Raw genomic sequence first — 101,030 nt, 5'->3', positions numbered from 1 at the left:
CACCAAGACTTACAGACGGCTTTCACTCCCTGGCGGCTCCCGCCCAGCCTGGCGCTAGGCTTGGGGCGAGCCCCCGTCTAACGCTGGCGCAGGTGCTGACCGTAGGGCAGGGGAAGCCGCGGCGAGGAAACCACCCGTAGGGGCCGTTGGGCCTCGGGCCTTTGTCTCGCTGCTGCCCTACGGGTTCCGCCAACCACGGCCGGGCCGGGCCGTGCGGGCAGCGGCGCTGCCTGGCGGAGGCGGGACTGGGACCGCGCCGCCTCCGCCGCGCGGGTCAATGAGTTGTGAGAGGCGGTCGGCGATGCCGCGCTCCGCCGCCCGCCCGGCTTTGGGCTGCGCGGCGGACGGTGAGCCAGCGAGGGAGCACGGGGCTGCCCGGGGCGGGGCGAGCAGGTGCCGCTCGGGGGCTCCGGCTGCCCGGGAAGCACGTCGCGTGTTTGCAGGTAGCCGCGGCAAGTAACGGCGGCGGGAGGAAGCAGCCCGGCCCCCCCGGGAGGGAGGCTCGGGCCGCGTGGCCTTCCGTGTGTGGGAGGCGCGGCAGTGCTGGACGGTGGCGGCGAGACCGTGGGGCGGGTGGCGGCGCGCGGTGTTCCTGCCTGTCCGCAGCGCGCGCGCGGCGGTGCCGCCGCTGGGTCCCCGGCGGCGCCGACTTCCGCGTTTCTGCCCACGGATCTGCTGCGCCTCCGTGGGGCGGCGGCCATCTGCGTACCCACGCGTGTCGCTGATTTCCCGAGGGGGAGTCACTGCCGCCTCGAGAGCCCGGCTGTGTCCCTGAACTCCGCGAGCGGTCGCTTTAGCGCCCGTCCCCGCCGCTGCTTTACAGCCCGTCTGTGGAAATAAACCGCGTCTGCCCCAAGGAAAGCAGCAGCAGGAGGAAAGGACGCGTCCCGTCCCCGCGAGGAGGAGCGTGAGCGTCTGCCCGCGCGTGGATTGATGGCAGCGAAGTTCTCTGGCGCCAGCCGAACCGAAGGCACGGTACGTGGGTCACTCGGGGGTTGGTGGCTTCTGGTCGTGGCTTTTCTGTTGTTTGGCTGCTTAGTTTGTGTTTTGGAAGAACAGTTGAGGGTCTGGGTAAATTAAGTAAAATATATTTGGATACATGCAAATAAAAATGCCTGGCTCTGGGAGGACAGCATTACCTATACAGAGATGAATTACTACACTTTTATTTTTTTTGGTAGAATAGCTGAGGTTTAATTTTAACTCTATCATCAAGAAAAAAATCAAAACCCAGTACCAACACTAAAACAGGTTAAAGTGACGTAGCTGAAGACTCTCTCAGCCAGAATTACCTTCGGGACTTTCGGGGAGGGGAACGGGATGATGAGAAGCACAGGTTTCTTTCTGTTACAGAGGTTATGACAAACCGTAGCCATTTCTGAGATTCAGCCTTGGAGTTTCATACACTTTTGCCTTCCCCCCCCCCCCCTTTTAATAGCCAGGGATCATAAGGCTCTTTGCAGATATAAGGGATTATGAAACTGCTCAGTAATAATGCCCATATATGTCAGAGCAGTTTAACTTTCAATGTCAACAAATTTTTGAACTTAATTGTAACCTGGTGTTGCGCTTGTCTTTGGACATGGCCTGCTGAAAGCATGTGCAGGAGGTATGCTGAGCACTGTTTCAACTCTGAAATGGCTAGATTGTTCTGTACAGTCAAAGTCATGCAACCAGTGAAAGCAGAGGATATTTATCTATTACAAATGACTGAGTTTGTCAAGGATATTTACAGCTCATTCAATGCCCATTGAAATAAACAGAAAAACTCTCACTGATGATGACTCATGTCTGTGGGCTTCAGAGCAGGCTGCCAGTGCACAGTGTTGGAAACTGTCTGGTGCTGATCCCGAGCAGAGCAGTCCTGTAGGTAAACCTCCTATGGTGCCCATGGTTTGTAAAGGGAGGAAGATAAGGTGGAGAGCAGCGGTAGACAACAACTAGCAGGATTATGGCTTGCTTTATGTAAGTGTATTTGCCAATTATAAATAGTCTGTGATGTATGTTCTTTAGGGTTTTAAATGTCATCAACCTTTAATTAATTGCTAATGGCTTAATCTGTTGCTGTCTGTTAGGCTGATGCAGCAGCCAACTTCAACTTGTCTTTCCATGCTAATGACTATTGTGAAAGTATCTCGGGGTGTACAATGTCTGGTTTGAAACTTCCAGATGATGGAGCATTTGTGTGCAGTAGTTACAGGCTTACTTGGATAATAGACTCATCTGGGAACATATGGATTAGCTGGTTGCCCGGTCTGGAAGCCAGAAGGGACCTTGTCTATTATCTGTTCTGATCTCTTGCTTATTATAGGCCACAGCATTTCATAAGTAAATTCTGTATGAAGCCCGTAACTTCTATGTGGTCTTCACAGGCCATTAAAGACAGGCTCCATCCAGAGCAGGAGTTGAAGCATGTTTCAAACTGCCTAGTGGCTCACGGGCTGGAGGTCTAAATGGGTGAGTAATATCTACTACTTCAATTGTCTCTAATTAGGATGAGAGCTATTTTGGTCTATCAAAATACAATTTTGCATATAATGCTTATTAAAATGCATCAGGATAATTACAGTTCCTTGTGGCATACATACTGGCAAAGCATTCTTTTCTTTGCATGAGGATGAAACACTGTCGGGGGCTCCTCAAAGTGTCTTTGGACTTGCATTGGGAAAGTTCTTTATCCTCTCTGAGCTGTGATGCAATAACAATACCCTGGTTTCTTCTACTTTCCTGAATTTCCCTGTCATGCAACAGTCAGATTCTGGTGGGGCTTTCTGCCTTACCCTGCCATGGCTTTCTGCAGAAAGATGAGAAAATGCTTTGGGTCCCATCTGAACTCCTCAGCCCTGTGTAGGGTTGGGAAGGTGGGCTTCCTCTGCTATCCCATGGCGTGCTGATGGCCGTTGTGGCTTTCCTGTGGTATGTAGCTTGTAAGATGGTTCCCACTGTTTTTCCCCCTTGGATGAACCTTGCTGTAGAGCATGCATCAAAGCAGCCAGGGTGAAGTAACACCACCTCTGTGTGAGGAGATAGTTAAGACTTTAGGAGCATGTTGAAATGGCATAGGGCAATGGGTATTACAGTACCCAAGAGAGGTCCTCCAAAGATAGCACAGCTAATTAATGCAGGTATGATAGCACATTCTGTGTTGTAGCTGCAAATTTTCATCTAAAATTCCTCCTTCCACCACTGGTTAGCTGTAGATGCTAACCTTCAGGACCCTGCCCAAGACTAGTCTGTGTGTCTGCAATGGCTGTACAGTAGAGATGAACGCTGTTTATTTTGCATCTTCCTTTGACACTACTGGAGTTGGATTAGCTTCAAATGTTTCATATGCGGTTGAAGATTAAAGAGATAACAAGAGCTATATAACATGGGTCTCTGGCAGAGTCTTGCCAAAAAAGTATCACTGCCTAGCATGACGCTGTTGTGGGGGGCAGCCCTGGCTGTGTGAGAGAGAGGAGGAGAAAACAGAAAATAAGGAGGAAATCAGGGAGACAATTTTCTAGCTTGCTCAGTTGCTCTTCCCCACATCTGGGGGCCAGTGTGACATGTGGATGAAGTAGTGCCTTATGGACAGAAAAAAGGCAGTCCTGTTTCGCCAGACCTCTCGCTGCGGCACTAGATAGAGAAGGGCAAGCTCAGGTACTGGCTGTGCTTTTACCATGGTCTTCACACGTGCTAATTTATCTTCTGTATTAACGTGCCTACACAGTTTCTGGTGCCTCAGCTGACTCCCATAACACTAGTTGTAATGTGTATGTTCACAACCTGCAGGGCTGTATTGGAGAACATGAGAAGGAAAAGTAGGAGAGAAGGAAAAAACAATGAAGACGGCAATGAAGAGAGGAAATCTGGCATGTTGCTGCTGAAACATGCAGCTTATCTAAAAGGAAAATCAACATATGTTTTCTCTCTCTCTTCCAACACCTTCTGAATTTGTATAGAGTTACTTGTTCCTTCTCTGCAGTAGATACTACACATCTCTGAAAGAGTTTGTATTAGAAACTTTATCTACATTTGAAAACACAGCTAGCATCTGCATAGCTTGTTCTTTGCAATTAGTTTTTTTTCTTTGGGTCCCTTGATACAAATTTTGGAGGGGTTGTTTTTGCCAACCATCTGAATAGATTCATCCTCAGACCATCATGGATCAAATAAAAAATTACCCTAAAGATGACTACAGCTAGCTAGAGCAAGCCCAGAAGAGCCATTGTGAGCATCCTTTGTTTAAAATAACATACATTATAGACCAAGGAAAAATATGTGAGAGGATTACAAAGGTAGGCATAGCAGATTTCTACTGCTGAGGGGGGTGTCTTCCTTTCCTTCTGGAAGCTGGAAGGAGGAAATACTGCTGCTGCTTAAAGCCACAGTCTTAACGGGAGGAAAAATATTAATGACACTGTGCAGGAAGGCATGTCACAAAATCAAAGTACTGAAAATTACCAAAGTGATAATACAAAGTAGAATTCTTATCAAGGAATTCTCGCATTACATATAGTCATCTTTGCTGTGTCAGTCCACTTGGTGCTGTGCTGTAGTTATTCCTCAGTTCCCTTACACTCCTTTCCACAGCACAGTGTTTAATATCTCTCTTCTGATTACTGAACCTGTTTTCACATGAATATAAAATAACAGGAAGGGAAAAAGAGCTAGTATCTCTCACTTTGCTCTCAGTTAAGCTTCATGCAAAGCACCACAGACCAGAATTAATTATTAATTCCAATTATATTTTGTGTCTTGGAGATATTGATGATATTTTCCATTCTAGATTGATGCCTCTCCAATTTCCTTTTTTTTTCACTGCAGCAACAAAGCCAGCAAAGCTCTTAAACACATGCCTATTTTGAGCCTTTGACTTAATTCAGCTGAACGGCCCAGGCTGGCCGAGAGCAATTGTTTAATGTAAAATTCTCACTGGCCTGATGGCAATCTCAGTTGTTGTGATTTTGTTGGGGTTTTGAGGGAGGGAGGAGATGTTTCTCCCTGAAGACCAGCATGACTCTGCCACAGCTCTCCTGGGTAAACTCTCAAAATGGGATTCTTATGTTAAAAATTCTGGTATCTTGGTACTTGCTTCCATCTTGAAATTAGAGTCTTTAGCGGAAAATTAAAAAAAAATTCCCCTTGGAACTATCAGAACATTTTGGTTTGGTGTTCCTAAGGTGAAATGTTTGGTTTCCAAACTTTGTGTTTGAGGTTAGCACTAATCCCATCATGAATCTGTCTCAGCCCAACAGGGTGCTTCTTGGTCTCTTGCGTACCCTTGATGTCTCCTCCCAAGCAGGGCTGCCTCTCCCAGAGGACACTGGGATCTCAGAGGTACTCACAGATTGATGGCTTCCAGAAACTAAATGCTTAGATTCAGATTAAGACCCAAGATGAAATGTCTCAGTAAGTTTTTCCCAATATAAGGATGTGATATCTTGTGGGTGGACTTCATGTTGAAAAACCTCTGTTTTTAACATGCGACTCATTCATTCAAAATAGTTTTACTAGGCCTTGTTCATTCCCATTGAAAAATCTGAGGAACAGCATTTTAAGATGGAATTTAAAATGGGAACATCCACACACCACTTAATTGTAACAAAACCACGTCTCCGGCATGTCTGTTTCTGACCTGGAGTATGTCTGCATCCCCAGTCTTGGCACTTTAGTATTCTTCCACACTTCCTTGTCTTCACCTTTTTTCTGCCTTAAGCTCTTGCACTTTCCTGTTTTTCCATTTCACCAGTATTTACCTTGAATTTTTTCTTTCCTTGCTAGCCTTCCCCTTCTAAAACGTAAGTGGTAGAACCAGTGTATTTGCCAACATCATCATTCTGCTTTTGTGTTTTCCTTTTCTCTGTTCAGTGTCAGCCTGTGTACTCTAAACAATTCAGGACGAGGATTTCAATCACCCTTCTGTGTTTGTACAGTTCTGATGCAGTAGGTCCCTATGCTTGGACATCAGCATGCACTACTGTAGTTATCATTATGTCACGGGTATCAGTAAAGAAGATAAACTTCCATGTTCCATGTGTGTTTTCTGTATTTCCCCTCATTTACATGAAGAACAAACAAACAAAAACTTTTATTATGTGTAGAAATGGCAAACACTGCATGTTGCACTTGGGGCTGTTGGTTCATACAGAGACCTTTTCAGTACCCAAGAAATTTCTACTTGTAAGATATGAAACAGAAATGAAACAGTTTGGCTCAGCATCATGAACTGACTACCTCGCAACAAAGGCGGGCTTCCGGGTGGGGGAAAGGGCTTCCTGAGGTGCCTGCGTGGGGAAGGCCTCCCCCTATTGTAGGGAAACATACACAGGATATAAGCTGATGGAGAAACTGGTGGAAGATAGTTATACCATGAGGGTGAACTAGAGCTGTTCATTAATCTGTTCCCCACAAACTCCTCTGCCTTGCTGTGATGGAGCCTGTCCTGAAGCTTTGTGGGAATTTGAATGGAGGGGTATGCCCAACTTCAGCTCTGTGCTCTGAGTTTGTCTCCTTCCCTGTGAGCGAAGGGAGCTTTCAAACACCCTCCTGCTCCAGGACACCTCCAACACAGCTGCCTAGAAGGAGACCCTCCTTCCTTTCTGCCAGGTGCTCAGTGGTGCTGAAACAAACCTGCTGTGCCTGAGGCTTTGCAGAGGCCAGAGGGCTTGCAGCATTACTTGCAAGAAGCAAGGTGGCCCCTTATAAGTGGGAAGGAGGCTTGTCAGAGGAACTGATCTGGAGAAATGGGCCACGGCTGGTGCTCAGCTGGCTCAGTGGTGAGCTGGCTGCTTGTTTTTTTTCGAGCAGAACTAATTTGGGAATAATTGAGCACTCAGAACTGGATTGCTGTAAGTTGCCAATGGAAGTGAGGGAACAAGAATCAATAGCAGGGTTAAAGGGGGAAGGGGAAGGAATGTAGCTCTAACATTGCTGTAATTTGGCTTAAATGGGGGAACTGTAGTCTATGTGGTTTGCTGAATGTCACCTAGAAAATTTCTGTCTCTTGGGACCATAGTGCTTTAATCACTAACTGTACCTTCCTGTTCTTTTTTTGTTCTCAGCAGTGATGTTATTTAGAGTTAAGTTGGTGCATGTTGACAAAGTCTGTTTGCAAATTTGTGTTGTCCAGTGCAAAGCAATGGCTAATAACATCATCCATATGGTATTCATGGATAAGGCAACTAACAACCTGGCTGCTGAAGCTTAATGAGCCTTGCCATTTCCAGTTAGCTACAGAAAGCAAGACGGAGAGGTGACAGCCTCATAGCTTCTATGTAGAGGTCGCTCAGCTCTACAGACAGCAGTTATTTAATGAAGTTGAACAAGCTTAAGCCCTGAGTTGGGGTTAGACTGGAAGGAACTTTGGTGTGTACATGAGCTCCTGAATTACTCCTCAGGCCAGTTAGATTTTTATCCACATAGGAGTGGAAATAGTGTTTATTTGCTGGTGAAAACCACAACTTGCTTAAGGTCTTCTGCAAGTAGACAGTGTGCCTATAAGACCGGTGGGTATGGGTACATCCTCGGGTACAGGCAGGCATCTATCTGCTCACTCTCCCTGTCCTCAGAGCTGCACAGAGAAGCCAGCTCTGTTTCAGAAGCTGTGCTAACGTGCAACTCAGCCCCATCTAATGGGTCCTCAGGTTATATTTAAGGAGCTTTTTGCAGGTGGGGCAAAATTGTTCTGCCTCTACACCAGGCTGCATTAGAGTTATTACCTCATATTCATCCATGTGCCAAAAACCAGTCATACAGTTCCGGCATGGCTGGGAGCACTAGGTAGGTCGAGGTTCCTCTTTGCCTCCAAAAGCTTGTGTAAATGTACCTTCCTTTGGCGTCATCCCTGCTGCGGTGTCCTATGCTGACCCTGGACTGGACCTTTTCCAGCCTCCAGCAGCACCAATTTTATAAGCAGGCATGCATATGCCTGTGAAGACCAGCCTACAGTTTCAAGGTGTAGGGCATTTACCCTTTGGAGAGCACGAAACCCCACTAAGCCTGCTAATACGTGTTGTCACATCTGGCTGATCTAATAAAATGTACAGTAAAGGTATGGAGCAAAAGACAGTCCTGGTCACTGGGAGGAGAAGTGACCACTTTAACTGTAACCAAAATGTAACCTTCGCATCCTGGATCTATAAAACAAGATCCACAGCATGTCCAGCAACTTGTGCATATGGACACAACACTGAAATATGTAGACAGAGTTTTACAGTTGTCACGGTGCCATCAAAGTGTTTGGAGAGGGTTCCCCTGCACGGGCACACAAGTCAGTATGTCTCTGCACCTGGGACAGCAAGACTGGACAAAACCATAACTGGTCTGAAGCATTTTTCTGGGCTCTGCCCCAGTGCATATAAGTTGTTCTGTTGTTGCCCTTTTCCTTGGGTTATTTCATTCTGTTACTGTTGGTTTGCTGCTGCCAGCCAGTTTCTTATAAGCTGATTTTTAAAAACAAGCCACAATTATGTAAATGTTATTTGATATATGGGTGTTGTAACAAATTCTCATCTAACAGCAATGCATTTGTTATGTTTTGTTCTAAGAAGTGCTGATTACTAGCATGCTTGTTTCCTGAACAAGCAGCTTTTTCTTCTAGTTGTAACTCAGTTTGATTTCCTTATACCATAATCATTAACAATATCACACTTATTCCTGCTGGTGAAACACAGTGCTTGACATCATGATATCTCAAAATAAACAAAAAGGATGAGGGGTCTATTTATAAAATAGATTATAGCCAAAAAGCTTGTAACCAGTATAGACCAACAAAGAAAAGGCATACTTGAAAGAAACGATGGCAAAAGTGTATGCAGTTTACCAGTCTTTAAATTCAGTATTTCTATAAACGGAGGTTATGAACAAATCTGTCCCTGATAGCTACAATGTGGTAACATACATGAATACCTGTAAGTCTTTTGGCTCATTTGTAATGTTGTTGGGTTTTTTTTGTTTGTTTGGGTTTTTTTGGTAAAATCATATTCCGGCCTGAACATTGAAGCTATCAGCATAAGGTATCTGTATTAATTTTAAGAATATCTCCATTCATTTTAAGAAACTAAAACTATTTTTTGCAAATGGAAGTTATTCTTCTGGGAACGTTCTTCTAGGCATGTAAATTTAGTTTTTTACCCTTTTGTTCCACAATATCTAGCAGACTGAAACCATTTTTTATGACAGAGAATAGCAAATGCGTTTTTCCAGATCTTGGCAAGTGGAGTATTTTCACTTCTCAGGTTCTTGAGTGTGCTGCCAAAAATGATTGTGTTTCTTACTGTGTCTGTCAGAGCAGTTCAGGGAACGTCCTCTTCTCCATTAAAGTCATAACTCTAGGAAGACTGAACATGGGAGGAAGAGTTAGAGCAGATTGTGTCAACTACACATATTTTGTGTTCTGTGTAAGGAAAATTTATTGCTTACCATGATTTATTTTATATCCAGCTATCACATCAGAGCCAGTTTAATCAAAGGGTATTAGAACTTGGTTTGTATAGGTTTCTGATCAGAATTACCAGTCATTACATATATTATGTAAACAGTTTTAAAACACTATTTCCTAATAAGTTTCATTAGAAAAGACAGATAGTGGAGCACTGGTAAGGAAAATGTTTTTCTGAAGATGACTCCAGCCTCTTCGTACATGTCTGCATTTCCATATTTGGTAAGATGGCCCTATAAAGTTTGACAGGAAGGTGTTTTTACTTTACAGCTTGTGTGTGTGTGAAACAGCAGAGGCTTATAGAAAATGTGTAGCAGAAGCAGTTGCAAATAGAAGGAATCTGTTATGGTTACGCACACGTGGCTGAAGTAACACGAGTGAGTCCACTTTGCTGGAGGTACAGCTCAGCATGTATGTGCATGGTGTGCTTTAAAAGCTCTTCTGTGACCTGCAAAGGCAGCTGCTTTATGGCAGAAGTGGCCCTAGAGTTTCTGAAATACATTTAAACAGGTTTTGAAGGTTTGGGAGAGTGGAGTTTTGGGAACACATCTGTGTGTTGGCAACAGTGCAATGGGAGGTACAGTATTGTTGACTTATAGTGAAGTAATCCTTTTGTATCTTGCTTAGAGTCTGCGGATCAAAGCTAGCAAAACCCCCACATTTTTAGCAGACTTCGGCAGATAAGTAATCAATATAACTTCAGCAAGTCTTCAGAAAGGTAATTTGCATTCACCCAGGTATTTAAAAGAAGGGGAGGGAGATTTCTAAACTAAAGTTCTTCCAATATCTCAGATAAAAAGTATTAGCATTTAATGCAGTCTTAATCCCAGTGATTAATTACATTTTCATTTTGCTTTCCAGGATTGTAACTGTTCCTTTTCTTTGTTTTCCTGCTCCTTTGGATTGAATTTTGCTGCCTGTACTAACAGTGACTGTGCAAGGAAGTTTGCTTTCATGCAGCCATGGCTAATGTAAACCCAAGGAGCAATTTTAAGACAGTTTTGAACATTATGTCCATAATACTTTTTATCAAAAACACATGAAAATTGCAATTCTGCTATCTCTGAGGATAATATTAGCAGAGTTCTCATCATCTTTACACTGTGCTTACTTGAGTCTTAGCTTTGTGTTAAGAGGTCTTGTGGAGACATTCCATAAAATTGAAGGGAGATTAAAACTAATTGGTTTCTCTGTAAGCCACTGTAAAATTTTGAATAATAAGTTGAAGAAATTGTCTTTTTGTAAGTTTTTTTTCCTGGTGTTGAAAAACTTTGTCACAAAAGAGTTATTTTCCTCTCCCATTCTATAAGACGTTTCAAAATGGCAAAGATAATTCATTATGTTTTTTAAAAAACTGTAAACAATGGAAATCAGAGGTGATATGATTACTGAGCATCATTTATATTCCCAAAGTTTCAATGATACAAAAGCAAATTACAAGAGCACTTCCAGTATCTCAGATGAAGATTTTGCTGATATTAGTCATAGGGGGTTTCTGACCAAGAAGTAGAGAAGATGTAAAATGCAGTTTTCAAATTTCAGATCTGAGCTTTAAGTTTTGAAAATACCATGTAAAACTTGAACAAGGAGGTTACTCAGTTTTGTAACATGAGACGGGAAACATCACAGCTCTTAGAAGCCAAACCAGTGCATCTTGCCACCCTTGCTATTGTCCGCTGTACGTATCTGAAAGACTGCATGGGCTGAATTTCTCAGTTTAGGAAGAACTTTAGGAAGAACCATTTTTTGGGTCATTCCCTGGTGTCTCCAGACAGCTCAGTTCCATAGTGAGAAAAAGTAAGAGTTGTGTATGTTTGTCTGCTGCTGACCAATTCTCTACAGCAGACTTTTCATCGGGCCCTCTCTGATTTTAAGTCTTCTTGTCTCTGCCTCTGTTTTCTTGTGAAATAGCTGAGCTTTAGTATTCCTGTCTGAGAATACATTTAAAAGGGAATAGTTAATGCATGGAAGTCAAGACATTATTGAAATTCATAGCCTTATCTGAAATAATTCTGTGTCCCTGTTAGCAATAGTTTTTAATGTAATCCATTCATTATGAAAAGTATGGAATATGATATCAAGGGAAAAATACTTACATCTAATTGAGTAAAACTTAGGTAGGTACTTTTACTTAAATTCCCAGATTGCCTGACATACTGTTCTACTTAGGTGGTCATAACTGTTGGTCTTCTGTTTTCCACCCCAAATACATGGCTCGTGTTTAAGTCGAACATGATGACTATAAGTAATTTGTCACTGTTTCGTTTGCTCACTGTTTAGTCAGAGAATCCCATGCCTAGTGAGTTGTTTTTTTAAGATGTATAAATCTCTTAAATGGAAATCCTTGCTTAAAATTTTTTTTTTATATTTAATGTCCATAATGGATTACAAATTGACGTATGAGCCGGAAAAGGGAGAGGCAAGAGACACATACTAACACAGATCCATGTGAATCCTCAACCTTCTAGAGGAGAATCCTCAAGCTTCTATAGGAAGGGGAAAAAAACCAACCCAATTTATCTTTGAAAATTGTAATTCTTAAAAAAAAAAAAAAAAAGGCAAGCAAGCTTGATATTAACTTAAGAAGAATTTTGAAGCAGAACAGAAAGCTTTTCTGCATCCTGTCTACTTACATTTGTAAGGAGTACATTTGCTGGTGTCAGACTGTGACCTGGCTTTGGTTACTGATAGGAACCATCCCCTCATGCTAGATTAAGCAGTTGAATACATGCCTAAAAGCCTGGGTTATTTGGATGAGTACATAGTCATGCAGTGATGATGGAATTTGAATCTGTTATGAGAGCAAGTGTTCATTCACTCACTGAAAGTCCTCAGCAGAAATAACCTAAGCTTATACATACAGGGTACACCATGCAGATGGCTGCTGCAGTAACATGCAGAAACTTCTAGGCTCACATTTCCACGTACAGTTCTCTGGATTAAAAACTTTTAACTTCAGGCAATAGGGTTCAAATCAGTCTCTCATGACCTTTTGAAAGGAGCATTCAGGGGACATTTTTCTTGTCGAGGAGCTTTCAATGGCATGTGATCCTTTAGTTGAGTTTCAGATCCATAATCTTTGTCAGGTCTATAGGCGTGACCTGGAATTCCCTCCCTCCCCGAGCAACAGATTTGTTTTAGGACTGTTAGAGGGAGTTTGAAGTCCAACAGAAACCACCGTTGTGCAAGATGCTGGTACAGGTCATTGAGCGGCAGTGGGATTTTGCTGTGTGTCTGTAGTAATCAGGCTTCTTTTAGAGAAAATAGGAAGCAGGTGAATGGTGCTCTCCTCTTGAAACTTGTGTATGGACTGCCACTTGCATTGCATTGCTCCCTGTGTGGCGCAGAACTGTGGTGTGTGATACAGCAGTGCTCTCTGGACAAAATTATCCTAACTGGGATTGGGCTACTGATGCATGTCTGTGGCTGGCCAGTCAGCTGTGGTGGGGCTGTACGCTACCTTGTACTGCTTTTCATGTTTGTACTGGGTCTGGCTGGGATGGAGATAGGCTGCTGTGAAGAAAGTTATGAGGTGCTGTGTTTTAGGTTTAGGGCTAGAACAGTGTTGACAAGGCTTTTTCTTCATTCCCCCGCCCCTGCAGAGAGTAGGCTGTAGGTTTTGGGGGGATGGCTGACCTGAGCTGGTCAAAGGGATTTTCCATTGCATATAGTGTCATGCCCACCAATAAAACCTGGAGTAGAAGAGGATGGAGTGGGGGTGTTGACTTCCAACGTGGCCATTGCTGGGCATCTGTCTGCCTGCGCAAAGTAATGACTAACTGCCTTTGCATCACTTCTTTCATTTTTTTCTCCTTCCATCACGTATTAAACTGTCTTTATGTTTACCCACGAGTTTTCTTGCTTTTGCTCTTTGTGTCCTCTCTCCCATCCCACTGTAGGCAGGTGGGGTGGGGAGTGAGCAAAGCTGTTGGGGCACTCAGCTGCTGGGCAGGGTCAGCCCACCACAGCACTGTACAAAGGAATTGAGAACAGGAGTATTGGGCAGGTAATAGGATTAGTCTCCCAGGAGGATGCTACTCTCTTTGCTTTTTTTCTTAACAGGACAGAAAGTGGTATGGATAATTGTTTAATTTGGGTAAGATAGAAGGCTCATAGATCCTCCTTGAATGCAGACATGAAAGTCATTAGCTGGGGGATAGGAAGCATATGGGGATTTTTTGAGTCCTGTCCTGTGGTCCAATGCTGTCTAGGATCTTGCTGGCCTTGACAGTACCTGGGAGTCACCCTAGGAACATGGAGGGAAAACAAAGCTTTGATTTTCTTTGCTGTCAGTGCCACCAGTAAAGACAAGCTAAAACCAGTTTCTGTTCTGTGAAGTAATGGATGACAAGTAGTTAAATAGGTGATTTAATTTGAATGCTGTCCTACATGGTGTAAATATGCATTTCCTAATGAAGAATAACTAAATTCTTCCTTTCGTGTATACTGCAGTCACACTTACCATTTCATAGAATCATAGAATGGTTTGGGTTGGAAGGGTCCTCAAAGATCATCTAGTTCCAAGCCCCCTGCTGCACGCAGGGACACCCTCCACTAGACCGGGTTGCCCAAAGCCCCATCCAACCTGGCCTTGAACACTTCCAGGGATGGGGAATCCACAGCCTCTCTGGCCAACCTGTTCCAGTGCCTCACCACTCTAACAGTAAAGAATGTCTTTCTAACATCTCATCTAAATCGACCCTCCTTCAGCTTAAACCCATTACCCCTTCTCCTGTCACTACACTCCCTGATAAACAGTCCCTCACCAGCTTTCCTGTAGGCCCCCTTCAGGTACTGGTAAGCTGCAATTACATCTCCCCAGAGCCTCCTTTTCTCCAGGCTGAACAACCTCAACTCTCTCACCCTGTCTTCATAGGAGAGGTGCTCCAGCCCTCTGATCAGCTTCGTGGCCCTCATCTGGACTCTCTCCAACAGCTCCATGTCTCTCCTGTACTGGGGCCCCCAGAGCTGGATGCAGTACTCCAGGTGGGGTCTCACAAGAGCAGAGTAGAGGGGCAGGATCACCTCCCTCGACCTGCTGGTCACACCTCTTTTGATGCAGCCCAGGACATGGTTGGCTTTCTGGGCTGCAAGCGCACACTGCCGGCGGGAGGGATACTGCAGTGAGTTTCCAGAGATGCCCCAGGATGACTGGCCAGGGTGGTTGGACAATGGGTAGTACCTGTTTCACTATCAGGATGTGCTGGTGTGTGCACAGAGACTAAAACTGCAGAGCACACGGAAGATCGGTTCTGCCTTGCTCTGCAGACACAGTCTGTTTTGAGTCCTTTGTGGTCCCATCCCTTGCCTTTCACCATCTTATTTTAGTTGTCACTAATGGATAACAAATAAACCTGTCTCTCCTTTCTTAGCATTTATGCATCTGTTATTTCCTCATTAGCCCATCCCCCTGAGGCTTTCTAAATGAGGGTCTCCAAGAAGTTGAGCACAAAAAATTAGACTGATTATCTTTTCCCTTGTATGTGAATTGGGCTATTGTTTTTTCTTCTCCTTGCTCTCAGTCTAGCTTGTCAGACTCATAACCAAGGCCTGTAATCTCTGGCCCAATTGTACTCTAATCTCCTGCTCAATTGTACTGCATACCAAGAACAGTGGTTTTAATTATTCTATGTTATCTGTGGCTGTTAATTTTCTTTCTGACCCTGTCCTGCACACAATTAACTGTAGATTGCTCTAACCTTCATCTTCCCAATGGCCACAGCAGTCCTTGCTGCCACAATGCCTACAAGTAAACTTGCTGACTGATAATGACACATGAAGGGTAATTGCATGTAGTTTATATATTCCTGCTGGAGCAGGGAAGATGGACAAAATGACCTTCAGAGCTCCCTTCCAACCTCAACTCTTCCATGATTCTATTTGAAAGAGCTATCCTTGACCACTTGTCCAACATTTCCTGTACATAATAAGAGCTGACAGTCTAGTTTTGACAGTCTAGTTTAGTTAAGCAACAGCCTTATCTTGTAAATAATCACTGTAGCACTAAAAAAGGTGAATTATCTAGATGTGAGCACCTTTTACCTAAATAACTTTTTTTTACTCTCCTCTAATTTACACTCTGTTTCTTTTTTTGTATTTGGGTTATTGACCTGGTTTAGCCCCAGCCAGTAGCTGGGTGCCACGCACCACTCACTCACCCCTCCCCCGGCGGATTGGGGAGGAGAACGGAAAAACAATGGCAAAGCCTCGAGGGTTGGGATAAGGGCAGTTTACTGGGACAGCAAGGGAGAGGGAAACAATCAACAACAGTACTGATAATAGATATTCACAATGGGTGATAACAAAGAACAATTTACCGATCCAACGACCGACCAGACCACTCAGCCTGTCCTGGAGCCACAGCCCACCCCTCCCCCCCCCCCCCCACCCGACTAGCCCCCTTTTATGGTGAGCATGATGTCACAGGGTATGGAATAGCCCCCGGCCAGCTTGGCTCACCTGTCCTGGCTCTTTGTGAAATTAACTCTATCCTTGCCAGAACCAGGACATTATCCACCCCTTATTCCATACCATCTACGTCATGCCCAGATTATTTCACAGATCTCATTCCCTTAACTCGTCGGGCTATCGCTCTAAAATGCCTGTCAAGTTCATTTAGTCCATGGCTTTTGGGTTTCATCTGCCATTACAGTCTCTCAGAGCAGGAGCAATGGTGGCGTGGATTGTTGCACGCTACATCTGGAGTTTTCACAGCCGGTGTATCTGGTGTGGTCCATGATCACAGTCTGGATGCCAAAGATGTGATTTTTAATGAAGTTCCTGGGCACCAGTTGAAGTCAGTTCTAGTTCCATCATCGTGGCACTTTGTTCAGTTTCAAAGTCCATCCTTCATTAGTTTTGGGTGATTCTTATGGTCATACCATTGATACAGTATATAGCTATTAATATCATACAATTTGATTTATGGGCTATTTTCACCTAAAATCAAATCCCCTTGGGGTACACACCGGACTTCCCCATCTTTTCTCATCACCCACCAAGTGCACCCTGGTCCCTGAGCAAAAGCAATCCCGCAGATGGGCTTGCCTTTGCCTGAAGCGGAGATAACCCAAACTGTTTTACCCAACATATTTTTCATGCGCACTACAGGAACTTTATCCCCTTCTACTGGGCGTGGAAATTTTGATTGGGCAGGGCCAGCTCGATTGGCAGATCCCTGAGTGTTAACTAACCAGGTGGCCTTTGCTAAATGTGTGTCCCAGTGTTTGAGGGTCCCACCACCCATTGCTCTCAGGGTAGTTTTTAGCAGTGCATTGTACCTTTCAATTTTCCCAGAGGCTGGTGCATGGTAGGGGATGTGATACACCCACTCAATACCATGCTCTTTGGCCCAGGTGTCTATGAGGTTGTTCCGAAAATGAGTCCCGTTGTCTGACTCAATTCTCTCTGGGGTGCCGTGTCGCCACAGGACTTGCTTTTCAAGACCCAGGATGGTGTTCCGGGCAGTGGCATGGGGCACAGGATATGTTTCCAGCCATCCAGTGGTTGCTTCCACCATTGTAAGAACATAACGCTTGCCTTGGCGGCTTTGTGGGAGTGTGATGTAGTCAATTTGCCATGCTTCCCCATATTTATATTTCAACCATCGGCCTCCATACCACAGAGGCTTTACCCGCTTGGCTTGCTTGATTACAGCGCACGTTTCACATTGATGGATGACCTGTGAGATGGCGTCCATGGCCAAGTCCACCCCTCGATCATGGGCCCATCTATATGTCTCATCTCTTCCTTGATGGCCTGAGGTGTCATGGGCCCACCGAGCTATAAATAATTCACCTTTACGCTGCCAGTCCAAATCCACCTGAGCCACTTCAATCTTGGCAGCCTGATCCACCTGCTGGTTGTTCTGATGTTCCTCTGTGGCCCGACTCTTGGCTACGTGGGCATCTACATGACGTACCTTTACAACTAGCTTCTCTAGCCAGGCAGCAATATCTTGCCACAATGGGGCAGCCTAGATGGGTTTGCCTCTGCGTTGCCAGTTGCTCCGCTTCCACTGCTGTAACCACCCCCACAGGGCACTGGCCACCATCCATGAGTCGGTATAGAGGGACAGTGTTGGCCACTTTTCTCTTTCAGCAATATCTAAAGCCAGCTGGATGGCTTTCACCTCTGCAAACTGGTTCGATTCACCTTCTCCTTCAGCAGCTTCTGCAACTCGCCGTGTAGGACTCCATACAGCGGCCTTCCACCTTCGATGCTTTCCCACGATGCGGCAGGACCCATCAGTGAAGAGGGCATATGGTTTCTCATCTTCTGTTAGTTTATTATATGGTGGGGCTTCTTCAGCACGTGTCACCTCCTCCTCTGGCGACATTCCGAAATCTTTCCCTTCTGGCCAGTCTGTGATCACTTCCAGAATTCCTGGACGACTGGGGCTTCCTATTCGAGCCCGCTGTGTAATCAGTGCAACCCACTTACTCCACATAGCATTGGTTGCATGATGTGTAGAAGGAGCCCTCTCTTTGAACATCCAGCCCAGCACTGGCAGTCGGGGTGCCAAGAGGAGCTGTGCTTCAGTGCCAATCACCTCTGAAGCAGCTCAAACCCCTTCATAGGCTGCCAATATCTCCTTTTCCGTTGGAGTGTAGCGGGCCTTGGATCCTCTGTATCCCCGACTCCAAAACCCCAGGGGTCGACCTCGAGTCTCCCCTGGTGCTTTCTGCCAAAGACTCCAGGTAGGGCCATTCTCCCCGGCTGTGGTGTACAACACATTTTTTACATCTGGTCCTGCCCGGACTGGCCCAAGAGCTACGGCATGAACTATTTCCTGTTTAATTTGTTCAAAAGCTTGTTGTTGCTCAGGGCCCCATTTGAAATCATTCTTCTTCTGGGTTACGTGGTAGAGAGAGCTTACTATTAGACTGTAATTCGGAATGTGCATTCTCCAGAAACCCACAACGCCTAAGAAAGCCTGTGTCTCCTTTTTGTTGGCTGGTGGAGACATGGCTGCTATTTTGTTGGTAATATCCATTGGGATCTGACGCCACCTATCATGCCACCTTATTTCTAAAAGCTGGATTACCTGCGCAGGCCCCTTCACCTTACTTCGCTTTATGGCAAAGCCAGCCTGCAGCAGGATTTGGATTATTTTCTTCCCTTTCTCAGAAACTTCCTCTGCTGAGTTGCCCCATACAATGATGTCATCAATGTATTGCAGGTGCTCTGGAGCTTCACCCTTTTCCAGTGCAGTCTGGATCAGCCCATGGCAAATGGTGGGGCTGTGTTTCCACCCCTGGGGCAGTCGATTCCAGGTGTAGTGGACGCCCCTCCAAGTGAAGGCAAACTGTGGCCTGCACTCTGCTGCCAAAGGGATCGAGAAAAATGCATTAGCTATATCAATCGTGGCGTACCATTTGGCTGCCTTTGACTCCAGTTCATATTGAAGCTCCAGCATGTCTGGCATGGCAGCACCCATCGGCGGTGTGACTTCATTCAGGCCATGATAGTCTACCGTCAGCCTCCACTCTCCACTGGACTTCAGCACTGGCCATATGGGACTGTTAAAGGGTGAGTGGGTTCTGCTCATCACTCCCTGACCCTCCAGTTGACGAATTAGCTCGTGGATGGGAACCAGGGAGTCTCTGTTGGTGCGGTATTGCCTCCGGTGCACAGTTGTGGTAGCAATCGGCACCTGTTGCTCTTCAACCCTCAGCAACCCTACAACAGAAGGTTCCTCCAAGAGACCGGGCAAACTAGACAATGGTTCCATTTCCTCTGCTTCCAAAGCAGCTATTCCAAATGCCCACCAGTAGCCTTTTGGGTCTTTGAAATACCCTTTCCGGAGGTAGTCTATGCCCAGGATGCACGGAGCCTCTGGGCCAGTCACAATGGGGTGCTTTTGCCACTCATTCCCAGTTAGACTTACTTCAGCCTCCAACAGAGTCAACTGTTGGGATCCCCCCATCACACCAGAAATAGATATCGGTTCCACCCCTTCATAGCTCGATGGCATTATAGTACAATGTGCACCGGTGTCCACTAGGGCCTTGTACTCTTGTGGGTCCGATGTGCCAGGCCATCGGATCCACACAGTCCAATACACTCTATTGTCCCTTTCCTCCACCTGGCTGGAGGCAGGGCCCCTCTAATCCTGCTCATCATAGTCACTATTCACCTCTTGCAAAAAGGACTTAGAAGTCCCTTCAAGAGGATCATAAGTACGATCGGGCCTTTCACTTGGTTTGGGGGGCTGCCGGGTGGAAACTGGAGCGGCATTCTTTCTGGAAGAGTCCCTTTGTCCAGCTGTCTTGCCTTGTAGCTCATGTATGCGTGCCTGCAGGGTTGAGGTAGGCTTCCCATCCCATTTCCTCATGTCTTCTCCGTGGTCACGCAGATAAAACCACAGGATATCTCGTGGTGTGTATGCTCTATATCCCCTCTCTGGAGCAGAAAAACGCTTACTCCTAACAGCTGCAATACAGGTCTGTACAGGTGAAGAGTAAGATATATCCTCTTTGAGTTGCCGGACGTCCTGGGACAGTTTCTCCACAGCCGAGACGAGGGAGGAAGAAAGGCTCTCTTCATATTGCCGGAGTCGGCCAGCCACTTCGTCCACTGTGGGTGCCTCTTCACTTTTCCAGTCGATGACTGCCAATGAGTTGGTGTACGATGATGGTGCACTTCGTACAAATTTTTGCCACGTGGGTCGGGTACATTGGACTTCATCGGGGTCTGTGGGCAACTGTGCGTTGTCTGGATCATAATAAACCATCTCCCGCACAGCTAATTCCCTCAGATATTGGATACCTCTCTCCATGGTGGTCCACTTGCCTGGCCGACATACGACATCTTCACTGAAAGGATACCTTTCCCTCACACTTGACAGGAGTCGCCTCCAGAGGCTGAGGGCCTGTGCCTTCTTCCCAATGGCCTTGTCAATGCCCCCTTCCCTAGACAGGGATCCTAGCTGCTTGGCCTCCCTGCCCTCCAGTTCCAGGCTACTGGCCCCATTATCCCAGCAGCAGAGCAGCCAGGTAATAATGTGCTCCCCTGGAAGGCGGCTGAAATCTTTCCGCATATCTTGCAGCTCACTCAGGGACAGGGATCGGGTGATCACTTCTGGTTCTGGCTCTTCTTGTTCTCGTGATGGTCCCGATTCATCATCATCTCTCACTAAGCGAACCGATTTCCTTCTGTATTTCTTTTTGTGTATAGGGGCAACTGATACTGGTATGGGTTGATCTTTTGGCTCGGCTACAGTGCCTGTTGCAGGGGTTTGGGTAGCTGCGGTGCCTGTGGGTCTGCTCTCTCCCTCTGGGTGGTGCTGTCTACTGTCAAGCAGTGCTTGACAGATTGTGGCCAGGGCCCAGCACAGCACAGTAAGTTGTGTCTCCTTAGAATCCCCACAGCATTTTCCTTTCAAATATTCTACCATCTTATCAGGGTCTTGCAGTTGTTTGGGAGTGAAACTCCAAATCATTGGGGGTGACTACGTCTCTAGATACCCGCCCATAGTCTCCCCCATGCCATGCCAGCCCTGACCATTCAGCCTTGGGGAAGATCCTTGGGTGGTATCCTTGAAACAATTTTTGCTAACCCTGAACAGGAGTTGGAAGGCATGCAGGAGACATAGCAATAGGAATATACTGGCCTGAACATTCCAAGGGTATTCAAAATTCTCAAAAATTGTTGTAACCAACCAAAAGGGAAAAGGGGAGGTGAGAGAGAAGGTATCCCCCCCTGTCTTCCCCATAGATTGGGTGCAATTATTAATCAGTTCTGAAAGATACTGACCGAGGTACGGGCCTGACAGAAATGCTACATACAAGTACCAGCTCAGACTCATGACTGTTGATGATATCTTATCATAAGTCATTATCACACAATACAACAACATGAGAACAGGAACCCCTCTCCCAGAGGTGATAAAGAGCGCTGCAGGGATTACATAGAGTAAACACGGGTTTACAAACCAGAGCCATGTGACCAAACAGAACATCATTATGAGCAGTGACTGTTTCAATAACATTATAAATGCTTGTAACAACTTTGTTTTTTCAAACTTGTCGTTATCACAACCCTTCGTGCCCCATGTTGGGCGCCAAAAAGGACTGACGTGGTTTAGCCCCAGCCGGCAGCTGGGTGCCACGCACCACTCACTCACCCCTCCCCCAGCGGGATGGGGAGGAGAACGGAAAAACAAGGGCAAAGCCTCGAGGGTTGGGATAAGGGCAGTTTACTGGGACAGCAAGGGAGCGGGAAACAATCAACAACAGTACTGATAATAGATATTCACAATGGGTGATAACAAAGAACAATTTACCGATCCCATGACCGACCAGACCACTCAGCCTGTCCCGGAGCCACACCCCCGCCCCTGCCCGACTGGCCCCCTTTTATGGTGAGCATGATGTCACATGGTATGGAATAGCCCCCGGCCAGCTTGGCTCACCTGTCCTGGCTCTTTGTGAAATTAACTCTATCCTTGCCAGAACCAGGACAGTTATAAATGCTTCAGGCCAAGGAGTTTACCTATTTATACTGTTTGGAAAGTGCTTCATATATTAGCACAACCATTAACAAACAAGCAGCAAATCATCTTTGACTGTAATGCCACTAATAATACAGAGTAAGTACTGTGGCATTCAAGAGGAGTTTTGCTGTAATTTTGCATGCGGTGCCCTTGTTATCACATGCTACCAGATTGTGGAAAGCCAAAACGAGACTGCAGCTTCAGATCTAATCAAGGCCGAAGGTTTGCACATGCACTGTTACCCATCATGCTGTCAGATAACGAACTGCTTCAAACTGATTGGGTATTTTGAGACTCTGACTTTGTGTGTTACCAAGAATGCCGAAGCTAACAAAGACTGATATGCACTTCTGCAAGTGGTAGTTTCCTCTTACTATCTAGAAATTTGAAAAGTTGCTTAGGAAAAGGAGGACGTGGTTTGAGAAGAGTGACTTCATATTAAAGTATGTGTCCTGCCCTGGTGCCTAATGGTTTGGGTAGTAAAAAAGGCCGGGTCTCATTTAAGCTGAAAAAAGGATGATTGAATTCATTCTGAACTACTGATTAGTTCCTTTAATATTCAAGATGGTTAAGCAGCAACATACAACAACAAAAACATAACATTGCTTAGAAATACAACTTTCAAGGCTGTTCTGTTGACTTCCCAGCAGCCTGTGTTCAGTAACTGTACTGCAAGAGGCTGAGAATAGTTAGTTTGTTCACTGAGGGAGTTTGTAGCCTGATGGTGTCTATAGGTGATCATTTGTAATATGAATGTTCTCTATTCTGTGTGTATTTTGTAGAATATATGTAGTGATCTGTAAACGTGTGAATACAGATTTTCTTTTCTTTTTTTGCTCACTTACTATAATAAAAAGGTAAAATCACTATCTATTTTCCTTTCTTTCTGTACTTACCAGTAATACTAAAACCAATGTTGACTTGATGCTGTTAGTGACTAGATTGATTTTTGAAGGGGAATCCTTATGAATAAAATGTTAGTACTAGTCATAGAATTTAATATGTTTCTCAGTCGCAGCCTGAGATCCCAAACAACTTCAACAGCTTCACATTTATCAGAGCGTAATCAAAGCGTTGTCAAGCGGAGATCAAGAGTTTTCTGGGCATTTGTAAATAATGCAGAAGAGAGTGCTCTTTTACCTTATTGTATTGGGTTTGCATGGCAAGGTTTTGGTAGGTGGGGGGGAGGGGGCTACAGGGGTGGCTTCTGTGAGAAGCTGCTAGAAGCTCCTCCTGTGTCTGACAGAGCCAATGCCAGCCGGCTCTAAGACGGACCCGCCCCTGGCCAAGGCCAAGCCAATCGGTGCCTCTGTGATAACATATTTAAGAAGGAAAACAAAAACAGTTTGAGGAGCTTTTGCAACTGCAGAGAGTGAGAAGATGTAAGAAAACTCTGCAGGCACCAAGGTCAGTGAAGAAGGAGGGGGAGGAGGTGCTCCAGGTGCCGGAGCAGAGATCCCCCTGCAGCCCGTGGTGAAGACCATGGTGAAGCAGGCTGTTCCCTTGCAGCCCATGGAGGAAGGATGAGGGGGTGTAGAGATTCCACCTGCAGCCCGTGGAGGACCCCATGCTGGAGCAGGTGGAGGCACCTGAAGGAGGCTGTGGCCTGTGGGAAGCCCATGCTGGAGCAAGCTCCTGGCAGGACCTGTGGACCTGTGGAGGGAGGAGCCCACACCAGAGCAGGTTTGCTGGCAGGGCTTGTGACCCCGTGGGGGATCCCATGCTGGAGCAGTTTGCTCCTGAAGGTCTGCACCCCGTGGGAGAGACCCATGTTGGAGCAGTTCGTGAAGGACTGTCTCCTGTGAGGGGGACCCCACACTGGAGCAGGGGAGTCCTCCCCCTGAGGATGAAGCAGCAGCAGAAAACAACATGTGATGAACTGACCGTAACCCCCATTCCCCGTCCCCCTGTGCCGCTGAGGGGGGAGGAGGTTGAAGCCGGGAGTGAAGTTAAGCCTGGGAAGATGGGAGGGGTGGGGGGAGGTTTTTTTAGATTTGATTTTATTTTCTCATTGCTCTACTCTGTTTTGCTTAGTAATAAATCAGATGAATTCCCTAAGTTCAGTCTGTTTTGCTCGTGACGATAATTAGTGAGTGATCTCTCCCTGTCCTTATCTTCACCCACGAGCCTTTCTTAGCTAGACAGGGGAGAAAAAGTGTAAAGGAAGGGGAGTGATGGAGCGGCTCTGGTGGGCACCTGGCCTCCAGCCAGGGCCAACCCACCACACTTATCTAGGCAGTTTGCAGTGGGGCCATATGTAAAAAATCTGTAGGAATTTCAGCAACAAACCTTTTCTGCAGCATCCTTGCACCTGTCTAAAGACCAGTTTGTAGCCAGAGTTACAGATATGTTGAATTTACTGTCACAGCAGCTGCAAGTTACAATACAAATAGACCAGTATGTCCCACCTGGTTAAATGAGCAGTTTTGTGTGTTATGTGATCCAGATGGTCTATTAAGCAAAACCTGAAACTCCTCCCCTTTCATGTCTCTTCATTTTTGTTCATTGTGTTGGAGCAGCCACCAGAGATTCTAGCACCAGAGATAATGCACACTTTTAAAGTAAGATAGAAAATCTTGATCAGAAAAAATCTTTCAGAAAACTGTTAATTAGTATGGGAAGAGATCCTGTGAACAAAACTGGCCTATTCTTTAAGGAAAAGTTAAATTCTGACTCTCCCACAAGTTGTCATGGCTTTATAGACATATGGGAAACAGCAGAGGGTAGGCATTTCTCCCCTAACCTGTGGTATATACATATTCTCAGCCCTCTCTCTCTCCCTTCCTCTCTCCATGAAAAATGAAATTGTCAGGACTGAATCTAAGCCTTTGCAAATTTATTTTGAATACACAAACTGTAGTAGTGGATATTTTTCCTTCTCTGTCCTCTTTCAGTTCTGAAACTGAAGCTTCCTTGTGGAAAAAGGCTTCAAATCAGACATGTGGTTTCATCCCAAAAGTAATCTGAGGAAGCATGTGCAGAGAGACTGGCATGGAAGCTGGAGTTCAAGCTTAGGAGCAGTGAACATGAACTGTGCTCAGTAAAATTCCGGGTGGAAAGCAAGGCTCTATCTAGAGATGCTTTGGATTTGACTGTGTCACATTTCACAATTGATCTTAATGGGATCCTATGCTAACATTTGGTTATGGTGTTGGGAGCACAGTGCAGGACATGTGTGGTATGTGGTGCTCTGAGGTGCAGCCGATGAAAGTGATGCCAAATCGTCCTTGTACATTGACAGAGCCCTGCTACTGTATAAACTAACTTATTTTTACACTTCAGTTGTACTGAATATTGCTGCTGTGGCGGCATAGCCTCTGGAGAGAGCAAATTCAGCCTAGCAGTTGATAAGGGAAAACTTGGTAGCCAGGGATTCCTATTCCTGCCACTGCCATTCATTCTGTGTGGGAGTGGGAGAAAGCCAGGCAGTACTTCTTTCCACCTTGGTTTTATTATTTGTAAAATGAAAATGACTGCCTTAAAATGATGATCTGAGTAATATTTTAGTACTGATAACCTTTGCTAGAAAGGCATGGTAGGTTTGCATGCTATATATAACTTCAATAAACTGACAATAGCAGTGGTGTTTGTGATGGTTGAAAGACCTTCAGGATATCATCTAAAGTCATTGCAGGTATACTGATTTACTTCAAGTAGCCTGCATGACACATCAGGTGGTAGATTATTACACCTTTCAATGGTGATCACCGATCACTGGATTTTCCTTAATGACAGCCAAGGGGAATAGTGATTTTTCTTTTTTCTAGCTTTGCATTTTACTTTCCTATGCTGAAGCACTTGCACAGTTCATTCCACTTCAAGGTTGCTTCTTCTATGTAAAATGATTGTGATCAAAGCTTCATTTCAGAAAGGAATTTGGAAAGGTCGTTAACAAGGACAGAATGGTGTTTCTTGATTTTTAAACTTTGCCAGCCTTCAGTTTATTTTCATCGTCTTACAGATATATTCTCCCTTCCAGAAAAAGCTTTGTTTTTTGTTTTTTTTCCTGACTTCTGGTTTGGCTTTGTAATTGATGAGTTACTGCTGGGTGATTACTGTTTCATTGTCTTCCTTTTCTCTCTGTATCTGCCTTGCTTTGTTACCTACTTACCCTTATCTTCCTCTTCTCTCCTATGCTTGGTGGTCTCCCCATCCACATCCCTGAGAGCTTCTTAGCGTCAGCGGCTACCAGCATATCTCATTTCTAACTCCAGTAATTCGTGTTGGCTAGGCAAGCACTAGAAAGAAAGGCTGTCTGCCGAGCCTTTGCACTGTATTTTTCATGCTGACAAAGAGGTTCTTCAGAGGAGCATGGCACACACCTGTGAAGTCAACTGCATATACGATAAATAAGAAGAGATAGCACTGTGGACTTAATGTCTTGGACTCTCATAAGCAGAGCTCTGTAGCAGTATACAAAAGCTGTTCAATTACACCCAGAAAAATAAATAAACGCAAGTTGAAAGGGTTTAGCATTTATGTCTGTAATTTAGCTGAAATGAGACAAAAAGTCATTGAAGATTGAGGAAAATCTGACCATGAATGTCCAAGGTAGCTGATGCTGATGGTCTGCCTCTTTAAGAACTCAAGATGGTCACAAAAGTTATTGATGTGTTTTTTGAATTCAACATGTACGCTCTGTGAGAACAGACTGGAAAGATGGAAATCTACTCTGGAACATTTCAAGGCTGATGAGTAAACCTTTTTTGTAGTATATGCTAGTACCTAATCCTATCAGAAACAGTGCAGTAAGCAGAATTTATTTCATTATTCATTGCAGGGGAAAAAATGGTCCTCTGTAGCTGTCTGCTGCTGAAAAAAATCCAGTTATGGATCTGTGGACCTTTCCAGAGTGAGGAGTAGAAATATAAACACAGTATCTGCTTTGTTTAATGTGGTCATGGGTTCAGGCTACCCTCCCTAGAGAATTCACTATTATGTATGTAAAACTCCAGCCATCTGCAGTAAGTCCGTTCATAGTGACAACAGATAAGACTGTGTCATCACAGAGTAGGGATTTGGTCAGCTAGAGAGGAAGCCTGTAGAAAAAGGAAAGCTCTCCTGGCAGACCAGCTTTTTGTCAAGAGGGACATGTACCTGGACAGCTGCTTGATATGCTACCTCTGCCCCACACTGCTGGTGGGCTCCAGAACTATGGTTAGATATTTGTGCCTTTTTACTCAAAGGGGGGAATGTTGCAGGTAAGGGAGCAATTATATTCTCTAAGGCTGTCATGAGCATACACTGAATCCTTATATGGGCAGGTTAGGCTTTTGGTTTGTAGGTTTAACTGTTTCCTCTCCGCACATGTGCAAGGTGAACTCCAGATGGACATGCTATTAAATTCATTATCCCATTGCTGCAAGCAAATTGTAAGATTGGTGCAGTATTGAGCGTGTTTTCAAGGCCAATTATTTTCTTACTGCATTTTGCATATAAATTCATAAAAGATGACTTTTTAAGTAGTGAACCAATTCCTGAATCTCAACCTTGTATGCCTCTCCTTTTGTGCCACCATCATGATGCATAGTCCACTACAGAGGGCATGAGAACAGGATCTCCTGCTCTAGCAGGTGTGACCAAAAGTATTTTGGGTACTACTCTGCTCTGACGCAGCTTTGCTAGTGGTCATTCAGCACAAATTGTTGAAGTATATGACTGATTACCAAAAGGGAGATAAGACTACTGTTTGGAAGAGGTCTTGAGTTGTTTCAACTTATTTACAGGAACAAGAATAACACTTATAAATCCTAGGCTTTAGAACTGTAAATAAACAATAGCATGCATGCGATGGTGTGTGGTTACATCTGATTATGGATCTCTGACTAGAAGTTTATAGTAGATCTATAAAGAGCTAAAGGTGGAGTAATTAGCCTTGCACTATATGCAGAGGTAAAAATAATTGTATGCTTGTATTGACTGTTCTGGCTCAGTAGCAGAAATAGAGCCATTTCATTACACTGTAGGTGTTGGATGAGGAACCAATGCTCCTCTTTTATGCTGAGTAAAGAGTTTTTCTAGAACTGTTAGTGTTTTCATGGGAATTTAAGTACATGGCTTCTCTGTACTCCACATGACGTGAATAAAATATCACTGGCAGAAATTATAAATCAATTCTGAACAATCGTTAGTAAATGGAAAAATCTAAGGAGAGTTACATTAGCTTGGTGTGTTAAGCCTGCACTCTCCTAGGCACATTTGTCACTCTGGGGAACATATTTAACAAGGAACATAAGACAGCACTAATGAATATGGGGGAAAGTGATAATGGCAGTAGCTGTCAGCTGTTAATTTTTGTTATTTAAGAAAGACAAGTTTATACTATGTTAAAGATTTTTAAAGTGTTATGTAATAATATAGGGGTGTTTAAAAGCGTACATGAGGATGCTGTGCTGTTGCCAACAGCATTTTCTTGGCAAAAGAATTTTTTTCTTCCCCCATGTGTTACATTTTATGGTTTGGTTCACTACCAGCACTACTGGCAGCTCTCCAAACCCTGAGCTCCATCCAGCAGCAGCAGCCAAAGTGAAGCTGTGCCAAACCACAACTAATGAAGTGTTGGTTTGTTCAGTTTTCTTACAGGTACAATTTACAGTATTTAGCAAGCAGTCATTCACTGATATTCACAGCAGTGGCTGAGTTTCTCAGAGTATATGCTGAAACAAAAATATTAAAAAAAATCAGGAAAGGCCCCAAGCAAAGTTTTGAACCTTAGTACTGCCCATGTCTTAGATATGATCTGAACCTGAATCTACTCCATGATTTTACCTTTCCTCTGCTTTTGTAAGGGAAGGGAGATTTTGGATTTTTTTTTTTTTTAAATCAGAGACCTTTCAAACCCTCTTTTTTATTGTGTTTGGTAAGATGGTGTCATTTGTAACCTTGGGGTAAAACAGTATTGCTCCCTGAAGGATTATCTTGTGTTCCCCCCTCCATGTCTCCATTGCCTTGCTGCTGCCAGAAAATCAGTAGGATAAGAATGTGGATCAAAGACAGCATATAGTAAATTATTTTTGTTATTTTAATAATAAAAATATTTTTTGAAGAAACACACTGACAGTTTTTGTCAGAATTTGAGAAACTAATCACAATATTTGTACATTCACATTTAAGCATTTAGCATCTCTGAATTACTGTTTTTTATTTACACAAAGCTGTCTGATCTAACTTAAGGAAGGGAGGAAACATGCTAAAAACAGATACTTGGAATTGAAAAAATTACCTCTAAATAAAAGTATGACACAATTCACAAACCGCCTGCATCTTTGTAATCACTCTGACAAGTGCTGAATGGCAGTGTATTATACCTACTTTTCACATAAGGGATGATGCAGACAAGTATCAGTGGTGGCTCTAGTCCAGCATTTGTTCATAAAGAAAGTAGCAATACATATATGAATAATTAAAAACTCCACCTTCAAGCAATGTGAATTAATTTTCTTTTTAAGCACTACTCAATATTAAAATTGTAAATTGATGCTGATTTTCTCTGTTTTTTTTTTTCTTCCCCTTTTTTTATTTTTAAGTGTATAACCTTAGGTAAAGAATGAAATAACTAATCAAAGCTAACAGTGTTCAATGTTGCATCTTTTTATGCTGTTTGTAAAATAGTTTATCTTAAATCTGGAAGTAATGTGATATTCCTGCATCCCGGGACAGGACTATAGGTGGAGTGAAACCAAGCCTGGAGGACTAGTTTTGTCAGAAAGAGTAGGTGATTTTTAGGTGCATCTTTTGGAAGGGTTGTCTTTGTTTTCACTAGATTGAAGGAAGAGTCAGTAGCCTGATTTCTTCCCAGTTTTGTAGGATCCCACTAGAAGCTGTGATGTATACATGCACGCATGCACACACACACACATATTTATCTGTAAACCATACATGAAAATACTTTAAGCTGATTTACAGGATGTCTCAGTGTATTGAAAAAACAGAGCTGTGCTACAAAAATGGGAATATTCTTGATTTCCTATGAAGTCCTGGTCATTCAGCTTGCGCTTTTTTTTTTAATTAATATTTTTATTAAGCATCTGGGTGTAGATATGGTATTTCTTTCCAGTCTCCTCTTATATTTTTTATTCTCACTGAGGATTCATTGAAATATTCATAAATTGAAGTAAGAGTTTGGTCAGCCCCTGCTTGCAAGAACAGGGAAGAGTGTCTTTTATACAGCTTTCTGTGCCCTTTATGTTTTAATAGAAGCTATTTAGATTTAAGAAGTCCAAACCCAATGTTTGAAATCCTTTGGCTCTTATTTGTTGGGATTTCATCTTTAAAATGTTACAGTCAGAGTAGGTTTTTTTTTTAGCTTGCCGAGGTTTCCTGATTCAGAAACAGAGAAGTCAAATGTCTAATATTTCGAAAAGCAGAGATAAATACTTTCACGGTGATAAACCTGAGTCTTTCTATGTGAGAAGAGTGACTGAGTGCATCAACACATTTTGTTGTCATTTGTGCATCTTTTTAATGGGCTGAAATCCATACTGGCAGCCTTGTGTGCCAGCCCTAAGCCTGGGTAATTGCAGTCTTGCCGTAACTGTGTGTTTTCCCTTGAGGCATTAACATTTGTCATTAGTGTAACAAGGGGCAGAATCTTTCAGTTGTGTTAAAAGTCTTTTGACTTTCACATGTAGCTTTTGAAAGAGAAGAGAGGGGGATCGATTTTCAATGTAGAAAGTTTTGTCAGAATGCTTGATGTGTTTGCAGAGACTGCTTTTCTTGTGTGATGAGGTCAGGAAGTTACACCTTTCTAAGCTCAGCTCATTCCTTCCCAACATCTCTGTAGGATATTAACTAAGCAACAATGAAGATTTACAGGACTTGCATCTTAGAAACATGATGGCAGCAGCAAGCCTGACAGGAGACCAGTCATTTCCCTGACTGTCTCTCCAGCTAATTGTGTCCTCTAACACGACCAGTGCGGAGCTACCATTAAGCTGAAATAAGATCAGCAGAAGATGTAGAAGCTGCAAGTTACTGGTTGTTTTTAATCATTCACAGGGAGAATGATTAAAACTAGCCCGGGAAAAGGCAGCATGGTGAAGACCTGTCCCTTTCCTGTGGTGACCAGAAGATATCATGATGGAAGAGGGTGGGGGGAGAAAGAAAGAAATGGTCTGTGTTGCAATAGTCACAATGTCAGAAGTTTAATTTTTCTTAGGAAATTTTCCTTCCTAGCTGGAGGCTTATAGGAAAGATATTTCTACAGCAAAAAAATCCATGGGTACAGTGTGAACTGAAACTCTAGTATCTTGCTCTTTTCCTGAAATTAAATGGTGGGAAAGAGACTTAGCTTTACAAACGTTTGCAGACATCTGTTCCCTCATTAGTTGAGTTGATTGAGCTCCCTCATTCTTAGATGCCACCATTTGTAGCTCTTCTGTGCAACATGTATGGGAAGTGGGAGGAGGGATTAGCTGGCTGAAGATAAGGGGAAGATAAGATACACTGCAAAAGCGAATTACAAGTAAATTATAAGTAAAGCCAGGCGAAGGAATGAGAAATGCCAAGGTGATCAGGTAAATTATGTATCTGTTTCTGATTTAAAGAAAGAAGTGATTTACACTATGTTGTTCAACAAGTTACAAAGAAGCCTTTAAACTTGGAATTCTTTTAAGGATTTTACACCATTAAATGAAGAGCAGGGAAGATGTTGATAGGAATGGCAGCAGAAACAATTCTAGCTGTTTCATGAGCTTACTTTCCAGGTGCATGGAAAGTCTTGGGGTCATGAGTCCCCAAGTCTCTCACTAGTCCTAGTCTTCCTGTTAACTAGTCCAGGTGCCCACAAGTCCTGAGTATTGTATTGTTGATACTACTTTGGGTTGTTTTTAAGTACCTTCCCCTTTCTGTGTGCTGCAGGGGAAATTTCAGGTGTGGTAGTGCTTAGTGCTCCTCTCCACAAGAGATGACACTTTGTCACTTCATTTTTGCTCGTCTGCTGGATAGGGATGCTGCTCAGAGCAACTGTGTTTCACTGTCCCTTTGAATTAGGTGCTGACATTTACCAGGTAGTGGCCTATCAAAATTGGGAGAGAATGCTGTGCATGCTTAGTATACTTTAAAAGAAGAAAATTTTTTACCTTGTATCTGGGACTTTCCTCTCCTCCTTTCAAAGTGAAAGGCCAAGAATGACACTGATGAGGATTACAGCTTGTTTTACAGCATAGTCTTCTCATAAGTATGCATAGCAACTTTTCATCTGAACTTTTTTTTTTTTTTAATAAATAGCCACCTCAGAATAAACCATTGCTATTTGCTGTGCAGTAGCTTTTGCACTGCGTAACATTGCAAGGTAGGAAATGGTTAAGAGTGCTATACCTGCTGTAGTCCTCAAGGTAGCTTATGGCAAGTGAAAATTGCTGTCTAAATTACAAATTAAAAATAACATGGAGGTTAACAACCTATTCTTATGAAAAAGCCTTTGGCCATCAGTAGTAACAACTCACTGCCTTGTGAGTTTGTTGTTAAGTGACCTGGCAAAGTAAGTTCTTCTGGCTAATTTCCCATCATTCCCACCACCATACAGTACCTCCTGTGTGTTCAAATATATGAAAACACTTAAAATCAGACTTAACATTAAAAATTTAACATTTTACATCAAGCTGAAGCCTTGTGTATTTCCAGTGCTTTTGGAATGTGGTCACAGTGCATGAGACTCGGCACAGATTCATCCAGCTGCTGGAAAATGCACTTCTCAGCTTGGCCTCTAAGTCATGCTCTACTTAAGTTTCTGCCGTGTGTGCTGGCTCAGCGGCTAGGTTATAAGGAAGGCAGAAGGTGAGACAGTAAATTAAGTCCTAACGCATTCAGTAATTTTCTGCTACTGAAAGTTATGCTCAGAAGCATGTACAGTAGGTGAATTCCATACAGCAGGGGAGTCTCTCCATTTGCTGAAATGCATCTTCTATGGCCTCAGTTAAAAGAATAAAGGTTTTTCAGTCTTTTTCAGAAAAAGGTGTTAAACAACTTTAAATTTCTTTTAATTTTGTAACTTGGAGCTGCCATGCAGTCATCTGTGTGATATGCACAGTCCTTAGTACAACAGATCACCTCAATTGCTATTGGATGCACAGTAGGCTGTAACAATAGGCTCCAAAATGTGCAAGGCTTTGGGGTTGATTTATGGACAGGGAGGAGATGTTGTGAAGAGGCTGAGAGAAAGCAGGGAGTACTGGTTTCAATTTGCTGTTCAGGCTGGCTAATACGGCTTGTTCAGTCAGGCTGGTATGATATGAACAGCCCTGGTGTAATACTTTGGGTATGGTATGACCGTGCAAAGTATCTAGTGGTGAAGGGGAAAATATTTTTTCATTTTTCTTTTTCTTGTTCGGAAGGAAAATAACCAAGCTCTGTAGACAGTGCTGTAAGAGATGCACTTACTCTCTGGGGCAGAGAATGCTACGCTTGTCTTCTGCCTCTTTATAGTACTTTTTCTGGCCACACAGTTTTCTTAATGGAGTCACACATCTAATCCTTTCAGCTGAAAGAAAAATTGCAACACTAGTGACTAACAAGGAGATAGGGCTTTGCATGCACAAGTAAGGGCCTTAAGAATATCGTGGAAGGCAGCTGTAAATGCTCAGATGATTGCGGCTCTCCTAAAAAGATGGGAAAGGATAACAACATTTTAAAGTGTTTAATGAAATAGAACAAGATTGCAGCTAACTTCTGCTCCCTTTGCCATATATGTGGGTGCAGCACAGAGATTTGGTTTATATTTATTTATTTATTTATTTTCATACTGACACAAGGTAAGGGTCAAAAGAGCATAAAAGTGCTTCCCAGCTGAAGAGTGTACTCCTTTGTTTCATCAATTCTGTCCTTTCTGGGTCACCTTATAACCAAACCCATTGAGCTGATAGTTAAGACATCTGTGAGCTACAAGTGGTAGAAAAAGTTATATAGTAGTAAGCTGTTTCAAAATTCTGAGTTGTTTGGAAGAGTGAGGCAATTCATGATGAATTAATTTTTTTTTTCCATTTGAATACCTCTATAGGAATAAGTTTGCATGCTGTACATTTTACATACACAATTAGTCATTGCAGAGCATTCACAAGTACATTTTCCTAAGTTTTTAAGGTACTTAGCTTATAAAGCAGTGTCGAGAAAGTTAAAAAAAAAGTTACTAGGGAAGCATATGTTTGTTTTTGAACAGTTACCATGCAAATATACCCAGGGAGCTATTGCACAGGAATTGTTATTTTGGGTTTAGAGGAAGGGAAGGAAAATAAATCCAGGGCGATGCCTGCTTCTTGATGTTGCTTTGCCTACATTTCTTTTCAGATATTGAAACATAGAATCATAGAATGGTTAGGGTTGGAAGGGACCTCAAAGATCATCTAGTTCCAACCCCCCTGCTGTACGCAGGGACACCCTCCACTAGACCACATTGCCCAAAGCCTCATCCAACCTGGAAACGTGGCTATGGTTTGGAGAGTGAGGTGTTTGTCCACAGTACTTGTATTTGTTCTTTTAAACCTTCACTATATGAAAGAAAATGGCTTATACGCAGTCTAGCAAGATATCTGGGTGAGAACAGGAAGCTGTTTCTGGGAGTGGAAAGTGTTCTTTTTTTAGGCATGCTAAGCTTTGAAATCTGCTTGCAAAGTTTTCATGCTAATTGTGTCCAGATTCTGTGAAAGTAAATGTAGTAGCTTTAAAAGACAGAAATCACAATTATTGATAGCAGCAGCATTGGAAAGTTCAAAGCTGAAGACTAGACAGAGAAATAATAGTGACGTATAAGCCTATGTAAATTTGACTACCTATGTATCATCTAATTATTGTCTGTGTTTTGTTAGAGTAAAGGCTTCATTACATTGTGTCTGCTCATGCAATATGCGTAACTGCAAAAGTACATTTCTAAAATGCTCAAAATTTGGGAGGGTGGGTAGGGAAACAAACTTGGCATGCTGATTTTTTTAGTTCAGAGTCTCCGTGGAGTTGTACATGCTCTCCTCCTGATTTTATTTAATATGGACAGGAAACAGCTGTTAATGAAAAACTTAAACTAGACTTCTCAAGATGCTTTTTCAGTTTTGAGGTGTCCTTTGTCATCTGGTATTTGGTAACCAACTCATCTGCTCAGAATTATAAAGAGCTCCCACTTGGGTATGTTCCTGAAGCTCATGTGGAAGGACTGGAGAAGACACATGCCCAAAGTATCAGACAGATGAAAGCATTAGATCTTCTCCCTGTAGAAAATGATACAGTAGAGAATGTCTTTGAATTTTGTGCAGTGAGCAGTTACCTATGTATTCACAAGATAAATAGGAACTCTTTATTTGGCCCTGTAATAGTCTTGAAAAAGCAATACTTTTTGGGGGTGCAAATACTATACAAAACTAAGAGAAGGAGGGGTTTGTGCAATGTTAGTATGGATGTATGCCTGTGTACTCATATGCAGATACAAACTCAGTGCTTCTGAGTTTGTTTGGGATTGTCAGAAAAGTCTTCTGGATACTTGGTTTTGTTAAATAAATACATGCTATAATACTGAACCACTTAAAGCTTTGTGTGAGTGCTTGGAATTCAGTTAGTGGAAGAAGAAGCCCCCAGAAGGCAGCCCTTGTCCGTGGAGATTTCTCAAGTAACTTGACTATGTTTGGCCAACAAGATCTCCCCACAGTTTTGTGGGAAGTGCTAAACAAATAATATTTTGATTTTACTACCATGAGTTCAGAGAAGCCATTTATCAAGGATGGGAATAAGCAAATGGGTTACGAGTACTCAGTGCTCACACAACCAAATGTACTTCTGCTTCTGCAGAATTGACTTGGGATGTTCTAGTAAAGCAATGCATTCAGAAAGAGAGATACTGATAACTTAGTCATCTCTGTCCTTTTAAACAAGCTATGGTCATAGTTTCCAGTGCTATTCTGGAACTACATTATAATTTCTAAACAAAACTAGATAACATGAAAGTGTATGTCAGCTTTTCTTGTATTAAAACTTTAATAGAAAAAGGGTAGCCAGCTGATCAGAAAATCTGTCTCCACAGCTTCATGTTTAAATAGTTACTTTGAGCATGCTAGGGTAATGCAGCACTCGGAAGTCTGTTCTTCCATCTGCTGGTCTAATGATAAGTTATAACAAAACATTCATTCCCAAGGCCTTGAAATTTTGTGCCCTGTATCGCTGACATCATGATCCCTTTCCTTCATGCATTCAGTGAGAGCTCTCTCATAAATCTGTAACTTTGTAAAATGGCTGCAAGACTGTTATGTTTCAGGGGTTTTTCCTTGTGGGTTTTTTCCAGGCTTTTCTTCCATTTATTTCCTACCTTTCCTTTTCCTTCCTTCCAGTATTACAGAGTAAAGGGTGCAGAACTGGTCCTCTGGAGATTTGTTTTCATTTAAGTACCTACAGAAGTTCATGCCATAAAGCCTTAGTGGACGAAACTCTTTTTCCCCAACTATCTAAGTAAATGTCAAGACATTACACTAAAACAGATTTCTCTTTTGGATCCGAGAGATAACAATCCTCAAAGTGATGGAGGCATATAAAACCATTCGATAATAATCCACTGGTAGCCCTTCCTCTTTAAAATGCCTATCAGTTTGAATTTGAGTATTTTCTTTCTTTAGCTAGGAGTTGATAACGTCTTGCTATGTCCTTGTCTGAACTGCTGAAGAGCACCTAACTCTAGGAGCTACAGGTATCTCTCTGTAAACATTCTTTTTCCTTCCACATCTTGGCATTTTCTGCAGTAAGCTTTCTTTCCTCCCTGCAAAGACTTAACCTACCCCAAGCAAGACCACGGTCAGAAAAAAATCTCACTGCAGGGAAGTTCTTCACCCACTACTCCAATAACGCAACCCATCTTTTCCTCAGCAATTTGTTTCTTGACAACATCGAACCAAACCCACTTCGAGGTTCCTCAAAGAGTAACCAGACATTTGCCATCTCTCTTCATGGGGCATCATGCCTCTGTGCAGCCTGCTCTGCCTCCAGCAGGAGCTTTTTCTGCCTCTTCTGTCCCAAGCAGAGACAGTGACTGCTGAGAGGATGAAGATGACTGGCACGCCAAGCAGATGCTCTCATTTTAAGCTCACAGAGATGCAAAGTGCTTTTGTTTTTTAAGACCTTTTAGAAAGCAGTTGCACTGTCCTCTCTGAGGGTGGAGTACTACCAGAAATGCTGAGTAACAGCACTTGCTTCACTCGCTTTGATCTCTGTCTATGGTTGTAAGTGCCTAACCTTGAAATGGGTGTCCTGGATACTTGTTAATTACACAGCTAGGACCATGTCACAGACATCCTTTCTATGTAATAAGGTTCAGCTTTATCAGTCTTAGAAACATTTATGATTAATAACTGCCAGCTTTTCGGGAACACATGCAGTTCTATATTTATGTGGATGTACAGTTGAAGGAATCATAAGTTCCTTTTCATTATCAAATGAGATAATAGGAGGGAGACAAGGGAAGACACTTTCCCCCACTTCTTCACCTTCCCCTTCTCCTCCAGGCAAGTTATAATAGCTCTCGAGAATTTTGAATATCCTTGGGATGTTCAAACCAGCATGTTCTTCTTACTATGCCTCCTGAATGTGTTTCACATCTTGTTTAGGGTTAAACAACTGTTCAAGAATACCACCCAGAAATCTGGCTGGAGGCCGCATGGTCCTGGGTGTCATGGCATGTGGGAGAATATGGGCAGGTATCTAGAGAACTTCTCACCTCCAGTGGTTTGGAACTTCACTCTTGAACAATTACAGGACCCTAATGAAGTGATAGAATATTTGAAAAAAAAAAAAATGCTGTGGCTATTCCAAGGAGATGCAGCTTACTGCACTGTGCTGGGCCCTGGCCAGCATCTACCAAACACTGCTCAATATTGTGCAGCACCTTCAGGGAGAAGAAAGGGAAAACAAACCAACAAACACTGTGGCTATTCTGACTCTTGTGACGGGCACTGCAGTTACTCCAACCCCTGCAACAGGCACTGTGGCTACTCAAATCTCCGCAACAGGCACTGTGGCCGCTCCAGCTCTGGTGACAGGCACTGCAGCTGAATGCAAGAACCAACCTGTGCCGGTATCAGTCATCCCTATACAGAAGAAATGGACAAGAAAGTCAGCTTGTTTAGTAAAGGATGACGAAGCAAGGCCATCACAAGAACAGGAAGAAGAACGGGCCAACTCTGGCAATACAAAGAAAATCTCTCTCCCTACAGGCCTGGTTCTTAACTTTGGCTTACTTTCAACTAATTTTTGTCACTCTTTTGAATCAATGTTCTTCATTAGTGTTAAAAATAAATTGTATGCCTGGAGGATATTACATAGGCAAGTATGTCAAGAGCATTAAGATATATTTTATAGAATGATGTGATATCAGGAATTCTTTCTGCATCCTCAGCTGTGGTAAGAAGATAAACTAGGAGGTAATAAAAAGGAAGGAGAGTTGCTGGAGGATATAAGCTTCCTAACAAAAACACTGGGGATGCTTTTGATGGAAAATTGAACAAATCTAAGGGCAAGTGTTACTAACTGAGAACAATGCCCAGATGGTATGGGAGATGTAATTAACCTTTGGCAACGCAGCAGTCTCAAAACGATGAGACAAAAATTCACTAAGATTCACTATTCTACTAAGATGTTCATATATAAAGTGATAAGTTTTTCTACTTCAGTGTCAATGTTGTTATAAAATACGTATGGAAAATATATCAAGACCCAGAAGCAACCACTTAAAAATGCAGTAGCCAAAGACAAGAAAGGTAAAAGTGATGGAGATAACCTAATGTAAAACAGAAAATGATTGACTCTTAGTTATCCAACTTCTAGGGTGAAAAATGATACTTCTAGCAATAGGGAAAAACTAGGAGACACCATACTTAATGAGGAAATTTGTTTCAGTGCTTCCCTCTAACAAGGTGTGCTTGCTTTCTGACCTGACAGGCTGATAAACCTTGGGATGCCATTAAACTGATAATGAAGCACCATGCTAAAAATAGTCTGTCTGCTTTTTTTCTGGTTGCCAGAGCCAGCAGAATCATCTGTGTAATCAATTTACTACTGAATTTGAGACATCTCTGTGTGAAAGCCTCCTGGGACAAGAAGGCTTTTCTCTGTCACTCAGAGCAGAGTTCAGTGCTCATCATGTACTAAATAAGCAAATAGAATTGGAAACTAGTCATTTGATCCTGTTTGTTTGCTCGCCATGTTTAGATTATCATTAAATGTGCTTTAAAAGCTTAAGTCTGAGCATTAATTGAACCAAGGAAAGCACTCCACAGAAAATGTGGTATGCTTGTTTGTTCTTTTAATATTGTCCAGTTTTATGCAACCCCTTTGAAGTCAGATCCTCAAACTTCACGTTTCATGGGCTATGTGACTATAAATGGGTCTCGATTAAGAAAGAGAACTAGAGTACCTAGCTAAGGGCGATTGTTTAGGACTTTTAAGGTTTCAATTTTTAGGTTTCATTTGTAATTGTCTAACTATACTCTCCCCAACTACTGTGTGTAGTCACTGGACCATAGGTGTCACAACAGAAGTTAGTCACTGAATAGACTCTATAAATTTCCAGTTTTAATGTGGGGTAGGGCTGGATGAAAATAAGTTATTTAGAGTAGTGGAGGGGATAGAGAACCACAAAATCCTGCATTGTGGAAGATGGCAGTTAATCAACAGGTTATGGAAATCCTACATCCTAAACCTCCATCAGAGGTTTCCTCACCTACCTCACCAGCAAGCAATGACAGGAGGGCAAGCCTTGTCCTGCTATGGAGGTACAGAGCAGAATCTTTAATTACTTGTTTTCTAAGAATGGATAATGTTTTGGAGGCTGAAGTAGGTTGGCATGAGGCATTGCTGAAGGCTTGATAAGGATTTTGTCTTAGCTTTTACTTCTGGCTGTTCACAGCTTCTCCAGAAACCCCAGAATTTTGCATCCCCTGAGGCAAAACTTTGAGCTCTTTAGTTATTTCGTCTTTTGGCAACAATTAATTTCATGTAGGATCACCTGCAACAGAGCCAACACACTCAACCAAGTTCTAGCATTTCCACACTCCTGGATGCTTTCTGTGCCATCAGGGATGCTTTGTGGTATGCAAAATGGTATGTGTGCCTACATTTCGATGAGTCATAAGTGAATCTATAATAAGATACTGCTTTAAAAGGGTGGCTGGAGGAATATCATAATAATTGCATTCTCAGACCTAATGGGACGTGGCCGCCTTCTGGAATTTGGCCAGAGTCGCTTCATCATATGCATGCACATAGGATGAACAGGTTGCCCAGAGAAAATGGGGATGCCCCCTCCCTGGAAATGTTCAAGGCCAGGTTGGATGGGGCTTTGAGCAACCTGGTCTAGTGGAGGGTGTCCCTGTCCATGGCAGGGGGGTTGGAACCGGATGATCTTTAAGATCCCTTACAAGCCAAACCATTCTATGATATCTCTGATTTTTTAAACTCATTCTGACCAGAGTAACATAAGTAAATTGTTTCATGATTGTAAACTGGAATGTATTCCTGTGAAGTATGAGCATGAAGCCTGATCTAAGAGGCATTGAAAGAGTTATTTCAAGGCCATCCAAAGTGGACAACTATGTATTTCTTATTTTGTTCTTTGGAATTGTCCATGATGTAAGTAAGTGAAGTATTTTTCTCAAGGATCTGGTACTTGCTACGGCTGGATGCAATTTCCTAGACTAGTAAAACTGTACTCAAAATTCCTGCAGCTGTAGAAGACATTAGATGAAGTTCACAACTGATGTTATCTTAGTGATAGGGGGCCAGAATCTCCCTACGATGGCTGGCTAGGAATTTCACCAGTTGAGAGACCTATGTAGTGGTATAAATCAGGTAAACTATACTGTACATGTAGCCCCTGAAGAAATAGACGGTGATGGTATAACTTAGAAAACAGTTATTAGACTGCTGCAAAGCTCTAACAGTGCTGGCGCAAGCTGAGGTTTCATCATCAAGCTGTCCTGTACCAAACTTACCATGAGCATGCAAGGAAATCTGCATCTAAGGGTTGATTTCATAGAATCATAGAATGGTTTGAATTGGAAGAGACCTTAAAGATCATCTAGTTCCAACCCCCCTGCTGTGGGCAGGGACACCCTCCACTAGACCACGTTGCCCAAAGCCTCATCCAACCTGGCCTTGAACACTTCCAGGGATGGGGCATCCGCAGCCTCTCTGGGCAACCAGTTCCAGTGCCTCACCACTCTAACAGTAAAGAATGTCTTTCTAACATCTCATCTAAATCGACCCTCCTTCAGCTTAAACCCATTACCCCTTCTCCTGTCACTACACTCCCTGATAAACAGTCCCTCACCAGCTTTCCTGTAGGCCCCCTTCAGATACTGGAAGGCCGCAATTAGATCTCCCCGGCGCCTTCTTTTCTCCAGGCTGAACAACCCCAACTCTCTCAGCCTGTCCTCATAGGAGAGGTGCTCCATCCCTCTGATCAGCTTCGTGGCCCTCCTCTGGACTCTCTCCCACAGCTCCATGTCTCTCTTGTACTGGGGCCCCCAGAGCTGGACGCAGCACTCCAGGTGGGGTCTCACAGGAGCAGAGTAGAGGGGCAGGATCACCTCCCTCAACCTGCTGGTCATACTGGTTTTTGATGCAGCCCAAAACATGGTTGGCTTTCTGGGCTGCAAGCGCACACTGCTGGCTCATGTTGAGCTTCTCATCAATCAATACCCCCAAGTCCTTCTCCTCAGGGCTGCTTTCAATCCATTCCTTGCCCAGCCTATAGTCGTGCTTGGGAAGTCACAATAAGACAGAGCTTAAAATCCCAGCAGAGATCAGCACTCCAAACTTCCATTGCCTTTATTTTCAGAGAATTAAGGCTAACACCTAGTTCACTTCTAACTCTTGTTCTTATTATTTTTCTTGTTGGTATTTCTCTTGGATTTGGATAAGGAGGATAATGTTGTCCAGTCAGATTTTACCTATGCTGTTTTGATTCACTTAGTGCAGCATTTCAGTAATTTGCTTGAAAATTTGTTTATAGCAATTATTTTTCATTCCCAGGTCTGCATGTCAGGTCTGATTTGTTTGACCAGTGCCAAGTTCATTTGACAATGACTGAAAGCGTTCTTGGTGCGCTTGTTGCTGGAAAATGAATGGGACTGCCTGGTACCTGTAGCATATAGTTTTAGAACACATACACACATGCATGTAAAACTAGTTAGTGTAGGGAACTATCACTGATTTTCATTAACGTGCAGTATTCCCATGTGCTTGTCACATCTGGAGTGATCTCTGGAGCACAAGTCTTGGAATTTGATGAAAGACTCTTTCCCCCCAGAATTCAAGTTCAGAGGGAAATCTTTATGTAAACATTGTAGAAAACCACGGGGTCTACATTTTGCTCCTGCTGAGAAAAATAAACTCTTTTTGTTCTTGTATTAGTGTATCTTCCTGTGTGGAGGAAAATGCAATGAGAGTATTTTTAGCTGCTTTTGTCTGAAGGGTAAAAAGAGAAGAGGGAAAAGGAAAAGAGCTGAATTTTTGAGTGATTTTTCTTTAAAGAATGTTTTCTTTTTTTTAAGCAATATTTTTGGAAGACTAATTCCCTTGTCAGTAAGGCTCAACTACTGTCAATTAAAACACTACAAGATAATACAAAGTAAATTCTCTAGTGAAGGAGAAGGCCTTGTAGATGGCACCTTCAGGAACACATGGGGTGATCATGCAGTCTTAGAATAAGAGAAGGCATATATTTTACATACAAATATGTTTGTTTGGGGCATGCTTTGCAAAGCATCTCATACAGGCTAAGTTTCATGTATTTACAAAGTGTCATCAGCTGATTCATTGCTGAATAAAACATCAGAAGACTTGAATCTACCCCAAGGAGTTTGTAATGTCATTGTAATACCACGGTATCTAGGGGACAAGAGGTGGAAGCCTTCCGTTCCTTCAGCTTAAGTTTCCATTGTACTTAATGCATATAAGTTTAAATACAGAGTACCAGACAATGCTTTTACTAATGCAGATATCTTGCACAGAGCACTACTGAAAGGCTTCACAGGGTAAGATGTTTGGGATGCATCACACAGGAAGGAGGGGTGTTCCATACAGGAAGTAAATGTTAATATTAAATTATTTATGCAGATGAAGAATAAGAAAAAAGAAATTCATATAAAGATATCTGAATGATTTCAGGTTAAATTACAATGCATCAAAACAGAGGTTTTTAGGGTAGGTTAATCTTTGTTTCTCTGTTTTGAAACTGAAATCTTAAAGAGAAGTCATATTCATTGAGCTAATGAAGTTTTTGTTAGCAAGTGTAAAACTGACATAGCCAATTTTGCTAAACTTTAAAATATAAAGCTATTAAAAAGAATTAATTTTAATTTTCTACTTATTTTAATTTGAAAGTGGTTTTAGGTTTGGTTTTTTTTTACTTTCATACATGCAACTGTCTTTCCATCAATGCTGAGGACTATAAATGTGATACTTTTAACGAGATCATATTTGAGTGCAGTCTCAACTGCAAGAGCTGAAAGAATCAAATATACTAAAAGTGGGCAAATAATTGACTTAGCAACAATGAATGAAAGAATTAGCATTTTAGTTAAGCTATCTGTAGAACTACTGTGACCATATTTTTCCAAGTATTCCTCTTTAATAATTAAAAACATTTTGCTTTTTGCTTTTCACTTTTCATCCCTGGTTCAGTTTGTCCTGCAGTTTTTAGACTCTTGCCTCCATTGCCAGCCAGCACTGCCTGTGTTCTCTGTCGTGCAAGCTCTAGAGAAGTTGCTTGGTCATAGTCCTGGTTAAGATTTATGCGGACTATACCACTGTGAGCCGTGTAAAACCACAGGTTTACAAACTGCTCCCGTTTGTTGAAGAATTCTTTTACACAAGCTTTACATGAACAGGAATTCATTACTAAACCCCAGGCATAAAGTTAAGCAATATTTACACCATCTGCAGTTTAAGCAAGTAATTTTTAGCTTGACCTTACCTGGTCAGGAATAATCAGTTCAATTCAAACAGCTGATGTTTACCTGTGTGAGTAGAAAGTGAAGCAGAGTTAGGGATTTATTATGTGGGACAGGGCTACACTTCATGTGATGTTAGCAGTCCTCCTTTTAGCCTTGCAGTGGAAATGGTGAGAGCTATTTTTGAATGTTCCCTGGGACAAACAGCACTTTGGGAGTACATAAAAATTTAACTTTGAGCATATTCCCCTGTTCATCCTACAGCTGCTGAACAGTAACTTTGAGTCCAGTGTGAAGCTGGGGGAGGTCAACAGTAACATTTCCATCAAATGCAGCACATTTGGATCGGACCTGACTTGACTTGTTCTCTTAAGACTTTGTATTTAACAAAGACTTTAAGGTTTTGTATTTGACAGAAACATTGGTCCTCACACTGTCTTGGTCCTCACTATCTGCTGAAAAAATAGTTAGCTGTTAAACATCCAGGTGTAATTTCTGTTACATTTCTTTGGTGCACTTAGCTGCCCCAAGGTAGATGTAGTGTGAGTCCCAGAGGGCACAATGAGATGTTCTGTATGGAAGGAGCATCCCACGCTCTTGGATTATGCTTTCTGTGATAAAACAAGCACCAGAAATGGAGGCTCTAAATAGAGGAGAGGCCAAATAGAGTCCAGAGGCGCTGACTGCTCTGGTTTAAACTGCTGTTGTTACAAATTGCAAAAGACAGGTTTTCTTATGAAATCCTAGGTAGTTGAAGAGAAGGGGATTTCTGAAAGTTTTACAGTTCCTGTGCTAAAGGAAGTGCAGTATCAGTAATATGTATTGTGCAAAAAAAGATGGCCGCTCTTCAGAACAAAGTACGTAGTGATTTTTAGAGATGAATCCTGGCTTTAAAGGGCTGACATGGGATTCCTTGTCCTTTGGCCCTTGTTGAAGAGAAATTAAATTCTCATGGTGCAAGGTCTTAGGCCAAGAAGTAAACACGCATGCCTGGCATTTGATTAGAAAATCTGCTTGTCTCATCTATATAAAGTCACCTAAGTTAGGAAAATAAAAGAGAATCTAGAATGTATGTTCCAGGCCTCTTAACTTGTAAGCTTTCAGCATATTAGTAGATGCTAATTCTGTCACTGCATTTTGGTACTTAAGTGTGAAAATGTCACCGAAATTCGGGAATAAAAGAAAACTCCTTAACACCAATTTAGCATTAAGAAGCAGGCATTTCCTTTATTGCAGCGCTGGGTGTCAGGAGGATAGTTCCTCAAATCAGGCACCCCTAATGCTGGTTCTCTTGTCATATTTATACACAAATGTTACAAAGATTACAAAGTGGTACACTCCCCGTTACAATAATTGGTTCATATTTCTTTGCCTAGTATGCAAACTAGAATGCATGCTCAGTTCCTTTCTCCGCCTCTATCTTTTGAGTAGGTGGGATAATTTGGGTAGGGGGCTTATGAGTCGGTGGTGGTGGGGACCCTGATCCAAATTACCTTTCCTCTAGTTTCTCAATATTTTGGTGTTGGTAATTGTTTGCTATATGCCTTAGGAAGATAAGGATGCTGCTGGAGGCAATTAATGTCCTCCCTTTCTGAAAAGTATGTACATAAGGACCTTGAAGTGTCTTGTAGCTCCTCCTTTTTCTCATGCTGTGTAGCAGGTGCTCATTCTAAGAATCATTAGCCTTCTACCTAAAGTAATAATGAATAGTTTCTTAACACATGTAAGTAGGCCTTCGTTACAGGCCTATCTTTTTTGCTACAAAAACACCTGCAGTTTAAGCCATGTCCTGGGATGACACAAGGTGTAAATACACCATTTGGAAACAGTGATTCAGGGCAATTCACACACTCTTCTGGGGGAAGTCACCTTTTAGATCAATTCTAGGTCAGGACTCGGGAGCTGTATTTATTCATTAAGCCACATTATTTCTGTGGGAAGCCAGACTTCCCCATTCATACCCACTAATCAAAAGAAAGGGAGCAAAGCACTGTCCCAGCACTTAGCATAATTATGACAGTAATCATCAATTTACAGTCTTAGACTCTTTTAATAAAGCTGGCTTTGGGTTTCTGTCAGAGGTGTAACCCATGCACTTGTGGCTGCATCCTGCAGAGGTCTGGTGCAGCGTCAGCCCTGCTCCTCAGATACAGCCACTGCCAGGCTGGCAGAAGGAAAAGGAGTTGCCTAGGAGAAGCTTTGTCTCATTGTCCTCCAAAATTTATCATTAAGCAGGGCCAGAATAAGCAGAAAGTTTGTGGGCAGGAGTAGGGAAAGAAGGGGGGGGGAGTGTGAAGAGGATGTGGCAATGAAAAGAAATGAATTTAGAAACATGTTAGGGTGAGTGTCTTCCTCCATTTCCAGGGATTCAGCCTGAGTGTAGTCACCCAGAAATAGGTGCAGGCAAGCCTTAGCTTCCAGTTCCAAGTATCTTTAGCTTTCTCAGTTAAGGAAGCCTAATAAAAATATTTTTATAGTGGCATGCAGCACAGAGGAGGTTGGGGAAAGCAGCTGGAAAATACTTAATCATTTTGACTCCTTCAGTCAAGATTGTCAGCAAAACTACTACATCCTTCCTCACTGAGGGTGATTATCTTGGAGCAGTGTGTCTTTAGTACCCCCTTCCAGAGTAACCTTTACCACTCACACTCCTGTCCCCCTTCCCTAATAATAAGAGGCGTAATGCACAGGCACAGGATGTCACCCAGTGTTCGGAATCATAGAAACATTTAGGTTGGAAAAGACATTTAGGATCATCGAGTCTAGCAATAAACCTAGGACTGCCAAGTCCACCACTAAACCCTATCCCTAAATGCCACGTCTCACATTTTTTAAATACCTCCAGGGATGGTGACTCAACCACTTCCCTGAGCAGCCTGTTCCAATGCTTGACAACACTTTCAGTTTTCCTCATATCCAATCTAAACCTCCCCTGGCACAACTTGAGACCATTTCCCCTCATCCTATTGCTTGTTACTTGGGAGAAGAGACCAACACCCACCTCACTACAGCCTCCTTTCAGGTAGTTGTAGAGAGTGAGAAGGTCTTCTGTCAGCCTCCTCTTCTCCAGACCAAACAACCCCAGTTCCCTCAGCCATTCCTCATAAGACTTGTTCTCCAGACCCTTCACCAGCTTTGTTGCCTTTCTTTGGACATGCTCCAGCACCTCAATGTCCTTCTTGTAGTCAGGGGCCCAAAACTGAACACAGTATTCAGGGTGCGGCCTCACCAGTGCCGAGTACAGGGGGACGATCACTTCCCCACTCCTGCTGGCCACACTATTTCTGATACAAGCCAGGATGCTATTGGCCTTCTTTGCCACCTGGGCACACTGCTGGCTCATGTTCAGCTGGCTGTTGACCAACGCCTCCAGGTCCTTTTCTGCCTGGCAGCTTTCCAGCCACTCTTCCCCAAGCCTGTAGCGTTGCACAGGGTTGTTGTGACCCAGGTGCAGGACCTGGCACCGAGCCTCGTTGAACCTCATACAGTTGGCCTTGGCCCATTGATCCAGCCTGTCCGGACCCCTCTGTAGAGCCTTCCTACCCCCAAGCTGATCAACACTTCCACACAATTTGGTGTCATCTGCAAACTGACTGAGTGTGCACTCAGTCCCCTTGTCCAGATCATTGATAAAGATATTAAAGAGAACTGGCCCCAGTACTGAGCCTTGGGGAATGCCACTTGTGACGGGCTGCTAACTGGATTTAACTTCATTTACTGCAACTCTTTGGGCCCAGCCATCCAGACAGTTTTTTACCCAGCAAAGCATATGCCCATCCAAGGCATGAGGAGCCAGTTTCTCCAGGAGAATGCTGTGGGAAACAGTGTCAAAAGCTTTACTGAAGTCCAAGTAGACAACATCCACAGCCTTTCCCTCATCCACTGTGTGGGTCATGTCATAGAAGGAGATCAGGTTAGTCGAGCAGGACCTGCCTTTCATAAACCCATGCTGACTGGGCCTGATCACCTAGTTGTCCTGTACGTGCTATGTGATGGCACTCAAGATGATCTGCTCCATAACCTTCCTTGGCACTGAGGTCAGACTGACAGACCTGTAGTTCCCTGGATCCTCCTTCTGTCCCTTCTTGTAGGTGTGTGTCACATTGGCTAACCTCCAGTCAACTGGGACCTCCCCATTTAGCCAGGACTGCTGATAAATCATGGAAAGTGGCTTGATGAGCACTTCCGCCAGCTCCCTCAGTACCCTTGAGTGGATCCCATCAGGCCCAATAGACTTTTGTGTGTCTGAGTGGTGTAGCAGGTCACTAACCATTTCCCCTTGGATTATGGGGTCTTCATTCTGCTCCCCTTCCCTGTCTTCCAGCTCAGGGGGCTGGGTACCTGGAGGACAATTGGTCTAACTATTGGAGATTGAGGCAAAGAAGGCATTAAGTACCTCAGCCTTTAAGATCTAGTTGGGCTTTGGCCCTTCTAATTTTCTCCCTGCATAACCTTCTGACATCCTTGTAGGCCCCCTGACTTGCCTGCCCCTTCTTCCAAAGGTCATAAACTCTCCTTTTTTTCCTGAGTTCCAGCCAAAGCTCTCTGTTCAGCCAGGCCAGTCTTACTGGCCAGAAGCCAGTGTACGTCCTGCTCCAGGGAGCTGAACACCCAGGGGACCCTTAGACCAGAAGAACCCGTGTTAGCAAATGGTGTCTGGACTTGAAGCCACAACAGGTGGTTGTGTAGGCTGGGGTAACTGGAATGGAGTTACAAGGAGTGCCGAGTAGGCAGATGGAAAGACAGACTTCAGCAGAGTTTGTACATACATCCGGTGCGTGCAACAGGTGAGTGTAGATTAAGTGGCTATTCTGGGAGTCTGGCTCGCAGTACCCACCCGCTGCCAGGAATTTACAAATGCAAAATTGGCAGCATGTACAGAAACAGTTGTTTATTTCCCAGATTATGCTTAGTAAGCGTGCAGTTAAGCACATTAGGCTGTTTTATTCATGCCTATGTTCTACCAGCTTCTGCAGACACAGGGATCTCAATCACGGAAAGGGCAGTTGTGGAAATAGTTGTTTTCTGCAACCTGCATTGCTCCAGAGAACCTGGAAGCAGCTTATTCAGCTCAGGACCACAAATCTGTTGGCAGCACCATTTGGTATGCTGAGTCATACCTTCCTCCTGTTTGTCTAGTAATTCAAAATGTCTTCTAGGAAAAATGATACAGATAGGTCTTGCATTCTAAGTCCTATGAGGAAAGACTTTTCCACTAGAAAAGACTAATACTAGAAAAGAAAATTTATGTCTGTCTTTATACTTTGAAAGAAACTATCATTATTATTTCCAGACCAGTTGTAAACTGTATTTGTATGTTCTGATTTTTATTATTAATGCAAGACTAAAATGTCACCAACATAAGTTCTTATGGTATGTATTATCATGTGACACCTTCCAGTTTGACAACCAACAAAAGAAGAAAAATCTAAGCAAAAGACTTAAGTTAGTGGCTGTGCAGACATGTATAGCAATTTATTAAAGTCCACAGTGCTAAAAAGGTAGTCCATTGCTCTCAGGAAAAGTGGTTTGGGGTTCAGTACATAACAAAAAACCATTTATTTATGGGTGGGCAGTGATTTTGTAAATGCATGGGAAGACTTTTAAGGACTATTCATGCTGAACTGCTTTGTGCTACTGCCTCAGACTAGCACTGAGTTCTTTGATGTACTTGTTTATAAAATTACACTTTACATGCAACATACTGCATGGTAGTTTTTAAGAGGCCCTAGAGCTCTCTGCAGTCAGACCAGCTGAGCAGAAAATGCTATCTACAGCATGAAAAATTAGTAAACTGTGGGCTGAAACAGCAAAACTAAAATTGCCCAATATCAGTAGATTACACTACTTTCTATATGTTGACATGCTTTAAAGTGAAATCTTGCAAGGAGTGTAAAGTTTACTACCCTCCTCAACTGGTAAACAAGCATTCAATTGTCTGTCATAGCTCCTGGGGAGGGTTTGATGGTTGTAGTGTTACAACCTGAATGCTGTTGACCAGGTTATATGAATTCTTAACATGAATGTTCAACATCCTTCTATCATCGTGTCCCAGAACTGCTGTACCCCAGTGCTGGTTCCCCTCTGCCTTTCTGACTGATGGCTTGATGCCAGTGAGTGCTTTGCACCTCCATAGTGAACAGGTTAGTGTTGTGGTTCAGCCCCAGCCAGCATCTAAGCTCCAGGCAGCCACTCACTCACTCCTCCCTGCTCTGGTGGGATGGGGAGAAGAATTGGAAGAAAAGAGTAAAAGTCCTGGGTTGGGATAAGGACAGTTTACTAGGACAGCAAGGGAAGAGGAAAATAGCAACAGCAGTACTTGTAATATACAAAGCAGGTGATGCACAATGCAATTTGCTCACCACCTGGAACCTGATGCCCAGCTCGTCCCTGAGCAGCAACTCCTCCCCAGCCAACTCCCCCCTTTATATACTGAGCATGACGTCATATGGTATAGAACACCCCTTTGGCTAGTTTCGGTCAGCTGTCCTGGCTGTGTCTCCTGCCAGCTTTTTGTGAAAATTAACTCTATTTCAGCAGAAAAACAAGACCGTTAGGCAGTATCTTATATGACCTCCTGTATACTAAGCCACATATAACTATAAGATATAGGAGTCATTTAATCTTCTCAAGTTGCAGAAGTTAATTTTTTTACTCTGGAAGACTTAAGGGTCTTATGTGCACCTCGTGGAGTTAAGATGTTTTTGCTGAAAGTTTCTGTAGCTTTTTATTTTCTTTATTTTTTAACAAACAGCGCAAGCATACCGATTTACTGATCCTTACGTCTACTAAGGCTGTAGGAGAGCTGGCGTTTCCCATTATGAGTTCTAAGCTTAGCTGTTGTAAAGTCTTACTTCAAAGAGCAACCTTGGTGCACACACAGGATCACGCAACAGGACTGGAACTGAGTCCAGAGAAAAACGTAAGAGTAGCTGATGAGCTTGGGGAGGCAAACACAGAAGGGCAGACATGGCCAGATGCATGCCACAGGGGACGGGAGCGGCAGGTTGGGAGCCTGGGCCGTGCCTGCCCTTGTGGCATCTTCCATGGTGCAAGGTTCCTAAGCTGTAATTATCAGCTGACAGTTGCCAGCAGATTTCTAAGAAACATACTGAAAGAAGTACAGATCTATCCTCTGTGTTGGCAGACAACATCTAGGGCAATAACTGGAACAGCCAGTTACTCCATTAGTTTCTTTACTCAGTAGCCTCGGTGGGATTGAAACCAGGAGGGGATCCATGCAGCTCTCTGTGGTGGAGTGTGGAGGGAAGAGTCAGGAAACATTTAAAACAATTCCAGCTATGAACGCCTTGGAAACGATGCACAGAAAACTCCTTCATGAGTGTCAGAGTTACTAAAATAAGAGTTTCAGGTGCTCCAGGGTGTCCTGCTCTTTCAGAAAGGTCCTGGCCATGCTATCTTCACAGTACCTGGTATCATTTCTTAATAGGCAAAAAAAATTAGGAAGTTTCACAGTACTCTGGAGTTGAGAGTCTTGGCTCTTTTGCATTTTTCAGTGGGAAGGTGAATCTGAGAGACAAAGCGGCAAGCCATCCAGTCACTGCGATGCCTATTTTAGTCTCTGGAGCATCTTAACGTAGCTGCGGTGGGATGGGCCTTAGTCATAGCTAGCTTAACCACGTAACTATTTAGTTTGTCAGCGAAGTTTGCCAACCAGTCCTGACTTCTGTCCTGCTATAACTAAACCCCTATTAGTAGTTTAATTAAAACAGAGATCTTTTGTGCATAGTAGTTTATCTCTGTAAGAAGCATGCAAAGTCAGGATAGCTGGAAGATGGACATGTTCTATATTGAGAAACCACTAAAAAGAATGACAGTCTTAAGAGGTAGGATGGCTTAAAAATACTGTCTGAAGGTGAGTTCCAGTTCTCCATTTCAAAAAATAAAGCATAGTCTACACTGTAATAGTTGTGTGATAAGTTTGAAGCCATTGAAGAACACCTTTTTCACACAGCCTCTGATAACTGTATTACAGACATTTTTGAAAGCAGTAATTTGTTCATTATTTAGAATGCAACAGTTTGCACTCTGAGTAGTGAACTAGGATTGATAGGAGAAATAAAGGTGGAAGGCATTTCTCCATGATGTGCACTGTTCTTCCAGATTACGGTATGATGCAGAATTGTACCTGTGCTCCAAATCTGCTGACCTGAAGTAAAAATCTGTCCACAAACACAAGTCACTGGGGGCCACACTGCTAGAGTAATTTGTGCAAAAGAGATTGGTTTGTACCTGCAGAATCTGTTGGGCAGACTGAGGCAGTCGTGGGCCCATGTAGGAGACACGGTCCTATCAAGCACCATATGTGTCTAGGTTTCACTCCTGGCTTTCAGGACATCTAGTTTGCCATTTCTACTTGATACTGGATTGTAATTTTAATCTTGAGCACTGGGCTGTGGATAGCATGGAAGGAAAAATGTTCTGGCATGTGAAAGCACATAAATAGGAAACAAAAATATGTCTCTGAAAGCTGTTTTTTTTAAGTAATGGATGTGTTTTTTTAATAATGCAGTATTTCTTGGGAAAATATCTCCTGATGGGAAGGTAGTGGTTTTTCATGCATGTTTTTAAGTCTTGAAGCTGATTGATGCATGCTTGAGTTGCATTTCTTGAAACTAATAGGGTGACTCATGGGAACATGTAATAAGAAAGGTGAATGGATTTCCAAGTTTGAAACTGCATGACAATGAGAGATGCAATATGTGCTGTTCTTAGTAAAGATGCTGAAGAAAAGGAAAAGCGAGCAATTCACACACAATCTCTACATGAATATTTGTTTAATTTTTGCAACCCACTGCTTGAAGTGTTAAGATCTCTTTGTCTTATGCAAATCTAAGCCATTTAGCTTCAGCAGAAAAGTGCTTTAAAAAGTTGACTGTGATAATTTAACTCATCAGCATGATAATGCATTATGGATTTAAGAAATCAGTTCATGCACAGTAGGAGTGTGCAACAAGAATTACAGTTGTAGGTGCTTATTGTAAATGCAAGTGTATTCTTTAAATTTCTTTTCACAACAGTAATGCTAATTTTAACATCTCATATTTAAGTGTAATTCAATGAGAGTAGCAATGCCTTGCTCACTGGCATTTGTTGAGTCTCATGTTTTTTCTTGATACAGAAGTCATAAATCTCTTAAAAAGAAATATAAGCATGGGAAAGAAGATATGCTATAAATACCTTGCAGCATATAAAAAAATGTTTGTTGAGCTCAGTGGGGATGTATTGTTAGCAATAATCAGCAGTTGACTAAGCCCAGAAGTAGTTTGTCTCTGAAACAAAGATTGCAAGTGTTTGGTGGTATTTGTTTGTGGTGCTAACACACTTTTCTAAAATATTTGCATTCATTCATATAATGTCAAGAAGAAAAATACTTCCAGACACCTCTTAATAACCACTGAAGCCCTAGAAAGCAGTCTAGACTTTGGAATGATTTAAAATACTAAGCAGTGGGGAGAGGGCAGAGAGGCAAGATAATCAGATGATGTTAACTTACATTTTAACACTGGGGGTTGCAGCCAGCAGATCAGGAGAGAAAAAAAAGAGCGTAAGTTATCCCTAACATTTGCTAGAATAGCATCCTATAAATTATTATGGGGCAAAGGATGTAGATTGCACTTGAATCTCTACCCAGCTCCAACATGACCTCAGATAATTTGCTTGAGTATGCTGCATCTCATTCCCCTCTGTCATTTCTTGCTTCACAGTGACAGCTAGGTTTGATTTACTAACTGTATGCATATTGCCTGCACTTTTTTTGAGGAAGTAGCATAAATAACCACAAACGACTGTGATCATCTGCTTCTGTAATTGTGTAAATTGAACAAGCGAGTAGACTTGATATTATGAGACTTGTGCTTTTCATGTCTGTAAACCAGGGCACTGAATACAAAAGTGACAGGAACATATGTGAGACTTGCAGTGCTCACTGAGAGAGATTTTCTCCATAAACCAGTGAATGAAGCACAAGGAATAAATCACAACTAGGACACTCTAATCAGTCACTAATAGAATGCTGTTCCACTGTGTCCTCCCACCAGGAAAACCTGTACTTACCTCTTTCCACCAGGAATTTGAAATCTCTGATGACACAGAACAGCTCTGAGAATTCCCTCCATTCCCCCCCACCCCCCACCCCCCATTATGGTATGAAGAAAAATACATGCAATATCTTTACTTTTACTCTGATACCCATAAACCCATATAAATGAACATATATATAATGCTAAAAAATTCCTTCTTACCTCAGGATTTTTCAATTTGTGATTATTAAACAACCCTGAAAATGGGATTTTTATATAGCTGGTTGAAGTAATTGCGCAAGAAAGAGAAGAGAAGAAATATACCAAGATCTATACACTTAACAGCGACTGTTGGAAGATAGTGCTGAAATTGGGGAGTCACTCTAAAAGACAGTTAGGCTTTGCCAACTCCCATGATAAGATCTCATGTCATGGAGGTGAGAAGAGGGAGTCAGAGACTGGTACCAAAGGCAAAGCAGAAGGACTAGAACAGTGAAAAGATCTGGTTTAAATATTACAGTAGTAAGGTAGTCTTGAAGTAGATTTTGAATAGACATGAAATGTTGAAGAGGAGTGGGTGTAGTAACATAGTAAAGAAAAAAGGGCTAATTACTAGATTTCTTTAAACATATATCTATCATGCCACATTCAGCCACTTTTCTCTAAATTTTCTGGCATCTGAAATAAATGCTGATATTCTGGCTTCTCCCATTTAATAGTGCATCTCCCCCTAAATACCATCTAAACACATGTTCCTTCTTTTGTTCTTCATTTTTCCTCTTCTATTAAAATATTTATGACAGATTTCCACCTCTTTCAGGTGAAAGACATTCTGACAGAACATAATACATACATATGGGTAAATACTGACTTTGGGGTTTTGTGAATATTAAGAATTACAATTCCTTGATGTCGGCTCTGACTTCAGATTTGCTTAGGATCTCTGTGCTTCTCAGGACAATTAATCTTCATTATTTACTGCAGGGTTCAGTATGAAAGCACATATTTAATTCTATAATTGTCTTACTTTCATGCACATACGCTGATTTTGTGTGAAAATTATTCCTGTGAAATCAGGATAATATGTTGTAACTTCCAACTTTCTTTAAAAAAAGAGGTAGAAAGGGGTTACATGTATTTGCTATGCCAAAGTGAGTTATCAGTGCAGTACGGTACGCAGAAATTTGAATTAACGTCATTGCTGGGGTATAGCTACATTATTTCTGGTGTGCTTTAAAGCTTTGCATTTAGTTGTATCATCTGATGCTTCAGCAAATGCTCTGAACTCATCAAGTGGCTGAAGGATGTATTTGGAAAGGCTTGGATGGTCACTTTAAATGCAATGATAAACCTGCCGTTGTACTTAATGAGGTCTGTAAAGCAACCAGAGAAGAAATACATAATTCTGTAGCATGGGTCTGTAAGCATGGTACTGTCTAGGCTTTTTAAGTTTAATGAAGCAGCTACTCAGCTACTGAATATTCTTCTTAAAAGGTCTCAGCATGGATTTTAAACCGAAAATGTTGCTGATGCCATGGTCTCCTTGGGAGTCCATGGCCCTTATTCTCTTAAAAAGTCTGTATCTTTTATGTGTTAATCGTTTTGAAATCAGCCATTTGCTTCATTTTCATTGTAAATGAGGGCCAGAGTCTGATTTCCTTCCCCATTGTCTGAACACTATATCCTCTGCAAGCTGCCTCATCAGCCTCCACTTCACTCTCTGGGGTATGGTTTGAAAATAGCTGAAATAATCCTGTAAAACAAACACTTTGCAAAGCATTTTCCAATTTAGGTGCCGTTCTAAGAATATAACAATATAAGTTCCTATGTGAAAACTTGCATGGTACAAGTGGTCTAGCACTTCCATCACATCCTCACATGCTACAAGGTCTTACTGCCAAAGACATTCATTCGAGAGACTTCAGAAAGTTAGCACTGCCATTTGCTCAAATCCAATGAGATAAAATTACGAGATTTCTTTTAAAACACAGAGAAATATCTCTATTTAAAAGAGTGGATTACTATTTAATTTTTGAAGACACTGTTTCCTGCTGCAGTACTGGTACTACACAAGTAACTGGTGTCCAATGCAAAATGCTTTTTTTTGAGGGTTAAATGCAGTGCAGACAAATGTGTCTGATTTCAGCGTTTGAATATCATAATAGTAACCCGTAGCATTTACATGTGACTGTAGTCAAGTGTCTCAAGGCATGCTATGAAGTCTTGCCACCCTTTTGCAGAGGGATTAATCCACGCTGTATGTATGCTGTTGGTGATCAATCTGGAGAGCAAGCCTGCAGGCACATAGCCTGGTGTTCTGCCTGTTGAACCACACAGTCTCTTCTCACCGACAGGCACACCCAGCAAAGAGCATCGTGCGAAGGTATCAGAAATTTAAGTTCCCAGGCTCTTTGTTACCAGCATAACCCTTGCTTTCCAATTACAATGGTTGAAAGCATCATACAAAATACACTCTAAGTGACAGGAGAAAGAGCAAAACAGAGAAGAAAGACACAGGCAAGCTGTGATTTCTACCTCACCTTGTGGTGTAAATTATTATTGCACACAGGCTGTTATTGAGCAGGTCTGTGTGACAGAAGCCCTGTAGAAGATTATTTGCTGGGTTTGTGCTCTGCCGTGGGTTGGTGATGGAAGGCACCTAGCAGCAGTGGAGTGTTTTCACAGGGGATTTGGAGCTGATTGGCTGCTTTCTCCTCTGATACATAACTTTCCCTGTTGGTGGGCAGGGGAAGCCTTTAAGTTTAACAGCATACGAGGTGAAAACTGTATATTCCTTTGCAGCATTTGGGGTGGGGGGACACAACACGGGACAAAAATGTTCATTTCTTTCCATTTATCACTCATGACTTTAGGAGTCTGCAGAGAAAAAAAGCAGCACAGAGCCCCAGCTTGCTGTTTCTGAGACATACAGGCTGTTTTTCTGCGACACATAACGTTGTAAGCTTCCTATCCCTGCTGAGCGGGTCTTGGAGGGCTCGGGCAGGGAGAGGGGGACGTTTTTTCTCACGCCTGGTATTGATCAGTATGGCAGAGTTGCAGACAGGGATGGATGTGCTCCTTCCCACCACCCTGTCCTCCCTCCTCCCTAGATGGGGACCTGCTGCCCACCGCCATGAGGATGAGCCGCTGCAGTCATTTGCCGGGAGTCCCGCCGGAGTGCCCATGCCTGCCAGCACCTGACGGCAAGACCCTGCCCGGTGGCAGCGGTGGTGGCCCAGCTGGCAGCTGCCCGCAGTATGTTATGCAGGTGTTGGCCAAAGATGGGCAGCTGCTCTCCTCCGTTGTGCGGACACTTACCATGCAGAGGTATGTGGAGGGTGGTGGGGAGGGATGGACCCCTTCCCTGTGTGGGCTTGAATGCACCCTGCCCACCTGCCACCCACAAGTCCCGTGGGCGCTTGAAGGGAACGTGTGGTGATGTGCTTCATGAGGGCTTAACCTCAGTGCACTTGCAATTAAGCCCTCATCCTCACTTTATAGTGATTATGCTACATATGTAATTAAGCCCTCACTGTGACACTCAGTGAGGAAGGGGAAAGCAAACTGTCTAGGGGTGCTGCTGCTTGAGTGCGCCAGCTGCAATACTTTGCCCTGATACGTAGCGGGAGGCTTCGGCAGGTGCTGGCTGGCACAGGATGTCATGTTTAGCCTGCATGCTGCCACCAGCACTTCTGCAGCACGTTTCCTTCAAGTTTCCCAAGCCAGCATGCTGAGTGGACAGACAAGCTATTTCTAGCAATGGTGTACACACAAGCGCTGCCACTTCAGCTGTTGTCCAAGTGATTGAGAGCTGCTCTTTCTGCTGTTGGTTTAGAATGGCAGATTAGTGGTGAAATATACATTTAACCTATACCCTTCAAAACACTAGCCTGCATCGGCTTGGCTTTGTTTTCATTAAAAGCAAGAAAGAGGATGCTTAAGGGTTTGGCCATATCCAGACTTGATAATTGGGTCAAAATTAAGTTCCACGTCACTGATGTGAAGCTGGAAAGACTGTGTGGGTCTTGAAGTAGCCTTGGATTTTCACAAAACAGCAAATGTAATCCAATCCACTGCACTCATGTGAAGACTGAAATTATGAACTGCTGCTGCATGTGTGATGTGACAGCCTGAAAGGCCCTTTTCCCCTTGTAGCAACTTTTTTAAACCCTGTGCATTTTGCAGAGCTCAGATGTGTGTGCAGAACATCAAGGACAACTTCATACTGTTTTACCAGGCAGAATGAAAGGAGCAGGCTTACTTCTTTACACTTCCTTGCAGTTACACTTGAGTGAGGTCTACCTGGGGCAGCCTGCAAAGAGCCAGACAAGGGACAGAGGGAACAGCTGTGTACCACCCTATGCTATCTGCTAACGAGGTTTTGTCAGCCACAGCGGCAAAACCTGCTTTTCTGAGATCACCTGAGGTGGCATATGTGGTAGGGAGAGTTTTTGCTTCCAAGACCTCAGTCAAGTGATAGACCATCTCAGCCTTGGCAGTCCGGGGGGCCAAGTTGAATCTGCACTGAAGTGGATCCATGGTTCAGCAGCACTGCTTGCAGCCTGCCTCTGCTTTCCTCCCACTGCGCTAAGCCAAAGCACCCTGGGAAGCCACACGACTGCCATCCTCTTTCCCAAAAGATTCCTCTGTAAAATAGAGAATCTCAAGAGTTAAAATCAGAGTCTTTAGGTTTTCACTGGCAGGATGAGCACACTTGCCACCAGGAAAGTGGGTGCTTTGGGGGAGGCAATGCAGGAGAAGTAGCCACAGACAGCAACATGGGAGGGATGTGTTTGGCACGGTCCTTCTTTTTGGTGCCATTAATATCACTCCTTGAGCTGCTTGTGGGGTGTTGTCCCAAAGAGAGGGAAACCCTCCTTAGGGACAGGAGCTTCCTGCCTATACATGCTTGCCTGAAGTTGCAGCCCGGCCTTCACACTGCTGCAGGGCGAGGTGCTGTTGTTTCAGGTCTGGTAGTATCTCGCTGTTGATCACTGAAAACAGCTTACCCTGTAGGTCAGGAAATCATCACTGGCATAAGAGATGGCACCCTGTAGGTCAGGAGTGATGGCACAGATCATCACTAGTGTAAGAAGTGTCCAGCTGAGGCAGGTTTAAAATTTCCCTGATGCATTTAGAGATTTCTTGAAGTGGCTGCTCCGATGCACTGTGAAGAGGTGAGAAATACAAAGGTACAGAAACACTTGGTCTTCTGTCACTCATCTGCCACTGTAATGTGTATTTCACTCTCCACTTATTTCCCCCCACAGAAGAGATATTTTAAACAAATACCGAAGTGCTTGCATCCGTTAGCCCAGCAGCTTGGTATACTAACTGCAGAGCAAAGTACACAAGCTGGAAATGTTTCCCATATTGTTAATTCATGACATACAGCGAGAAAGAGAGGCTAGATCACAGGCCTGTATAATGACCAGCAATTTTCTCTCCTCAACCAGCAGACCCTTTAATGACCATCCAATGTGCAGGATCTGCCATGAAGGCAGCAGTCAGGAAGACCTGCTTTCCCCCTGCGAATGTACAGGGACCCTGGGGACTATTCACCGCAGCTGCCTGGAGCACTGGCTGTCGTCTTCAAACACCAGCTACTGTGAACTCTGCCAGTTCAGGTTTGCAGTGGAGCGCAAACCGAAGCCATTGGTGGAGGTCAGTGTACATGGGGCACATCCCCAAAAGCTTCGCTTTAATGAGCAAATCATGCTTGTTTTTATATAGACATCACAAAGCCTTTGCAGCTGTACTGAAGCCAAAGCAAGCTGTGAGTTTTGGGCTTGGCAAGATGAGGGCGGGAGCTCACGGAAAGGGCAGGAATAACAAAATGCTTATTTTGAACCAAATCAAAACAAGGGAGAGGGATGGTATCGATGGGTTTGCTTCACTATAAATGTGAGTGCAGATTTGGGGAACAGTGTGCAGCAGCTTCCCAGTATACCAGCCAGCTTGGTAGTCGATAGAAGAGAGGTAAGTAACAGTTTCTGTGGAATGCGAGTCAAGTGTCAGTATTCAGCATATTAATTATAGGTCAGGAAATCTTTTTTCTTGCTTTTTAGAGAGAGGTAACAAACTGGGGAGCCTTAGAAACCTAGTTTCCATGTCCAGCCCACAAGAAGGAATTGTTCTTGCTCACTGTCTGGCATGTTTAGCTGTTTGTGAATGACCTTTTGGCCTCCTCTTGCCTGTGTACCAGACTCAACAGTGAATTGGGCAATTGTTTTTCCCATATCAATTAAAATTCAGTTTTTGCCAACTATAGATGCTTTAGTGGCTGCATGAAGTTTGCCAGGTGTTTTTTTTATCCTCAGGAAAGGAAAAAAATAAAAAGAGCCAAGATCACTATCTTTTTACACTGTTAATGATCTTTCTCCTCCCCTGTTATAATCTGGGGGGGGGGGAGAAGCAAAAATTATGGTTTGTGTTGGAATTAAAAATGAATTACAAATAATAGCATTTTACAAAAATATTAAGAAGTGTCTTATTGTATCAGGTACTTACATGCTAAGTTTGAGTTCAGGACATGTCCTTCCTGTGCATCTTCGTTGTTCCTGTAAACTGTAGCAGAACTGATTGAAGGAGATACAGCATTACAAATAAGGGGGCAGGGGCGCATCTTCTTTTGCTTTTATTCACAGATGAGAGGATACAGGATAAAACTGACGGCTGGGAAGTGGGTCAGTGGCCCATGCAGAGAGGGGGTGAACAGTTCTCATTGAAGACTACCAAAACTACTTTACTTAACTGGATTAAGTTAAGCATGTGCATTTTGTGTCTAAGCCTAAGGATATCTTCATTATTCCTTAAGATCAGCAAAAAAGAGATACATGGCACAGTATTTAGCACAAGACCTGTAGTCTTGTCAAGCCTTAACCAGAGCAAGCCTAAGCCAGCTGTGTTTGATTGCCTCTGGCTTGTTGTTTGGTGCTTCTAGCAGGACTCCAGCCTCTCTCAGGAAGCTGGTCCCAGTTTGAGACATGCTGCTGCTGAGTGTTCTCAGGCTGTCAGCGACTGAGCAGCAAAATCTTTATAAGTGAGCATTCTCCAATGAAGATGATAACATCTTCTTTCGACTAGCTGCTCTCAGCTTTCACCAAGCAGTTTTTGGTTATGATTTTGGCGGGAGTACGATGCCACTCTGAATTTGCCATCTGAAAAGAAAGGTAAGTGATACTGAGGCAGTGCAAAGTAAACAGTTTGATTTTACAGTCTGGTTTCTTCAAGCTATTGCCTTGCAACAGCTGCTCGTGAGGCTTGCGTTGCACAAATGGGACATGACATTGTTCAGAGCTAATGATGACTGAAGAAGTTGAAAGCAAAACTAACCCTGCCCAGGCTGAGGGAGTTTGGTTGCTTAATCATTCCCCAATGAAGTGAGGCTTCTTTTTGGCAAAAGCAGTAATAAATGATAGCAACAACAACAATAATAATAAATAACAATAATAATGATAAAGCTGTGTCCTGGTTCTGGCAAGGATAGAGTTAATTTCACAAGGAGCCAGGACAGGTGAGCCAAGCTGGCCGGGGGCGATTCCATACCATGTGATGTCATGCTCACCATAAAAGGGGGCTAGTCGGGCAGGGGAGGGCATGGCACGGTTTCGGTGCGGTTCTGGGACAGGCTGAGCATCTGGTCAGTTGGTCATTGGATCGGTAAATTGTTCTCTGTTATCAGTACTGTTGTTGATTGTTTCCCTCTCCCTTGCTGTCCCGGTAAACTGCCCTTATCCCAACCCTCAGGCTTTGCTGTTGTTTTTGCGTTCTCTTCCCCATCCTGCTGGGGGAGGGGTGAGCGAGCTGGTGTGTGGGGGTGAGCCAGCGGCCACGGCCACGAGGCGCTCAGCTGCCAGCTGGGCCTAAACCACGTCAGTCCTTTTGGCGCCCAACATGGGGCTCGAGGGGTTGCGATAACAAGTCTGACCTAAGTGTGTTAAAGCAAAATCGTTACAAGCATTTATGATGTTATTGAAACAGTCGCTGGTCATAATGATGTTCTGTTTGGTCACATGGCTCTGGTTTGTAAACCCGTGTTTACTCTATGTAATCCCTGCGGCGCTCTTTATCACCTCTGGGAGAGGGGTTCCTATTCTCATGTTGTTGTATTGTGTGATAATGACTTATGATATCATCAACAGTCATGAGTCTGAGCTGGTACTTGTATGTAGCATTTCTGTCAGGCCCGTACCTCAGTCAGTATCTTTCAGAATTGATTAATAATTGCACCCAATCTATGGGGAAGAAGGGGGGGGTACCTTCTCTCACTCTTTCACCTCCCCTTTTCCCTTTTGGTTGGTTACAACAATTTTTGAGAATTTTGAATACCCTTGGAATGTTCAGGCCAGTATATTCCTATTGCTATGTCTCCTGCATGTTTTCCAACTCCTGTTCAGGGTTAGCAAAAATTGTTTCAAGGATACCACCCAGGGATCTTCCCCAAGGCTGAATGGTCAGGGCTGGCATGGCATGGGGGAGACTATGGGTGGGTATCTAGAGACGTAGTCACCCCCAATGATTTGGAGTTTCACTCCCGAACAAATGCAAGACCCTGATAAAATGGTAGAATATTTGAAAGGAAAATGCTGTGGGGATTCTAAGGAGACACAACTTACTGCGCTGGGCCCTGGCCACAATCTGTCAAACACTGCTTGATAGTAGACAGCACCATCCAGAGGGAGAGAGCGGACCCACAGGCCCTGCAGCTACCCAAACCCCTGCAACAGGCACTGTAGCCGAGCCAAAATATCAACCCATACCAGTATCAGTTGCCCCTATACACAAAAAGAAATGCACAAGGAAATCGGTTCGCTTAGTGAGAGATGATGATGAACCGGGACCATCACGAGAACAAGAAGAAGAGCCAGAACCAGAAGTGATCACTCGATCCCTGTCCCTGAGTGAGCTGTGAGATATGCGGAAAGACTTCAGCCGCCTTCCAGGGGAGCACATTATTACCTGGCTGCTCTGCTGCTGGGATAATGGGGCCAGTAGCCTGGAACTGGAGGGCAGGGAGGCCAAGCAGCTAGGATCCCTGTCTAGGGAAGGGGGCATTGACAAGGCCTTTGGGAAGAAGGCACAGGCCCTCAGCCTCTGGAGGCGACTCCTGTCAAGTGTGAGGGAAAGGTATCCTTTCAGTGAAGATGTTGTATGCCGGCCAGGCAAGTGGACCACCATGGAACGAGGTATCCAATATCTGAGGGAATTAGCTGTGCAGGAAATGGTTTATTATGATCCAGACAACACACAGTTCCCCACAGACCCCGATGAAGTCCAATGTACCCGACCCACGTGGCAAAAATTTGTACGAAGTGCACCATCATTGTACGCCAACTCACTGGCAGTAGTCGACTGGAAAAGTGAAGAGGCACCCACAGTGGACGAAGTGGCTGGCCGACTCCGGCAATATGAAGAGAGCCTTTCTTCCTCCCTCGTCTCGGCTGTGGAGAAACTGTCCCAGGACGTCCGGCAACTCAAAGAGGATATATCTTACTCTTCACCTGTACAGACCCGTGTTGCAGCTGTTAGGAGTAAGTGTTTTTCTGCTCCAGAGAGGGGATATAGAGCATACACACCACGAGATATCCTGTGGTTTTATCTGCGTGACCACGGAGAAGACATGAGGAAATGGGATGGGAAGCCTACCTCAACCCTGCAGGCACGCGTACATGAGCTACAAGGCAAGACAGCTGGACAAAGGGACTCTTCCAGAAAGAATGCCGCTCCAGTTTCCACCCGGCAGCCCCCCAAACCAAGTGAAAGGCCCGATCGTACTTATGATCCTCTTGAAGGGACTTCTAAGTCCTTTTTGCAAGAGGTGAATAGTGACTATGATGAGCAGGATTAGAGGGGCCCTGCCTCCAGCCAGGTGGAGGAAAGGGACAATAGAGTGTATTGGACTGTGTGGATCCGATGGCCTGGCACATCGGACCCACAAGAGTACAAGGCCCTAGTGGACACCGGTGCACATTGTACTATAATGCCATCGAGCTATGAAGGGGTGGAACCGATATCTATTTCTGGTGTGATGGGGGGATCCCAACAGTTGACTCTGTTGGAGGCTGAAGTAAGTCTAACTGGGAATGAGTGGCAAAAGCACCTCATTGTGACTGGGCCAGAGGCTCCGTGCATCCCGGGCATAGACTACCTCCGGAAAGGGTATTTCAAAGACCCAAAAGGCTATCGGTGGGCTTTTGGAATAGTCACCTTGGAAGCAGAGGAAATTGAACCGTTGTCTAGTTTGCCCGGTCTCTCGGAGGAACCTTCTGTTGTAGGGTTGCTGAGGGTTGAAGAGCAACAGGTGCCGATTGCTACCACAACTGTGCACCGGTGGCAATACCGCACCAACAGAGACCCCCTGGTTCCCATCCACGAGCTAATTCGTCAACTGGAGGGTCAGGGAGTGATGAGCAGAACCCACTCACCCTTTAACAGTCCCATATGGCCAGTGCCGAAGTCCAGTGGAGAGTGGAGGCTGACGGTAGACTATCGTGGCCTGAATGAAGTCACACCGCCGATGGGTGCTGCCGTGCCAGACATGCGGGAACTTCAATATGAACTGGAGTCAAAGGCAGCCAAATGGTACGCCACAATTGATATAGCTAATGCATTTTTCTCGATCCCTTTGGCAGCAGAGTGCAGGCCACAGTTTGCCTTCACTTGGAGGGGCGTCCACTACACCTGGAATCGACTGGCCCAGGGGTGGAAACACAGCCCCACCATTTGCCATGGACTGATCCAGACTGCACTGGAAAAGGGTGAAGCCCCAGAGCACCTGCAATACATTGACGACATCATTGTATGGGGCAACACAGCAGAGGAAGTTTCTGAGAAAGGGAAGAAAATAGTCCAAATCCTGCTGCAGGCTGGCTTTGCCATAAAGCGAAGTAAAGGTGAAGGGGCCTGTGCAGGAAATCCGATTTTTAGGAGTAAGGTGGCATGATGGGCGGCGTCAGATCCCAGTGGATATTACCAACAAAATAGCAGCCATGTCTCCACCAACCAACAAAAAGGAGACACAGGCTTTCTTAGGCGTTGTGGGTTTCTGGAGAATGCACATTCCGAATTACAGTCTGATAGTAAGCCCTCTCTACCACGTAACCCGGAAGAAGAATGATTTCAAATGGGGCCCTGAGCAACAACAAGCTTTTGAACAAATTAAACAAGAAAGAGTTCATGCCGTAGCTCTTGGGCCAGTCCGGGCAGGACCAGATGTAAAAAAATGTGCTGTACACTGCAGCCCGGGAGAATGGCCCTACCTGGAGTCTCTGGCAGAAAGCACCAGGGGAGACTCGAGGTCGACCCCTGGGGTTTTGGAGTCGGGGATACAGAGGATCTAAGGCCCGCTACACTCCAACGGAAAAGGAGATATTGGCAGCCTATGAAGGGGTTTGAGCTGCTTCAGAGGTGATTGGCACTGAAGCACAGCTCCTCTTGGCACCCCGACTGCCAGTGCTGGGCTGGATGTTCAAAGAGAGGGCTCCTTCTACACATCATGCAACCGATGCTATGTGGAGTAAGTGGGTTGCACTGATTACACAGTGGGCTCGGATAGGAAGCCCCAGTCGTCCAGGAATTCTGGAAGTGATCACAGACTGGCCAGAAGGGAAAGACTGGAATGTCGCCAGAGGAGGAGGTGACACGTGCTGAAGAAGCCCCACCATATAATAAACTAACAGAAGATGAGAAACCATATGCCCTCTTCACTGATGGGTCCTGCCGCATCGTGGGAAAGCATCGAAGGTGGAAGGCCGCTGTATGGAGTCCTACACGGCGAGTTGCAGAAGCTGCTGAAGGAGAAGGTGAATCGAACCAGTTTGCAGAGGTGAAAGCCATCCAGCTGGCTTTAGATATTGCTGAAAGAGAAAAGTGGCCAACGCTGTCCCTCTATACCGACTCATGGATGGTGGCCAATGCCCTGTGGGGGTGGTTACAGCAGTGGAAGTGGAGCAACTGGCAATGCAGAGGCAAACCCATCTGGGCCGCCCCATTGTGGCAAGATATTGCTGCCTGGCTAGAGAAGCTAGTTGTAAAGGTACGTCATGTAGATGCCCACGTAGCCAAGAGTCGGGCCACTGACGAACATTGGAACAACCAGCAGGTGGATCAGGCTGCCAAGATTGAAGTAGCTCAGGTGGATTTGGATTGGCAGCGTAAAGGTGAATTATTTATAGCTCGGTGGGCCCATGACACCTCAGGCCATCAAGGAAGAGATGTGACATATAGATGGGCCTGTGATCGAGGGGTGGATTTGAGCATGGACACCATCTCACATGTCATCATCCATCAATGTGAAACATGCGCTGTAATCAAGCAAGCCAAGCGGGTAAAGCCTCTGTGGTATGGAGGCCGATGGTTGAAATATAAATATGGGGAAGCATGGCAAATCGACTACATCACACTCCCACAAAGCCGCCAAGGCAAGCGTTATGTTCTTACAATGGTGGAAGTAACCACTGGATGGCTGGAAACATATCCTGTGCCCCATGCCACTGCCCGGAACACCATCCTGGGTCTTGAAAAGCAAGTCCTGTGGCGACACGGCACCCCAGAGAGAATTGAGTCAGACAACGGGACTCATTTTCGGAACAACCTCATAGACACCTGGGCCAAAGAGCATGGTATTGAGTGGGTGTATCACATCCCCTACCATGCACCAGCCTCTGGGAAAATTGAAAGGTACAATGCACTGCTAAAAACTACCCTGAGAGCAATGGGTGGTGGGACCCTCAAACACTGGGACACACATTTAGCAAAGGCCACCTGGTTAGTTAACACTCAGGGATCTGCCAATCGAGCTGGCCCTGCCCAATCAAAATTTCCACGCCCAGTAGAAGGGGATAAAGTTCCTGTAGTGCGCATGAAAAATATGTTGGGTAAAACAGTTTGGGTTATCTCCGCTTCAGGCAAAGGCAAGCCCATCTTGTGGGATCGCTTTTGCTCAGGGACCAGGGTGCACTTGGCGGGTGATGAGAAAGGATGGGGAAGTCCGGTGTGTACCCCAAGGGGATTTGATTTTGGGTGAAAATAGCCCATAAATTAAATTGTATGATGTTAATAGCTATATACTGTGTCAATGGTATGACCATAAGAATCACCCAAAACTAATGAAGGATGGACTTTGGAACTAGAACTGACTTCAACTGGTGCCCAGGAACTTCATTGAAAAATCACATCTTTGATGTCCAGACTGCGAGCATGGACCATACCAGATACACCAGCCGTGAAAAACTCTGGATGCAGCGTGCAACAGTCCAGCAGCACGCACCATTGTTCCTGCTCTGAGAGACTGTAATGGCAGATGGAACCCAAAGCCATGGACTAAATGACCTCGATGGACATTTTAAAGCGATGGCCCATGGAGTAAGAGAATGGTGTCTGTGAAATAATCTGGGCATGACGTAGATGGTATAGAATAAGGGGGTGGATAATGTCCTGGTTCTGGCAAGGACAGAGTTAATTTCACAAGGAGCCAGGACAGGTGACCCAAGCTGGCCAGGGGCTATTGCATACCATGTGACATCATGCTCACCATAAAAGGGGGGCTAGTCAGGCAGGGGAGGGCGTGGCGCAGTTTCCAGGTTCCAGGATGGGCTGAAGTCTGGTCGGTGGTTGGATCGGTAAATTGTTCTCTGTTATCACCCATTGTGAATATCTGTTATCAGTACTGTTGATTGTTTTCCCTCTCCCTTGCTGTCCCAGTAAACTGCCCTTATCCCAACCCTCGAGGCTTTGCCGTTGTTTTTCTGTTCTCCTCCCCATCCCGCTGGGGGAGGGGTGAGCGAGCAGCTGCGTGGCACTCAGCTGCCGGCTGAGGCTAAACCTCGTCAAGCTGTCTTTTGTTTTTCAGCTGAGGACAAATGATAACCAGGTGGAAGAACATTTCTGAAAGGTAACACACATTGTTAATGGGTGTCTTTCTCTTTACTACCTAATCTTTTCTTCCTTCTCAGCTACCATACCCATAGTACTTTAGTGCGGTAATCAACAACTATGTGCAGTTGCAGAAAAGGTCATAAAAAAACCCAAATTATTTTTTTGAAGTCCTTTGTGATCTTACACAAGGAGTGTGTTTTCAGTTTAGAAGGGAATTGAAGCTGTACTTTTGAAGTTGAGAGCAGCAGAGACAAAGAGTAACTGAGTTGTGTGCAAGGGGACAAATTAAATAGCTATCAGTCAAATTTCTTGATTTCTGTTAGTATAATTTAAGTTTGTCCTTAACATTTGTACTTATTTATTACATACTGACTTGCAATCCAAAGACCTCCCTGTGCAAATAATTACAGCAAATCTGAATGTTTTCAAAACACGTCTAAAGCAGATGCAAGTTGCCAGATTCTCCCATCTTCTGTGTCCTAAAAGCACTGCCCTGTCTGACTCCCTGTATTACCCTTTGGTACAAAAACCTTCTGTAACCTTTGGAGGAGTGACAAGCCAGAGTGGCCACCAGCTTGTAACTCCTTTTTCATGTTGTTTTGTTTGTGTGTCTTTGTGTTTGTGTGTGTGTGTGTTTGGGGTGGGGAGTCAAAGTTCTCATCGTTTAGTAAGATAATTTGTTCTCCAAAGATTCCTCTGAAGTAGATAATGGAAATGGTATATGGTCCTTTCAGTGGAGGTGAATGATGACTTTACCAATGCATTTTAGGAGGTCAAGAGGGACTATTGTACTCATAAAGTCATTTGTAGACCATAGTCTATAGAAGCTTATCCAGTAATTCCTCAGCAGGCCCTATCTTATGCAAAGAATATATCCCATCCATTGGTCAGTGACAGGTATTATAGAAATGCATGAAGCAATTAATCATCATATTCATCTTTTCTCCTAGAGATTTTCCATCAGGAAAAAAATCGTATTTCTGATTATTCAAGACATTTTCTTAAAGGGGCCAAAAAAAGAAGAGAACATGGTATTATGTTTTCTCCTCATCTCTTCACTGAATTGATCACTGCCTCTTAGCGGCTTAGCCATAGATGTGACGAAAATATCAACAGAAACAAACTGAGATACTTCACATGCTTTATCTAGAAATGTCATATCTGACTTCATTCATTCCTGCTATTAGCACCCAGGAGAGGCTGCAGCACTAGTGGGCTTGAAATGAAGTGAGCAGTAAGTGGCACAACTACTTGTTCAGCCTTCCTCCCCTACGTATATTATTATGGAAGCAGCAGAGGATTTCTTGCTGTGCTTAGTGATTTGATCAGAACAGGCTAGTGAATCCATAGTTTTTCTCTGCGCTGCCTCCCCCTCTCACCCCATCATGTTGCTAGTTTGCCATTAGCTCATTATGAAATGAAAGCAAGTGCTCCATAAAAATTTGTTGCAAGATGGCTTTTTGCCTTCTTTTAAGCTGTTGCCCATGTTCACACTAAGGATGTGGGCCCATGCACTCAAACAGGAGATCTTTAGCTCAGATACAAGTATATCTACAACTGTATCCTGCCTCCTGCGTATATCATGCGTAGGATGCAAAAATGGAGGGATCTCACCTTTGCTTTCTTTCCCCAACTTCTGTTATGCACAGCATCCTGTTTTTTCCTGGATTTCATTTGCAAGGAAAAGCAAAGGAAAAATAGCATTCATTTTGACTTCCATTTCCTCTTGTATCCTTCATATCTTTTCTCCATCATGAGCTTCTCTCTGCAGAGTCAACTGAGTTTCAAACTATGTACTTCTCAAGGGAGACATTCCTTTATCTATGCCACAGGACATATTTTTGTTGTCTGGGGGAGAAACATCTCCCAAGAAACGAACAATCTGCTAACTGTTTGATGCCCAAAACCCAGCCAGAGGGGCAGAAAATGGTAGTACAGTGTGTCAGGCAGATTCATCCTCTCAACATTGCATTTATGAGGCTTCAGACATTCTTAGTCCACTTCTTTTTTTAGCTCAGATTACTTTTTCCAGAAGAATTGTGTTTCTGAACCATGAATTGGGCATTGTGGTGGGGATTAACCCCTCCTTCAGCGTTCAGGGAAAGTGATTTGTTCATTACCATCCACCATTTATGTCTTTTGCCTCCTGCTACATTGGGTGGAGGAGCTCTGTGGTTTGTCCTTCATCAAGTCAGAGGAGCACACACCAGGGAATGCACACATTTCACCTTTTCCACAGGTGTTTGTCAAAGGTCAGTCAGCCAAAAGGAGTGGTCTCCTTTACAGTTCCTTGTCTCCACACTGTAGGCCTACATGTGTCAAATGTGCCCTGTGTGATTTTGCAGTTGTCAGTAAGAATTGCTTTCTGTTGAGCCTTCTCAGATTTTGTTAAATTGGTGGCTAATTGCTGCAGGTAAGTGCGGAGCCCCCTCATGCCCTACCTGACTTTTAGTACTTTCACTGCCTTGCTTATGGACTGAGCTAACTGGGAACTGTTGCACTCCCTCCAGATGACCCTGCTTCTGGTGGGACTTCTGCTCAGAGGCTGGGCTGATGCTCCTCAGCTCTCCATTGGGACCTAGGACTTCTGTATTTCTCAGTCACTCGTGAACTTGTTCACAACAGCTGCACCGGAGATAATGTGATGTATTCTAAAGGAGTAAGATATGGATTGTGGTAGAAAAAGAGGTTTTTTCATACTGAAGATCACTGAGTCCTTCTGTTCATCTCGCTTCTGGAGGACACCTGGCAAACTCTGGCACAGAAAATTGAAACCACCAGCCTCGATCAGACATGATCTACTGGAGCATAAGCTTTCTGTATCATCTTTGGAGCTGCCATTTGGAGACACATTTTTGCAACAAGAGCCACATATTGCTATTGAGGCACTTGGCAGGCATCAGCAGAGCAAGTCTAACTGTTTTACTTGATTTCAGAGCTCCTCCTTCAGACGGGATTATTTGGAAACATCCACAGCCTTACAGTCAGTTAAAAGGAGCTATTTGCCAGTAATTCAAGAGACATTGTCCATTTACACATTACCAGTTCATGCACATTTCCCTCAGTTCCAGGGTTTATGGTGCTGCAAAATGCAATTCAAGAAGTACAGGCAAAGTCTGAATCAACTTCTTCTACCATGTGCTAGATGCGCAGTACCCCTGTACAGTCAGCTGGAAGTGAGAGGTGTGTGGGACGTGTGCTTGGGCACATGGATATCTCATTATGAATGTGCCTAGGGGTGATGCATCTCAAAGGAAAAAGCAGCTGCTGCTGAGTATCCCTATTTCTCTTTCCCATGTCTTGATCACCCCTCTGCCAGTGAGAACCTGGCTACATTTGACACAGAGGACCCAGGCTGAAGCAGCAGAAACTCTAAACGCTGCAGGAAAGAAAAGTCTATAATATGGTGGTTGTTATGCGTAGATCTGATGTTCCCTTTGACAAACCTGGAAGAATCTCAACACAAACACAGTGAAATCAAACTGCAGTAGTTTCAGTTAGTGACTTTTATAGACCTTTCACTTTTATATAAGCTGCTTTTTTAATGCAGCCAATCCACAGAAGGAAATGCACTCTAGAAAGGTGTGACATTGTTCACGTAGATGCTTTTGCTATGTTTCAGCATAAAGATTAGGCAGGCTTTATATGAGTGTTATGTATAGTCTTCATTTCAATTTCTGTATTGCATCTATGCTTCCACTTGGCTTAGTACAGAAGCAGACTCAAACCATGGCAGTACAAATGTGTTTGTTAGAAAACAACCAGCTAAAACTTAAATATGGTATAAGAACATTATGTGACCATATAAGTCAGGCTTGTACTGCTTATAAGTTATTTACATCTTTTAAACCAACCAGGATTTGGTATCTATTGGTTCATTTTTTGCAAACAAAACAAAACAAAAAACCACTAGAAAGCACTTAATTAACAATATAAAACTCATAAGCAAAACAGCATGACTAGGAGAAAAAAGTCAGAATAATCATCACAATATTGAGCAGAAATTAGCTTCAATTTTTCCCGATACATTACTGGCTGTAGAGCTCATGCTAGAAAAGGAAAATAAATTTTAAAAAACCATAAAACGTACATCTATGCATGAAGTAGTTAAGATGAGCTTACATTATAATTTAAAAAATCTAGAAGTCTTACACTGAAATATGAATTTACTTCTTGTGCAAGACTTTGAGTCATGCTGGTTTTATCTTTTGGGATTCTTTTTACTTATTATTCCTCTCCACTGCTCAGTGAAGCATGTCATTAGCATTAAATTACTGTAATGTAGAGACACCAGATTTGCTGCACGTAGTTTGTAGAAGGATCACTCTTAAAGCCAGAAGGAAAATGGTGACTCAGTGTAGTCACCAAAAAGGAAAACTTTCATGAATATAAGTTTGGAGGAACTGCAGCTGTCAATACAGCACATTAAGGCTGGGAGCAGATAACTTAAATATCCTTCTTCCCTTCTTGACCCAAAAAGGTCAAAATAAGAAGGGCAAGGTGATGGAGATGCTTTTGTGCCTAGTCATCTTCAGCTGTGAAAATGCCACCCCCACTCCCGAGACCCAAGTCATACAGGGAGAATTGGAAGCATCCATATAGATTTCCAGTAGAAGTATGTCTGAGTTAAAGTATTAAAAAAATAAGTAATAAACTCCCCAACACATACAGTTCTAAAGCATAACCTCTTCAAGATGCACTTTTTACACCTAGAATACCATACTGTATTCATTCCTAATGGGGAAAAATCCAGAGACCAAAACAAGCTGTTGTCTCTCCTTTAAAAACAAATGAAATAGTTTATGTTCTTTACAGAAAAGGTTTGCTACAGTCCTCGACTGTTCCCAAGCACAAATCTTTCTCATAGTACTGACAGCAAGAATGCAAACAAGAGTAATCCATGCTCCTCGCCTTAAAAAAAAAAAAAAGCAAAAATTACTTGTCAGTGAACAGCCTGTGCCTTCAAACCATCACTGCTCTTTCCTAAATTTAAAGGCCTAGTGATCAAGGGCAAAAAATGTTGAGGAACGTTCCCAGGAGAAAGTAACTGCACACTCAGAGAGGAAACAGGTGCTTTGGAAAAGGCCAAATACTATTCTTTAAGGACTAGCAAGATGAGGGAAGATGCTGTGGTTTTTCAAAGGTACAGCTTTGTTTGTTTTAGTTAATCGTATTGGTGACTTTTCTTTGGACATCATGAATCTGTAATACAATTCTAAACTGCCTGGTTATCATCTCTGTCCTGCTGGTAGCATTTCCTACCACCAATAAGAGCCAGTCAAAGTTTACTTTTTCAAGGAGGGGAAAAAAAAAGCTAAGATGAAAAGTGTTATTGCATCTGTCTTTTTGGAGAGCTACCAAGCATTTATTACCTATCATGTCTTCAGTTTCCATATATTTGAGCCTGTAGATCAGGAAATTTGCAATGAGTTGAAATATGTGTTGCCAATAGCAAATATGCTTTGCTTTTGATTTAAAATGCAAAACATTATTTTTGTTGATTGATTTTCTTTAATGCATACATTTATCTGCTTAATTGGGAAAACATTCATCCAAAATAGAACAGGAGAATTGAAAAACATACAGATAAAAGGAAATATTGCTTCTCCCAGAGTTCCGCAAAATCTTTTTTCTTCACACATCTTGAAAACTTTTACCTGATACAAGCATCACCTGAAATATAAACTAAAAGTTGATAGTAGGAAAACAGAATAACAGTTAAGACAGACTAATGTTAAAGAATGCAATATTGTTTAATTGGACCTGCAAGAAATTTCATAGATTTTTATAGCACAATTTAGCAAGCTGTGTTATGTTTTCACTATCAGAGAATTACTAATCCTGTTTTCAGACATTAAAGTTGTATAATCCAGAAACTGAATACTACATCTACCAGCCTCTGTATTATTACTAGTTGGTGGAGCATTGTATATCAAACTCCTGTTTTTTAGCTGGCAAACCACCCAAGGTCTAGATTGCAATTTCATTTATGGTGTGATAGCAACAGCCTGCAGTACTCTCCTTGCAGTTAGCTAACACCTAGGGTTGGTTCCTGCCTGCACTGTGGTTTATTCTTTTTACAAAACAAAACAAAAATGAAGACATATCATACACCAGCCTTAAAATGTATTCCCTCCACTTACAAAAATATGCAAATTAAATTAATTTGGTATTTCAAAAAGTAGCTTTGGGTCATTCAAACATCCACAATTAAAATATTCCCTGGAACTTGAGTTAAAATAAGGGTTAAACTTAAATAAGAGCAGACTCAGTTACAAAGAGGCCATAACATCAGCATAATAAAGTTACAGAGATCAAATCGTTTCGTTTCTAGCTGTCACATAGACAGGTCTCCGTATCTGGGACCAAAGGAACATCTCTGTAGAGCTGTCACCATGGCCTTTCTAAAAGCACCCACTGAAGACAATAACACTTTGCCAGTAACTGAATGTTTGATCTAAGCAGGAAACCCAAAAACAGAAATATAAATATTTTTTCAACTGAAAAGTAACTGTGAAATGTTTGTTTTCTTTGGAAAAACATTAACCTAAAAAAATTTTGAGTCACCCAAAATGTTTCATTGCACTGAAGACAAACATACATACCATTCTGGTCTGGGAGATTTTATTTTGAGTTACCTGTAGTTAAACTTAGTTTCAAAACATTTCACTGAAAAAGGTTAAAACATTTTTTTCAAATAAAAAAGTATTTGAACAAAACTTTTCAGATGTAATTTTTTTTTTTTGCCAATAAATGGTCCTTCTAGTTTTTTAAAATGTCCTTCATTCAAGAGAAACACTCTAAAAAAAGGGGCAATATCATTCTTTGTTTGCTTAAAGCCCAAGGCAAAATGCTCCCATTGGTCACTGCTGGCATGAAAACAGAAATGAAAACAATTGCTAGTAGTTTTACTTGTGTACGGGCTGTTTTCATCAAGATTCATTGCAGAGCTATCAACGTGAAAAGAACAACATGAACTTATATGTTTGATGTGTAATAAGCTGGTTTTAGTTCAAAGGGAAAAACATTTAGGGAAGACAATTCCTTCCTGTCTTCTCCCCCCAGCATCATCTGTAAAGACTTAACACAAAAGCAGTGTGATGGATTTTCTTCATACTCTGTGGAATCTTCTTTGCTGCTGGTATAAGTCCAACAACATTTATGTAAAATCAGTTTTCCAAGGAAAATATAGTGAACTTAAAAGGGCTTCCCAGTAGAAACAGGTTGTAGCCTTAGGATCTGATCTGGAAAACACTATACACATACTTTACTTTGCATTTGTGAGTCATCTAATTCAAGTTAGACCTATGGAAATGAGTGCTTCCAGGATTTGGTCTTTGGCAGTGGTGAAGCAGCTCAGACTTGTGCACGTGTTTTACAGCAGTTTTCTGCTCACAGCTCATTTTTATTAGGTTAGATAAATTTCCAGTCTGAGCCTCTCTAGGGTGTTCTGGTCCTCAGTTGCTGCTTGTTGTGATGACTTTCTTCTCCGAATGTAAGGCTTCATCACGTGGATGCCTCAGCCTGTCTCCCCTTACGGATGAGCAGTTCTCTAGTCTTCAATAACGTTTTCTTAGGTAGGATGAAGTAAACTGGTTAGGGAACAGCCAATTCACTTATCCTGGGAGCCTGAAGTTTCAGATTATTTGACAACATCAGATAAACATCTCTGTACATTAATACTGAAAGGGGATTTTGGATGGTTTCATAGATCTGGTTACACATGCAGTTTTAAATACCAGATAAAATTTTGGAAGCCAGTAGTGGGTTCATAGACCAAAAGTCTCCCAGGGACTGTTGTTAAATTCCTGACCACTAGAGTTTGCATTCATTTGAAGGAAGCGTGGAGACCCTCTGATGAAGGTCAACAGCTCAGTTTAATCTTTCTAGGGCAGATAATTTAAATTGAGCTCTGCTTTGTGAAGTAACTGCAACAAATCCTTGTATATGTATTACATGTGTCAGAGTGTGAGGTGAAGGAGCCTCGGGGGTGGTAACAGTGTTTTGTCATGTCAAATGCAGTACATCAAAAATCTCTTTCAAAACATAAGCAAGTTCCTTCATAAAACTTTGTCAGCTTTGGGGGTTTTAGCCTACACCGCTCTTCTGGGAAAGCTGTTCCAGACCTGGATCCTCTCAAGGGTGGGATTTTTTTTCTGATTCTTACCCTAAATTTATTTGTGGCCAACTATTATGCATTTATTCTTAAGCCAGCATTGTCCGTTAGCTTAAGTAGCACTTCTCCTTCACTGATGTCCCCTTCAATTCTTCCTTCTTTTGGCCATCCCCAAGATGCATTGAGAGCATGACTTTGCTGGCATAATTGAGTCAAACTTTTAAAGTCCCCTCTTGTGGTGTGGGCTTTCCATTTTCTTGATGCCCTTTCTGTTTTCCAGTTGAAGCAATGCTGTCTGAGCAAAAGGGAGATCACCAGTGTGTCTCAGCAGAACTTTTGCCACTGCCTGCAGGCTTAGGCACACGTTTGCTGGGCAAAGAGACGTGTAGTGTATGATGTTGCCCTGCCCAGACCGATTGCTGCAGCTGCTCTTTGGGGAGTGCCTGTTCCCCCGGGGACAGATGGTCTGGGTCATTTCAGCAACACCTGCCCCATTTAGCTGGGCTTGGCTGAGCGGAGAGCCCTGCGTGCTGGAGGAGTGCGTGTGGTCCACATGACAGCGGCAGCAGCACCCACTGCCGAAGGGGTGGTATGGACAGCTGGGGGAGCGGAGAGATATCATGCAGCTACAGCCATTAGCTCAGGTTTTGGGGAGTGTTTTGCTTCTGAGCAGACGCCATTTGGAATGTCACTGTGAGGGATGAGGTGGGACCCTGTGTTTCATTGAGGGGCTGGATTCTCAACAGGTGTATATTAGTCTCCAGGCACAGGGTTTCTTTGCTTGTGTCAGTCACGAGCCGATATTGGATTGTGCATCAGGTGCTGTGCTTACCTGTTCTTGAATTCGTGCTTGCTGCCATTGCTAAAGTTGATTCCTGTCTTCATGTCTTGTTACTCTGACTCTCCACCTGTGTATCAGAAACACTGTTCACTTTAAGATAGCACTTGATAAAATAGTGCTTTGCCAGGCAGACCAGCATTTTGCTTCAGACATGACCCTTTTTATGACCTCTTTCTTTTTTTCAAAATAAAAATTATTACTGTGACAGTCTCAATTTATTGCAGAAATAATTGAGCACATTGACACATTTTAATAGGACAGCTTTCAGAGTATCATAGTACAGATCTGACAGTTACATCTGGCCTTACATCTTGTTCTTTGTTAGTAGGGTAGTCCCTACTGTACTACCACACTAATTAACCAACTCAGCACTTTGTTGGGATCGTTCTGTGGGTTTCAGTTTCACAAAAGGATTTGCTGACTTGGCTTTTTAACTATGAAGTAACTTGACAGTGCACATTTCCAGAACAAAAGACTGAAACCTCTAAACTAAACATAATCAGATTTAGAAACAAATGCACTACTTCAGAAGAAAAATACGTGCTGTGACCGAAATCCATACAGCCATTGAAATTACTTATCCATTGTTTTTGACCTCCACTTCAGAACTAGCTAATGAAATTTCTCCAGCTTTTAAGGTTAAACTGTAGAATGGTGGAGGTTTTATTTAAAACTACATATTAGCCTCATCTAACATCTGAATTGCTTATGCTCATATGGATCGGACAAGACATAAGGAGTGTGGGGAGCCATCAGCCTGTGAAGGAGTCTCACACCATTTTTGTCTGCTCAAACTTTCAATCAAATTAGATGGCGCACAGTAAAATGCTTAATTCAAGCGCATTATACTATGTCTTGTGAAAGTCGTAGGGCAGAGATGACAGTACATGCCTTAATGTGTGTGCTTCCTTGCGTTTATGCATTCTTGCTGTTCTTCCTTCTCTCTCAGATAAATAAACAGTATTTCTTGCACTAGCTGAGCTGCATGAAGGCCAAAGAGATCACAACAGACTGCAATTTGAGGATGCAGCCTCCACTAAATGGACTCTGAAATGTGCTTTCTTTACTGCCTAGTTACAGGAGGGACAGTCACCACGTCGCCCTGAGATAAGGAGATACTGGCATTTTAAGAACTGCCCTGGGAAAGTGGTGAACACCTGCAATTCCCACTGAGATCAAGAAGTGCAGGTGCTCTGCAATTCTCTTGCAGATCATGTTTTAAACATAGTTTTCACAAAACCTTTTCACAGTCACCTTTAAAAGCAAAATCTCCACTACTAGGTGCTTTCAGTTCCTCTCATTTTCCTGATGATTTTGCATTACAGGGGTTTGTGGAAATTGAACAAGGTGAAGGTTGCAATCAGTCCTGTCTAAAAGCAACTAAATATAACCTGAAACCGTTATGCACGCACCCTTAGGGATGTTTTTAAGTAAATGGAATGAAAGCTCTAAGGAAAGTGGTGTGAACCTTTCACACATGACTTTATAATGTTCTCTATAAAGTTATAATAAAATACAAAGCTGTTCAAATGTCAATGTATGTCTCCTTATTTTGTACAAACTCTATTAAAGCAAACTCTGCTTGCAGCCTTTTACTGTTCTCTCCCCAATACCGATGGGGTGAGGGGGTGAGCGAGCGGCTGTGTGGGTGCTTAGCTGCTGGTTGGGGTGAACCCACCACACCCAGTGTTCTGGTATGTTAAATAATCTTGAATTTAAGACACTGCTTGAAAAGGAAAAGAAAAAAAAAATTGAATCTCCCTCTTTAACTAGCGTCTGCCCTTAAAGTTTCTTGCTTATAGTAGTATATAGCAGTTGTGAAGCACTTCCCACTTCCTTAGGATTTTAAAAGTATTCAAGCAAATTAAAAGCTTACATCCTGAAAAAAAATGTTTATGAACATATTTTTGTGTTCTCCTAAATTTCTGAGTCATACATGAAAATGGATCTTAGGCTGCTGAGTTACTGTGTTGCAGTTAAAGCTCACAAAATCCTGTGAAGTAGATAATTTATTATTTCCATCTGAGAGATGGCGAGACTGAGGCAAACTTGTCTACTGATTTGTGTCTATTAGTGCCAGATTAGTGACTTTCTGTTCCTGGTTGCACTCAGTTTCTTGACTGTTGTTTTACCCCATACGAAGATGGAGAGATAAATGCTGTATTTGATTTCATGATGTGGGCAAAGTGGATAAAGATGGAGCAGGGTCTGAAAATAATAGAGGGATAAAATACCTAGATGAGAAATATTCATTAGCTTGCACAACACTCTTAGCCTTGTCCTCTCTTGTCAAAATTCTCGAGTCCTGCTGTTACTCTGGGTCATTGCTGTAGCACTGTTATAGGGAAGAAGAAAAGAACCCAAGGTGGCTGGGAATAAAGGGCATTAACTAGTGAAGGGATGAAGTTACCTCCCCAGCCTTAGTTTCTGGAGCTCCTACTGCCATGTATAATATGCTGGGAGGAACGAGCAGGCCAAACAGTTTAAGGATGCATGCGCCTTGTCCACGTCCACTGGCACAGGCTGTGGCTTTGGTTTCTTGTTGCATCGACGACAGATAAAGCAATAGGTCCCTGGAGGAGCGTGACTTTCCTTGCCTTTAGCATGGTCTCCGCAGGAGACCTGGGAGGGACACGCCAGGCTGGGAATCAATAGCCTGCCCTGCACCCAGCTCCGGCCACGCAGGCAGCTGGGGTTATGACAGCTCACTCCACCTCTACTGCCCGTTCCTGGCTTTGACTCTTCTGCTTAGATCGTGGATTCTCTGGGGCAGACACAGTCCTGTGCGGTACGTGATGTGTTTGCCCTCAGTGGCTAGGGTAATATGTACAGCTTCCAGGCTGGTTGGGGTTCCCAGGTGCCACAGTAAGAAATATTTGCTGTCCTTGGTAGTTCTGTGCATACAGTTATATGCTCAAAGAGCAACAAAAATAAAAGGATGCTACAGAGCAGTTTTGACCAAATCCTATGGCTTAACATTGGCAAAAATTGCAGGGCTCGGTAGTCTTCCTGTCAAATATTGACTTGAGTGATAAGGCATTTTTTATTAAAAGGTCTCAGTGTACAGTTGTAGGCTGAACTTCTTTCACCTCTGCTGTCTAAAATACTGTTTATAGAAACATGGGTGTGTGGGCTTGATAGCTGTTCAATCGACCTTCGCTTCAGCAGTTGACTTTCAGGCATGCTTTTTTTGCAAGATTAATATCCTCTCAATAAAAGTAACCTTGTGTGCATTCAACTCTGCTTGCATGCAGATATCTGAAAGCAAGTTGAAAATGGCTTTGCCAATATTACAAACAATGTAAAATAAAAAAAAAAATCTTGAAATAGCATACAAATTATTAACAAGCATTTTCTTCATTCTCAAGTTGTCACAAGACTGTGGGTTCCATTCACATTAAGAAGGGAGTTTCTCAGACAGTTCAGGAGCCAAATGCCAGGGGCTGCAATATGCAAAACACTTCCCCTTCTCAAGGCAGCTTTTGCTATAGCTGAATAAACGATGCGGTAGGTACACATGACTAGAGGTGTGCGTCAGCAGCAGCAAGGTGGAGAAGCTCTGGTGGGAGCTCTCAAGGGACAGCCAAAGCCAACTCCATGTTCCCTCCTCAAAGGGGCAGGTCAGCATTTTGCAAGGCAGCAGCTCATCTTGGGTAAAACGTCCTCCCTGTGCTGACACTTGCTTTGTCTGCATTTTGCCTGCAGTGGCTGAAGAACCCTGGCCCCCAGCATGAGAAACGGACTCTTTTTGGAGACATGGTGTGCTTCTTGTTTATCACTCCACTGGCGACCATCTCTGGCTGGTTGTGTCTACGAGGAGCCGTGGACCATCTGCACTTTAGTAGTAGGCTAGAAGCTGTTGGCCTCATTGCACTCACTGTCGCACTCTTCACTATTTACCTCTTTTGGACCCTAGTAAGTACTGGTTTTCTATTCAACTCATGGGAATAAGGGAGAGAACAAATCAAAAAATAAATTGCACAGAGTGCTGTAGAGTGGGTAGACCATTTTACAAAGCATTGCTTATATTTACCTTCTGTACTGATAAATTTAAGTTACAGCTGCAAGAAAAAGAAACCTCTTGGTTCCACACCATTCAAGTTCGCTGGAAAAACAGAAAAACAGTTTGTCTTTGGGGTCAGTAATTCCCAGATTCCAAATACCAGAGGGGATAGCAAGAGGGAGACAAGGAAGTAACATAGAGGAGTTCAAGACAGATGCAACAGGAGGGAGTTTCATCACAGATAATGTGCAAAAGATGGAGGCACTGTGCACAAAAAAACTTTAGGTGAACAACCTGGCTGCCACAAAGGATTCAGATTTTATTCTAATCCAACATCAGGCCAGTGTTACAATTCAAAAGCCTTGGATGTGAGTGCATCCCATGCTTTCCCCATTCCTTGCGCTCATGGCACTGTGAGAAGTCCACCACAGAACACACCTTACATCCAGGTCTGTAGAAATGTAGCTGCCTTTGCAGTGCAGATTAAATCGCTGCCTTATTCCCATGCTGTACCCAGGTGTGCTGTCACTTGTATGCCAATCCATCCTAAAAGCCACTTGTTTTGTGCCAGGTTATTAAACTGAGATCAGGTCCTGGCCCCAGCGCACCAGCAAACAGTTGGCCCAGCAGAAAAATAAGGGAACGCAGAGAAAAGCTGACAAAATAAGTGTTTATCAAGCCATGGTCTAGCAGTTCACTGAAAACCCCAGGTTACAGTTGAGTTTGACATTTCACACCTCTTGCCTGGGGGGGGAAGGAGTACAGAACAGCAGATGCAGACAGGGAGCATTCACACTAGCAGAGTAATGCTTGTGCAATGGGGTACGGCTGTGCTACTGTGATTGGAAAAGCTCATCTGAGCCTGTGCTGCCCTGAGTGGGGGCAAGACCACCCTGCCTGCGGTTCCGTCACAGCCACTAATCCCACAAGACCAGCGCCCAGCTCTTCCTCCTCAGTGGGTACAGACACATGCTATGTGGCTGACCTCTTCCAGTAGTTTTTGATCTGCAGAGGTGGCACTTCAAGAACTGCATTAGTAGTGCTAGCCCAAGCAAGAAACCCCTGAGCTGAGCCCAGAGTAAACTTGAAAGGGGAGGTGGGGGAAACACAAAAACCTCCCACTAACTAGTTCCAAGAAAGCTATGAAAGGTAACATCTCATTTACTTCATTCAGCGGTGAAACCCTGTCACATCCATGAGGACTGCAGGCTAATTTTAGCAGTGCACAACAGTAGGGAAAGCTCAGAGTTTTGCCTCAGCCTCCTGCAGTTTTTCTTTTTGATGTTTCTGCTTTCATTTTCTGTGAAGCAGCAGCACTCCACTTTGACAGGATGGCCATTTACTCCAGCAGTGAGGTGGCATTTGTCTTTCCTGAAGTACTGTGTGTTGACATGTCAAGCAAAGGTTGTTGAAATTTTCTTTTTGTGTGCCTATCTTAGAAACCAAATGCTGTCCGATTTACTTAATATATATAATTCACAAGCACCAAAATGGTTGAAAGTTGGAAAGGCTAGTCTGGCTAAGTAGTTGGATTTAATCACCTGTGACACATGGACATATCTGACCTTGCTCGATAAGACTTCTGCAGCATCTCAACTGTAATCCCTTATATTGTCTGTTGCATTTGCATTGTAAGTGACAAAAATCTCTTTTATTCACTTTATAACTTTTACCCCTTCAAAAGCATACAGAGAAATGTGTTATTGGCACTTGGAGAATATGGTGATAGTGAGCCTGATGTAAATGCATACCTTGTTTGATTTAATTGAAATACAGTATGTCTAATATCCAGAGTTGTGGAAGATGTAATTCCACTCTAATCTGTTCAGACCAGCAGGAGGTGGATGGACTAATGAAGCACTGTGTTCATCAGGGAAGGGCAAGGCAGGAAGCCTTTCAGGGCACAGTAAGCAGTGTGTTCAGCATGGTGTTAATTCAGTGGGCAGAGCAGAGGGGGATGTTGGGAAGGACTCTCAGGCTTTCTTCACAGTACAGAAGGCGCCCTGATTGCCCTCACAGCATTAGTACTGGATGGAAGAGTTTTGAGGAGGTTTAAGTATATCTGCAGATTAAGTCAACAGGCTTGAGTGACAACATTTTTGCACACTTTCTCAGAGGGCAGATTTGCACAATCAAGGCCGAGATCTAAAACAACTACTTTACAAATGGCACTGAGCACCCTACATGTGGAAAACATGCTCACTCTCTGCTCAGCAGCCTGAGACCCATCAGTCATGCAGGAAAGCCCCAGTCTACACTTGCCTTGGGGAGGCTCCATGCTCCCCTTGCCATGCAGCGAGGAATGGACCCATTTGCAGAAGTGCTGACACCATTGAGTGCTTCAGCAATACCTGCCCTTTAATTTTCAGAAATGGGAGAATCTTGTACTGCTTACTTAGTTATGGCTGTACAGGGAAGACAGTGAGTGCTGTAGGGTAAATTACACACAACGTATGATACAGTGCTCCTTTAGGTCCTGGGAAAATTAAAAAAACCTAAAGCTTCATTTTACTTCCAATAAATCAGTTTATTTTCTCTGGAGGCAATAGCTAGCATATAGATTATTTACACACCACAGTTACCCCAGTGAGCAGAGAACAGGAGAGATGCTGTTTTTAGCATCCAAAAGCTATTTTATCCCTTCCCCTAAAACAGCCAAGTTCTACATAAAATGCAGTTGCTCTTCCTCTGCATTTAATCACTGTTACTGATGTACACACACAAAAAGCCTGCTACTCCCAAGGAGAATGCTTCAAACAAAAAGGAGACTGCTATTTAAACTAAGAATTCAGGGCCACGCTGCTTTCTCTTGCATACAGGTAATCTTGACTGCTGTAAGATAATGTAGCAGGTTGGAGCACAACAGGATTTGGCCTTATAGCTTCCAGTATGACATAACTGCTGGTTTAAAACACAGGCTAGCCCAAATTAATTCAGAATAAGTTAGAAAGATAGACACCCCCTTGTTATCCTACTGAAGAGGCAAACAAAGGAGTTTAGCGGGCCAAGGACCAGTGTAAATCTGGCCTTTGTTCTGCATCTCAAGAGTTTTGCACCCAGTGTAACAGCTTAGGGTGAGTAACTGGCTCTGCTGAAATTCAGTAGCTGACATCACTTGGAAACTGCCTCCAGGCAGTTTACCCATTGTAAACAAGCTGTCAAACTTACCTAGGATATCGATATCCTGTGAAAATGCCTTAAACAAACAAGCAGTTAAAGCCTGGCTTAACAATGCAGCCATTCCTCAAAGAATCTCATGTCATGCTACTTGAAAATTCAACCTAAACTCTAGCTCACTCCTCTGAAGCTGGCACTGCATTTTGCATGGCCTTCATCTTTGCAGGTGGTTTGTTTTGTTTTCCTCCTCCCTCTACCACATGATTTTTGCTGATACTGCAGTGCCTTTTTGAAAGAGATTTTTCATATTCTTACATATATGATGTTCCACAGAAACAAAGATGCAGACTGCTTTACCTTCAGAGGAAGCAGGGGAGATTAAAAGGTGGGGAATCAATTCATCTGTTCCAAGAGCTCTTTGGTAGTGAACAAAAGCTCTGTAGGTTTCTCTCATTAACAGCGGACAACTGTATAAAGATCTAGTAAAAAAATGAGAAAGTCTTTTTTTGTCCCTAGTAGGATTTTATAGAAAGGTAAATAATTTATTTAGTTAAAAGCACCCTTTTTGCAATAAGTAAAGGGTTATGAAAGATACATTCATAAGCATGTATATTACTTCATATCCCACCGTACCTCACTGACAGCCAGGCTGTCATTGCTGTAGCCCCTTTTGACAGCCGCATGCACAGCCACTTCTCTACAGAGTCAGCAGCATCTTCCACCCACCTGTGCAAACCAAGTGTGTTGACTGTCACTAAAATAAGCAGTAAACTATTTTAAAAAAATATAGGGCCAAGCTATCTTGTATATCCACAGCAGGCAGTCATTCCTCTTTCACTATTAGCAAAACCACACTAAGGTTGAAATTGGATAGTTGATAATAACAAAAATTCAAAGACAATCTAAATTGAGATACGCACATGTATGGCAGATGGCTCACACTCACCTTATTGCATCTGTGCAAACTTGAATTCAATGTGTTCAGCAGTAATGCATTAGAAGGTAGATTATATGACCCTGTCAGTGTTTGCACACAGTTTAGCTACCTGCAAAACCTTCACCATCCAGCCAATTACATTATTTGTCAGTTTAACAACTTGCAGCATGATAGTACCCCAAACTCTTTCTCATTGTAAGTGGCTGCCAATAATTCTACTTTTTGGGAAAGAAAGAGGCAGGATATCTGATTTCTCTTGTTATAAAAAAGGGAATGAGAGGTAGGCAATAGCAGGAAGTAGGACACAGGCTGTTTTTTTTCTCTGCTGTAGCAACCTGGGGAACAAGCTGTCTACATGGTAGGGCTCATCATTGCCTGCCACTTTTTGCTCAATTTTATCCTGCCCAATTAGGCTGCTTACCAGCTTTTTGTTCCACTTGAAGCCATTTCCCCCCAAACGTCAGCTGATTCCTTGGAGGACTGCACTGACTCTAAACACCGTGCTTCTCTCGTCTCTCCCCAGGTATCCTTTAGGTATCACTGTAGATTATACAACGAATGGCGTCGGACCAATCAGCATGTGGTACTCCTAATCCCAAAGTCTGCCAACGTCCCCTCCAACCGGCAGTCCCTGCTGGGTCTGCAGTCCCTCAAAAGGAACTCAAAGGAGACAATCGTTTAATTGGGGCAGTTCTACACAGGGGCCATGCACTAAAAATATTTTCCTCAAACTCACTGGGGTCAGGCACCATCCAGAACTCAGGAGTGTGCTATTCTGATTTACAAACTCTTGCAGAATAATAAATCACTGTTTGGATTCAGATCATGGCTGCTGCAATCATATGATATTTGCTAAGCTGCCAAATTTGTTTATTACCAGATACCATATGGAATTCTACAAACACGTGTTAATACTTGCATCATCAAGTGATGCAAACTTTTTTGTTGTTTAAAATATTAAACTATTATAATTAACAATGCAAAACAGGTTTAAAAAGTACTTTGTTTTTATCATTTCCTGATCCTACAGTATTATTTCCTTAGGTAGCTGCACAGTAACCAATGCTGGTTTTTCTTTCCTAAAGAACAGCAACAGCATTCTCCCAGTTGATTTTATATGAAGGTCCTTTACACCAATATTTTAGATTATTAAAATTTGTGTGCAGTGAGTTCTACAAATTGGCATATTATTTAAATGCTATAAAGAGGTTAGAAAATTATCTTCTCTTTTTCCTATATGGCAGGGAAGTTCCAATTGGAAGGTTCTTCAGTAATAAATTTAGCACATGCAAAAAAATGACACAAATTGCAATAACCTTCCTACTCAAAAGTATTCTAGTACACAGCATTCAGGAAAACAATTGTACTTTTCCCACTCAGAAGCAACAAATTAGGCACCACATTCTGCGCTGAAGTGCACATTCTGCTGTTATGAATTCAAACTTAGCGAGGTTACTCTGCATTTACACGAAGATGAGTTTAACCCTAGTTGTAAGACTTATTTTTGTAAGGAAAACTCTGCATACATAATAAATGAGATCATTAAACATGTTTTAGGGAAGCAGGAATATGTCTTGCAATAAAATTACCATTATTTTAAAGCTGCAGAATTTTCAGCTTGACAAGTAGATTTAGCAGGGTGTATCTAAACCCTGACCTTTCATTGTAGCACTGAGACCAAGGCTCTTTTTAAAAAATGTAATACATGGCCTACTATGGTGATCAAACTGAATTTGGAGTGTAAAGACTAGAGTATTCCTCAGTGGCATTATCTATTTCCCCTTGGTTTTATGCCAAATTCATTCAGCAATTCTTCACTCTCAGAAGAGACACACACTTAAGTGAAGAGACTTGCTTTATAGAACTACACAAAATTTCATTAACAAATGCTGTTAGAATTAGAAATGGATACATAGCCCCTTTGAATAGATGATTTTTTTAGAAATGTGCAATGCTACCATGTGCTTTGTTTTCCAAACTCTGCAGAAACTGAAAAAGGAACACATAACAAGAAGGCTAATAATTTATAATTCAGATAGTTCAAGGTATTATGGGTGTTTACCATCAGACAAGAGCTTGTTTGATGTTGTCTGTGCTCTATGGGAGAAAAAGCTTAGTACACAAAACCAAATCTGTTAGCTTCTTTATTGTGTCTTTGGACCAGTTTAGATGTAGTCATGTTATTTAACAATATTATTTGTAACTGTCAATTTCATGGGGATATAGGAATCAACTACCTATGTAAAGCAATAACGGCCTCATTCAGACATAAAGCTAATTTCACAGCAAGCCAAGATGTATAAGAAAATAATGAACCTGCAGATCTGTACTCATTAATCTGACAGCAAGGTCAGGGGGTGGTTGGATGTTTCTTAATGTTTCGCTTCCGGAGAAAACTATACAAGATTCAGAAGACATGGACGTCACAAACTCTGTGATGGCCTAAAGCCTGTAGTGCTTTTTTTAAAACCCTCTTCCTTAATGGAACTGTCTGGATGGAAGACTGAACATGCATATAAGCAGAGAGGTTAAAGGAAAACCTGCTAGTCAGGGGCTCAGAAATAAAGCAAGTCTAGCTGGATCAGGACACTGTCAGTGTTTTAGTGCCTACACATTTTCTTTAGGTAAGCTTTCATCAGAATTTTATTGCTACTGCTGCTTCTTTGGGAGATAACCCAAAGAGTTGGCCCACGAAAGAAGTGTTAGTCTTAAGTACTATTCTTGCTTTTGTTTCATGAAACAAAACAATTAGGATGATATGGAATAAAGTAGCAACTAGGAAAACAATTATGCAGATCGAGCTGCAAGGTATATAATACAGCATGCTGATCTGCATAGTGACTTGGCCCAGCTTTTCTGTGTTATTTCAGATTTCATTTTTTGTTTAAAGGCAGCTTAATTTATCTGAAAGGCATATTGAAGCAGCCAGAAAGTATGGTCCAGTTTAGCAAATACATTACTACTCTAGTTTCTCTGCTTGATACACAAGTACAGCAAAACCGACTAGTGAAATCACTAGCAATAGTCTCACGTGCATTTTCTTGAGGGAAAAAATTGCCAGTAAAGATCCAGTCACACACTTAGCCTTTCGCATTAAACCCATGGAAAAAAGCTTACTTCATATTCTTTCCTTGTTTTTCCTAAAACATAAGAACAGGAAGGTGTGTGATAGTAATTCTTATTCCCACTTCTGTTCTGAACTAAAGACTCACAGACAGAAGGATCCTCCTGACAAATATTGCTTTTTCTTGTACTAGTTGAGGCTGTTGTTGCCACGCCAAATCCAAAATTCAGTTAACAATTTTAAAACTGCATCATTACAGCAAATATTCTACAACAGCGACAGTACTCATTTTCAACTGAATAGATGTGAAAGACAAAATTAACTATAGCAGTAGCTACAGCTACCGAAGCTCCTGGCAGTACAATGACATCTTTGTTAAACTATCCCTAAAGAGTTCCCAGTTAGAGAAAAATAAAAGTTAACTAATGAAAAGATGAGGAGGTCTTTTTTTTTTTTTTTTTTTAAATAATGACACTGAATTTCCTTCTCAGCAACATTATGCTTTCTTCTCATGCAGCTGGCCTTGCCATTTACATTCCTTTTCCATGTAGGAAGTTACATAGAAGGAGCAGCATTCAAATCAGTATTTTGAGCTGCAAGCGATAAAAGCAGCAGCAACATAAGCCACCCCAAAAAACACCTTAAAAGCTGAGGGTATAATACAGTTTTGTTCCTTCCTTTCAACACCCTGCTTGCTGATGATAGAGATTACCATCCTAAGTGTATAGAGTTAAACCCATACGAAGTCCACCACAATTCAGTATTAATGATGAGTGCAATGCAAAATGAGGAAGTTTTACTCCTTCTACATAGCCTTTTCCCTGCAAGACTAGTCTATCACATTACATAAAACAACAAACAAGACAGAGTAAGGTTAAGTGGGGGTATTTGACAAAGTGACAATGCTGAAAAGGTATGAGATTCAACAGCAGGAAGCTATGCAAGTGCTCACTTCCTATTGTAGTGAGGAGAATAAAACAGAGGAAGCAGCAGTATAAACCACTGAGGAAGAAGGGGGGAAAGCATGTTCAATGGATAGAAGAAATTGAAATAGAAGGATGTAACTGAAGATATAGAAATACCATAGTCATCTGTTCAACTGGAAGGAAGTCATGGCATAAGTAGCATTAAAGATACTTCAGGTTTTTCAGGGTTTTTTGGTGAAATTTGGTGGGGTTTTTACCTCATTTACTCAACTGTATAGTTCTGCCAGACTGAGACTTCAAACTGTCATTTACATTTCACTAATTAAAAACAGCTTTGCATCAGTTTCACAGTAGGAGGTCACACAGGGCAGCATGACAGCTCAGTACATGAAGAGAATCAGGGCCAACTGGCCTGGGCAACTGGCCTTTGATGCGATGGGTACCATCAGAAAGAGATATGAAAAGCTACTGGGAGAAAAACTCAGCACTAAGAGAGCTAAAAAAAGCTCTCCCTTTCAAATGAAGGTAATTTTTAAAAAAAACTTGTTAATAATTAAGCTTTCTGTCTGTTATTGTTTGGGAGACCAAGCTCCATTTAACACACAGCTGGTTAATTAAACAAGCATTTTCCTTGCAAGCAGAATTGAGTATTGCCTATTTACTGCCAAATACTGGTTTGACTATTCAAAAAGTATCTTTAAAAACTATTAGACAATACAAAATGTACAGCAGAGGCCCCTAGCTTTATAAATACCTAGGACACCCATAAAAGAAGCAAGCTACAGTATGGGTATATGGTATGTAACATAACTGATGATGACACCACACAGCATACTAGTTCATTGCTGTTATTCCACATTTCAAATTTAATTTCCACATATGAAAGCTTTTTCAAAAATCAAGAGTTACATCTCTCAATAGCTGCCAAGTTTGTTAGTACTTGTGATTGCTTATAGTTCTTAATTTTTTACTGACTTCTTACACCTCATTGTGGCAATGCTACAAAACATTTTTCTTCCCTTTGATGTTGAAAGGTTGTAGAACCAACTATGATTTTTCTTCAGTTCTATCATAAGTGTACAAAATACTTTCCCAATAAAACTTGTTAAAATACAGAATCAATGTTGACATTCTATCTACAACCTCCCATTACAAACAACAACAAAACACACCACCTTCTGAAACAAAATGCTACAGTTGCAGAGAAAACCAACATTACAGTTTTATTCCGTGACTTACATTATGGAGAAGGTCAGACTTGTTTGCCAATAATCTCTTCTGTTCATAAAATGCAACAGTCAAACCAGCTATGAAAATTCACATCCAAGAGTTAATTGATAACTGTAGGAAAATCCTATCAATCAGCTAAGGTGAAATGTGCCTTTATTGGTGCCACCAAATGGAACTTCTTTCTTCAGGGTTAATCACACAGAGAACAAGTCCTGTATTTACACAAACCAATAAAATGAAACCAGAGGAGAGCAGCAAAGGACTCAGAGCATTAAATACACAATAAACAAAACCTGAGATAAAATAGCTAACTTTTGCCATAATCATATGATGGATTAGTTGAATATTATAAATAATTAAGTGTCCCAGTGTTTCCTTGATGGTAACCAGTAATCATATACCAGGAAAGGCATTCACATCCATCATACATAGCCTCTATTCCCATTATAAAAATCACTAGTTAGTACTAGTTGTCTATTTGGGACAAGACCTTTAAAAGCTTTTATTCTCCATCAAGTACTTACATTCTTTGCCTGGAGAAAAATACTTCAGAGGCAATTACCATGTAGCCATTTCTGCAAAAGTAGCAGGTTTGGGGTTTTTTTTTGTTTGTTTGGGTTTTTTGGTTTTGTTTTTGTTTTCCTACTAGAAGTACCTATACTGCTTACAGTGCAGTATGAATATAAAAGGCACTGTTTCACGTATTTGGAGTTTCCCCATAAAACACCCTTTTCACTCCAGAAACTCTCAAATTAGTATCAAAATGATACACTGTAAGACAGTTAAATTTCCCCGTGAAATTTTAAGACCATTAAAATTATTTTACAGAAGCAGACGAATGAATAACTAACATCTATTGAACAGAAAAGGTATTTATATTATTTAGATATTAATTTCTCTTTCTATATTTTGCTGTCTGCTTGGGCAAATATGATGTAGGTATATGCAGCAGGGATAAAAAAGTCAGAGGCATAAGACAATTTGTAGCACAGAGCTACAATTGGCTACACCATGTAAATTACTTGTACCACAGGACTACAGTTGATTACACTGGGGTTTATTAATGAACTTGTCTACTATAAACAAAGAATGCAGTTTACAGGTTTGCTGCTTTTGCTGTGAACAGACCCAAACCCCAAATTTCTATAGAAACAGGACCAGCTGACAGGAATGCATACCTTACCTCAAGAGAGTTCATCATACAATACTAGCACTGTACAAGTTGAACCACTTGTTTTCTAAGAAGATCCTTATTCTGGTTTTCACAGGAATGAATATATTTGAGCGTATACATTTCTGGTAAAGTGTTTTTCTGGTTGCCAGTGTAACCGTGGAATAGGGGCCGTGAAACAGAAACTATAGAATCAGGTTGAGATAATTAGTTTGTAACCAAGGTAATAGGTAATGAAGCTAACTGACCATGGCAAGGTACAATGCTGCTATGTTCCATGTACAGTCCCTACCAAACTGAACAATAGGTTTGGAGATATTAAACTTATGAAGTAAGTTGCTATGGACAGGTGCACCTACAATAAGGATACTGCGCATGCCTGCAAGAAGAGGGTCACCCAGCAGACACGGACCACTGACGACCACCAGAGACCCTTGAGGACCACCGACTCAAATCACTGAGCATGCGTGACGGGGAGGAGAATATGGAAATGGATTCTAAGAAATGATTATCATAGGACTGCCCTTTCTGAGAAAAATGATGAATATGTATGTTTTGATCCTACATAACCTGTGTGTTGGTGATCACGTGGCATGCACGTTGGGTGGAGCTATCCCCTGTGCACCCAGCGCTGCAATAAAGAATGCCTGCCTTTTAACACTACATTGGTGTTACGAGGTTTATTCCCAGATTTTGGTGACACCAGCAGTAATTACTAAACAATTTTCACCTGCCAGGATGATACAATTTGTATGTCTTGTCAAGTGTTATCAGTATCAGATAGTGATAATCTGTATCTGTCACCCACTCCCCAGAAAGGACCTAAAGTAATCTTTATATATTACTGTAACAGTAGTAATAAAAGACCTACCAAAATTTTGATCACAAGTTGAACACAGCTACAGAGCTAACTAGGATATTGTTTGCTTCTCCTCTGGCTCACCTCCAGAAAACATGAACACATTCAACATAACATTGCATATAGCCCAGTAGCTCATTTTTCAGTGGTCAGATACCTTTACCAAATCCATCGATACTGTGCCTTCTGTCACCCAGGCTGGTGTAGATTATGGCAGTAACCACAACAGCTGAGGTAATGTATTTTGAATGCAGTTCCAAACTAAAAGGAGCAAGATCTCTTCTAGACATTGTGTGGCAGACCAGAAAAAAATAGTATTGCCATAAAAATTGGCATTTGCTGCATACAGTGGCACAACGCATACCCCTGCACGAGCTTAAGGCTGGTGTTTTTCAGTGCAGCAATGAAAGGTACACCCTACCTTGCAGTAATCAAAATGCACTTCTGGACTTGAATGTGGGAAGATGGGAAAGAGGTATGAGAACAGAAGCTGTTCTGTTCAATAAAGCAGAAACTTTCAAGTGTCATTATGGAACTCTCAGGGAAGTGTAGGAAGTTTTGGGTTGGGTTTTTTTTAAATATTTGAATAGTAAGATCTCCACCTGGTGATAGGATGTTTCACTCTAAAAGGTTAGAGTGGACACACGCATGCATGCACTCCCCAGAAGGGTCATTTATGTTTCCCACTCTATGCTAGTTTACAGAAAAAAACAGCAAAATAATTTTTCTAAAATCAGCATTTCTCCCATTGTCATCCATCAGAAGAGTGCTGATTTACCAGAATATTCACAAGAATCATGTAAAAGTTCTCTCTATAGAGAAAAAATAGTCTTTATAGTTTCAAGTATGTCCTGGCTTTGGCTAGGATAGAGTTAATTTTCACCAGAAGCTGGGACAGGACACAGCCAGGACAGGTAACCCGAACTAGTCAAAGGGGGTATTCCATACCACGTGACGTCATGCTCAATATAAAAAGGGGGCTAGTCGGGGAGGGGCGGTGCAACTCCAGGGCACGTGGCTCGGGGAGGGTCCGGCTTCGGGACGGGTCTGAGCGTGTGGTCTGAGTTGTACGGTCGTTGGGTGAGAAACTGCATTGTGTATCACCAGTTTTGTGTATTCTGTTATCAGTACTGTTGTTATTTCCCTCTCCCTTTGCTGTCCCAGTAAACTGTCCTTATCTCAACCCACAGCTTTGCCTTTGTCTTCCCATTCTCCTCCCCAGCCCGCGGGGGGTGGGGGGATGGGGGTGTGAGCGAGCGGGCCGCCTGGTGCTCAGCCACCCGGTGGGGATGAACCACGACAAAGCAGCAGCTCCTAGCTACACAATTAGGTAAGACAGTTACAAGCACTGTTCATCCTCGTGGAAAAAAAAAAAAACAAAACAGGCTCTACAAAAGCTATAACCAAGAATGCTTGATTATAGTGGCAGGTTCCTGCTATGAATTAATAATTAGGTACCCAATGTCTACATGCAAAGTAGCTGATGTGGTTTAGGCCCAGGCGGCAGCTGAGTGCCACGTGCCGCTCACTCACCCCTCCCCCAGCGGGACGGGGAGGAGAACGGAAAAACAACGGCAAAGCCTCGAGGGTTGGGATAAGGGCGGTTTACTGGGACAGCAAGGGAGAGGGAAACAATCAACAACAGTACTGATAACAGATATTCACTATGGGTGATAACAGAGAACAATTTACCGGACCAACAACCGGACACTCAGGCTGTCCTGTCCCGGAGCCACACCGAACCCGCCCCTGCCCAACTGGCCCCCTTTTATGGTGAGCATGACGTCACATGGTATGGAATAGCCCCCGGCCAGCTTGGCTCACCTGTCCTGGCTCCTTGTGAAATTAACTCTGTCCTTGCCAGAACCAGGACAGTAGCCCAATCGAGTTTTTACTGGAATACATCGCTAGTGTGTGCTATTAGTTTTGAAAACAACAAACAACGACTGAAATTAACAATTTCCTACAAGATAGTGTTCATTTCTATGGTGCATGCCTATAGATATCTGAAACTACAAAGAACAGAAAGCCATTATTCCTATAGATCAAATTGAGGAGTATTCAGAATGTTACAGGATACAGAGTGATGCTTACAGGAAATCAAATCAAGTATTACATTGTGGTTTAATACAGTTCTTTAAGCCAGGATTACTGTCAAAAGCAGCAGTCTCCCTAATCCTCATCCATCCGCATAACCCTTGGTCATCCCCTTCTCACCTTCTGCTGCCACAAGGTTGAAATGGCACCATGTAGTTCACCAGCAAAGGGAACTTATCTAAGACGAAAGATATGTTAAGAAGTCTTAAATTTGCCATAAGACTAATGCTAGGAAAAAAACCCGCTCCAATTAATTTCCAAAATTCTGGCCATGCATTTAAAAATGGTTCCAGACCAAGATGAAGATAACTATTTACAGTATTTCTAAATTTATATGTATGTTGTTGTGCCATGCTTAAACTGCTCAGCCTGGTACTTGTATGATGTAGTAAAAGCCAGTCCAGTAAGAAGTAAGCACAGGTAGTGTTTTCCTCAATCCCATCAGTGGCAGGGAAGAATACTGAAAGGAACAGGAAAACTTGTCTGATCAAATGTGGCTCAGAAGCTTGAGCCACTAGTGGAATTTTGGGGGTTTTGATCATGGAGAGGTTTACACGGCACTGGGCCTGCTGGCAACTGATGCAGTTCAGCTGTCTCAAAGGGGGGAAAGCATTCTCGCTCATGAGTTGGCAGGGCTCATTGAGAGGGCTTTAAACTAGGATTGGAGGGGGAAGGGGATATAACCAAGCTCACAAGAGAGGAGCCTGGGGTGGCATGCCAGTGTTGGTGGTGAAATAAAAAACCCAGCTCAAATGCATCTACATCAATGCATGCAGCATGGGCAACAAACAAGAGGAGCTGGGAGTCATTGTGCAGCAGGATAGCTATGTGTGTTGGGTTTGTGTGGTAAGGTTTTGGTAGCGGGGGCGGGGGGGGGGGGGGGCTACAGGGGTGGCTTCTGTGAGAAGATGCTAGAAGCTTCCCCTGTGTCTGATAGAGACAATGCCAGCCGGCTCTAAGACGGGCCCACTGCTGGCCAAGGCCAAGCCAATCAGCGCCTCTGTGATAACATATTTAAGAAGAAAAACACTTAGAGGGAGAGCTTTTGCAGCCGGAGAGAGGAGTGAGAAGATGTAAGAAACTCTGCAGACACCAAGGTCAGTACAGAAGGAGGGGGAGGAGGTGCTCCAGGCGCCGGAGCAGAGATCCCCCTGCAGCCCGTGGTGAAGACCATGGTGAATCAGGCTGTCCCCCTGCAGCCCATGGAGGAAGGATGAGGGGGTGTAGAGATTCCACCTGCAGCCCGTGGAGGACCCCATGCTGGAGCAGGTGGAGGCACCTGAAGGAGGCTGTGGCCCATGGGAAGCCCACGCTGGAGCCCACGGTGGACCCATGAAGAGGGAGCCCACGCCAGGGCAGGTTTGCTGGCAGGACTTGTGACCCTGTGGGGGATCCATGCTGGAGCAGTTTGCTACTGAAGCTCTGCACCCCATGAGAGGGACTCCATGCTGGAGCAGGGGAGCAATGAGAGGAGTCCTCCCTCTGAGGATGAAGAAGCAGCAGAAACAACATGTGATGAACTGACCGTAACCCCCATTCCCCGTCCCCCTGTGCTGCTGAGGGGAGGGGAAGGTTGAAGCCGGGAGTGAAGTTGAGCCCAGGAAGATGGGAGGGGTGGGGGGAGGTGTTTTAAGAGTTGATTTTATTTCTCATTCCTCTACTCTGTTTTGCCTAGTAATAAATTAGATGAATTCCCTCTCTAAGTTCAGTCTGTTTTGCTCGTGACAACAATTAGTGAGTGATCTCTCCCTGTCCTTATCTTGACCCACAAGCGTTTCGTTACACCTTTTCTCCCCTGTCTAGTGAATGAGGGGAGTGATAGAGCGGCTCTGGTGGGCACCTGGCCTCCAGCCAGGGTCAACCCACCACACTATGACTTAGTTGCCATCACAGAAACGTGGTGGGGCAACTCTCATCACTGGAGTGCTGCAATGAATGGCTATAAGCTCTTCAGAAGGGATAGGCATGGAAGGAGAGGCAGTGGGGTGGCTCTGCACGTTAGGGAGTGTTTTGCTTGTATAGAGCTCAACGACTGACTGTGATGATAAGGTTGAGTGCTTATGGATAAGGATGAGAGGAAAGGTCAACAAGGCAGATGTCCTGCTGGGAGTCTGTTACAGACCAACCAGCCAGGATTAAGAAGCAGATGCATTCTGCAAGTGGCTGGCAGAAGTCTCACAATCACTAGCCCTTGTTCTCATGGGGGACTTCAACTTACCGGACATCTGCTGGAAGTAACAACATAGCAGAGAGCAAACAGTCTAGGAGGTTCCTGGAGTGTGTGGAAGGTAACTTCCTGATACAGCTGGTAAGTGAGCCTACCAGGGGAGGTGTCTCACTCGACCTGCTGTTAACAGAGAAGAACTGGTGGGAGATGTGGTGGTCAGAGGCCACCTTGGGCTCAGTGACCATGAAATGATAAGAGTTTTCTATTTATGGCAAAGTAAGGAGGGGGATCAGCAAAACCACTACCATGGACTTCTGGAGGGCAGACTTTGGCCTGCTCAGGACGCTGGCTGAGAGAGTCCCTTGGGAGAGAGTCCAGAAGGGCAAAAGGGTCCAGGAAGGCTGGGCAGTCTTCAAGAAGGAAGTCTTAAAGGCATGGGGCAAGCCATCCCCATGTGCCATAAGACAAACCGGCAGGGAAGACAACTGGCCTGGCTGAACAGGGAGCTTTGGCTGGGACTCAGGAAAAAAAGGAGAGTTTACCACTTTTGGAAGAAGGGGCAGGCAACTCAAGAAGAGCACAGGGATCTTGTTAGGTCATGCAGAGAGAAAATTAGAAAGGCAAAAGCCCAGCTAGAACTCAATCTGGCCACTGTTGTAAGGGATAACAAAAAATGTTTTTACAAATACATTAACAACAAAAAGAGAGCTAAGGAGAATCTCCATCCTTTATTGGATGCAGAGGGGAACACGGCCACCAAGGATGGGGAAAAGGCTGAGGTACTTAATGCCTTCTTTGCCTCAGTCTTTAATAGTCAGGCCAGTTGTCCCCAGGACATTCAGCCCCCTGAGCTGGAAGACAGCGACAGAGAGCAGAATAAACCTCCCACAATCCAGGAGGAAGCAGTTAACGACCTGCTACCCCCACCTAGACACTCACAGGTCTATGGGGCCAGATGGGATCCACCCAAGAGTACTGAGGATGCTGACAGAGGAGCTTGCCAAGCCACTCTCCATCATTTATGAGCAGTCCTGGTTAACAGGGGAGGTCCCAGATGACTGGAGGCTTACCAATGTGATGCCCATCTACAAGAAGGGCCCAAAGGAGGATCTGGGAACTACAGCCCTACCAGTCTGACCTTGTGCCAGGGAAGATCTTGAGCGTGCTCACCAGACATGTGCAGGACAACCAGGGGATCAGGCCCAGCCAGCATGGGTTCATGAAAGGCAGGTCCTGCTTGACCAACCTGATCTCGTTCTATGACCAGGTGACCCACCTAGTGGATGAGGGAGAGGCTGTGGATGTTATCTACCTGGACTTTAGTAAAGCCTTTGACACTGTCTCCCGCAGCATTCTCCTAGAGAAGCTGGCGGATCATGGCTTAGACAGGTGCACTCTTTGCTGGGTGAAAAACTGGAAGGCCAAGCCCAGAGCGTTGTGGTGAACAGAGTTAAATCCAGTTGGTGGTCAGTCACAAGTGGTGTTCCCCAGGGCTCAGTCTTGGGGCCAGTCTTGTTTGGTATCTTTATCAATGATCTGGATGAGGGGATTGAGTGTGCCCTTGTAACTGTGGGATAGGGGCCGTGAAACAGAAACTATAGAATCAGGTTGAGATAATTAGTTTGTAACCAAGGTAATAGGTAATGAAGCTAACTGACCATGGCAAGGTACAATGCTGCTATGTTCCATGTACAGTCCCTACCAAACTGAACAATAGGTTTGGAGATATTAAACTTATGAAGTAAGTTGCTATGGACAGGTGCACCTACAACAAGGATACTGCGCATGCCTGCAAGAAGAGGGTCACCCAGCAGACACGGACCACTGACGACCACCAGAGACCCTTGAGGACCACCAACTCAAATCACTGAGCATGCGTGACGGGGAGGAGAATATGGAAATGGATTCTAAGAAATGATTATCATAGGACTGCCCTTTCTGAGAAAAATGATGAATATGTATGTTTTGATCCTACATAACCTGTGTGTTGGTGATCACGTGGCATGCACGTTGGGTGGAGCTATCCCCTGTGCACCCAGCGCTGCAATAAAGAATGCCTGCCTTTTAACACTACATTGGTGTTACGAGGTTTATTCCCGGATTTCGGTGACACCCTCAGTAAGTTTGCAGATGACACCAAATTGGGCAGGAGTGTCGATCTGCTCGAGGGTAGGAAGGCTCTGCAGAGGGATCTGGACAGGCTGGATCAATGGGCCGAGGCCAACTGTATGAGGTTCGACAAGGCTCAGTGCTGGGTCCTGCACACCTGGGTCACAACAACCCCATGCAATGCTACAGGCTTGGGGAAGAGTTGCTGGAAAGCTGCCCAGTGGAAAAGGCCCTGGTTGTGCTGGTTGACAACTGGCTGAACATGAGCCAGCAGTGTGCCCAGGTGGCCAAGAAGGCCAACAGCATCCTGGCTTGTATCAGAAATAGTGTGGCCAGCAGGAGTAGGGAAGTGATTGTACCCCTGTACTTGGTTCTGCTGAGGCCGCACCTTGAATACTGTGTTCAGTTTTGGGCCCGTCAGTATGAGAAGGACATTGAGGTGCTGGAGCGTGTCCAGAAAAGGGCAGCAAAGCTGGTGAAGGGTCTGGAGAACAAGTCTTATGAGGAGTGGCTGAGGGAACTGGAGATTTTTAGTCTGGAGAACAGGAGGCTGAGGGGAGACCTACTGACCTCAAAGGAGGTTGTAGTGAGGTGGGTGTTGGTGTCTTCTCCCAAGTAACTTGCAAAAGGACAAGAGGAAATGGTCTCAAGTTCTGTCAGGGGACATTTAGATTAGATATTACGAAAAATTTCTTCACTGAAAGAGTGGTCAGGCATTGGAACAGGTTCCCCAGAGAGGTGGTGGAGTCACCATCCCTGGAGGTGTTCAAAAAAACATGTAGATCTGGCACTTCGGGATGTGGTTTAGTAGATAGCAAAAAAGCAATCAAAAGGGACTTCAGGCTCTTGGGACAGTCACTGAAGGATTTGGGGGCGCAGGTAATATTCTCCTCCCTCCTTCCAGTTAAGGGCAGCAATGTAGGGAGGAACAGGCGGACGCAGTCCATAAATGCATGGCTCCGTGGCTGGTGTCAACGCCACAACTTTGGGTTCTTTGACAACGGGACGGCCTACACGGCACCAGGCCTGATGAACCCTGATGGGATTCATCTCTCTCAAAGGGGGAAGAGGATCTTTGCCCAGGAACTAGCGGGGCTCATCGACAGAGCTTTAAACTAGGCTCGAAGGGGGAGGGGGATAACATCAGGCTTGCCAGCAACATGTTGTGGGATGATGTGCCCAGGTTGGAGGGACAGAATGCTGGTGAGGGCCCTCAGCCTACTGCTCAGAGACGTGCTGGATGCACTACAGCACACTCAAAGCCTAGAGGAGATGAGCCGGGGGCTCCAAATGCAACAGGAACCAACGGGGTAACACTGGGAAGATGCATCAAAAGAACTCCAGCCACCCCAGCCAATAAGTCAGCCTCAACGGGAGCACAACTGAAATGCCTCTACGCGAACGCATGGAGCATGGGGAATAAACAAGAGGAGCTGGAGACGTGTGTGTGCCTGCAAGGCTATGACCTTATTGGCATCACAGGGACTTGGTGGGACAGCTCCTATGACTGGAGTGTTGGGATGGAAGGGTACAGGCTCTTTAGGAAGGACAGGCAGGGCAGGCGAGGAGGGGGCATCACCCTCTACGTCAATGATCAGCTGGAGTGCATGGAGCTCCACCTGGAGATGGATGAGGAGCTGACCAAGAGCCTATGGGTCAGGATTAAAGGGAGGGCTGGGGCAGGGGACATCATAGTGGGGATCTGCTACAGGCCACCTGACCAGGGGGACCGAGCAGATGAAGCCCTCTATAGGCAGATAGGAGCAGACTCACGTTCACAAACCCTGGTCCTTATGGGGGACTTCAACCACCCTGACATCTGTTGGAGGGACAATGCAGCTGAGTGCAAGCAATCCAGGAAGTTCCTGGAATGTGTCGATGACAACTTTCTCCTCCAAGTGACAGAGGAGCCCATGAGGAGAGGTGCCATGCTGGATCTTATTCTCACCAATAAGGAGGGCCTGGTAGGGGATGTCAAACTCAAGGGCAGCCTTGGCTGCAGTGACCACGAAATGATGGAATTCACGATCCTCAGGGCAGCGAGGAGGGCGCGCAGCAGGCTCACTACCCTGGACTTCAGGAGAGCAGACTTTGGCCTGTACAGGGATCTGCTTGGTAAAGTACCATGGGACAAAGCCCTGGAGGGAAGAGAGGCCCAAGACAGCTGGTTAGTATTCAAGGATCACCTCCTTCAAGCTCAGGAGCGATGCATCCCAACAAAGAGGAAGTCAAGCAAAAACACCAAGAGGCCCCCATGGATGAACAAGGAGGTCCTGGGCAAAGTCAAACACAAAAAGGAAGCCTACAGAGGGTGGAAGCAAGGGCAGACAGCCTGGGAAGAATACAGAGAAACTGTCCGAGCAGCCAGGGATCAGGTTAGGAAAGCCACAGCCCTGATAGAAATTAGTCTGGCCAGGCATGTCAAGGGCAACAAGAAAAACTTCTATAGGTATGTCAGTGAGAAAAGGAAGACGAGGGAAAATGTGGGTCCCCTCCACGATGAAATGGGTTACCCAGGATATGGAGAAGGCTGAGGTACTCAACGGCTTCTTTGCCTCAGTCTTCACCAGCAAGGGCTCTAGCCACACTGCCCAGGTCACAGAAAGCAGGGACTGGGAGAATGCAGAACTGCCCACTG

At 43.4% G+C, this 101,030-nt stretch overlaps 1 protein-coding gene across 5 annotated transcripts; it reads left to right on the top strand.

The window, feature by feature from the left end:
- The first annotated feature begins 272 nt into the window (after window positions 1–272).
- MARCHF3 (membrane associated ring-CH-type finger 3) lies at window positions 273–91,861 on the top strand. 5 transcript variants are annotated; one of them, XM_054810642.1, is made up of 7 exons: window positions 273–443; window positions 824–975; window positions 2,373–2,457; window positions 56,988–57,204; window positions 59,334–59,541; window positions 80,418–80,627; window positions 91,510–91,861. In XM_054810642.1, the coding sequence occupies exons 3-7, from the start codon at window positions 2,454–2,456 to the stop codon at window positions 91,522–91,524; spliced, it is 654 nt and encodes a 217-aa protein (XP_054666617.1). In that variant the 5' UTR covers window positions 273–443; window positions 824–975; window positions 2,373–2,453; the 3' UTR covers window positions 91,525–91,861. The 5 variants fall into 5 exon arrangements, with proteins under 5 accessions (XP_054666617.1, XP_054666612.1, XP_054666611.1 ...); XM_054810637.1 differs by lacking the exon at window positions 91,510–91,861 and adding an exon at window positions 85,293–85,662 and having other exon boundaries at window positions 59,337–59,541; XM_054810636.1 differs by lacking the exon at window positions 91,510–91,861 and adding an exon at window positions 85,293–85,662.
- Window positions 91,862–101,030: the final 9,169 nt, after the last annotated feature.

This window comes from Grus americana, chromosome Z, assembly GCF_028858705.1.
Source record: "Grus americana isolate bGruAme1 chromosome Z, bGruAme1.mat, whole genome shotgun sequence".
Lineage (NCBI taxonomy): Eukaryota > Metazoa > Chordata > Aves > Gruiformes > Gruidae > Grus > Grus americana.
This window is presented reverse-complemented; position numbering and strand designations above follow the sequence as displayed.

Coding starts and splice junctions, on each gene's coding strand:
- MARCHF3 (XM_054810636.1), top strand. Junction 59,542..80,417: donor AACCGAAGCCATTGGTGGAG/GTCAGTGTACAT, acceptor TTTTGCCTGCAG/TGGCTGAAGAACCCTGGCCC. Junction 80,628..85,292: donor TTTACCTCTTTTGGACCCTA/GTAAGTACTGGT, acceptor GTCTCTCCCCAG/GTATCCTTTAGGTATCACTG.